General features: G+C 40.8%; 9 protein-coding genes across 10 annotated transcripts; 4 read left to right on the forward strand and 5 right to left on the reverse strand.

Moving 5' to 3' along the window:
* The first annotated feature begins 7,757 nt into the window (after nucleotides 1-7,757).
* Nucleotides 7,758-15,808, forward strand: unm_sa1261 (un-named sa1261). The gene is made up of 3 exons (XM_073494928.1): nucleotides 7,758-7,929; nucleotides 13,668-13,870; nucleotides 14,876-15,808. Exons 1-3 carry the CDS (start codon nucleotides 7,758-7,760, stop codon nucleotides 15,704-15,706), a joined length of 1,206 nt encoding a protein of 401 aa, XP_073351029.1. The 3' UTR covers nucleotides 15,707-15,808.
* A 12,497-nt stretch (nucleotides 15,809-28,305) lies between these two features.
* LOC141020200 (uncharacterized) lies at nucleotides 28,306-37,095 on the reverse strand. The gene is made up of 6 exons (XM_073495268.1): nucleotides 37,054-37,095; nucleotides 33,482-35,460; nucleotides 32,554-32,647; nucleotides 32,182-32,231; nucleotides 31,667-31,735; nucleotides 28,306-30,907 (listed from the first exon to the last, which is right to left on the reverse strand). The coding sequence occupies exons 2-5, from the start codon at nucleotides 35,456-35,458 to the stop codon at nucleotides 31,694-31,696; spliced, it is 2,163 nt and encodes a 720-aa protein (XP_073351369.1). The 5' UTR covers nucleotides 35,459-35,460; nucleotides 37,054-37,095; the 3' UTR covers nucleotides 28,306-30,907; nucleotides 31,667-31,693.
* A 1,674-nt stretch (nucleotides 37,096-38,769) lies between these two features.
* On the reverse strand, nucleotides 38,770-59,482 carry LOC141018905 (uncharacterized). Its single transcript, XM_073493653.1, has 22 exons — nucleotides 59,306-59,482; nucleotides 55,424-55,501; nucleotides 55,241-55,306; nucleotides 54,740-54,891; nucleotides 54,550-54,634; nucleotides 53,274-53,448; nucleotides 51,833-51,992; nucleotides 50,112-50,214; nucleotides 45,957-46,055; nucleotides 45,072-45,128; nucleotides 44,909-44,977; nucleotides 44,732-44,821; nucleotides 44,532-44,641; nucleotides 43,840-44,350; nucleotides 43,329-43,421; nucleotides 41,159-43,225; nucleotides 40,766-40,913; nucleotides 40,457-40,574; nucleotides 40,186-40,345; nucleotides 39,914-40,015; nucleotides 39,232-39,318; nucleotides 38,770-39,045 (listed from the first exon to the last, which is right to left on the reverse strand). The coding sequence occupies exons 1-22, from the start codon at nucleotides 59,429-59,431 to the stop codon at nucleotides 38,905-38,907; spliced, it is 4,797 nt and encodes a 1,598-aa protein (XP_073349754.1). The 5' UTR covers nucleotides 59,432-59,482; the 3' UTR covers nucleotides 38,770-38,904.
* Nucleotides 59,483-61,139: 1,657 nt separating this feature from the next.
* LOC141019546 (splicing factor U2AF 65 kDa subunit-like) lies at nucleotides 61,140-73,945 on the reverse strand. The gene is made up of 11 exons (XM_073494495.1): nucleotides 73,828-73,945; nucleotides 70,597-70,771; nucleotides 70,356-70,459; nucleotides 68,703-68,854; nucleotides 68,488-68,604; nucleotides 67,265-67,403; nucleotides 67,102-67,181; nucleotides 64,687-64,809; nucleotides 64,479-64,565; nucleotides 63,721-63,963; nucleotides 61,140-63,617 (listed from the first exon to the last, which is right to left on the reverse strand). Exons 1-11 carry the CDS (start codon nucleotides 73,874-73,876, stop codon nucleotides 63,486-63,488), a joined length of 1,401 nt encoding a protein of 466 aa, XP_073350596.1. The 5' UTR covers nucleotides 73,877-73,945; the 3' UTR covers nucleotides 61,140-63,485.
* Nucleotides 73,946-77,616: 3,671 nt separating this feature from the next.
* Nucleotides 77,617-79,436, forward strand: LOC141019909 (dehydrogenase/reductase SDR family member 7C-B-like). Of its 2 annotated transcripts, none has more exons than XM_073494935.1 (7): nucleotides 77,617-77,670; nucleotides 77,999-78,176; nucleotides 78,269-78,381; nucleotides 78,473-78,683; nucleotides 78,765-78,857; nucleotides 78,998-79,153; nucleotides 79,231-79,436. In XM_073494935.1, the coding sequence occupies exons 1-7, from the start codon at nucleotides 77,617-77,619 to the stop codon at nucleotides 79,434-79,436; spliced, it is 1,011 nt and encodes a 336-aa protein (XP_073351036.1). The 2 variants fall into 2 exon arrangements, with proteins under 2 accessions (XP_073351036.1, XP_073351037.1); XM_073494936.1 differs by having other exon boundaries at nucleotides 78,011-78,176.
* A 1,347-nt stretch (nucleotides 79,437-80,783) lies between these two features.
* LOC141019763 (protein NATD1-like) lies at nucleotides 80,784-82,665 on the forward strand. The gene is made up of 3 exons (XM_073494765.1): nucleotides 80,784-80,971; nucleotides 81,951-82,069; nucleotides 82,154-82,665. Exons 1-3 carry the CDS (start codon nucleotides 80,821-80,823, stop codon nucleotides 82,268-82,270), a joined length of 387 nt encoding a protein of 128 aa, XP_073350866.1. The 5' UTR covers nucleotides 80,784-80,820; the 3' UTR covers nucleotides 82,271-82,665.
* A 2,908-nt stretch (nucleotides 82,666-85,573) lies between these two features.
* LOC141020058 (germ cell-specific gene 1-like protein) lies at nucleotides 85,574-92,413 on the reverse strand. Its single transcript, XM_073495100.1, has 5 exons — nucleotides 92,110-92,413; nucleotides 90,400-90,447; nucleotides 89,113-89,265; nucleotides 86,389-86,500; nucleotides 85,574-85,877 (listed from the first exon to the last, which is right to left on the reverse strand). Exons 1-5 carry the CDS (start codon nucleotides 92,411-92,413, stop codon nucleotides 85,574-85,576), a joined length of 921 nt encoding a protein of 306 aa, XP_073351201.1.
* Nucleotides 92,414-97,950: 5,537 nt separating this feature from the next.
* On the forward strand, nucleotides 97,951-99,303 carry rcvrna (recoverin a). The gene is made up of 3 exons (XM_073494846.1): nucleotides 97,951-98,331; nucleotides 98,958-99,069; nucleotides 99,185-99,303. The coding sequence occupies exons 1-3, from the start codon at nucleotides 97,951-97,953 to the stop codon at nucleotides 99,301-99,303; spliced, it is 612 nt and encodes a 203-aa protein (XP_073350947.1).
* Nucleotides 99,304-104,018: 4,715 nt separating this feature from the next.
* On the reverse strand, nucleotides 104,019-122,386 carry gas7a (growth arrest-specific 7a). The gene is made up of 10 exons (XM_073494825.1): nucleotides 122,258-122,386; nucleotides 114,998-115,087; nucleotides 113,934-114,049; nucleotides 111,574-111,648; nucleotides 110,406-110,484; nucleotides 108,298-108,429; nucleotides 107,023-107,146; nucleotides 104,971-105,050; nucleotides 104,638-104,736; nucleotides 104,019-104,197 (listed from the first exon to the last, which is right to left on the reverse strand). Exons 1-10 carry the CDS (start codon nucleotides 122,384-122,386, stop codon nucleotides 104,084-104,086), a joined length of 1,038 nt encoding a protein of 345 aa, XP_073350926.1. The 3' UTR covers nucleotides 104,019-104,083.
* Nucleotides 122,387-136,128: the final 13,742 nt, after the last annotated feature.

The following is a 136,128-nucleotide window of genomic DNA, read 5'->3' on the forward strand; positions in this document are numbered from 1 at the left end:
ACGGTGATGCATGTGCAGCCGGCCGCCCAGCAGAGACATTAACAGTGCAGAGAAAGACAGAAAGTCAGAGAAGAAGAAAGAGAGGCCGAGATTAAAACAGACAAAGGAGGGTGGGGGGGTAACATTACCTACTGTAGCGTGGGGTTCACAGCAGCAGAAACGGGTTGGCATTAACGCAGAGCGCCCAGTGATGTGCCGCCGAGCGTGCAGGCACAAAGCCCCAGTGTTCGCACATGCTGGAGGCCGAGCCAGTTAAAGCCTGGCTGCTTTGATGTGCTCCACGGCTCCATGAGGGCCGAGCCCGGGCCGGAGGACCGAGCCGCGGGCCGTCCACACGGGGAGACACGTCCACACGCAACAGGGACAGCGTGAAGGCCAGAGCCGAGTCCGTGACGGTCGGCGGGACCGAGTTTTAGTTCTGAAAACATTTGTGCAGGAGAGAGCTGCTCGTGGGGCAGAAATAATCTCTGGGGTTTTTGTTTTCTCAGCAGGGCAGATTCAGACAATAACATTTTACACACATGTTAGTTCACTGGCACCGACTCACAGCAGAGGTAAGAATGACAGGATGAGACTGAAAGGCCCGAAGAGACGAGCGCAGGAGCGATGTCTGCTCACTTTGTGTCCGAAAAGTAAAAAGTGGTGTCCATCGCAACCTCCCAGAGCCCAAAGAGGTTTTGTTTTGTTCCAAATCCCAAATGTCAACCGAGCTTTCACTGAAAACACCAGATTTGTTTGGAGCGACGAGATCAAAACCTTCCTCAGTCCAAAACCCCAAAGATATTCAGCTAACGGTGAAATATGACGAAGAAAAGCAGCAAATCGTCACATTTGAGGGTCTAAAACACGACAATGTTTCTGTTTTTAATCTGTTTTTTAGCTTTAAAAGTGATGAATCAATCATCAAAATTGGACACATCACACTTCACCTTTGTTGAAACACTGAAACGTGACAGTCAGCGAGTCGCTTCTGTCGTGTTTGAGGAGGAAAAACCCCGAAAAAATGTGAGAACGAAGTGTTTTAACCCAAAATACACGACCCTGTAATCGCTGTTCCTGAACCCAAATGTCAACCAAGCGTCCAGTGAAGAGAAGAAAACATCTGATCTGTGAGGAGCGATGAGGAGAATGTCAGAAAATGGGGAAATGTCGTCCTCAAAACGTTTAGTTTCGTCCACGTCCCCAAAAATATTCAGTTTACTGTCATCGAGGAGGAAAGAAACCAAAAAATAGTCACATTTAAGAAGCTGGAATCAGATAATTTAGACTTTATTTCCTTAAAAAAATCCCTCAAACCAACTAACGATTATCAAAACAGTGATTAATTAAATACAGTGACAACTAACAGATTCGGTTTACAGCAGATTTTAGAGACTGAAACTGAAGAATATTTGGCATTTTTTAACTGGTTTTGCTTTAAAAGTGACAAACGGATCATCAGGATATTCAGCACTTATCTGTCGATCCACTAACTGATCGGTGAATTGATGGTTTCGGCTCTACAGAAGCTGTTTCTCTGTGCTGAAGCTCAGTACATCGGGCCTCCCGCCGGCCCAGCAGGTCAACAGCTCAGGTAATTAAACAACCTGCCAGACTGGCACAACTCAAACTCCACATTGTGCCGAATCACTGACCCTCGAATATTAAACTGGAGCTACAATAACTACCAAAACCGTTCATGTTCAGTGAGTTTGAAGCTGTTGTGTGGATGAAACCTGCAGGACGGTGTCGGTGGTTTCCTGTAAAGTCAGACGAGGAGCTGACGGGTCTCCACCGTCTTCATCTGTCCTCCACTTTATAACCCAGACAGAGACGAGCAGTCAGGGTTCATAAATCACAGCGCTGATTTAATTTCCTTCGTCCTGTCGTCGCTCGCTGAAACAGATAAAAGTCCGTCCTGGTTTGGTGTTTTTCAGACGGAGATGATGCAGCCAAGCGTGAAACAGTAACTGATGATTGTTGCTCGCGATTATTACATTTACTCATGTTTAATCTGGCTGAGGTTAAAGGGACAGTGTGAGTTTCAGAGACGTCTGCCTTCTCTCTGACATGATGGAAGTGGATGGCGCTCGAATCAAAGCGGCAAAAAATACGTCTTAAAAATCTTAAAAGTAAAGTTGAAGCTAAGCTAAGTAGGTTCTGTTCAGTCCTGTTGGTTTCTTAATGTTAACCGTGGGTCAAATAAATAATATATGTGGATATTTTTAAAACATTTCCCTCGTTTTCTAATAATAATAATAATAATAACAATAAATCACAACACCTTGTGAAAAACAAACAAAAACAAAGAGTCTGTAAACATGTTAGCGGCTCTGTGAGGTCGCTTTGAGCTAACATGCGAACAATAACAATGCTAACATCCTGAAGGCTAAGCACAACCATGTTAATCACCGGTTAACATGCTAATATGTGCTAATTAGCACGAAACACAAAGTGCAGCTGAGGCTAATGAGTCTGCGATTAGCTCTGCAGCTATTTAAATGCACCGTTTGTCATTTTTGCTGCTAAGTAGTGTCGGATCATGGGAAACTATCTGTGTGACTCAGACGAGAATGAATGAGACTTAAAAATCTACTTTCCTTAGAAATAGCACCTTTAAGGGAACATAAGATCCTCGGTCTGATGCACGAATTACTCCTTTAATACTCTAAAATCCAGCAGGATAAAAGTTTATAAGTTGTTTTTCTCCTCTCTCTAAAAGATTTTGTCGCCGTTAGTTTGTTTAAGTATTTTTTTGCTTGGCTGACGTATCGATTTAACTTTACAGATGATTAATTAGGTGCTTGGATTAGATTAGATGTTTTACAAGTCGATGTTGGCCTGAACACAAACGAGGTGGTGGAGGCAGTCTTTCTGCAGGTTCTTCATGTGCAGCGAAAAACAGACGATCGCTCTGCAGTTTTCTCGGGTTTGTTACGTTTACACACAGTTAATACGGGTTGTAAATGTCGAGTTTGAGTCCAGAACATGTAGCTTCTCTCTGCTGGTGTGTTCGTCTGTGGATCTGAAGGGACCACGAACACGTCTTGGCAGCGTTTCAGCGAAAAAGGCCACGAATAGATTTATAAACAAGTTGTGTGATGTTAAAAATCCATCCTGAAACTGACTGGAAGTCGGGAGCAGCGAGATCTCTCGTCTCTGTTCTGGCAGCGTCGCTCTGCTCAGAGCTCAGATTGATTTACTGACGTTTTTCGGGGGAGACCTGAGAGCTTTTTGCATCGCAGCAGTTGAAGTCTGCTTGAAATAAAAAGCTTGCACAAGCTTCTGTGTGTCGAGGGAAGAGAGAAACGTTCTGACCTTTAGCTGTGTTCATTTTCTGACGAGAAATTAGAGCAGAGTCGGTCACACATTCATCTCTCGCCCGTGGCTTCGTGTCGAAGCTGTTGTGTTTGTTTACAGACTCACAATATTTTGTTATTTTCAGAGTGTGTTGTGTTGCTCACAAATGCCGCCACTGTGGATGCTGTGCTGTGTTTTCTGTGCATGTAGCCGGACGGTTGTTACGTAAGAGTGTTTGTCCGTATGTCTGCAGATATTCAGGTAAATGTTTATAAATGAATAGTTAGCTGAGAGCGTCGGCGCTACAGGAAGATGAGAACTGTGTTGATAAAGACGGCTAAAAATAGTTTATACAATTTTTCTCTGCCTTTTGCTTTCCCATAATGCTTTGGGGACATAAACAGGAAGTATCATGTTGTAGTGAGTTATAGCGCGTTCATGTGGACTAACAAGGGGTGTCTTTTGTTTTATTGTAAGCAGATTTATGGACATTTATTCAGGCTAGATATCAGATATAAAACGATATATATCCACTATTCTCAAACTTCTCAAAATACTGCAGAATTTCAAGAAGTTTTGTCTTCCTTGTAATATTTTTGTTTCAGCCTGCTACGTAGGCACGTTCATACACGTAGCTAATCCATGAACAGCTACAACCTCAACTCAAACTCATGGCGAGTTAGTAAGTAAGTAATAACACTTCAAACGTGGCTCCAGACAGGTGATATAAGAAATGTGAAGAAGGAAGAGAACAACTCAACAGGAAGTAACCCGATCACGTAGGCCCGAAATAACATTTAACCACGTCATGATACAGAAACACGTAGAAGTAAAGGTTGTAGAGGTGAGCAACTTGACGTGATGACAGTCAGAGTTGTATTTTCGGTACAAACAGTTTGAAAAACACTGATATATGTGATATACGTCACGCTGAGGAAGACGAGTGAAAGGTCGTTGACACGGCGAGCTTGTCTCCCTGCAGCCTTCATCTCCAAACAGGTGTTTCTCACGGCGGGCGTCGTTCACCTCCTCCCTCCTGCTCGGTGCAGCAGACAGGTAACATGAGAGAGGAGGTGCAGCAGCTACGACACAATGAAGCCTGGCTGAGCTCCAGCTGTGCTCTGAGTGTCGACGAGCGTTTCAAGACAGCGAGGCGGTCTCATCCCCTCTCGCCCGGGAGGCAAACGGGGGCCCTGGCGCTCCTCGAGGCCCCTCTGGGGAGCGGCCTTGGCACGGTTACCCTGAGAAGGAGCGCCGGGGCTGCTGGGAGCTGCAGCCAACAGAAAGATGCTACTAATTAGTGCTGGTTGTGACTTTTCTTTCATCTGCGGGCCTCTTTGATACGACAGCAGCAGCAGGAGAGAAACGTACGAGTGTGTGTTTATACTCGGGAGGTTATATAGAAGGGAGCCGAGCGTGACGCTGTACATACTGCACGCATACATGTCAAGGTTTTTATGGTTTTCAGTGAAGCTCAGAGCGAAACGAGGCTGCAGTAAACACGTTGATGAGCCCAGGAGACACAAGTGGGGTCTTTGTTTCAGCTGCTACATGCTACATATGACAGATTCAGTGTTGTGACCAGCAGGTTCAGGCTTCTGTCGATTAGTTATCCGTCTTTTAAATGTCAATTATGTTTCCCGAAGCCGAAGCCGACGTCCTCGAATGTCTCGTTTTGTCCACAACTCAAAAAATATTCAGTTTCTTGTCACAGAGGAAGAAAAGAAACCAGAAAATATTCACATGTAAGAAGCTCAGAGAGTTTTAGACTTTTCTAAATACAGATGGCAGCTCTAGTTTTCAGCCAAATGTGACACAAGTTTGTGACTAAACTCCCAGAAAATTTGCAAAAAGAAAAAGCGAATGATTCCACGTTTACATGCACAATGAATATTAGCAGTTGGTCCTTCCAGAGACAGTTAGTTCGTTAGCTTCTGCTCGATAATGTATCGATAATGTATCTCTGCAGCTACAAGGTCTGTTTGAATCATCAAGGTTTCATAATAAAGGGAACACTTGAAATATTAGTTCAGATGTGTAAGTTTAAGTATTTATGTCACTGGGTCCGAGTGAATCAAGTTGGCAAACAGCATAAATGACCAAAGTATATATTTCACTTGTATGTCACCATAGGTGCTCAAAAAGTAGCCCAGTTGGGCTCCGCTCGGGCTTAACAGGTTAAAATATGAAAGATATTTTGTTTCTAGCTTGGTATCCCGAAGCCGTCTGTGGGGACATAAAATCTGCTCGTCCTCCAAATCTGTGAACGATGAGCCCGATGACGAGCGTGATGTTCGGACGGGTCGGGTCTCCTCTCAGACCTGTCGGTGTTGTTCGGTGAGACACGTCGTCCTCTGAGGCTTTTGCAGATAAACTCGTTATTTCTAAAAGAATTTTAATTAAAGCCAGAATCTGGAGCGAGGAGACTGTGAGCAGGTAGTTTGTTGTTTGTTTGCAGCTCTCTCTGCTCCTCTCTGTGTTTTATTGACCTTGTCAGAGGATGCTGAGTGGACCGGTGATGGACAGCCAGTTGGCTCCTTCGGGCTCCGGCTGACTCCTCATTTTTATCTGCTCGTCGTACTTTTAATGCTCAGCACATACTGTTTGTGTCCGGAGCTGTTTTCAACCCGCCGCTGTCGCTGCAGGACCGTCGAAGTTTCCTTTGTTTGTGTGTATTTTTCAGTTTAACGTGTTGATCTGAGAGCTTTGATTGTTTTGATGACACACGAGTGAGGTTTTAAAGATCAAATCATGTGATGTTGCGAAGAATAACAGTTGATTTAGACATGTGACATCAGCGAACTTGAAGATGAAACTTCCATTGAATTCATGGGACCTTGAAACAAAACCCCGACAGCTGTCCTCCAAATACTTTTTAAGTATTTTGAAGTTTGGCCCTCAGAGCTGGATTTAAGCATGTTTGTGATTCCTTACATGTTTATTTTAAACCTCAAGCTGTCGTTTTCTTTAGTCTGTGGCCTTTAAGGTAAACGAGGTCCCCAACCTCGACGCCGCGATCAAACGAATCCAAACAAAACAAAACATAAAAGTCGTCTTCAATCGTGACCTGAAAATGGAGACTGAGGTGGATCTACTGTTGTCTAGAGAAGCTCTTTTTTCTTCTGTGCTGCAAAATGAAGACCGATGTTGGTTTTAAATCTTCTCTCAAGCAGCACCAGAGCCGCACGATATATCGAATAAATACTAATAATAATAAAACCAAAAACTAAACAGCAGATCTCAGGACAAATGACCTTTATCCTGTTTTTGTACGTGCCTTTTCGATTAAAAGTTGTAAATATATGCAAAAACAATTGTAGCACAGAATTGACAAAACAGGCTCGGTCGTTTAGAAAATGTGAAACCGTTGCTGTTTATCGTTTTGTCTAAAGAACGGCTCGAGCGCATCGAGATGTTTGTTTGTTTATGTCGTCAGTAAAAGAACAAAACAATCGCTGTCACGTTGTTGTAGGAGAATATAAATATCATCTTCAGTCACGTCTCGAGAACGTCGTCTGATTTCTGACTTTAATGAAAAACACAGATCACAGTTGTCGTCTCGCTGCAGCTCTCTCTACACGAACATACTGTGTGTTTCTGTTTGCCGTCATTGTTTTCACGCTGCTTTACTGCAGATTTGTGTTGCACGCTTCCTCTCGACACGCAACGCTCACACTGTAGACAGGAGCCGTCTCCACAGATGGACGCAGGACGAGGCGAGCATCCTGTCTCGTTCAACACCGTCTCGTCCCCGTTAATGAGAGATGGTACATTTCTGCTGCGCCATCGGGGCTGTGAAGCCTCTCCAGTCATTCACAGATCTTGGCTGTCGGCGGGTTTGACGAGCGGCTTCTCGCGGAAAGCAGAAGGAGGAAGGTGAGACAGATCTGCTGAGGACGGGAGCCCGAGGAACACGTCGGGTCAGAATTAGACTTTCATTAACAAGGAGGATCATTAATCAGCTGCAGACGATCAGCTCGACAAATAGAAATACTGTCTCCTCTCAGGTCCAGTCTGTCTGGTTTTTGCACTGGCTCAGACTTCCCAGGGTTTTTTCCTGCATGCATCGCTTGGAAAAGGCAAGAAAACACTCTGGAGTTAAATCAAGACTTTGACGTCTTTCTTCGCGACAGTTAGAAAGATTGTTTGCTGCAGACAGGCGTTGAAAGCACTCTCCACACCTGTCTTCCTGTCTTTCATCTTTGTCTCTGTTCCCTGTGATCATTTTTTCATGAAGTCACAACACAGTCAGAAGGTTGTGTAACAGTTCGTTTGGCCTGCAGACAAAGCGTCCTGCTGCTAACAGGTCATATGTACATACAGTGCAGTCACAGTGGGAGTCTTGTGAGACTGGAGACATGGGTGGACACCGGTCACATACTGAACCTTTCTTTTCCTTCCTGCTCCTCCTTTCCACAGGAACATCCGTCTCCAGACCAGCCCTCGGCCCTCGGCTCCGGCCCCGTCCCTCCGCAACAATGAACTCCTCGCCCCACGGCTCCCGCGCCTCCATCGACATCCTGGAGGAGCTCCAGCTGATTGCCGCGCAGAACCTGGAGAAACTGGACATCAATAAATACTACGAGGTCGTCTGTGAACTGGGGAAGGGCACCTATGGGAAGGTGGACCTGGTCGTCCACAAAATCAGAGGTAACCGCTGAGTGTCTGAGCTGATTCTGATCAGTCAAGTGTTCGATTTCTCCACGATTTTTCTTTTAGAGCAGCAACAGTGACTTTATTCCCCCGAGCTCTTCACCATCACTGGCTGCTAAATCAGCGAAGATTATTAGCGAAGATGCAGCAGGAGGTTCAGAGGCATAACAGGAAATATGAACGAGTGGAAGAGTTCAAATAAATCTGCCACAAACACCAAAACTGTAAACTACTACAGATTTTTCGGGGGCCAAGTTTTTTATTATGAAATTTCTGAAAAATGTCTCCTGATATTTCTTCTTGTCGTGTGTGAAACAGAGTAAAAAAAATACATTTCTCGTAAAAAAAAGTTTTATTTTTCCATGTTTGAAACAAGTGACAATAGATTTTCAGGAGGAAAAATATTTTTTTGTGTGAAATCGAGGCAGGAGAATGTTTTGTAAGGCTCATTTTCAAAAGAAAAAAAGAAATGTGTGTTTTTTGGGGGGTTTTTTTGACAAAAATAAATAAATAAAAAAATTTAAAAAAAAAGTCCCCATGTGTAGATCGAGTGACAAAATATTTTTTCTGGACTTTTTTTTTTTTTTTTTTTTCAATTTTCAAAAAAAAAAAATCCTGCCAAAACTTTTTTATTTATTTATTTTTTTAATAAAAAATCTATAAAAATTTTTTTTTTAAAAATTAAAAAAATGCTCCTGAATTTTCATGTGTGAAACCGCGTGAGGGAAAAACAATTTTCAGGAGATTTTTTCGTTGCGTGTTAAAACAATCTTTCCACACATCTCTTACGTGTGGAAAACAATGAAATTCGTGAGCTGGTGAGGGTTCCTACTCTTCGCTCGGTTAGCTTTAGCTTTAGCCTCAGTTTGTCAGCGTGATATCGTGTCTGTAGCCATGACTCAGCAAAAAACTAATGAAGCTAATATTAGCTCAATTAGCTTAGCTAGTTACAGCTAATAAATGTGTCAGTGGCAGTTCGTACATCGTTTCATCTGGCAAACATTGACAGTTTCTGGGTCGAAGAGGCTGCTGGTGTCTGAAATCATTGTTCGAGGAACCATTAGTGGGAAATCTTCCACCCAAATCCTGACAGGTCTTAACGAAGCGTTAATTAGATGCCTGAAACATCATGTGAAATGTCAGGACAGTTAATGTTCATGTCTGATGTTTGCTGCGTTTCAAAAGGCACTCAGAATAAAAGGAAACGAAAAGATCCAACACTGATGAGTCCGTCTCTGCTCAGACGGAGCAGGAGGCAGTTTGCCTTTCAATTTTCAATCCATCACCTCTTGTGGGAGGAAAGATTTCCTTGACTCACCTCCAGAATTGTATTTGGGCCGAGCGAGCAGATCTACAGGGCAAAATGTGATGCTGCTCTCTTTTGTGGCTCTACTTTGTGATAACAAGGCCATTTTACATAATAACGCTGCAGAGTGCAGCTTTAAAATGCTTCGCTTTGGTATCGCAGCAGCGGCAGCGTACACTGAGTCAGAAATAATGCTGTTTTCACTCTCCTCCTGCTCGGGCGTGTAATCGGCGAGCAGGTAAAGCACTCTCGTTCGGCTCTGAAGTGTTTACTTTTCAAAATGAATTTTGAAAAAGCACCTCTGAGGTGATGCAGGCCACCTTTATGCAGCAATTTAGCATCGATTTGGATACAAACTGCCCGAATTCACTACTTAACTAATAGAAATCTGTTCAACCTCTTCACATTAAAAGCCCAAATGTCGACCATCTGCTGCGAGCGTCTTAATAGTCGCTTTTATGGAGCAAAAAGCTGCAGCGACAGGACCGGTTCTGAGTGGCTGCAGTCTGTCACCGAGATGAATTCTGACCTTTTTGGGCCCGTGAAGTGTGCAGCTGAAGGATGTAAGAAACAGTGTGTACCTGGGGTTTCATTACGCCGCTGCATCACGACATCGTTTCACCACCGTCGCAGAACAAACAGAGCTTTTAATCCTCCACCCTCTGGTGTCTGATGGCGCTCAGAATAAATGGCATGTTAACTGTGGAAGTAAATGGACTGAAGGTGAAGTAATTTCTGACCTTTTGAATCATAATTTTGTGCCGATGCATCACAATGAAGACGGGAAATTAAATGCAAATCAAAAGTGCTGAAGCTGTTAAGAAACGGATTAATTCATATTACAGCTGCACAGCAAACTGAGGCTGTCAGTAACATTTCATTAAAATACAGTCCTGTTAAAAAAAATCTTTTTCAAACAGCAGAACAGTTTGAATATCTCGTATTTATTAGCAGATTCTCAACAACAACCCGCTCCACAAATAATACGCCGAATATGATCCACCTGAGACAGGAAGCATGAACAATACATTCACAATACATACAATACATCAATACATTGAAGTATTCAGATTGTTTACTTGGGTAAAAATTAAAAAAAATAAAACTAAACTGTAGTTTACAGTTTACTAAACTAACTGTAAAATATTCCATCACAAGTAGAAGTCCTGCATCGAAAATATTACAGGTAAAGTATGTAAAAATGCAACGAAGAACTTTTGGCAGAAGAAAAACACAAAACCTCAATTATTATAATTGAAATAATTCAAACAAAAAAGCAAATCCTCATATTTAGCTATAAAGTGGCATCATAAAAAAATACTGAAGTACAAATCTGACGACAGAAACAGACACAAAACGACTACAAAGAGACAATAAACGACTACAAAGACACAAAATGACTACAAAGAGACACAAAATGACTACAGAGGCAAAGAGACAGAACAACTACAAAGAGACACAAAGCAATTACAGCGGCATTAAGGTAAAACCTCTACAAGAAGACACAAAATGACTAAAGGGGCACAGACACTAATCCTTGTTTTTGTCTTCTTTTCGTGGTTTTCAGATGCAAAGAGTCACAAAAAAACTATAAATACACACAAAATGATTACAGAGTCAAAGACACACAGAACAGCCTTGTTTGTTAATCCCGTTGTCTCCGGCTGATAGTAGTGACGGTGACATTGTTGGTCAGTCGGGTAGATTAACTTTTACAAATGTAGGTTATCTTTAGCTCTACCGTCTGACCCGAAACAGTCGCAGCTTTACGAGTCGGCTGAGTTCCCCTGAACAGATGGTGCTCCAGAGGCACGCAGGAGTTTTTCTTGTAATAGACGGTTTCTACACTGTGGTTTTACTACTTTCAGTCAGGTGAAAGATAAGAGTCGGTCTCAGTTGTGATTATCCAGTGAGACTTTCATTTTTCTAAGATCGGCCATTATCTTATTGTCCTATGAAAAAAGATCCCTAGGTCCGCTTGGAAATCACAGAAAAAAGGACGCCTCTTATAATTACAGAACCTGCCTAAGAAATATCACATTTTTAAGTTTTCTCTTGTATCAGAGTAATCCAGTGATGGTTGTCTGTACATCCAGAGGTTCACTGCAAACGGGAACAACCAATAATTAATTCGGCATACTTTTAATACTTTTAATAGCACAAATTTACCAAAAATTAAACAAATACAGGTTTTAAAAGATTAAAAAAACAGGCTCAAGTCACGGCCCACAGTGTGATTCAGTGCAGTATTATAACATACATCCCCCAAAGCATTATGGGAACTGAATAATGAGACGCGACAACACCACCAAGAATAAAATTAATTTATTTTCTCCCCGTCAACACGAGGTAAACCCCTCCTGTATCACAGCTCCTCTTGACCTTTTCCTAAAGTGGCTTCTCGCTGTAAAAAGCACGGCGCACTTTGCAGAGCTGATCCGGTGCTATTGGAGAAGTGTCCCCTCTCATCTTCGCTGACACAGCGACTGTTGGTGCAGGGAGAGGCAGACGTGGCAGCTCTCCAGGTTATTGTCTGGGGTATTTCAGATTAGCCCTGGTAATGTCTCTCCTGCTGGGGGGGGAGACGAGGTGAGACGGGTGAGTCGAGGCCCCGAATCGTGTCCTCGCAAACTGCCTCCACGTGTTCCCTCCAGACGACTTGATGTCTTTTTGTGTCCTTTTAAAGGATTATATCAGGTGAAATGATTCACTGCAGGCAGAACGAGACCTCAGTCCTCGTCTTTGGGTTTCTAAAGCCTTAATCCCTTCAGTCCCTTCCCCTCCATTTTGTACGTTCAGGCCTACAGGGGCTGGGTGTCCTGATTCTTGTTGGGATGAAGTGAGAGGGTGAATTATTGTGGCTACATGGCCGTTTTATAGAGGCACACTTCAATCTGAGGTTGTGTGAATGTGTTTCGCGTAACAACTGCAGAGACATTGTAAAACTAGGTTTGTCGTAACATTAACGCGAGCTAGTGTTAATTTCTTAATGCTGATTTGTGCAGAAAAAAAAAAGATTCTCCTGAAAAAAGTTTTGGGGGAAAAAGCAACTAAACTAATTCTTCTCAATGAAACGAAGTTTTTTTCCTGTAAATTATTTATTTTCACTCAGTTTCACATATGAATTTTTTCAAAAACAAATTATTCTCAAAATATTTTTGCTCAGTTTTCCTTTTGTTTTTTTGTTACATTTTCTTTATTTATTACATTTTTTTATTATATTTTTTATATATGAAAAAAAAACTTTTTTTGGAAGAAACTTTCTCCTGAAAATTATTTTTTTCAACTCAGTTTCACACACGACAAAACAGTTGAACAAAAAATGTTTTCTCTTGAAGAGTTTCTTCTGAAGGTTAAACTCAGTTTCACATGAAAAAAAAAAATTTGCAAAAAAAAAAAAAAAATCTTCTCAAAATGTGTTTTACTCTGTTTTCCATATGATTTTTTTTCTTTTACATGAGAACATTTTTTTTTGGAAGAAACATTTTCTGCTGAATTTTTTTTCCACATTAAAAAAAATTCTCCTGAAATTTTTTTTTCCCACATATGAAAAATAAATTTCCTCTTGAGAATTTTCTTCTGAATGTTAAACTCAGTTTCACATATGAAAAAAAAGTAGTAAAAAAGAAATCTTCAGTATTTCTCCTGAAAAATGTTTCAACTTTTTTTTAAACAAATTGTCCTGACAATAATTTTATTTTTTCTCGGTTTCACACATGAAAAACAAAACAAAAAAAACAAAACAAATTCTTTATTATTAAATTATTTCTTTCACATATAATTTTTTTTTTTTTTTTTTTAAAAACAATCTCCTGGATATTTTTAAACTCATTTTCATAAATGGAAATATTTTTTGAAAAACAACGAATTCTGCTGAATCTTTTTTTTTTTTTAACTGATCAGCGCAGCTGAAGACGGTCTGTGTGTTTATGTAAACGCCATCAATGACTCCTGATGATGTACGAGGGTCCTGAAGGGCTCTTCTGTTTCATTAGGAGAGATTTAAACCACCAGCCAGTGTAACTCTGTACTGAAGAGCAAAGGGACGCTTGAAAACGAGGGTTAAAAATTGGAAATAGGATTAAGCCTTTAGGTCTACGAGGACAGTTTGCAGCTATAAGTGTCCCTTTACTGCAAAATCCTCCACATGAAAGTAGATCAGCTCCATGTTGAAGCTGAGGCAACATCCTGGTCACTGTGAGGGTTTTAAATACTTACAGTATAAATCTCCTGCAGGAAAAAAACACCAGGATTTAATTCAGTGACGTTGAAGATTTTAATTATTCATCGAATCTTGAAACTATTTTAATTAAGATTCATGCACGCAATTAGGCCGCCGTGAAATAAATCCCCAAACACTTTAATGTGAGAACAAGAAGCGAGGAATGAGATTGGGGTTATGTAACGCGGCTCTGTCCTCCTTTTTCAGGCACCAAGATGGCCCTGAAGTTTCTGAGGAAGAAGACCACCAAGCTGAAGAGCTTCCTGAGAGAGTACAGCATCTCCCTCTATCTGTCGCCCTGCCCGTTCATCATCAACATGTACGGCATCGCCTTCGAAACGGACGAGTACTACATCTTCGCTCAGGAGTACGCTCTGGCTGGAGATCTGTTTGACATCATCCCTCCGCAGGTGAGATGGAGAATAAAGACCAAATTATTTCCTCTTGATCCCCCAAATACTGGAAACTATTTTTACAACGTTGTTTCCACTCAAGCCACAGATGCATCCACGCTGTGTCACCTTTGGTTCACAGATTGGATCCACCGCTGTGTTATTTGGCGCCTGACATTTAGTTGTCAGCTCTGTGGGGAGTCAAAACACAAAAATACACCAGGCTTTTGTTGTGAAGTGTTATCAAAATAAAAGCACAGAGGAGTCTCACCAGGGCTCTTTGACCTGGCAACAGTTTTTATGTCTGTTTCTGTTCAAGTACACAGGGAGTCAGATTTCTTGTATGTTTCCTCAAACTTGGCAAATTAAACTGATTCTGACTCTGTTTGCGAACACAAAGCTGCAAATCAAGTTGACTAGTGTCGACTGAGGGTTCGTCACAGTCTGGAGCACAAAATGGAAACATTTCTTCTGAAAGTTTAACTCACAGTTTCACATATGGAAAAAATATTTTTAAAAAAGAAAAATAATTTTCCTGAAAATGTTTTAACTCAGTTTCACACACACGCAAATTTAAAAATATAACAAAAAAAAAACAATTCTCCTGAAAATGTTTTTTATTTTAAAAATGTTCTTCTGAAAGTTTAACTAAGAAAAAAAATTCCCCCCAATTTTTTTTTTAAAGTTTCACCCACACACACATAAGAAGAAATTTCCGGAAATTTTCCCGAAAATTCCCGGAAATTTTCCCGGAAATTTTCCCGGAAATTTCCGGATCAGTCTCAGAGTCTCACTCCCTCTTTACACTATTTATAGAGACAACATTCCCTCGAGCTTTTTGTACTCGGTTTCACACATTTTCAGAAGAAAGTTTAACTTTCAATTATGACAAAAACATTTTTTTTTATTTCTCCTGAAATTTTTTTTAACTCATTTTACATATTAAAAAAAAAATTTTGTTTCACACATAAAAAGATTGTTGTGATGAGCGTGACCTCATTCTTCTTCTCTCTCTGCGTTCAGGTTGGACTTCCTGAGTCGGTGGCTAAACGCTGCGTCCACCAGGTGGCGATCGCCCTCGACTACCTGCACTGTAAGAAGCTGGTCCACCGAGACATCAAACCCGAGAACATCCTCATTTTTGACAAAGAGTGCCGGAAGGTCAAGCTGTCAGACTTTGGCATGACGCGGCGTGCCGGCTCTCCGGTGAAGCGTGTGAGCGGCACGATCCCCTACACGGCGCCCGAGCTGTGCGACACCTCGCGACACGAGGGCTTCTGCGTGGACTACAGCACGGACGTGTGGGCGTTTGGCGTGCTGCTCTTCTGCATGCTGACAGGAAACTTCCCCTGGGAGAAGGCCATGCCGAACGACGCCTTCTACGAAGAGTTTGTGCGCTGGCAGCGACGCCGGACGGGCACGGTGCCCTCGCAGTGGCGCCGCTTCACAGATGAAGCTCTGCGAATGTTTCGCAGGCTGCTCTCCATCGAGCAGGAGCGCCGCTGCTCCGTCAAAGAAGTCTTCAGCTACTTCAACCTGTGCTGGATGTTGGACACGGAGAACGGGAACAGCAGCAGCAGCGGCGGCGGCAGCGGGGGCGTAGCGAGCAGCGCGCCTCCTCTGGACATCAGCTCGTCCTCGTCCGAAGAGGACGTATTAGTGGACAGACTGAAGCAGCAGAGCCTGTCGCCGGCTTGTGTGGTGGCGAAGGGCAGCATCATGATGGACACCCACTACTCCTCCATGTCCACCAACAGCTCGCCGTCCTCCACCGGCAGCTACGACCGGGTCAACAGAGAAAACAACGAGCGAGGACGCATCCTGGTGGCCACGCCCATCGAGATCTGCGTGTAGAGGCGGCTGACGCTGCGCGACAGGCTGCCGGCTCACATGTGAAGGCTGCTGTGAGCCGACGAGGAAGATTCTCCGTGTGAAAGAGGAGGGAAGTGAGGAAAGTGTGACGACTGATGTTTGACGTCAGGAAAACTCTCTACAGTTTGACACACGACGTAGCTTCACTGCAGATTTACACTCATTTCTGATGAAGACGAACTCTGAGGAAATGACCAGTGAGACGATCACAAACCTCCTGAACGTGGCCGACACGAACAATGAACTCACTGGACGACCTCTAAAGAAGAAAAAAAAACACTGAAAAACATTCATAATCCTCGAGCAATATGTTCAAATGTTTGGAATAATCCAGTCACTGCAAAAAATAATCTGTGAAGAAAAAAGATGTGATCGGCTTTCAGTGAGATGATTTGTGACCGATGGTTCTGTTGTGTGTTTATGTAGTGAACCATCTTCATGTTTGGTAGATGTGAGTCTGTACAGTGTGAAGTTTTTCTTAGGTTCTTTTGTATATTTTTTAAGATTATTTATTTATGTCGGTTCAACATATTTATGATTTGTTTCATCAGAGATCTGAAGTCTGTTTTGTTTTTTCCTGAGAAATAAAATTAATAGAAATTTACAAAAACTGTAGAAGCAGGTGGTTTTGGTTCTCACAGATCTACATTTCTCTCGTCATCATGTTGTTGTAGATGTGCGTAGACTGTTTTTCTCACATTAAAATGTCCTTTTTTATGTTTGCCTGTGATGCCTCAACCCACTTGTACAGTAGCAACAAATATGAGCGGCTGAAGGCGCAGCTCAACAGAAGTGTTAATTGGGTTTCGCAATTGATAACATTTCAATAATCATCTATTCGGGAGAGAAGCACATCGAAGTATGATGAATAATCCTTATTTTCTACTTGCATGGTTAATATATTTGGACGTTTTTTCCCTCAAAAATAGGCAAGATACAGGAAATATTTGGAAAAATACCAACACCAGAAGAATAAATCCAGTATTTGTGCCCTCTCAACCTTTTATTCCAGTTTTTTTGCTGTGTAATTCATGAGAAGGTTACGCCCTGAATAATGTGAGACCGGATGGGGAGAATGTAGAAAAACAAGTCTTTGGATTAAAAAATGTTTCAGCTCTCTTTTGTGTTTTTCAGAAGTATTGCATGAAGTGATATTACTGTGGTGAACATTTGTTGAAATAAACACCCCGAGAAATAAAAGAATGATCTGTGTTTATTTTATTTTAAAGATATGATGTGTAGACAAGAAAATAAGGCCCGAACACACTGATATGGATATTTATCGGACCGTTTTTAAAAACAAATCCTGCCCACACGACCTTCGTGATACAAAATATTTTTTCCATAAACTTACATTATGAAAGAAGAATCTGCATCACAACGTCCACAAAATGACTCGTTTGACTGTCATAATTATATTTATTCAGTCTGATAACATTTGGAAAGACAGCTCAGGTTTGTTTCCAATCTTGCCCAGTGGCCACTTGGGGCACAAAAAGCATTTTCTCCTACGGATTGCTATTATAACAGAGACGTCTGTAAAACTGTTGACACGACACCAAGATTTCCAGGTTTTAATGTAACGTCTTTGTTTGGTCGTAGGGACTTGAATACATAAACATCAGTAGCTAATTTTTGATTTACTTACAGTTTTTGACACTGTAGAGAAACAGAAATGTGATTCATTTGTGTGGACGGACAATGTTCATTTTGCAAATGATCCCTATTAGTGTGGACAATGCAGAAAACTAGAAAGCACTACCTCGTCTATTAACACCACAGGAAATGACACTGTGTGAAGTTCCTCCAGCAGGACGTCGTCCATTTCAAACCCTCAGTTCACAAAAGATGAAATAAGTCAATCAGAAAAGGAGCTGGACTCTGTTCTGTGAGACTTTGAAGTTAGAAACAGCTGTGAGGTCGATGCCAGCGTCTCATTTTATTTGATCAAACTGCAGATTTAAAGTCAAGAGATCAACTTTTATCAAGATGTACGTTCCTACTGCAGCATCTCCATCCAAACACAGGATGAAACTGAGGTCATTATGCACATTAGATGAAGCTTCGCTGTATGTCGGTCACATAATTATGCCCCAATAAACTCAAAATGCCCCACGAAGCTGTAAAAACCACTGAGGCATGTTTTTGGCTCGGCTGTAATGAGCAGCGTCTGCCTGCAAAACATTGCTGGAAGCTGAATTACATAACACTCCCACCCAGGTGGGACTGACTCTGATTTAATGTTACAGTAAAAAGAAAAAACATCCATACATCAACAGCAGATCAGGCTGAAAACCCCGATTCTGCTGCAGCAGAGGAAAAATACAAACTGACTGCAGATGAAGGCTGGATTCGTCTTTAATGTCAGTCCAACAAAACAAACTCAAATCCGCCTGATGTGAAGGAAGCAAAGGGGGAAAACAGCCGAGTGCAGCTGAGCCGCAGAGGAAATCATCAAGCAGCGCTGCATGTTCAGCATAGTAATTACAGCTGAGCCGCTCTCACTGATCTCACTGTTCCTCCACCATGTTTACACATTCACCACCAGCGAGAGGCCGACGAGAGTTTAGTGTTCAGATCCACCAGAGCAGCGACGTGTGTGAGCACTTAAATAAATCAATACAAGAGGACGGGGTCGCTCCAGGTTACCTCTGTTTTCCTTCTGCTTTAACATAAATCTATGGAAGCCCTGAGGGACCATCCATCCATCTGGTGATCCATATTCTGTGTTTATGATTTGAGGGAAAAACGTTCAGCCAGCATCATGTGAAACCAACTGAAAAAATAATTCATCACTATATTATTCCCCCCCAAAATTCTGACTTTTCTCCCCAAATTCTGACTTTTTTCCCTTAACTTTTTGTCCAAATTCTGACTTTTTCCCCAAAATTCTGACTTTTTTTTTTTTTACCCAAAATTCTGATTTTCTTTCCCCTTAACTTTTCTCAAAATCCTGACTTTTCTCCCCAGAATTCTGACTTTTTTCTCAATTTTTTCTTAAAATTCTGACTTTTTGCCCTTAACTTTTTGTCCAAATTCTGACTTTTTTCCCAAAAATTCTGATCTTTTTTTCCTCGATTTTTTCTCAAAATTCTGACTTTTTTCCCCAAAATTCTGACTTTTTCCCAAAAATTCTGACTTTTTTCCCAAAAATTCTGATCTTTTTTCCTCGATTTTTTCTCAAAATTCTGACTTTTTTCCCCAAAATTCTGACTTTTTTCCCAAAAATTCTGACTTTTTTCCCAAAAATTCTGATCTTTTTTCCTCGATTTTTTCTCAAAATTCTGACTTTTTTCCCCAAAATTCTGACTTTTTTCCCAAAAATTCTGACTTTTTCCCCCAAAAAGTTCATATTTTTTTCCCTTAAATTTTCCTAAAATTCTGACTTCAGAAATTCAGAATTTTGAGATAAAATCGAGGAAAAAGAAGTCAGAATTTTGAGATAAAATCGAGGAAAAAGAAGTCAGAATTTTGGGGGAAAAAGTCAGAATTTTGAGAAGAAACTTTTGGTGGTGGGGGATTGAAAAAATTGTGGAACTTTTTTTTTTGAGAAAAGTTAAGGGGAAAACATTCAGAATTTTGGGGAGAAAAGTCAGAATTTTGAGAAAAATTTAAGGGTAAAAAGCCAGAATTCTGACTTTTTACCCTCTTAACTTCAGAATTTTGAGAAAAAGTTATGGGAAAAAAAACAGAATTTTGAGGAGAAACTTTTGGTGGTGGTGGAGGGGGGATTGAAAAAATTGAGGAAAAATTTTTTTGAGAAAAAGTTAAAGGGGGAAATAAGTCAGAATTTTAAGAAAAATTTAAGGGGAAAAAAGGTAAGAATTTTGGGGGGAAAGTCAGAATCTTGAGAAAAAAAGTCAGAATTTTGGGAAAAATTGTGGGGAAAAAAGTCAGAATTTTAGTGAAAAAGTCAGAATTTAGAGAAAAGGTTTAGGGGAAAAATCAGAATTTTGAGAAACAAATTGAGCGACAAAAAGTCAGAATTTTGGGGAAAAAGGTCAGAATGTTGAGAAAAAGTTAAGGGGAAAAAAATTCAGAATTTGGGGGGAAAAGTAAAACATTTTGAGGATAAACTTTTTTGGGGGTAGATAGAATTTTGAGAAAAAGTTATGGGAAAAAAGTCAGAATTTGGGGCAGAAAAGTCAGAATTTTGAGGATAAACTTTTGGTGGTTGTGCGTGTGTGTGTGTGTGTGGGGGGGTATTGAAAAATTTGAGGAAAATTTTTTTTTGAGAAAAAGTTAAGGAGGGAAAAAAGTCAGAATTTTAAGAAAAAATAAGGGGGAAAAAAGTAAGAATTTTGGGGGGAAAGTCAGAATCTTGAGAAAATAAGTCAGAATTTTGGGAAAAAGTTGTGGGGAAAAAAGTCAGAATTTTAGTGAAAAAGTCAGAATTTAGAGAAAAGGTTCAGGGGAAAAATCAGAATTTTGAAGAACAAATTGAGCGACAAAAAGTCAGAATTTTGGGGGAAAAGGTCAGAATGTTGAGAAAAAGTTATGGGGAAAAACAGAATTAAACTTTTGATGGTTGTGTGCGTGTGTGGGGGGGGTATTGAAAAATTTGAGGAAATTTTTTTTGAGAAAAAGTTAAGGACGGAAAAAAGTCAGAATTTTAAGAAAAAATTAAGGGGAAAAAAGTAAGAATTTTGGGGGAAAGTCAGAATCTTGAGAAAAAAGTCAGACTTTTGGGGAAAAGTTGTGGGAAAAAAGTCAGAATTTTAGTGAAAAAGTCAGAATTTAGAGAAAAGGTTCAGGGGAAAAATCAGAATTTTGAGAAACAAATTGAGCGACAAAAACTCAGAATTTTGGGGGAAAAGGTCAGAATGTTGAGAAAAAGTTAAGGGGAAAAAAGTCAGAATTTTAAGAAAAAGTTATGGGAAAAAATCAGAATTTGGAGGAGAAAAGTAAAAATTTTGAGGAGAAACTTTTTTGGGGGGGGGAGATAGAACTTTGAGAAAAAGTTATGGGAAGAAAAGTCAGAATTTTGAGGAGAAACTTTTGGTGGTTGTGGGGGGGGGGTATTGAAAAATTTGAGAAAAATTTCTTTGAGAAAAAGTTAAGGAGGGAAAAAAGTCAGAATTTTAAGAAAAAAATAAGGGGAAAAAAGTAAGAATTTTGGGGGAAAGTCAGAATCTTGAGAAAAAAGTCAGACTTTTGGGGAAAAGTTGTGGGAAAAAAGTCAGAATTTTAGTGAAAAAGTCAGAATTTAGAGAAAAGGTTCAGGGGAAAAATCAGAATTTTGAGAAACAAATTGAGCGACAACAAGTCAGAATTTTGGGGGGAAAGGTCAGAATGTTGAGAAAAAGTTAAGGGGAAAAAAGTCAGAATTTTAAGAAAAAGTTATGGGAAAAATTAGAATTTTGGGGAGAAAAGTAAAAATTTTGAGGAGAAACTTTTTTGGGGGGGGAGATAAAATTTTGAGAAAAAGTTATGTGAAAAAAGTCAGAATTTTGGGGAGAAAAGTCATAATTTTGAGGAAAAAGTTAGGGGGGGGGGGGAGCCAGAATTTTAAGAAAAAATTAAGGGGAAAAAAAGTAAGAATTTTAGTGAAAAAGTCAGAATTTAGAGAAAAGGTTCAGGGGAAAAATCAGAATTTTGAGAAACAAATTGAGCGACAAAAAGTCAGAATTTTGGGGGAAAAGGTCAGAATGTTGAGAAAAAGTTAAGGGGAAAAAAGTCAGAATTTTAAGAAAAAGTTATGGGAAAAAATCAGAATTTGGAGGATGAAAGTAAAAATTTTGAGGATAAACTTTTTTTGGGGGGGAGATAGAACTTTGAGAAAAAGTTATGTGAAAAAAGTCAGAATTTTGGGGAGAAAAGTCCGAATTTTGAGGAAAAAGTTAGGGGGGAAAAAAGGCATAATTTTGAGAAAACGTTGAGGGGGAAAATCAGAATTTTGAGAAACAAATTGAGGGACAAAAAGTCCGAATTTTGGGGAAAAAAGTCAGAATGTTGAGAAAAAGTTATGGGGAATAAGTCAGAATTTTGAGAAAAAGTTATGGGACAAAAGTCAGAATTTGGGGCAGAAAAGTCCGAATTTTGAGGAAAAATTTAAGGGGAAAAAAAGCCAGAATTTTGAGAAAACGTTAAGGGGGAAAATCAGAATTGTGAGGAGAAACTTTTTTGGGGGGAGATAGAATTTTGAGAAAAAGTTATGGGAGAAAAGTCAGAATTTTGAGGATAAACTTTTGGTGGTGGTGGAGGGGGGATTGAAAAAATTTAGGAAAACATTTTTTGAGAAAAATTTAAGGGGGGAAAAAAGTCAGAATTTTGGGGGGAAAGTCAGAATCTTGAGAAAAAATGTCAGAATTTTGGGAAAAAGCTGTGGGGAAAAAAGTCAGAATTTTAGTGAAAAAGTCAGAATTTTGAGAAACAAATTGAGGGACAAAAAGTCTGAATTTTGGAGAAAAAAGTCTGAATTTTGGGGAAAAGTTGAGGGAAAAAATCAGAATTTTGGGGAGAAACTTTTTGGGGGGAGATAGAATTTTGAGAAAAAGTTATGGGAAAAAAGTCAGAATTTGGGGGAGAAAAGTCCGAATTTTGAGGATAAACTTTTGGTGGTTGTGGGGGGGGGGGGGGGGGTATTGAAAAATTTGAGGAAAAAATTTTTTTTTGAGAAAAAGTTAAGGAGGGAAAAAAGTCAGAATTTTAAGAAAAAATGAAGGGGAAAAAAAGTAAGAATTTTGGGGGAAAGTCAGAATCTTGAGAAAAAAGTCAGAATTTTGGGGAAAAGTTGTGGGAAAAAAGTCAGAATTCTAGTGAAAAAGTCCGAATTTAGAGAAAAGGTTCAGGGGAAAAATCAGAATTTTGAGAAACAAATTGAGCGACAAAAAGTCAGAATTTTGGGGGAAAAGGTCAGAATGTTGAGAAAAAGTTAAGGGGAAAAAAGTCAGAATTTTAAGAAAAAGTTCTGGGAAAAAATCAGAATTTTGGGGAGAAAAGTAAAAATTTTGAGGAGAAACTTTTTTGGCGGGGGAGATAAAATTTTGAGAAAAAGTTATGGGAAAAAAGTCAGAATTTGGGGCAGAAAAGTCCGAATTTTGAGGAAAAAGTTAGGGGGGGAGAGGAAAGCCAGAATTTTAAGAAAAAATTAAGGGGAAAAAAAGTAAGAATTTTAGTGAAAAAGTCAGAATTTAGAGAAAAGGTTCAGGGGAAAAATCAGAATTTTGAGAAACAAATTGAGCGACAACAAGTCAGAATTTTGGGGGGAAAGGTCAGAATGTTGAGAAAAAGTTAAGGGGAAAAAAGTCAGAATTTTAAGAAAAAGTTATGGGAAAAAATCAGAATTTTGGGGAGAAAAGTAAAAATTTGGAGAAACTTTTTTGGGGGAGATAGAATTTTGAGAAAAAGTTATGGGAAGAAAAGTCAGAATTTGGGGGAGAAAAGTAAGAATTTTGAGGAGAAACTTTTGGTGGTTGTGTGTGTGGGGGGGGTATTGAAAAATTTGAGGAAATTCTTTTTTTGAGAAAAGGTTAAGGAGGGAAAAAAGTCAGAATTTTAAGAAAAAATGAAGGGGAAAAAAAGTCTGAATTTTGGGGGGAAAGTCAGAATCTTGAGAAAAAAAGTCAGAATCTTGAGAAAAAAAGTCAGAATTTTGGGAAAAAGTTGTGGGGAAAAAAGTCAGAATTTTAGTGAAAAAGTCAGAATTTAGAGAAAAGGTTCAGGGGAAAAATCAGAATTTTGAAGAACAAATTGAGCGACAAAAAGTCAGAATTTTTGGGGAAAAGGTCAGAATGTTAAGAAAAAGTTAAGGGGAAAAAAGTCAGAATGTTGAGAAAAAGTTATGGTGAAAAATCTGAATTTTGGGGAGAAAAGTAAAGATTTTGAGGAGAAACTTTTTGGGGGGGGAGATAAAATTTTGAGAAAAAGTTATGGGAAAAAAGTCAGAATTTGGGGGAGAAAAGTAAGAATTTTGAGGAGAAACTTTTGGTGGTTGTGCGTGTGTGCGGGGGGGGGGGGGGGTATTGAAAAATTTGAGGAAAATTTTTTTTTGAGAAAAGGTTAAGGAGGGAAAAAAGTCAGAATTTTAAGAAAAAATGAAGGGGAAAAAAAGTCTGAATTTTGGGGGGAAAGTCAGAATCTTGAGAAAAAAAGTCAGAATTTTAGTGAAAAAGTCAGAATTTAGAGAAAAGGTTCAGGGGAAAAAAGTCAGAATTTTGAGAAAAAGTTATGGGAAAAAAATCAGAATTTTGGGGAGAAAAGTAAGAATTTTGAGGAGAAACTTTTTTGGGGGGAGATAGAATTTTGAGAAAAAGTTATGTGAAAAAAGTCAGAATTTTGGGGAGAAAAGTCAGAATTTTGAGAAAATGTTAAGGGAAAAAAGTCATAATTTTGAGAAAACGTTAAGGGGGAAAATCAGAATTTTGAGGAGACACTTTTTTGGGGGGAGATAAAATTTTGAGAAAAAGTTATGGGAAAAAATCTGAATTTTGGGGGAGAAAAGTCAGAATTTTAAGAAAAAGTTAAGGGAAAGAAGTCAGAATTTTGAGATTTCAGATGATTTCTTTTTTGTCGTGTGAAATGGCGTAAAAAAAGAGATCCAAACACAAAGTGACTCTTTACACTGCTGATCAGTAACATGAGCTTTATAACATGGAACATTTGATCCACAGCAGTTCATTAAATGCATCGTGTCTAACTAGACATTTGATCCACATGTGCTGAACGCTCCCCAGACTCTCCTCGTTCTTCCTGTCTGTACGTTCTGCTGATGATATTTATATTAAGCAACAAAACACAGAACGGAAAAAACTGCGAGTGATTTGTATGTGTGACGCGTGTCGACCACCTGCTGAAGCAGCAGAGCTGTGCTGCAGAGATACTGAGCAGGATTGTGATCAGAAAAGAGCCGTCAGGCCTAAAAGCAGCAATAAGCCTGCAGGCTGAGCTGAGCTGAGCTGAGCGAGGGATGGCAGAGGTGAAGAGAGCGACGCTGAGGACTGAGCAGAGGGCCGATAAGGAGAAATGGTGAGAGGAGGAGAAAGGCAATAAAAGAGGAAAATAAAAACAATCTGCAGCTGCTGCAGGCGTCAACACTGTAATGAGAAGACGTTATAGACGCATGTGTCCATTTTAAACAACATAAAACACAGACAGACACACAACCAGGACAGAATGACAGCCGTGCCTATTAAATGCTATCATGCTCTCAGTTACAGTGACATCATGCTGATGCAAGCTCATCATCTTACGTTTGTTAATTAGCCATAAACACAAAGTACAGCTGAGGACGACGTGAAGATCATCAGTTCTGCAGATATTTAGACCACAGTTTTCAAACTTAAGTCAGAAAATCACCAAAGTTTTTAAAATGTATCCTGAGGGAGACACGAACGTCTGCGCCAAATCTCACATCCATCAATCAACGCAATAACTGACATTAGAAAAACATCATGGTTTGGCTTAATAAGTCGGATGAAGATGGTCCGCCATCTGCGAAAAATAGCAGGTTTCAAAAACCACATCAAATGTCTGCATGTCTCCTTTAAAAAACAACCAGCTTTGTCACCACAGAAACAGCAGGAAATGTCCAAAAGTCTCCTTAAAAACATCCACTGGTGTGACTCGGTCGTGTTGCAGCTGTAATAAAACCACAAAATGTCAAACTGATGGTGGCTTTGGAGAAAAGAAGAACGACAAGTGTTTATTTAAAATTTGATGGCAGGGAAGTTTCCGATATTCTCGAAGCATAAAAGTAGTTTGTCCAGATATTTGAACGTCACATTAAAAGCAAGATTAACATTGAACACTACGCTGAGACAGGCAACCTTGCACCGCCGTCCAAAATAGCCTCATCATTAACAAAAGTAATCATAATTAGGTTATTAATTGTGACGTGTTACCAATCAGATATTGTCGTGGACGAGACGTTGAGTGACAGGATGCTGCATCAGAAATCATATTATCGATACCCATAATCGGAAAATGTTGAATATACAGGTCTACCGCTGATCATAATCATAATAATAACTAAATTCAACAAAGTTTCAGCTTAACTCCGGGTCTGCATGTGATTTGTCCAAGTGGTGTTGCCGTACGGAAAATGTCCAAGATGGTGAACATTAACGTGCATGCTTGCGCTCAGATCGGGTGGTGACAATCCTCCTACACGCTGACGTTAGCATCAGCTGCATTTTTTTGTCCTGCAAGCAAGCAAGCAAGCTAACATGCGCAACTAAAATGGTGGACGTGGATAACATTATTCCTCCTTAACATCAGAGCTTTAGCAAACTGACGTTAGCATTTAGCTCGTACAGCCTCACAGAGCAGCTAGCGTGTTTGTGAACATGTCATGAACTCTGCCGGTGACTCAGCAGCACGTTACATGAATATTAATCGACCATCTGATCCCAGTTTTTCATCACTTTCCTCATCAGCATGATTCCCTCTGAAAATAAATGTTTGGTTTCATCATCCTCCATATTTAAAAGCTTCTCTTGATGTTTTATTCAACAATCTAACTGATGTGCAGCTGCAGAGACACAGACCAGCTGCTGCGACCTGCCCGGCTCTAACACTGCATTAAAGACATGCTGTCTGCCATGGTAACAGCAGCCATATGCTCACACGCTCTCTGGCTGACGAGCTATTTCAGCAGGTGTGAGCTGCGAATCTATTCCAGTTCAACAAAGCGGTGCAGAGAGGTGACGAACACCTTGTGCACGCTGCTGCAGGTCAACATGGCAGCCTGATAATGATGTGAAGGAGAAGATGTTTCCAGAGATAGATGATGTAAGTGTCGCTGTGACGTACGTGTCAGAACGCCTTTCTATAAAAGTGATGATGTGACTCAAAGACAGAGCTCAGTGTGAAAGTCTGTGACTGGAAATACTCAGATAGTAAGTGTGTGTTCCTGCAGCAGCACAGCAGCTCGCTGCCCACATGCTCAGCTGCTTGACTTGTAAATCACATTTCTTCTGTTCTCCCTCAAGAAACAAGAAGAAAAGAAACCAAGAGATGTTGATTTGAATTTTAGTTTCATCTGAAGCTGTTATCATATCAGATTTTTAACTACATGATGATGGTCGAGAAAATTCACATCAACATTATCGCAAAATATAGACAGAAATTAAAAAAAAATTCTATCATGTTTAACTTGGTTTTCTGCGTGTTTTGTTCATTTTTTGGCAAATAAATTACACTCAAAATATGAACATATAGCATGGAGAATACGGAGGACTGACACTGCCAAAATCAAGAAGAAATTTAAAAAAAATAAATGGCGAGATATATAATTTAATTTAGATTTTCTACAAATGTAAATCAAATCAACTCAAAAATAAATAAATAAATGGCTCAGTAAATAATAGGTCATTGAATGCACCAATAATAATAATAAAAGTAAATAAAGGCATTCATTTTTAAAATGTGGCCAAAAAAAAAAAGATTTTGCTGTTTTAATTTGCTTCTGTATTTGTTAACCATTTTATTTATTAAATTATTAACTTTTAATTTTAGTTATTTTGTATTTGTGTATTATTTTGCAGAATGCAAAGGGAAAGAATACAGAAATAAATACATTTAAAAAGAATAATAAATTATTAAAATGGAAAAATAAATGGGAAAAACTATGGGAATTAATGTGAAGGGAAATAAATACAGAAGCAAATAATAATTTTGAGCATTATTTACTTATTTATTGAACTATTTCTTTATTACTTTATCTAATTTCCCATTTTTACAACACAATTATCGTTCACAATAACATTATCATGTTTAACTTTGTTTGCTGTGTGTTTTGTCCAGTTTTTGGCAAATAAATTACACTCAAATTCTGAATGTAGGAAGGAAGGCGGAGAGTACGGAGGACTGAAACTGCCAAAATAGAAAATATAAAAAATGGTGCATAAATAAGTAAAAAAAAGTCAGTAAAATGAATTAATTAATTTGATCTATTATGTATCTATTTATTTATTATTTTGCAAAATGCAAAGGGAAAAGAATAAAGAACTGCACTGGAATTTGCACATGATATCGTGTGTTATTAACACAATATTATTATTTTATTCTTTAATATCACAGTTATTGTCAATGTCGGTATGATGAAAGTTTCTTCAGGACGGCTCATTTTTTGCATTACCTCATCAGAAAGCGTCAACACAGCCAATGAAATGGTTGAAAAAAATTGTTCGAAATCACAAAAAATATTTTTTTTTTAATGCCTTACAACATATTTGTGTTTCTAAAATGTGACATTTGTTCACAATCCTGCTCCTCCAGCAACAAAAACAACCATCATGTATCAGAAGCAACAAGAAAAATATAAAAGGTCTGAAATGTTTCTGTGAGGAAAAGTAATTCAGTTTGTGTCAAGATGACACTGAAGTAAGTTAAACTGCTCGGGAAACAAATACTGTTATCAGCCCCTTCAGGTATTTGGTGACTTGCCAACATCCAGACACACTCGGTTTCCTCGCAGCGAGAACATTTAGTTCCTGTGTAGGAGCAAAAACCATCGTGGGTCCCAATTTCTGCACAAACAACATTTATACGAGAGCTTTGCAAAAACAAACACTGAGGAAGGTTCACAGCAAAAGTCAGTTTCTCAATCAATGATTTCCAGTTCAAGAGAAAGAGATGGGTTCAGTTTTATTGACTTTTATTAAAAAACATTAATTATCTTTTTTACTTCTTAAACAATAAAAAGTGCAGGCATGAAATCCATCTCCGATATTTTACTTAAATCCTGTTTTTTTTTAAACAATTAACGCTTAAACTTCATCTGTCACATCAGCAAAGCAACAACTAGGGCTGAGCGAGTACAGAATAATATACTAATATACTTTTTCAGGGTACAATATGTCAACATCCGTACTTGTGATGAAGGAAAATCCTCAGTGGGCAGCTGACGTGATGTGTATTCAGTAGCGTCTAAAACTTGTTTTACTTTTCTGGTCAAAAATATTGAACTGAAGCTCAATTCTGAGGCTGTTTCGAATAAATAATAAATAGAGCGACTTCTGATCAACTCGTATCAATTTCAGCCTTCATTAAACAACTTCTGTTTAGCCCCACCCACTTCCAGTTTAAGCACCTCCCACTTCTGGTTCAAGCCCCGCCCATTCCAGGTCCAGGTAATTTGGTAGGTTGAACAGGTACAGATGAGGGTGTACTCGCTCATCCCTGGTAACGACTCATGAGAACTAAAATACAAGCGCTCTTACAAAGACGGATAGTTAAAGCTGCACTAGGCGACTTCAGCTCTACGTGGAGGTAAAATATTAAAGGGTCGATTCACCCAAATCACAAAAATATATCTGAGTCGACTTTAACTTTCTTGGCGGCTGGATCTGCGAGATAATGTGATCTCGAGATCCAAATAAGGGGCCAGTGCCACCTAAGACAGGAATTGGGGAAGTCTTCTCCGGGGCGAACTCAGCTATGTGAGACTACGTTTGCTGAAACACGAGAGGGCTTTTATTTTGAAACAGATACAGGAATGGTTGAGTTTGTAGTAACAGCTTAATGCAGTGACTTTAACAGGGCGAACAGGAGCGGACCAAAACTAAACTTAGCACAACAGCAGAGAGAAACAAAGAGAAGCCTGCTTCAAATAAAGGCCTGGTACCTTCTGCAGTCCAGGAAAATAAAGGCCCCCGGCCACTATTTGAGTAAATATGGAAGTTTTTTTTGGAAAACAGCAGCAAATCCTCATATTTAACAAGCTGGAATTAGTATTTTTGTGTTTGGCATTTTATAAATCATCACAGACTAGTGTTTCATCTTATCAGAGTTTGTGTGCTTTTGTTGTAGTGATGCTTTAACTAACATAATTACATTATTTAACAGATACGCCACAAAACAATAAACTGTTTGTCAGTCTTAAGTTTCCACATCCTGTGAGCAGAGAAACATCCAAACCTGACACCAGAAATAACTTGAATACGGTGAATGTGCAGTTTGTGGATTGTTCTTCTCTATCGCAGCCTTACTTTGTGATTTAGACACAAATTCAATATCGTTTTATATAAATCTTGCTTAGTGCAGCTTTATGTTAAACTTAAATACTTTTAGTGAAAAGAAGAATAAAGTCTACAAATAGAAATAAATAACAACTGATAGAATAAAATCATACTATAAAGTAGGCCTGGGCGATAAACCGAAAATTTACCGATACCGAAATTTACGACGATAACCAACGTTATTTTGCCCCTGTCGGTATATTCAGTGTCTTAAAAAAAAAAAGTCGTTTTTGTCTTGTTTGGCTGTGTGCGTAGGCTACCGGTATGTTCATGTCCCTTTAAGACGCTCGGCTGTACGACGTATACAGCGCGTGTAGTCACGTGACTCCATCCGGTCTGTTACAAGAAGGGAAAGAGACGGTGAGACGGAGAAAATGGAGCACGCCGGGTCAAAAGATGAAGCGGCTGCTGCTGCTGTCGAATCTCTTTATAAGAGACTGTATTTTTAATACTTTGTGTTTGAAGGAAATTTAAGTGAAACTTTATAATGATCAATAATAAGCTTTTGGTTAGTTTGACTGTACAAATTCTTACTTATTGTTCATTTATCGTTATCGAGGTGAGTTGCTCAATATATCGTGATATTGATTTGAGGCCATATCGCCCAGCCCTACTATAAAGTGCCTGGTAGCGAACATCAACTGTGCATGCAGCTCGACGAAAATAAATTAAGTTATGGTTGGTTATGTGATGACTGAAGCACTAACAGGAATAGAAAAGTAGTACAAAAACTGTAGAAAGAAAAGAAAGTGGCCTCATATAAAGATATTCTATACAACAGATCAATAAAGCTCATTTAAACTCTAATATAATAATAATTATGCCCAAATAATAAACTGTATATTTGTGACATGGCGGGTCCAAGTGTGGATCATGAAGACGAGGAATAAATAGTCACGCACACTTTTGTACACACACAAACACACACACACACACACACACACAACCACACACATATCTCAGAGAAACAGAACAAGACACATCTTATAAAAAATCTTGAAGTGGCCCCTGGTTGATCCGTCTGTGGTGACTCTCACCAGAAGGTTTTCCTTCTGCTCGAGCAAACACATACACACAACCACACACACACACATACACACAACCACACACACACACACACACAAACACACACACACACACACACGCCTTAATTAGTGTTATAAAACTGCAGCGGTGAAATCAGGCAGATCACGTCGCACCCTGAGGAGATCTGTGGATCACTCTGGAAAAAAAGAGACAATAAAAAGCATTAAAGATGAAAAATTGATTCTATTCTTATACATATACATTGTTCCCTCAATTAATCGTTCATTCGGTCTATAAAATGTCAGACAAAAGTGCAAATGCTCAGAGCCGTATCCTCGAGGACAAGTTGACATCTTCAAATGTCTTGTTTTGTCACGTCTAAAAATATTTTTTTTCTGTCATATAAAGCCGGGAGAGGCAACAAAATCTGGCATTTGAGAAGCTCCAACCATCAAATGTTTGTTGCTGTTCCTTGAGAAATGACTTCAAGGGTAACTTTCAGATCTTCAGGAGTTCTACTGCAAATGTGAAAAAAGTAGTATAAAGCCTTTGCCAAGTTGCATTGTGGGTAATATAGGTGCCAGGTGTTGAAAAGCAGTCCACTGGTCTGTTGTACTCCTATAACACTGCAGGGCTCATTATGGACAGTTTAAAAACAAAATGATCAAAATCGATCCGGCAGAACCAGAAATATCACCTTTTTTTTTATTACACACATTCTTCTTCCTGGCGCCTACATTACCCACAATGCACCCTGGCCACTGAGTAACATCGCTGGAGGCAGTTTATCAGATTACATGCAGCAAACGACTTTATACTACCCATTTCACACATGCAGTATTACTTCCCAAGTACCCTGTAAACACACTTTAATGTGGAAAACTGGTGGAGTGACCCTTTAAAACGATTAATCGATTATCAAACGCTTGTATAATTGCTAAATATTATTATTTACCTCCAGTTTCCCCAGATGTCTTTCAGGTCATCTCTTGTGTTGTCTGGTTACACTCGTCAACAGTTTGTTCTGTTGGACACAAGAAAAAACATCAGCTGGAAATAAAAAAAAAAAAAAAAGAAAAATTGGACAAAAATGATTTTTCTGAAGCAGAAAATGTTTTATAACGATCATCAGATAATGAAACTAAACTTGTAAAAATGTGGGTTATTTTTTTTTATTTTCTATTTTTGACCAAACATGTCGTTAATGTGTTTTTCTTAAGTAGGTCAGTGTCATGTGAGGATTTAGGGGCTTTAGCCAAGTAGTAGAGAGGGGTGTCCACATACTTTTGGTCACGTACACGCTTCCTCTTTGCTTCTAGTTATCAGGTGTTTTCAGGTTTTTGATCATGTGACTTGTATTTTTCACACACAGTACTACAGCTGCACACTACCACAGTGTGATCAGAGCCTAGAGGTTACGCTAGCGACCCCCAGAGGCCGAGCAGCTCGTCACACCTCAGCTCTGTTTACCTTGTGCTCCGGACATCTGATCGAGAAGTTTTCTTCGTTTAAGACGCAGCCTGAAAAAAAAAGCACACACACACACACACAGGCACAAAATCAGACTTTAAAATGTGTCATTTAAAAAGATTCATCACTTCATGCTGAGTGACACCGACAGACCTCCCACACACAAGATAAAAGCACAAATGAGTCAAACTGTCACCTTCGCAGATCCGTCACATCATTTTCACAGACAGCAGAGATTTTTTAGGTTACAGCACAAAAAACACGAGATAAAAATATTTACAAACGCTACAGAGAATGACAGCTCGGTCCCCCCTCGATAATAACAGGGTCGTATTCGAGCCTTTATTTCTCCTGACATGTCTGACAGCTTACCTGACTGAATGGCACATCTGTAGTGATAATTTCGGGGACAGCCCTTCTGGAAACATCCCATTATTGCACCTGTTTGTTGGCACGCTGAACACACCTGAAAACAAACGTGGCATCTATTCATCATCATCTTTTATCTCTATATGTGATGTTGAATCATGTAAAATAATAAACAAGATGATGTTCAGTTCCTCTTAATGCTCTTCCAGTACAAGAGGTTTTATTTTTTTATCCTGTACTTCAGCTTGAGGTAACAGGAGGCTTCACATGAGTCACGATCTCATAAAAGAGTCAAATCACAACGGCACCTCTCAAAGTTAAAAGTCTCTTTAGCATGAAATGTCCTCATTGTTGTGTGAGACGTGTAAAGAGCGAATTTCAAGCTAAATAACAGAGTGAGCTGATTGTTAATTTGTGGCAATTGCCAGAAAATTAGTCATCAACATTCTGATTATTAACTAATTGTCGATTTTTAAGCAAAGGTGGTGAAACAATACTTCACGTTTCCCAGTTTCGCTTGGCTTTTTTTAAACTATCTTTGCAAAGATGATTAATAAAATAATCCTTTATGAAAATAATCTCTAGCTGCAGCCAATATAGATTTGATTTGACTATTTCATACGTCTGCTGCTTCATATTATCTGCTTTTCTACACAGAAGTCTCAGATGAACTTTTTTCTCCTCCTCCCTTTCTGATTTGTTCCCTTTACTCGTGGATTATTGTTATTTTTTGTGTTGCTGTTTCCTTTAAAGCATATTTTAGTCTCTGGAAAAGCGCTTTGCAAATCTAATATATTATTATCTACTAGAAGAAGGACTGTGGCGTTGGAGAATTTTATAATCATACGTACAGTAACTTTCCCACAGAGAGTTGATCTTTCAATCCTTGTGTTGTTGTTTTAAAATAAAGACCTCGTTCTGTGTCACTCACTGTTTCTTGAGCGAGCCGGGCCGCCTCCTCCAGCCCGTACAGCTTCCCTCTGACCAGAAACACTCCGGCGGACCAGATCCCGCAGTCCTCGTGGATCCAGCACTCGTGCAGGCGAAGAGGCACCTTTGGGAGAGAGTGGTTGTCGCCCTCGAGCAAACCATTAACAGCAGAGCGGTCGTAACCGCCACAACCATCATCTGAGGAGTTCACTGAATGGCTTTTAACGAGTAAATGTTCTTCCTCGTTCTGCTCGGTCCTGCCGTTCTGCTGCTGGTTCTGACAGTCCACAGACGGGCTGCTGGTGGGATGGTACGGTCCGTGAAGGTCCCCGAGGCCCATGGCGTTCGCCGTCTGACCACACAGGCAGCACAGCAGCGTGTCCTGACATCGGTTCTCTGGGCTGAAACGACCCAGCTGGAAACAGGAAGTGTTAGGAACGAACCCCGACAGAGACCTGGAGGCCGCCCGCTGCTGTCCTCCTCTGCTGCTGCTCACTGTGGCCTCCTCCTCCTGATAGTTGACCACGGTGCACGTCCTCTTCTCCACGTGGACAAACGGGCAGAAATTGCCAGATTTTTTCTCCTTTTTCTCCTCTTTGATTTTTGCATATTTGAGCATGATTTCTGGCTCTATGGGAGGAAACTGAGCAGAAGGTCCGGCCTGCGATCGCCTTTTTTTCTTCCGTCTCACGACAGTTTTTTTGTTTGCCGACTTGTTTATCTGCTCTGGTTGAGTTCTGCTGTTCTCTTTCTGTTCAGTCCTTCTCAACTTTTTAGCTTTTTTACAAATGTTGAGCGGCTTCTTTCGTTTATGACTGATTGTTTTCGTGCGGGACACGCTGCGGCGAGGCTGCGGCTTGTGCGGCTCTCTCTGTGGCGACTTCCTGTCCGTCTGATCGTCCACGCCGGACTCCTCTGAGTGGCTGCTCGCTCTTTGTGACACATCTGGCTGCGAGACCGGCTCGTCTGCGTCTGAGCTGGATATCCTCACCGCATACTCGATCATGTCATCAGAGTCACAGCTTTCGTTGTATATTCCCACGGCGTCGTTTTTGGCTCGTCGCCTCAGACTGTGCCGGGACCCGCTGCAGGTAAGCGGCGGCGTTTCAGAGGCAGACTTCCTGATTCTGCTGCTACGTCGGACTTGTCTGCGTGGAGCTTTTTTCTCCGGACTCTGTGGAGGAGTTTCTCTCCCCAAACTCTTCTTAGAAGTAAAAGAGTTCCTTTTCTTTTTCTGGTTAGTGACTGAAACTTCAATAACGTCGCTGTCATCGCTTGAAAGGTCTACCGGGGATTCAGCGGGGTTGCCATAAACAGCACTTAGGTCTGACAGGAGGACAACAGGCCTGGTGTGATGAACAGGAATGTCCACTGAGCTGTCCGAGGACTCCTCCGAGTACGAGCTGTCGGGACTGGGCGAGCTCAGAGGCTGAGGTAGGTGATAGCAACCTCTCCCTTCATCCAGCGAGGACACCGCTGGGGACAGGGGCTCCACGATGTGCCTCACACTGTCTTGAATGAAAGGAGTGCATAAGAGCGGCTCCTTCGCCGAAGAAACCAGGAAAATAACATCCGAGCCGCTGTCGCTCTCCTCCCCGCAGCTGCTCTCGGGAACTGGACCGCTGCTCTGGTCGGGCCCGTAGAAACCAGGATGCCACAGGTTGCCGTGGACTCCGTCGCGGTACAGGTCCAGCCCAGGAGCTATTGTTGAATTCATGTAGTTACCCAACGACTCGGGGCGCTGCTCCATGTCTCTGCAGTGGACAGGAGCACCCGGCAGGGAGCTGTAGGAGGACGAGGCTCTGGTTCTGAACGGGGAGCTGAGCTCTGTGCTACAGCTCGGCGGGCGTCGGTGGTACCACTCGGGCTTCTTGGCCAGGTCCATGGCTTCAGTGTGGCTGCGGGTCAGCGGATTGACTGAGTAGCTCTTTGACAGGTCCATCGCCATGAGAGACGGATCCTGAGAGGACACTTCCATCACTGCAGAAAACACACATTAACATTACTGAGATGAGTCATCTTATACCTGTTTTTTATTTTTTTGCAGTCATCAGCGTTCAGCAGCTTCTATCCTGTTTATGTAAATGTGTTTTACATGAAAGCAAAGAGGCAGTGGAGGCTTCAAAGTTAGAGAGGGAAGCGTGTGCCCTTCTCTCATTACTCAAACCACCATCGTTATTACAAACCACCTTGAGATCCAGGACTTGGATCACTTATGCTATTTTTTCTTTTGGTCATTAGTCTCCCTCTCTCTCTTTTTTTTAAATAAAATAAAGTATTTAAATCTAAAAGTTCACTGGCAGAAATGTCTATAAAACCATTTTTAATTTAAAAGATTTCACTTGACCAGTTTAACACAGCAGAGGATGAAAACAACATACATAAAATATGATAAGAATACAGATAAGAAATATATAAACACACAAAGTGACCACCAAAAATCATGCGGGACCATTTCAGGAGAAATCCAAGTAAACTACAAACTCAGGGTCTAAAATAATAATATTTTTATTCTGTTGTTTTTTCCCCTATATTTGCTTCAGAAATTGACTATTACAGAAATAGTTAGAAAAGGTTATTTTTCAGTTTAGATAACCAGTTGGCCATTTCAGTCATTTTTCAAGTAAAAATAGTAAGACGTGCAGATCATTCTCTGGTTTCAGCTCCTTAATTGACAGAAGCTGTTCTCAGAGGAAAATAAGGTCGAACACTGTGTGAAGCTAGAAAGGTGGCAGGGTCCGCCAAATATAAACAAAGTAAAACAGTATGAAGTTGTGTTGTCCTTCAAGATCAGCTTGTTTATTCAGTTCATTCAGTCACGAAAACAAAGAGAGGTTGTTTATTTAGTTTGTTTGGGCAGAAATTAAACAGCCGGTGAAGATCTTTCTCTTCTGATTAAGATTTCGTCCCCAAAACTACGTAGAGAACATTTGAAGACGTTTCCTCTGGGAAGTTATGACGGGTGTTTTTAGACATTAAACAGACGGTATATTAGTTAATGAATCTGAAAATAGTCATAAGATCGATCGATAATGAAAATAATTGTCAGCTGGATTCCTGCCACCCAAACTTTTTAGTTGACACTGAACATTACTTAGTACGGCTGCAGCTAACAACTATATTCATTATCAATTAATCTGCTTATTATTTTCACGATCAACTGATTAATTTAGTCTAAAACATGTCAAAAAAAATGTCAAAACACTCACAGTGACGTCTTCAAAATGCTTTTTGTGTCCAACCAGCTGACACAACGAGAAAAATCAAATACACACAATAAACCTGTCAGACATTTATTTGGTATCGTGAGCTTAAGTATTTACAATAAATACTACTTTACAAAATATAAAAGGAAGGACATTTTTTATCAAATCTTAAATTAAAACTACTAATTTCACTGTATTGTGATGACTTGTCACAGCAGTGTCAGTATGATGTGCAGCTGAAACATGAAGGTAAAATGAACCTAAACAAATATTGGATTGGTTTCGATTTTCAATGTCAACATTATTCATTTATTTTTTATTATGCTGGTTAATATTCTGTCAGGAAAACAGGGACACACACACACACCTGGACATGATGCCTGAGTGAGCTGTGTGATGTGAACAGGTAGGCCCGCTCACTGATCCATCAGGAGTGATGTCAGAGGTAATGTAAGCTGCCTGTAAATAACAACATGATGTGCTGCAGCTCCAACTCACAACAAGTGTTTCGTCCGTATTTTAAAAGTTAGCGGCGCCGTGATCTTACCCCTGCGGCGGCGGTAGTCTCGGCTGGGCGACCCCGGTCCTGACCGTAAGGATGTCACTTTCCCCCTCAAACAAGTCTGGTAGCTGGGTTAGCTAACACACCTATGATCCAGGCCCATCATCAGCACTGGATGTAAACAAAAGCGGTTCATGCTAGCTGGCGAGCTAACGTTAGCCCGCTAAGCTATCTCCAGACGTAGACGACGCTCGACGCGATAACGGCGGAGAAACATTACGACTGAATTAAACTGCTGAGCAGGTAATCGCACCCCGCCTCGCTACTGTTGGTATTTTAAAGTTGTCATCATGGAGACCTTCTTCCTCCAGCGTCAAGTCGCACCGACACAACCGGGAGGACACCGGAAGAGAACGGCGTCCCTTCGAAGTAAAAGCATCGACCGTTATGCGCGGTTTTTTAAAAGATGGCGGCCTGACTAATACCGCTTTCCCACTGGTCAAAAATCTCACGTAAACACGCTAAGATCAGGCTTCTTTTTTTGGTGCATTATGAATATGAATTACATTTTTTTTAATCACCTCGGCTCGACCCGGGTGAACGCGCTTAAATTCCGCCGCGCGAAGTGATGACGCGTTCTCAACATCCGGTGGTGGCGCGTAAATAAATACGGAATTTGGGATGCGGTGTATTAAGGACGTTTTATTACTGGACACATAATAAAAAATTGACAGACATTATTTGAGGTGGAGCGCAGTTAATTCATATGAAAGCTGCTCAGCGGTGTTTTGAAGCCAAAAAAAAAAAAAAAAAAAAAAAAAAGTTTGCCCGCCCAGCGATGAAAACACCTGGATCACCGACCGAGCCGGCTAACTTCCGGGTTAGCGCCCGGCTAACTTAAAGGGGGATAAAATGGTTTAATCGTGCGAATATTTGTGGCTGCATCTTCACAACAAAGCAAAAATAACACGAGTGTAGTAGCTGTGAATTTCTATATTTCATGTTCAAACTACACCCCACATTTCAACCTGGCAAAACAAAATAACAGACAGCATTAGTTTAATCAGCCAATTTGATTTCATTAATAAAAACATTTTTATTAATACTGCAGTGTATAAATATATATTACAGTTTGTGTATGACAGAGAAATCTACCAGTTCACTGCCAGAAATGTTTATAAAACCATTTTTAATTTAAAAGATTTAATTGATAATAAAAAAAAAAACTTGACCAGTTTAACGACACGTACAGCAGAGGACGAGCGGATGAAAACAACATACATGATATATGATAAAACATAATTGCACAAGTCAGACTTAAGTTTTACAAAAACAAAATGGCTGTACAGATAAAATATATATAAAACACACAAAGTGACCACTTGTTTTTTTATGATAATATTTTGTAAATACACAAAAAACTGGCAGTTTCACAGGATCATTTCAGGAGAAATCAATGTAAATTACAAACTCAGTGTCAAAAATGTTAATAATTGGTCCAGACAGACGAAACACAACAGACAGACGACATAAAACATGTTCTTTTTCTTTTAAAAATTGAAAGCTGAAAAAAGAAGGATGGATAAGAGAGCCTGAATTTATTAAATAAGACATCAGCCCTTATGAAAGGAAAATATTTTTCATTTTAAAAACATTTCTTGTGGGTGAAACTAAACGGAGAACACTTTAAAGTTACAGTGAAAACAAATGAAATGTTCACGGCGACGTCTCGTCCAGAGCGCGATGAGCGAGCCTCAGGTTTTCTCTCAGTTCGTCCATGTCTCTCTCTGTTTTCGCCCTCACCACACTCAGCTCAGTGTACATGTCCTTGTACTTCTTAGTGGCGTTCCTCTTGTCCTGAAACGTGACGTATGGAAAACCAATCAGGTCATTATTCATGTCATTTTCCCGGCTGTTTAACGTTTTATGTCTCCTCAAGGACACACTCCTGTACAGCGACTATAACGTCAGTGTGCATCCGAGTACGCATTTTTATTTATTACGTTTATATTTAATATTCCAGCTGCTGTTTGTGAGTCTCACCTTTTGTGCCGACTGCAGTTCGTCCTTCAGAGACGTGATCTCCTGCTTCAGACACTGAACCTCAGACTCCTTCACTCGCAGGGTGATCTGAAATATAAAGATCAAATAATCAGCTCATATCTTTAGAAAAGGTTAAAGAATTAAACAATTTATTCACACTGATAAATCACATTTAAGTGCTTTAAAAGGCTTGATGGTGAACAGTATTGTGTCTTGGGTGACATCTAGTGGACAGACACACATGAAAAAATGATGCATTCATGTAAATCAACCTTGAAGCCGGTAAATGAAAGTGAAACTATAATACTATAATATAAAACTAAAATAGATCCCACCTGTTGATCCCACACAAAGTTTAAAAATTCAGATTCAGTCTGAAAGTAGCAACAGCACACTGTAAAAAAAAATGTGTCCTGCAATTAAAATGATAATTAAACCTGCAATAACTGACTTTTGTGTCCACTTGGAGGAAGCAGAAGTAACAGTTTAAAATGGCATTTAATGGACATACTCAAGTAAAGGGAATATTCTTAGTTAAATAAAGTGTGTACTGGTTTCCTTTTATAGAAAACATCACGGATGGAAGGTCCTGGATGGACAACAGTTCCCTCTCATTTTCATTTGAACTGTTTCCTTCCTGTGTTTTCACCTCTGAACAGGAGCTAATGAAGATGAGACTCACCTCCATTTCGTACACATCCATCCCCTGATTGAGCGGCAGAGCGTCCTGTTTCGCCAGAGAACAAAGTCTGGTGATCTCTGCTGCGAGGTGGCCGCTTAACTCCTGGACGAGTCAAAAACAAAACACAACAATGAGGCTTCTCACTTTATTTTATTTATTTATTTTTTTAATTATTGGGCTGAAAACAACAACAACTACCCAACTCTGTGGGTGTTACTTGTGTAGAAGAACATGTAAAAGATGTATTAAAGAGTGTGTATCGGAGCTCTCACCTGGTTTCTGGTCCTCAGGTCCTGGTTCTCCTGCTGACACTGACACAAAGCTTTCCTCTCAGCATCCAGAGCCTGAACCAGATGTCCGTTCTCCAGACACTTCAGAGAGAACTGCTGCGACAAAACCTCGAGCTCCCGCTGGTACGACGTCAGCTCCTCACTTCACAAACACACACAGACTTTTCATGAGGACATGATAGATGAAACTTCTTCTGACCAGAAAAAAACAGAACAATATGTGGACTTAAGCATTTTTTCCTGCAGGCCGTACCTGTGCTGTCTGTAAATGTCCTCCAGGTGAGTGTTCCCTGTGCTGTTCTCTGACTGACACCTCTTCTCCACCTCCCTCTCCAGCTCCAGACGGTGGGCGTTCTTGATGGCTTCGATTGCTGAGAGAAGAACGAGGTGATACAAGATTTCATGAGATTAATCGAGGATTATTGATAAATATCAGATGCAAATCCAAATATACACAAGTACAGGAATGACACAGTACGGGATCCATAACAGCCTCAAGCAATTTTTTAGATTTTCAAAATAAAACATGTTGCTAAAAGTACTGATGAGAGTCTCTCCTCACCGGTTGCCGTAGCAGCGCTCTCCTCATCCAGCAGTTGGTCTCTCTCCACCAGGAGGCGCTCTACTTCCTGTTGGTGTCGACGCTGCAGCTCCTCCACGACCTTCACGTGAGACTCCTCCATGGAGGTGAAGCCGCGCTCACACGTGACCTGGAGGAACAAGAGATGGTCACTACTCAAAATAGTACTTGAGAACAGTGTAAATTGTACATATTCCATCATCTTTTGACACAAATAAGTTTCATTTTTACTGCAAATGAATATCAGTCCCAAATAGCAATTTTCAGTCTCCTTGATTGCTAAAAATCAGTATCGACCCAGAAATAAGTCATCAGTCGAGCCCTAGTTTCAATATTGGACACCTTCAGTCTTAAACTACAAACAGCTCAACCCACCTTCAGCTTCTCCATCTCCTTCTCATGTTGCGTCTGAGCAGAACTCATTTTTCCATCAAGCTCTTCTTTCATCTCCTCCTCCATGACCGTCAGCTGCTCCTCCAGCTCCTTCACTCTTCTCCTCAACTCTAAAACTTCCTCTGTCTCAAAGCTCAGATCTGTTTCCTCGTGTGATGCGTCATTTTTCTCTGTGGTTTCATCTTCTATCTCCTGAACACCTTCAGTACCTGAAGGTTGAATTTCCATAAAGTTGAGCTCGAGGGACTCGAACATCTCTTCTTCTGGTGTTTCATCAGCTACCTGTGACATAACATCCGTGTCCTGTGGGTAAATCTCTTCTGTCTGGCAACACACATCCATCGTATTGCCTGAAGACAATGAATTTTCTTCCTCTAGGTTTGACAAGACTTCTCTTATAACCCTGTTTTCTTCCGTCAAGTTGACACAATTGCTGCAGATGAGAGAAGAAGTGAGCTGTCTCTGTTTGGTTTCCTCCAGCTGCTCTTCATATTTGATCTGAAGCCGGTTTAAACGACAGCAGTACAACGCTTCAGTTGCTGCAGAGTGCATCAAACCGGACCAGGGATGCTCCGAAAAGTAGAAATTAGAGATTCTGTCGGCCATCAGCTGGAGTTTGTCCCGTGTGGAGGTGCTGACGGAGGAGGCGAGGTGGTTCAGCAAAGACATTTTCAGCTGTGTTACTACCCTGAAGTGTTTAATCTCAAACATCCTGCTTTCATCTCCTGCAGTATTACAAATAATATCCACATCTATCAAACCTTCCCTCCCTTCGTCTGTCTCAGGAAGAAGATCATTCCCTAAAAGAAGCATCTGTTTCTCCATTATCATTCGTTCTGTCGCCTCAGTGAGAAGCACTTCTTCAGGACTCAGTTTGTTGAGCAGTGACCTCCAGAACTCCTCCTCCCACTTCAACCGATTCACCACCGTCGGCTCCATCTCTTCACTCTCCTCCTTCCTCAAACCAACATCCAACTTCTCGACCGCCTCCAGTAATTTTCCCAAAGCATTCAGCCTCATCACCACCCCCTCGATCACTTGCTGGATCCTTTCTTCACCAGAAACATGTCTGTTGCTCTCTACATCTTTCGACCTTTCCTTCTGCAACTCTTCATTCAGCCTCCTGATATCGGCCTCCGCCTCTGCAGCTGTCTGGCGGCAAAGTTTCTCAGCCTCCTTCAGCTCCTCGTTCTGTGTCTGGAGCTCCGTCAGCTGAAGCAGATATCCCTCCTCTTTTTCTGCACTTTCGTTTTTCTCCTGTCCTGTGACGTTGAGCTGCAGCAGCGCCTCCGTCTCCCTCAGATTCTCCTCCAGGGAGGCGATCAAGTTCTGGGCCTCCAGGAGCTGCTGGTTCCTCAAATTCAGCTCCCTCTCCAGATCTTCATCCCCTGTTTGTTCCAGCTGCTCCACCTCAGGGAGGTGATGTGGTTCGGTGTACCTGCTGCTGAGCTCTGCTTTCAGTCTCTCAATCTCGCGGTCTGCCTCCGTCAGCTGGTTTAGCATCTCCTGGTTGCGCTGGTTGAGAGCCTCGTTCTGGCTGGTGAGCAGCTCCACCTCCTGGGAGAGCCTCCTCACCACCACCTGGTCTGGAGGAATGTGGTTCTCCACGCAGCCGTTCAGCGAGGTGTTCTCTTCCTCTTTAGGCTTCTCCAGGATTAAAGAGCCATATTCGCTGTTATTTATTTGTGTTTCTGAGCTGACAACCTGCTGCTCTTCTCCATTCAGCTCATTCTGGTGGTTGGTTTCTCCATCGCTCTGAGAAAATACAGGTGATAATAAAGGTGAAGCTTCTGTCTCAGGAAGTAAATCCCTCAGTTCCTGGAAGTTTCCCTCTGTGTCGTGCAGCCAGATTCTGGGTGTCTGAGGTGATAATGAAGGCGGTTCGAAGCTGAGCTGCTCCTGCATGCTCTGTCTGATGATGTTCTGCTGTTGTAGGAGCTCTCTGGTTTCTTTGTACGTGTCGCTCAGGGTCTGTGTGTGGCTGTTCAATGGGTTGTCGTTTGTGTCCAATAGGCAAAAATCTGCTGCAGAACTCAGAGGAGGGTCCAGCTTTAGAAAAGACAATAGACAAGAAAGAAATAACAGAAGGATTAGCTACTGAGGCACAGAAAAATATATCAAACACTGAGAAAAGGCCCAAACTGTGTCAGACCTGCTGCTGGTAATATCCTGCTGTACTCAGCTGAGCCTCAAGCTTCAGTCGATGATGCTCCGACTCTGCCAACTGGGCCTTCAGATCCTCCACCTTCAAGAGATTAAGTCCAAAATTCAGTTGTTTTTGTCTCCAACTCATGAGAAACTTTTTTGGCAGTTAGTGACAGTTAGTGTAGGTGAAGGACTGAAGCATTACTCAGGTGGTGTGAGCTTTTTTTTTTTTTTGTTAAAAACAAAACCAAAAACTTTGTCAATAGAAATGTGGTCGATGAGAATGTTGACACTGACCCAAAGTGCCAAAAATAGCTAAAAAGCTTGTGACATTTCTCTTTAGTTTCACCACAGTAAGCATTACACAGGGTTTACTCCTTTGTCAACATAACATATTGGTTGGTTACATGGGGTTAACCCTGCTAGCTTCTTGTGTGTACAGAGTCCATTTAATATCCAATATCCATTTAAAAAATATTTATATTTGTGTGCATATGGACGAGGCTTGAAGCACTCACCCCCGTCCTGTAGCTGTCCAGCAGCTTCTCCATCTCCACTGACTCTTTCTCTTCAGTAAACATCGGGACCGTCTTCTCCAGCCTGAAAATCGTCTTCTCCACCAGCTTCCAGCACTCCTCTATGTCTTCCTCCACTTTCAGCTGTGATTTTGGGCTCAGTGCTCTGACACAGTCATCTTCTGTTTCGTCTCCGATCACCTCCCAGCCCAGAGAGATGCCCAGCATGCTCTCATACCTCCTCCTCCTCTCCTCCCTCCTCTTCCTCCTCTCCAGGTCGGCCAGCTCCAGCGAGCACAGAACTTTGGTCTTCTGAAGATCTGCGTCCAGAGTCGGCTTCTTCTTCTGAGGCCTGAACTCGGCCCAGTCGAAGGTTTTGTAGCGTCCTTCACGCCGTCGCTCCATCACAGTCCTGTGTTTGGGGTCTCTGTCTGTGGAGACGTCAGCAGAGGGAGAGTCCTGAGTCACGTCTGGTTTGGGGAGAGCTTCAGGTGGGCCGAGGTGACCAGGTAAACTGTGGACAACATGAAGGTGTGTTTAGAGAGAGGACAGGAAATTACCAACATGTAGAGGACTGTGCAGCCTTTCTTATTCTACTGTTTAATTTGTCTTATTTTATTTTAGCTTCATTTAATCTTATATGAAATATATAACAACAAAATCAAATGTAGATTCACTTAAATTTACATGACTACCTGGCGACATCAGGGGCGTTAGCTGGATGTACGTTTTTCATCAGAGCCTGGATCCAGTTCTTACGAATCCCTGAAGTCATGGCTGACAGTGTGTACACACCTTTAGGGGTCTAAGATATAAAAAAGAACAATTAACTGATTGTCTTCACCATGTAGAAGTCAGATGTTTTGTCTGTTTATTTTAGAAACGGTTTTCTTACGTGGATCTGGAAGCCGTAGTTTCTTTGCACCTGGTACTCAGACACATTAAAACACTTTGTCAGGTCGATTTCTCCCTCGAGATCTGAAGCCTGAAGAGAGAAAACAAAAGACATTTCAACGTCTTCTTGAAGGAAACAATTCTTACTTGTGGTCGATTAAATTCAATATCAAAATACCTCCTCAGCTATTGAGTCCTTGTAGAACCTCAGACTGTCAGTCGACAGCACAAACCAGAATTTCTTCCACTAGAGGGCGGCAGACGACAAATAAAGGTTAATGTGGACGAGAGGAAGTTAACAAATCCAATGTGAAGAAATTATTTAAATCAAAATAGTTTACCTGGTCGTTTTCATTCAACTTCACCATCCAGCCTTTCTTAAAGTTTAATAAATCAGGCTGTAAAGAAAACACAATGTAAACATGAACATAAACAAATAGTAACAATCTTCAGACTAAATGTAAAAACTGTGAATGAAGGGTTGTGTTTATTTGTGTCACTTTGTATTTAAGTGGATCTAGTTTGTTATGAGTTATTTATATATAATTCATCTAACTGTAGTTAATATATGTGAGACTTTTCCCGTTTAACATTTCTGTAAGCTGTGGAGAAAAATAACAGAGTCCATTTCCTTATGTTAATGTGATTTTGCCACATTTCAGCAGCTACAGTCAAGATTTTGGCTTCAAAGGGGTGTAAATAATGTCTTTTCAACCCCATTTGGGATCTCAGGGCTTCTCAGGATTACACCAGACGAGCTGTATGGAGCCATTTTATGTTTTTCATGTTGTGTCTCCAGCTACTTCAGTTGTTTAGAGAATGCTACAACGCTGTTTTGCTGTGAAGCTCTATTTGTGTAGATGTTTTACTACCTACTGGATATATGATAAATAATGAATCAGTTTTCCAACTGATCTCTCAGCCCACATACTGGTAATCTTCTATCATTTCAGCAGAATAGACAAGTCACTTGTTTCTAGACACTGTTTCACCACCCATGACAACATTTTTCCTGCACGTCTGTCAGAAATGTTTGGTGGACTCCGAAACTTCATCTGACTTTCCATCAGCACATTCTTGGGTGAACTGTTCCTTTAAGGGTTACCGTTCACCACCATTTGTAGCAGCAGTGTGTGATGCTGCCTTTAATTTACAGACAGAAATTATTTGTATTTAGTTTTTTATTTGTTGAAAACTAAAGCGTAGATCGTGTTTTTGTGACTGACCGTCATGACGGTGTCTGATGTCCTGCGGTCCAGAGAGCGGGCTCGTCTCTGAGGTGGGGGTGCTGTGAGCTGGACTATGTCTCCACATGACTGCAGCTTCTGTGAAGAAATCAAACAACTCTTTTCATCACCAGAATATGTTTTCAGGTTCGCGCTGATGTGAAGACGTGACGTGTTTTCTCAATCAGGACGGTGGCAGTTTGTCAGCGCCGCCTGCATTCCATCAACCAGAGTAACCGATAGTCTGGATCCTTGGCAGAGCTGTCAGCTGTAAGGATTAGGCCTGCTGCAGAGCACCGCGGGGAGCCTTTTCTACACTGCCTGTTAAACTCTTACCACTGAACTGCACATGGATGACTGCATTTTGGCTGTGGAATGCATGAAGAGGTTTTAGAGGCTACATAATCCCTGGTACTCTGCAGCTTTTTGTCTTACATTTCAGAATGATGCTACGAGTCCGTGACTCGTGCTTCTTACGGTCATGTTTCATGCTGCTTCGACGGCACGTATCAGAGTCTCTTTCAAGTCTGGATTACACAGCATTTAATGAAACAAGGGTACGTTTTTTGTTTACTTGAGCCTCTGCTATTCAAAAGATTCATTCTTCCCTCTTATATAACCACTTTAACAGGGAAAAAAATGACCACTTTAATCGTTACAGAACATTCTTTGTGTTTTTTTTTCTTCTTCTGGCATTTACGTTGAAAACTATCCAAGGACACAACACACGGAGGAACACAGTGATCCGACTGCTGTGTGAACTCTTTTTTTCCTTCCAAACAATCGCTGACCGCTGCAGACAGAGCCTGTCCTCTGTCTTGTGAAGAAGCCTCCCGAAGCTGTAGGGGGGGAGAGCCAGGGGGAGGAAGAGGAGGCTGTCTTGGGAATCTCAGCTCAGAGGCCTGAATGAACTCCGGACAGGCTCTTTTGACCTTCTCCTGGCTACCAAAACAAACGCACCCAAAGACACATAAATCATCACGTGGGATAAAATGTCCTGCTGGTGCATTTAAAAGATAAATCCTCTGGAATGAGCCAGTCTGTTTAATCAAAGATTAACAGCTGCCACAGTGATGACCATCTGTGTTGCACTGTCAAGATGATTGTACTGTGACGGACTGTTTCTGCATCAGCTTCAGCCACTAAGAGGCGTTTTTAATGAAGGCGACTCATTCAGTATTGTCTTGAATGAACCAAACTAACTCAACCAGGATTAAACTGTTTTATAACTCAGAGCTGATGTGAGCAGACCTGAAACATCGAACACTGATTACACCAAGTGAAGCATTTCTCCTCTTTCTTTGCCAACAAAAATAAAAGAAAGATTTTGGTCAAGTTTTTATCTTTTAAACTACATTTCAGGCTTGTTACCAATATACACCTCACACCCACCACTTAGTCCTACCCCTCAGTTTTGCGTGTTCACATCTAGGTGTTGGTGTCCTGATTGTTTTTGATTGTTACAATTCAAACTGAGGGTTGTGAGAAATCTGCCGTTTCAATGTATTATGGTCCTTTTCTTTATAACAAGCATAAAACAATCTACTAGTTTGATAGCCTATAAAGCACCGCTAGTGGCCATTGTAACATGTAACATTACATACTTATGGATTGATCAGATCAAATAAGTTGGTCCTATTTTTTATTTAATCAACTTTCTCTCATGATTATAATTTATGGTGCTATAATGCAGGGGTGTGCCTGTCTTGTGTGCAGCGAGCCGGATAAAAACATGTTGTGAACTCTGGAAATGATTACATGTAACTTTTTTCAATACATTTTGACTTTTCAATGGCCCGGGCAACACGTCGCTGCTCGCTAGGCTAATACGTGAAGTTTCCATACGCAGTAGCTCAAGTTGCCTCGCTGACTCAACTATGACTAGTAATCGTCTCTAGGTCGTTACTAGGGGACGGTCATTACATTCAGGAGTCTGCTGACGTGACTGATTGTTTTCCAGTAATTAGTCAGACCCCATGTATTTCCATCAAAGCACGCACTTAGTATTACACAGTATTTTGAGAGCTAATTGCCCTATAACATTCTGTACATTTTGATTATATCTTTTGTTTTGCTGGTAATAGTTATATAACCGCAATATTACAGGAGAGGTTGAGCTTTCAGGTCGGTCTGTAAACGTCATCAATGACTGCTGATGATGTCTGAGGGTCTTGAAGAGTTGTCTCATTTCATAGGATTCAGATTTCAACCACTACCCCTCGTAACTCTGTTCAGAGTGGTTAGGAAGCGCTCCAGAAAGAGGGGTAGGGGTAAAAATTCTAGTTAACAGCTTTGTATACTGATATCGTCACAGTAATGTATTAAAGATGTCCGTGCTGTCTCGCCATTGCGTCATCTAAAAAGGTTGCTGACCAGCAGATTAAGTCATGGTTTTCGTGTTGTTTTCATGTCTGTGTTCGTCACTAGTAATTGATTTAATCACTCCCTGATGTCTTACTGAAGTAAACCTGGATTAACTGGTCATCTCTCTTTATGTAACACCCTGTGGACTGTTTACGCCTCATGTTTGTGTTTTGTTGATACTGTCACACACAGACAGAAACTTGTTAAGGTCTACTCACCTCTTTAATCACTACAGTCTCGCCTGACAACACAGTGACTATCATCCACAAACAGATGTGCACTTGGGAAGGAGCTGCAGATGGAGGCACGACTATTTGAGCCTTTATCAGGGTCATTAAACACCATCACCGTCACGTGACTCTGCAGTTTCTCGGCAGAGTTTTGAGATTCTCGTAAAGAGTCCTTGAGAGTCACAGCTCCCGACCCTGTATCTTGTTTCAGGTCTGAGGAATCCCTGGAAAAATTCTGTAGGAGGAATGTCGTCTCCCAGATTACAACACACAACAGGAGGCGGCCTGAACGCCTTCAGGGCATCAAAACCAGTTCTGTTCACAAACAAAATGCAGCTCCGAGTGAATCACCGCCTCTCTCCCACCTGCTGACACATGCACCCACACACACGGGAAACACATGCCTTGACACGGCGGGATCGACTCGTCCACGCGTTTCATGCCAAACTCTCATCACCTTCTGTTTTGTGAGCCACTGAAACACTTGAATGAATCCGGTCTCATGTTTACACTCACTGGCTGACTGATGCAAACAGTCCCAGTGAGGAATTTAAGATATTTACTTGTCCAGCCGTTCACAGTGTTTGATCAGGTCAGAGCCGTGTCGTTAAAGTGACGTCTTTCCCTGTAAAACACCTGGCTGTGTGAGTCATGTTCAAGTCCAGTCCAGCCCACAGCTCAGCCCAGTACAGACTGGATACAGCTGGATACAGTCACTGGTCTGAATCATGACCAACCCACGCTAAGATTAATCAGCTTTAACTATTTTTGTATTTGTTCAATCATGTGACAATCACATGACAGCAAACAACCACAGCCAGGGGATGGGTTTTTAATTGTTGACACTGATGTTAAACCCATTTTCTTATTTCAACGACTAGAGACTGATCGATTGGAAAAAATCTGTTTCACGATTATAATCCATTAAATTAGTAACAAACAAAAAGTGCAGTTTTAGTAAAAATGTAAGAAATGAACTGATAACATCTCTTAAGCAGGTGATATGCCCTTGACATACATCATGTTTTGGTATGTGTTTACTCACAAGTTACACAAGTTTACTCAATGCACTTCTTTTTCAACTCGAGCTAAGTTTCCTTTGGCAGTCGGCGCTACTGCCGGGATAGCGAAGTCAGCAAACGAGGCTTAATTTAGGGTGGATAAAACTTTTAAATATTACCTCATCTGTTAACATGTGTACCTGAGTCACATCGGATGGATTATCATCTGGGATGGTGGTTATTTAATGGTGCATTAATCACTAGCTAAACAAGTTTGACCGCAGGATCATTTGTGTTTATTCGCCTTACTCATGCAGTGTTTATCTGCCGCAAACAGCCGGATTACTTTACTACATTAGTCGTGAGCTGACATTTGACAGCACACATGGAGGGTGTGTCTGTATTTGAATTCAGTTGGGTCTCTGACTCAACTCAGCACTCAGCAGAGACTCTGCTCCTCTCTCTTTCTTTTCCCCTCTCCTCTCTGTATGGATGGATGGCTCAACCTATGTAGAGTGAAACGTAAACTGTGATATTAAACGTGCACTTTGTGTTGTTACCTCTCTTTGTTTGTTGGTGCGAGCTTCACTCCTGCCCTTCCTGGAAACAGCTGTCCCATCCTCCTTCTCTTTCTCCTCCAATCCCAGCAGCCTCTGTGTTGGGCTGAAGAAAACATGAACAGCTAATGAGAGAAAAACTTCACCTGGGACAAACACATTGTGTTTACAGTGCGAGTGACCCCGCTAACACTCAGGTGGTTCTGACATCATTTCCAGCAGCGTAACACTGAAGATGACAGCTTGATAATAGACTCCAAACAGCACCTGAGCAGCAGAAAAGAGCCCAGAGGACACTCAGGACGGATCTTTCTCAAGAGTGTCACCACAGCTGTTGTTGCTGCTGTGAGACTGAATGGGAGCCGACGTCTTCACACTGGTGTCAGAAGTGTTTAGTGCAGGAAATACACAGGTCCAAAACCCCAAAGTAATCTGATATAATGTAAACACAACTAAGAGACGATGAAAAACAACGCTGTCAGGTAAAAGTTAGGTTCAGGATCTATTTCTTGATAATATCGTTATTTTGAATTCTTTAAGCTTTAATAATCATGTAGTGAAAATAATATCACGACAGCACTAATATAAACCAAACTTCATAGCAATCCATCCAACAGTTGTTGAGATATTTCACTTAAAAACCACAAATGTGAACCTAGAGATAAAGACAATGGCTGATTAAATTCATTAGAATTTATCCTCTGGGGACCACGAATGTCTGAACAATCCAGCCAGTAGTTCAGATGTTCCACTCTGGAGGTGTTGGATCCAGAGCCAAGTCAACAGCATGGCTAACAATTATAATTTGACATAAAAATATTAAATGCATCATCTTCTCATACACTAATTGTACCATCTAGTGAGAGTTATTAACTCAGTTAAGTTAGAGAAATTTCATCAGAGTAATTCTTTATTTAGGAACCTTCTTTGTTAGCTTGCTGAGTTAAACTTGTTCTTAAATTTAAATTTGGATAATGATGGGAGATTTTTCTGTTTTCAGAATATTTGACAGGGTATGTTAAAACATCTGAACTGATGTTGAACTCTGTCTTCATGTTTGGACCTCAGCCAGCTAGGTTTCTTTTTCCCGTTCAGTACGTCATAAATACAGTAACGTCGTGATGTTTTATTGTCGCTCTGCCTCTGGAGGCTGCCGACAGCTCCGTGCCCTCAAACTGAGCTTTCAGCTGAAGTCTCGTTCCTCTGACAGGCAGGCAGGCAGACAGACAGCGTTAAGGTCCTGAGAAACAATGCAGCAGATATCTAATTACACCAGCGTTTTGGAATTTCTGGCCTTATTTGGGGGGCAAAAGTATTTTCTGTTTTTTGTTTCCCAAAAAGGCAATGAGTGAAGAAATGATGTATTCTGCTCACGTGACCCCGTTTACATGCTGCTGGGGCACAAACTGGGAGGGTTTCTGTAAGCTAAATTTAAAAATGCGGCAGTCAGATCTCTAATGGAGGGGTAGAGCGTGAGCCTTTGATCTGGTGTTTAGCGGTGTGTGATGGCTGTTCGGCTTTATACTGGGGGGGAAGCAGAGAGGCAGTGGATGTCCTTTGTGCTAATTGCTTGCACATTTACCCCTTTTCCTCTGCCAAGGCCCTTTAAACTGCTGTTACCAGGAGAATACAGCAAACACATGATTATAAACACCAGACTGCTGCCAAACACAACATATAGAAGACTTATTTACACATTCCTTTAATCAATATTCATCTCCAACCTTTTGTCCCGGCTCTGGTTCTTGTTGTTTGTTGATGTTTGGTTGTTGTTTGACTCAGTCAGCGGGTTGTTACTGTTTCCACTGGACACCAAGTCCAAGGAGCCAAGTGGACAAATGAGTGAGTCCCTGGACACCGGGCTCAGGAAGGTGGATGTGTCGCCTGGATAAAGAAAGAACCAAAAAGAAGGTTTCTGTTAGATATACTGAGGGCAGGAGCTGTTTTTGGAGTCCATTTCAGATCCAATGTCTCTTTAACACATAACCCCGACTCTCTTTAAACAGCCAGCAGCCAACAAGCTGGATGAAATCATTCTTTTTTAATCACTGTCAGGGTTCAGTCTGCAGCCAGTGGGACAAAACCTCCATTGTTTTCCCTCTTTAACAGTTTACTTAATGATTTCTCAGGAAATTACCTTTAAGTTAAGAAAGTAGCTCAATCAGTTTTTCTAGATAAAAAGATAAAATACAAAGAAGTTTGAAGGGATTCATTGGTGGTTGATTTGTTTTGGTAATGACGATAGAACTGCAAACCATCTTCCATTTAATGTGACAGATAACTAATCATTTTGTTTGAGCTTCATTAACACAATCACAATAAGAGAACTAACTACAAAGACAAAAAACATTAACAACAATCAACAAGGTAAACTGAAGAGGACAAATACAGGAGGAAACACACATCTAATCTAAACATGACTTCAACTTGATGATTAGTGTTTTCTTTGATGCTTAACTCATTTTAAGACATAGTTTGAGATAAAAGAAGAACCTTAAGTCATAAATTAATGTATTTAAGAGTGCTCCTTTCACACTGTCAGTTTACAAACCTGTCTGGAAAAGTCCTTAAACAATCTAATGATTGTTGCTGGAATTCAATGACAGAGCATCATTCATTCGTCCTTGTTTGTCTCTCAGAGGATCCCTTGTGTCTCTAATGAAGCAGCCTATAGGCAGTCAGCAGGAGTTAATCCTGCTCTTTATTACTGGACCTTTCAGACCCTGCAGTAAGTCTGACGCCAGATGGGAGCTGCTGTCCACTTTGTCGCAGCACAAAGCTCCAATGAGGACGAGTACCTGTCCTGTGCTCACCGTCAAGCCTATTAGGACCCGTTTAAGAGCTCTTTTATGGATCATGTTTGACTTTTATGATGCCTGAAGGTTAAAGACGTTTCCTCCAGTCTCACAGTGTGTTTCTGTCTGTGTTTATGTAACTCTGCTTCCTGTTAAAAACTCCTCCAGCTCCGTTCCCAGGATGACCCATCAGCTCTCAGTCAACTGGTTCAACAAGGGTTAAATGAAATGTATAAGAAGCTGTAAGTGTGTGAACATCTGCAGGATGTTAGGACAGTGAGGGAGGACAGGAAGTGGCTGTGATTGGCTGACGGACATGAAAGCTTCAGTATGTGTGTATGTGTGTGTGTGTGTGTTGCTTCTGCAGCACCTGCAGGGGTCTGTTTCGAGCCCGGGGGATCTGTGTCTGTGACGGTCCACATGGGGGTCTCACCCGGTCCTCTACCCTGCCGGTCTTCCTGCCACCGACTGCAGCTGGACTCTGCAGAGTTCTCCAAGGAGGGAAAACTGGGATCAGTTGCGGCCACCTTTGCTGGACTGGGTTCCTAAAGTTTTGATAGAAAAACAAAAAGATAATTAATTTCAATTTATTTATTTTTTCTTTCATCCTTTCAGATACATTTGCTCTGTATAGTTTGATATTTCTAGCAGCACATCTGTCAGCTGTTTGGTCGAAAACTTTGGTCCGGACTGAAATATTTCAACAACTACAAGATGGATTCAAATTCAGTTTTGTTCAGACACTCATGGCGCCCAGAGGATGAATCTGAGTAGCTTTGATGATTCTGTGATTTTCCTTGTAGTGACACCAGAGGGTTGGGGATTTCTGTGAAATGCCTTGACAACAATTGGATGGATTGTCATGAAATTTGATGCAAACATTCATGTTCCAAATGTTAAAACTTGGGTGATTCCCTACCACTCATCTGGCAGCACCAGCAAGAAAAAAATTAAAAACCAGAAAAACTATTGACATTCCCATCAGCCTCAGTTGTAACTTATATTTAGTGCTGCTTTAGCACACTTCCAAAAGGTACATACTGGTACTGCAACACATCAGGACGAATGTTTAGACAAAAAAAGGAATAACTTAATGTTTTACATTTGCCGAATTTACAAGAGCAGACAAATAATTAAAAGGTATGTCATAGACAACATTTCACAAAGTTTGTGAAGTTTCCCTCTTCTTAAAGAAATCAATAAAGGATCTCTGAAATATCTCTGACGCTGTCTGAGTAACCTTTAAACCGGTCAGCTGTTTGTCTTCTCACAGGCAGGATTAATGTTGGGAAGTGCAGCTGCTGGTTAGCGGTAAGCTAACTGTGTCGTCTCTGAAGTGTTTCTCTAAGCCCTTCGGACACGAGCAATGTGGGTATCTCAGATACTGCGTCTAAATTTAATGACCAAAATTGAAAGTCTATTTCAATCTAGAATTAAAATCCTGACACCCCGAGATACAAATGCAGATCCCATTTTGATACGAGATGTAAATGGGGTGTTAGTCTTTTACTGATCGAAGAGGAAAGGTCAGGGCGATTACATAAACTTCAGGATTCATCCTCTGACAACCATGATTGGTAATCAGACCAGAACTTGAGTAATGTGTGTTTAAACATGTACTGAACCATTGGATGGAAAGTTGCTACCTGGGTGGCAACAGGCTCCACTTTACGTTTTTTCTTCTGATTCTGCTTGTTAGTCCGCAGATACACAGAAAGCTGCTCACTCCACCTGGTTAACAAAGACAGAAACAGCAGTAACACAAGATTAGTGAGGTCGGACACAGGAAGCCTCATTACTTCCTGCTCCTGTGATTTTCTCCAGTTTTATACCGACCCGTTAATGATCTCTTTATTGTCTCCACGGATGAATATTTCCTGCTCCGGCGTGTTGATGCAGAGAGCGTTTCTCTGTCCCGTCCTGGGCTCTGCATCAGTGATGTCTGTGCACAGATTCATGTTCACCGTCCCCTGCGGTAACGTGCTCGGCTGGAGGAGAATCAGAGCATCTGAATTATTCTGGTGACCAAATTATTGAATCTGTGTTGCATCAGAATGGAAATGAATGACAGTTGAACAGAAAGTAGTTTGTGGTGTTAAGTATGCACTGAGAGAGATGAGGGTAGAGATTTGAGGGGATCACAGAGAGAGGGGGATGTGTGCATTAGAGGCTAAGCCCAAATCATCTGCTGTGGTTCTGCACACGACATCTGGCCTAAAGATGCCGGCTGATCCCAACAAACTGTAAATGCAGATGCACGTACAGAGCAGGATTTACTGTACACACTGTATATTTCTGTTAGAAGTCATTATTTGTTTTTCTGTCACAGTTTCTTACCAGTTCATCGAGCGCGAACCTCAGGCTGCCGTCTTCATACAGGATGAAGAAGCGTCGCTGCCATTTCTGACATTCAGAGACACAAAAAACTAAATCACCACAGCACCATTTTACTTCAGGGAAACAAGTCACATAAAGAGCTGATGAATGTGTGAATTTCTGCTCAGTTTCATCATGTCTTACCCTGGACCTCTGCATCGGGTTGTCAAAATCTGTCCCCTCAGGAGCCAAACACAGCCAGCCTCCATAGATGGGTTTAGCCTGTAATTCAGGGAGGTAAAAGAAAAACTGAATAGTGCTCATTCAGCCTTGTTTTGAAGCTCGGGATGCAAAGATATGTCAGCTGATTGGCCCTTGTTGACAGCTCGTAAGGCTGGACAATACTTATCATTGAGTGTGTAGCTGTATGGTGGAGTAAAAAGGCTTTTGAAGCAAAAGGGGAAACAACAAATACAAAATGAACAATGAAAAAAACATCGGAATCAGCATCGGCTATCGCCCAAATTGTGTTTTTAACCATCTTTCTTTTCAACCAGACTTTGACATTCAGTGCGTCGCCAGCTGAGGCACAGACTGTGATCACCCAAGTGAAACAATGAGTCAGCTCTAGTAACTGTTTATACAACCAATTCATTGTTTAAGTATTTTTTTCTGCCAATAATGCCAAACATTCCCAAGTTCCTGCTTCTCAAATGTGATGATTTCATATTTTCTCATCGACTTATTTGATAATAAATTAAATAACTTTGGGTTTTAAGCTACTTCTGGTGGTCGACTTCCACCATCTTCTGTCAAAACTTTTCTAATTTATGAGACTGCACTTGAAAGCTGCATTGTGACAAAGCTTTCAATCAATCCACACTTTTAACTCCAGACTGCTACATCCGAAAGGAAAATAAAGCATTTACACACTCAAAACAACAAAACAAATGCTGCACACAGGCAAAGCAAACTCTCATTATCAGTTCATCTGATGATTATTTGGGTTTGGTCCGTTAAATGTCATAAACTTTTTCAACAATTTCTTCAAGCCCAAGGTGATGTTTTTAAACGCTTGATTTGCCCAGAAGGAAAACATATTAGTTTTACTATTACACAAGATAAAGAAATCAGCAAACGTGCACATTTGAGATGTTGGAAAGTGAATGTGTTGGCTTCAAAAATGGCTTTTCACTTTCTCTTGCAGTTGACTCATCGATTAATCAACAAATCATTTCATTTTCATTTCTACCTGAAACCTTTATCTTTTGGAAGCTTTCTCTGTAATGTCCACAAATGGACCAAGATGTTTTGCCACTGAAGACAAAGAGCAGGAGATTCGCTTTGAATCACTTATAAAACCAGGTGGAATTGAGAAATGTCAAGTCAAGTCAAGACAATGTTATTTGTACAGCGCCAAATCACAACAGAAGTTATCTCCTGACACTTTTAATATAGAGCAGGTCAAGACCTGCACAGAACTTTGCTGACTATGAAAGCAATAAGCGCACAGTAGTGAAGTATTTCACAACATGTTAAAACAGAATAAAGATGCTCCACATTAATAGAAAAGAACAGCCTTTTCTCTGAGCTCAGATGACAGTCACAGTAATGTATAGTGTATGCCGGACATGTGTTGTGTTTGCAGGTTGGCCAACAGCGCTGAAATTACAGGGCTCAGAGAAACCAGGCAGGGGGACGGAGAGTAATAACATATCTCAACAATTTGAGGCATGTAGGATCCGTCATGATGCTTACATCACCTCCACATGACAGACGTGCAGGAACAATGTTTTCAGATGTGGTGAAACAGAGTGTATAGAAACAAGAGAAGGACTTTTCTATTCTGCTGAAATGAGAGAAGATTAACTCTATGTGCTGAAAGATCATTTGGATAACTGATTAACTTATTTTTCATATATCCAGTAGGGCTCTAGGAGATTGTGGTGGAAATATAAAAAAACACCTACACAAATACTTAAAGGAACATTTCTGGAGCTTCACAGTAAAACAGCGTTGCGGCATTCTCCTAAACAACCGAAGTAGCTGGGGACTAAAACGTAAAAAGCAACCAGAAAAAACATAAAATGGCTCCAAACAGCTCGTCCAGTGTAATCCATGTCTCAAGATCCCAAATTGATTTAAAAAGACATTATTTACACGCTGAAATCGTCACTGTAGCTGTTAAGCTAGCAGCGTTAGCGCTCACCCCGTCTGAAGTGAGTGCAGCAGCTCGACCGTGTGTTGATTGAGTAAACTAATGTTTTAAATCAGTTTGGGAGGCTTCCAGAGACTTGGGTTATGAAGGACGAGCTGTATGGAGCCATTTTGTTTTAAAACAAGTCTCCAGATACTTCAGCTGTTTAGGAGAATGCTGTGAAGCTCCAGAAATGTTTTGTGGACTATGAAACTAGAGCCTGACAGATATATATATTGGTTTATCACAGATATATCGGTATTGGCGTATATGTTGTCCAATATGTGCTGTTATATAAACTTTAGTTTTGATCATTATAATGCAGAAAAGATGCCTGGGGTCATTTCCAATGATCACAATCCAAGTGAAGTTTACGGTTTCATTGCACTGATGTCATTTTAGATGGAAAAGTTTATTGTTAAACTGTAAAATAACCGGCCTCTGTTACATATCTTCATCACCAGTGTTTGATAACCACATTTGAGGGATCATTACAAAAATATGTGTGTTTATCGGCCGATATACGAATGTCGTAATCTCCTTCTAATAACAGTATCGGCATCAGCCCCAATTTTATGCTACTTTACAATTTAGAGAAATTGTTACTCCACTCTTTCATCATATTTTCCCTATTTCCACTATATTTACAAAACAGTGGTATTAGGTTGGTACGACTCTTTCCACCATTAACAACTGAAAATAGGGAACAACATACATAACTTAAGATGGTGTCATCGAATTCGAAACTATTAGACGGCATAATCATTTTCACAGTAACCTTCAATGTCAAAACTAGAGGAGGAATTACTAATTTAATTTAAAAGGCTGAACATTTATGAAACATACCGTTATAAGGGGGAAAAAGATTCTGGTATGGATATATCGGCCGATTATAAACACATTTCTTTGCAATGATCCCTCAAATGTGGTTATCAAACACTTGACAAAGATATGTAATAGAGACAGGAAATTTTACAGTTTAACAATAAAATTCATAGTCTAAAATGACATCAGTGCAATGAAACAGTAAACTTAACTTAATATTAAAGCACCCCAAGCATCTTTTTCTACTCCACAAAAAAAGGTTTCCATATCTACGTTTATAGGGCAACAAATACAACACTGCTGATAGATCTGCTCTATTTTCCACCATTAATAACCGAACAAAGGTGACAGCATCCGCAACTTGAGACAGCGTTTATCTAATCTGTCTATCTAAACTTTAATTTATTTATGGAAAAGTATTTTCAGAATAGCCTCAATGTCAAAATTAGAAGAGGAATCACCAGCTGTCACACTAAAAAGCTGAATTTATCTTTTTTCCACGATGCCTCAGAAACCACTTTTGACAGATATCACATTAATGATTGGAAAAACACATCCCAGGAACAGACATTTGGCAAAACATCTTTTCATGACCCATTTTCCACAATAACACTCATCATTTTCAATTGCTCTAATCCTTTTATAAAAAAAATCTAATTTACATTTCAGGGTTTAAAAAGTAAAAAACACATTCCTGTGCTCTTCTGCACTTTATCTGACCTCCTCTGTCCTGACAGTAACTTGTGTTCAGTCACTAAATTTAACAAAATTGTTGATTATCACGCAGCTGCGATTAATGGATCAGATAATAATTAAAGTACAGCTCGAATTACACCTTAAATTCAACATTTTTCACGTTTAATGCGAGAAAAGGGTCAATTAATTAACCGTTAAACGTCAATATAAGAAAGCTAGCCAAATAATATCAAATAAGAGGAGACAACTGAGCTAGTTACGTCGAATGAATTACAAAAAGTTGTGATAAAATGTGTAAAAACTTAATTTTAAAGACGTGATTTTTAAAATTAATCGACCAACTGTCACATAGTTCAACGGTAACTGACCTGCTCCATGTCGCGGTCGTTCAGCAGATGAAGCTCGCGGGACTTGAAGCAGTTCTGACATTTACTTTTATTAAAAATGTTCGCTTGAAATTTGTTACACGGACTCGTCGCCTTCTCCCCCGACATGTTTCAGCCCGCGTCGCTTCTCCTCCGCCGGTCAATTATAGTCCGAACACGGTCCGCTCCGCCGCTCCGGTCCCTCCGGCATTGAATGAAGAAGAAGAAGAAGAAGAAGAAGCAGAAGAAGAAGAAGAAGAAGAAGTAGAAGGAGTAGAAGAAGAAGAGGAGGAGGAGGAGGGGGAGGGGGGGAGGCGGTTTACCCTCCACATCTGTCAAACACAGCGCGAGCTCTCTGTTGACTGCTGTCGTCATGGAGGCGTCATCTGACGTGACAACATCCGGTCACAGCCTACAAAATAAAACTATCAACTGGTCTTTTAAAACTCATGAATAAATATAAATAAAACATGTGAGAGAGATATCACACAAAGTAATATCTCATTTATATATAAGCATTAAGTTATATAATTATTTATTCACTCAATCATTTAAGCATTAGGTATTTAATTATACAATTATTTATGTTTTTGATTTTGTCCCTTAAAACCCTCCATACAGTGGGATAAAAGAATATATGTTACATTTATCAAAATAATTATAAGTATGTAAAATGAAACAAATAAGTATGAGTAATTAAATTCAGTATACATACAGTAGTCTACTCATGAGCAGCAGTACTTACTTACTTTTTCTTTATTTTTCTTTCTTTCTTATCTGTTCACACTCTTTTAATATGTTTTATGTATCTGACTTTATGACTGAGTGGTTCTCTTGTCTGTGTTTGGGTGAGCATGCCGAGATAAATTACCATTCAATTACGTTGATATGGCAATAAAGTATTGAATCTTGAATCTAAGAGTACAGTAGCCAACTGTGTCAAGCAAAGCGACATTATAGTATGATTAGTTGCTGCGAAGTAAAAAAAAAAAAATATTAAGTTAAGTGTTTAAATGCAAAACTGTGCAATTACTAACAATAATTGTAGACATACACTTTATTCAAGGGTGAATAAGGCATAACAGAAGAAAAAGAAATACCATTTAATATTATAAATATATAAATATACAGTATATTGATCCAAAATAAAAAATTATGTCGTTAAATTTAGTATTGTGCATGTGAAATTCTGGAAAGACAATGAAAAGATATATAAAAAAATATTGTTTCATTTCTGTACAGCAGACGCTATAAAACATTTTTATTTATATGCAATGGAAAACTTACAGAAATGCTTCATTTAAAATATCTTGTTTCAGCATAAAGTCCAAAGAAAGAGCATTTAACATCAATGTCATTTCTTAGTTGAAGCGATAAGGTTTTGTTTGCATCTTTCAAGAAAGTGAAATCTCTAATTGGTTGTATTATTTATTTTGAAAATACTAACAGGAAGTGAGATGTCAGTATTGTCTAGTTTGACACTTGTGATGTTTCACAGCTTGATCTTCACAGCAGAGAACTGTTACTGAAACAGCTTTGTAGTTTGACCAGTGCAAGATATCACTGTTCTCATCACATTATTTATGACACTAATCATTAAATGTTGATATTAATAATTATCATGATAATTACAGTGTTAGTGTAGTGCTGCAGTGTCTTACTGTGACCACCGGAAGGCAGTGAATAGTCATGTTACAGTCAGCTACACCTGTGTGAAGATAAAACAGCACAAAACTGGTAACACGTCCTGTGAAAACCTTTTATAAAATCATTATCAAATGTTGATCCAATGTCTTTATGTCACAGATCATAAAAAGAATACAACACAGACAGACACTTAATGGATGCAAGCATTTATTCAAGGCGATGGCAGTGGCAGGGATTATACAAACTAAAAACATTTTAAAATTTCCGGCCATCCAAAACGTATAAAATACCGTGTCTGTTATTATAATTTGATATGTTCCACTTATCACACCTAAACATGAGTTTGTTTACACTGAAACAGAACAGATTGTTGGCTGCATGGACAAACCAGGTGACGTCCAAATGGACTCAACGGTGGACAAATCTGTATATAATAATTATAATTTCATTATAAATAATGTTTTTACTTTGATACATTTTCTTCAACAGATTCAAAACATGACACAAAGAATAAAGCGTTAAAAAAATCATTCAGTAGCTTTGCTATCTACAAAACTTAAAGGTGCATTTCATGTGCATATCTGCTTTATTTTTTAAACGAGACCATGAAGACGTTTTGATTTTGTTGTTCTGATTTTGACAATAAATTGAACTGTATTGCTGGTGACGTTCATTAAACCCCGCCCCCTTAGTTACTGTTGCTATGTCGGTTTAACCTTCCCTTCTCACGCAGGACGCACACGGTTCACAGTGACGATGTCAGCAGATTAATGATCAAAATTCAAAGTAACTCTTTAAACAATGGGTCCTTAATCTAAAGTCAAGTGGAAGACAAGAGCCGAATCTCATTTCTGTGTCCAGCTCACTTTTTTATAAATGTTCCAGCTCCTTCTGAAATGGGAATCTTGTAAACAGGGTCTTTAATAAGCTCAAAATGGTTATATTGTGTTAAAAGACTCAAAACTCAGCACCACAAAACGGGTAACAAGAGTGTTCAAAGCACCATTGTTCCGTTTAAACGTCCTGCTATGTTTGTCGGGGTTGAACATGCCCACAGACAAAGCTGCTAAAGTTAGCCTGATAGCATCCAGGACCTGCTTCCACATGGCAGAAAAACAGCAAGCTAACATAGCATCAAATGAAGAAAAACAGCGTTGATGTTGTATTGCAGTGTTGAGCTAGCCTAGTCAGAATTACAAGTATGATGAGAAAAAATTTTAAATCACGTGACGTTGGCTGCGGTTGCTTCAGTGTAAACATCCATTCATCAAATAACAAGCATTGAATTAAGAAACAGCATTGCTGCTTAGCTTCAATGCTTATTAAGTTTTCAGTTTAGGATGAGGACTAACCAACGTTTTTGGCATATGAAAAGTTATCTCCCTAACCCTTATCCCCAATTCTGAAAAAGAGCAGGATGGAGCTGCTAACGTTAGCCTGACAGAATCCAGGACTAGCTTCCACAGAGCAAAGACATACTAGCTAGCTAATTTAGTTAACCTGTAATCCCACAATCGAACTAGATTTACTGATCCGCATTACCAGCAAAGCTCAATCACTAAGCTAGTTAGCCACACATGCTAACATCTGAAGCTGAACACAGTATTATCTGCTCTCTACACTTCTGCTCCTTCTTTGCTTTTGTGAATGATATAAAAAGACACAAACTCCAAATCAAACTCTATGAGTGAGTACTGGTCCTACCACAGCCCTAGGTACGGTTGCTAAGCTACGATTGCTCAATCGCTGTTCAGGGGGCGGGGTTTAAAAAACGGTCCAAAAATATTAAAACCAAGAAAATCACTTTTTTATTCATATAACGTTCTGATTCAACTAATTTCCAGTGTGCATGTCCAATTTAATATATTTCTCCTCTTTAGAAACAATAAATTCATATTTACAAAATGACCTCTGAGGCCGACAAAATGTTTATTTTCACTCTCGACCAAAAAAAGTCAACATTTGGTCTTTTTAAGCAGCACAGGTAATAGCATCGTATATGTTTTAAGGAATATTAATATGTGACGTATCGAGGAAAATATTACTTTTGAAAAATAAATAAATAAATAAAAACTTTTTTTTTGTCTCTGGCAGCCACACAACAAACATCATGATGGCTTCTCAAATCTAGATCTTGTGCTCAGGAGGGAAATCTAAACATTTGACTGTTGTTTTTTTCTCATGTAGTGCATATTGATAGACAGCTACACTGGCGTTGTCAGGCAGTATTAGTTTAGGGTTTAAGTAAGATACATGTCACATTCATTCTACTACAAATGTAATGAATACTACAGTATTTCTTTTAAATTCAGAGTAAGTTCACTGTGTGAGTATTAGGCTTAAGCTGGGAGTTAGATATTCAGTACTGAAGAGACACACACTGCAGTCCAGTTTGTTAAGTAGAAGATGTAGTAAAAGTCTTTTCCAGGTCTAGTCTCTAAGGACACGTTCACAACATTCAGAGGAGTAAAAAGAAAACTGACTGAACCCAAGCTGACGAACAGAAAGGAGGAAGGAGATGCTGACGTCTGTGCTTTCAAAACTCGTGTCTGTGATACATGTCTGGGTCGTAGTATTTGGTGACCACCACTCTGTTGGCAAACTTGCGTCCGGTGAGAGCTTGCATGGCTTTCTGACAGTCCGCAGCAGAAACGTACTCCACAAAGATCTGCAATGAGAAACAAGTGACAGGACCTCAGCTTCCTTACATGTGTTTAAAGTTAATGAAACGTTGTTGTTGATGTTGTCCGCTGCAGCTGCACTAGCCTCACCTTTCCACAGCCGGGGACTTCCACGCCGTCGACCGGTCGGGGGATCTCGATGGAGCGGACGCTGCCGTACTTGCAGCACTCCTCGCGGATGTCCTCCAGGATCTCCTCGTAGTCCTCGTCGTCCACCAGCTCCTCGGGCATCACCATGTTGAGAAGGCACAGCACCTCTGTGGGCATGCCGGAGTTCTGCAGCCTCTGAAGTCCAGGGACCTGCAGCGTCACCGGGGTCTCTATGATGGAGGTCTACAGGTGGAGGAAGAGTCGTATACATGAGGTTAGACTCTCATAAAGCTGCTGCCGCCTGCCTCCCTCCCTCCCTCTGCCTGTTTCTGTATCTTTGGCATTCCTGCAGTGGATAAACATGTTGGAAGTAATCTTTCCGGTGACCTTTCACTCCCTCCATCTGCCATTGTTGAGAATGGAGCTCAACAGTCTTTACATTGTAGCACACAGCGGATAACAATGTGTGGCTTCTGTACTGAAAGGCCTTTTAACAGCATTTTGGCAGGTTACAGTGGAGGTAAAGGTACAAATACTAAAATTAATGTTGGCTTTCATGGTCCAGACTTTGAGCGTTAAGGTTGAATATTTTTATTTCAAACATTTTGCTTAAAGTCCCGGTGTGGCTGCATTTTATAAAGAATGATTTTGTGAAGGAATCACAGAAAACTTGAATACAAGGGAGCCATTGTTAATGTGATTAGTGACAACGACTGTGATCTTTAAGAAAGGGAAAGGGTGAAAGGAGTCCTACTCACAGGATTGGCATTTTTAGCTCCCACACTCGCCCTTTGGACTATCAGCTTTTTGTCGCCTAGTTGCATCCCATTAAGGCCAGCAACTGCCTGACGAAGAACACACAGACCTCAAAGTAACACAGCAAGGCAATCTAACGTTTCATACACTGAGGTAGATTCAAGGAGCTTCATAGAGAAGTCAAAACAACACAATACACGTAATCATTACCTGATCAGTGGCGCTGATGTCGACGTATTCACAAAAGGCGTAACCTTTAGACAGTGACGTGGCACTGTCCTTCACTAGATTGAACGCTTTGAGAGGCCCGAATGATGTCAAGAGCTCCTTTACCTGCAAAAATAAGGTCAGACAACAAGAAATGAGATCGATAACTGATAGTGAACATACAGAAACCTACAGAGTGAATTCTACATGTCTTTATGAAACCTTAAATCCATCACATCACAGTCTATTCATATGATTACTGGGAGAAAAAAAAATGTGTGCAGTCATTTCTACATTTTACAGATTTTGCTACACTTGTTCCAAAAACAAAGAAAGAAAGAAAGAAAGAAGAGACAGAAGTGCATAAAATGTTCCTGTCTTTGGAGGATTAAGGGGAGACGTGACAAGTAAATGACGTGGATCTGTGCTACATGTGGGAAACAGCAGAATAACTCTCAGTATAAGTATTATCGGGACGTTATCAAGTGAAAAATCTATTAAAAAATCTACAATAACCTCAAATATAAAGTTGAAAGTACTTTATTGACAAACTGAGCAGTAAATGGTACAAAGATAACTTTAAAAAAGATTGGCTTTTATTGTATTTTGCCAGTAATAGTTGGATATAATGTTCTTACCGTTACATTAAACCTGAATAAATCCCCGCAAAAAAACCCACCACCATTAACATCCCCATGTCTTACTGTCCTTTACCCAAAATCCCCGGGTCCTAAGCGCGCTCCAAAAGCATGATGGGAGAAAGAAAGCAGCCAGTAAGGGAGCCTGCTGGCTAGGAGTGTATCCGTGTGAGGACCAGAATGTCTTACTTGCCTTGTGTTACATGTTGGCATGGCAGCAGTAGATGAGTACTACTGAACAAATTATGAGCGCAGACTTAACGATCTTACAGGCCCCTAGCTGGGGACAAAGTGGGGGAACAAAAATGAAAGAGCTGTGAGTATCAACGCAGTGGAAGTGACTGCAAGTATTAATAAAAAAAATAAATAAGTCAGTGAATAAAAGACATCAGGCTACATGTGCTCTGTAAGCCAGTTAAAATGAGACAGAACGGACAGTTAGGATTAAATTCACCGTGAAACAGAACATTTTTCATCATCTGCTCACCTGAGAGCAAACATGGAGCTCTACTGTGAAGCTGTTTAGTCCTTCAGAGTGTTAAACTCAGTCGTGACGGCGTATTTATCAGCAAATACTGACTCTGACTTTTGATAACCTCAAAGAAAAAGTCCACTTGTACTTTTAGTTAAGATTCACTTACAATGTGCAACATATTCCTGGATTTTTTAGTGACTTTTAAGTCAAATACTGCTAAAATACATAAAATAAATACGTAGGCAAGAGGCTGGTAGATGTGCTTCACTCACCAGCCAAAAAAAGGTCATGTATTGAGTGGCTGGTATAATTTTAACATTTACTCGCTATTTGGCCAGTGGACAAAAAAGTTAATTTTGCACCCTGCCTCAATTGCCTTTACCCACAATGCCTTTCTACAACCACCAGAAAACAGGCCTAAAGTTATTGGACTCAGTAGATGCAAAGTAGTTAAATATAAACAACAATCTTGATACAGATACATACAAATTACCGCTTCAACTGCTACATATACAATAAATCAATCAGGGCTTAAGTTAACAATTACTTTCATCGGTAAATAGCCAAAATGTCTATTTGTCAATCGATTGACTAATTGTTAGTGTCCCTAAAATGTAAGAATAACAGAATCAGCTTGTTTATTAACACGTGAGAAATTCAACACAGTTCATGGCTAACAACATTTTTAAAAAGTCCAGAAATACATCACCACTCTTACTTTTAAGGTGGACTTTTTCTTCGACATTATTCCAAATACATACGTACGTATACGTAACATTCAGGCCAAAATAGGACAAAGAAATAAATACAGTTTATCAGCCTGTTGTGTGAACATACTGGACTTTGCTTACCTTTCTTTAATCAGTACGCTTTACATGAGAAAGGCAGTTTACTTCAATAGCCAAGTCACAGAAAGCCTTCTTTTAATATTCATGTATGATTAATGACATGATCTCATTACTTTTAGTGTAGTTATGGCAAAACAGAGTAAGTTGTCCATTGCGAATACTTGAAAATATGAGATACATAAATACAAGTCCTAGTTATGTTTTCCCTACATAGTGTTATTGTTAACTTATCCTCGATACCGCGGGGTCACGTCCTGCTTCTGGCTGTGATTCGACTTCTCCACAAAGACTTTTTATTCTATTTTCTCTCTACCACAACACAGTTTTTGATTTTTCATGTCATAAAGAAATGTAAAACATATTTTGTGCATGTTTAAAGTGCGACAAAAACCTCAGAAAGTGAGAGAAAAATGAGGAAACATGAGTGCTCCTGTTGAGTCTGTGTTCAGTTTAATACCTGGTCGTCGTTAAGGTAGTTCGGAAGGCCTCCGATAAACAGTTTGTGGGGGGAATCAGGAACGACTGTGGAGACGACACCTAAACAAAACGACAAGCGAACAAAACATTTTCTGAATCGTGTATTAAAACGTGTCATTACTCAGTATGAGTCAGTAACAAACCTGGGACGTGGAACGCAGGCTGCTCTGAGATTCCAGGTAAAGGCCGATAGTCATGAGGTCTTCTAATCTTCAGCGACTGACCCTGGAAAATGATCCCATCGAAGGCCATGGCCTGCGTCGTCTCATCGACAGACCGGAACTAGAAAAAAGCAAAAGTCACAGTGACACAATGTAAACTTATAATAATGTGTGTATGCAGGTTGGCTTATGTACACCTGCTGATTTAAAAAAAGTTGGTAGCATCGCATTTCTAGCTTCTCCCCAGGTGTTTAGTGGCGGTGCTAACATGGGGGATTGTGACCTGTAGTTTCCCCAGTAAACACACTGCCCTCTTCGGCTGTTGCAGTCCCTCCTGACAGGCCAGCGGTTGCTTCTACATGGGTTATATATCTGCCCCTCCTCGAGCCACCACACAGCAGCAGAAGCAGCACACTCCTGTAGTGGCTAGTGTTAGCACAAAGCACACAGCTGAAGCAGTAAGGAGTAACTGTTGTGCTGGGTAGCCTTTTCAGACTGAGGTATGTTTGTGACAGCTATTTTGCCTGTGTCGTGGCATTTAATAGAGTTGTTTTTTATGTATTTATTACAGTAGCTAAGATAAATATATGAACTCAGCAGAGTAGCAGTTAACACATATACACCATAAGATTTACATACTTAAGTTTAGCTCGCTCTTGCTGGTTTCTACAATCTTAAATGTTTAACCTTAACAAATAGAAACAACAAACCGACTGGGAAAGTTGTGAAAAGCTCAAGGCTGAGGCTGATTAGGTAAAACTTTAACTATATTGTCTTCCGGCTGTTCTCAATTGAGAATATGTTAAAATAAAAAAGGATTAGCAAATTATCACATTCTCTTTTATGTTTCACACAGCGTCCCAACTTTTTTGGAATCGGGGTTGTATCTGACAGTCAGACATGAAAGTGATATCAATCCTCTGATCTCCCTCTCTTCAAAAGGAGAACGAGCTTTTATCCCACCATGTCTAACTTCCCCTTTAACGCAACTTTATGTAAATTTTTAACTTAAAATAACGAAGTTATGTTAATGATACAGTTTCTTTTAATAGGGTGAATGGTGTCTTTGTCTCAGCCAGTCCGCCCCCCTATCACTTGTTTCTGCACTATGTAGCTTCAGCGAGAGGGGAGTTGTGTTGTTGCTTTAAATAAAGACGTTGTGGGGGAAGCTGCAGGAATATATCAAATTACATCACAGCACAAACCTCTAGGAAAGCAAAGTTTTTATCCTGATTAATCTGCACAGCGAGTACAGGGTTGCTTGGGGCTTGTGAAAGTCCTGCAAGTCTCATCTGAGCGTTGAAAAACTCTGCCATGGATTCCTGTATAGAAATAAAAGAAACAGCATGGTGGGAGACATGCAGCACGAACACATCAGAGTAAACAGGAAGTCAAAGAAGAGAGTAAATACAGACGTTACCTCAGTCACTCCAAAGGGAATATTTCCAACATAGAGGCGTCTGGCTTGTCTTGTCATCTGACTGCCAACTATGGGCACTTGTGTTGGTGCTGCAGCCACTCCAGTCGTGGTGGACGTCGCCAGCAGAGCTATTGTTGGTATCTGCCCGGCCGCTGAGGGAGAAAGTCACAGAAGAGACAAAACTGTCACCTTCTGCAGCCTCCGCTCTATTATTTTATCAGGGAAAACTGCAGTGACTCATCTCTAGATGATTCATCTGATGTGAGAACTAATGTGAGTCCTGAAAGTAAATTAATATTGAGAGAGCTTCTTAGGCTGTGTGAGTGAAATCTGATGGAAATTTCTGGTGAGCTAACTTTTTTCATGTCCGGGTAGAGCAGGAGTCTTAAACTCAAATTATCTTGTGCCCACTGCTGCTGTTTTGTCATCTTGTAGGAGGGCCACATCAGCGTTTAAGTACTACAAGAAAGCGCACTATTGTATACATACACACACCGATCAGCCACAACATTAAAACCACTGACAGATGACGTGAATAACATTGATCATCTCATCACAATGTGATGATCTGCTGGGAAACCTTGGGTGCCGGCATTCATGTGAATGCCACTTGACACGCACCACCCATCCAAACACTGTTGTGGACCAAATACACCCCCTCATCACAACAACACAACCCGATGGCAGCGGCCCCCCAGCAGGACAATGTGCCCTGACACACCGCAAACACTGCTCAGGAACAGCTCGAGGAACACAATCAAGGGCCCAAGGTGTTGACCGGGCCTCCAAATTCCCCAGATCCCAATCTGATCAAGCATCTCTAAGACGTGCTGGAGCAGGTCTGATCCATGGAGGCCCCACCCCCCAATATACAGGACCCAGAGGATCCACTATAAAACGCCCAGGTGCCAGACACCGCAGGACACCCTCAGAGGTCTTGACAGGTCAGAGCTGTTTTGGCTGCACAAGGGGAAACTTCACAATATTAGGCAGGTGGTCATAATGTTATGCCTGATCATTGTATAGTGCAGCAGCAGGGCCAGCGGCAGAGTCGCAGCACAGAGTAACAGGAGTCACATTTAACTGACAAGACGATGGCGGAGGATTTGCCGGAGATGGTATTTTGAGACCGCTGGGGTAGAGGGTCTAGCTCTCACAGCTGATTTTACCCGGCAGTAGTCGCCAGCACTGTGGCAGTAGCTAGCTAGTTTTGCACCATTAAAAGTTTGCTACATTGGCTAATAGCAGTTCTTGTTTGCAGTGAACTCACAAATGACCTGACAAATATCAACGGATTATTGTGATACTGAAGAAAACCTAAAAACAGGATGATTCTCAGGCAAGTTCTGCAGTTATACGGAACGTCTTTTTCAATGATTTATAAACAGATTTTTTGGCATTTTTATATGTGATGAACATGAGAATTATCATATCCTCAAAAAGGGTGAGTCACACTGAATCTAAATATATGTGTGTCATGTCTGCGTGTGCTGATTCAGTCAGACTCGTTGAAAGAATGTGAATTTTGACCTGTTTTGTGTGCAGAGCGACAGCTTTGTTCAGGTCTGGATACAAGTTATAAAACATGAATGAATGCAAACTCTTGTACCTGCAGTTTTAAAGAGGTCATGAAGCCAGAACATGATGAAATACCTTGCATAGCTTTATATTGCATTGGTGTGATGTGTTCGAAGCCCGGAGGAGGCACATCCCAATATCTGCAGGTCCTTTTCTTCCTCGTTCTCCTCGGAGAGTGGCTAAAACCAGAAGATGACAAAATAAAAGCTCACAGAAGGAGAGACAAAACTTCTCTTTCAGGCAGTATTTTCACAATAAAAGCCTGCTGGTGTTGGTCTGTCCCTGTGTGCTGGCTCTGCAGCTGTACCCCACTGACCTGTGCTTCTTGTGGTCCCTGGAGGAGCTCCGGCGGTCCCGGCTCTTCCGGTCTCGGCTGCGGCTTCTCTTCTCTCGGCTGCGGCTCCCTCGATCTTTGCTCCAGCTGCGATGTTTGTCGCCTCGGGCCGGAGATCCACTGCGACTCCTCTTTTTGTGTCTTTCTCTTTCTCTCTCTGTGAAACAAGCAACAACTGCTATATTTCTACCAATACATACATTTCATTTATTATGAATAACTACAAATAATGCTGTATGTAGAAGAGCAGCAACGATAAGCTGATTAATCGAACAACAGAGACATAATCCTCAACTATTTTAATTGTTTAATTTTTTTAGTTATTCTTTAAGCAATAATAAGAAGAAAGAACTTTTTTAATCCCTCGTTCGGGTAACTCAGTTTGCCAATAATGCCAAACACGCACTGATTCCTGTTTCTCACTTGTGCAGTGGTTTAAAGTAACTAAGTAAATGTACTCAACTACTGCACACAAATAAGATTCTGAGTATTGAATGCATTAATTTCTGCTCCAACTACTTTTTTACATTTAGAGCTGCAACGATTAATCGATTAGTTATCAACTGTTAAATTCATCGCCAAACTATTTTCATATTTGATCAATCGAGTCCAAATCCTCTGATTCCAGCTCCTTAGATGTTCATACTCTCTAGTTTCTTTCCTCATCTGTGACAGTAAACTGAATATCTTTGGGATGTGGACAAAACATTTGAGGACGTCATCTTTGGGAGGAGGAAGGAAAGCAGAAAATATTCACATTTATGAAACTGGAATCAGAGAATTTTGACTTTTTTCTTGAAAAAAAAACACGAACAAATTATCAAAATATTTGGCAATTAATTGATTAAACATTGCAGCTCTGCTTCTTTTTAACAACTCCTGATATTATACCTGTTATAATAATTACTGTATCTAGATTGACAATATTTCACGGCACTAACTGCAGGTGGTTACATTTTTCTTACAACGATAATGGCCCTGAAGTGTCACCTCAGTGTGTACAGCAGCCTCCTTTTTATATTAATTACATGCTCTGATACCCTCCAGTCCACTCTGCTGTGCATGATATTTCTTCTTCATGGTACAAATCTGACAGTTTAATGTGGCCTTTCTCCTCAGGCAGAACATGACAGAGGACCTTTTAACAAATCGATGGGAGGTTCTGTGCAGATCTGATCCACCTGGTAGCTCTACGTTGATTAAATGTCAAGTTTTAGGTCTTCTTTTTTTCTTTTAATACCTCTGTTTTCTTACTTTCTTCCAGTTTTGTGTCTGGTATCTAGAGCTGGTCAGGCAAGAAGTCAAACATTTGTTGGTAACAGCTTATTAAATGTGAGCATTCGCCTCGTTTCTTGAGTCTTTCGGGTTTTGGAGCGTTAACAGGACAAAAGAAGAAATCTAATCGTCACTTTGGATTCTGTGAAAAGCATTTTCACAGTTTTTTTTCTACATTTTATAGACTGAAGATCAACCAATTCAAATCAAGAAAGAAATGTTTACGAATGAGGTAATGTTTTATTCACATTATGTTTAGTCATGTTCACTGACTTCCTTCCTCTGACTCTCTCCTGGACGTTATAGAGACACGTGACCAAACAAAACGCACCGTTCTCTTGAACAAAAGTATCGTTGTATCGGTTTAAACATTGTTGGAAACATTCGGGATAATGTAAGTACACAACTCAACAAAACATATAACAACAGTCTAGTTTATAGACATTTTAATGCAAAAATGTTATATATCACATCTTTAATCATGAACAATAAAAACAATGAGTTGCAGTTTTATATTTGTTGTTTATTGCTCATGATTTCTCAGATTTTATTGCATTTTATTTTGTTTTATTTCTTAAAGATTCGCTCGATGTTCACTTATATTATTTTGTACTATATTTTGTGAAGCACCTTGTAACTCTGGTTTTGAAAGGCACAACAGACATAAAGTTTATAATATTTATTATTATTATTATAACAAGAATGTTAATTATTTTCTTATAACTGTTACAAACACATTTATTGAGTTGAGTTTAACTAATTTACCTCAGATTTCATTGTTAAACCTTTACTAGGCTTTTTTTGTTGCTTTATTCTGATTAATACATCTCTTATTATGCATTTATTGTATTTATAACAGTTAACTATGCTGTAAGCAGCTGTTGGAACAATATCTTAACAAGGTTAATAAATGCTTTATTATGCAACGACACAATAGGTGAGTTAGTTCAACTCAATAGATGTGTCTGTAACGCTGTTATAAACAGTTATAAGAAACTTTATATTCATAAACAGTCTGTAAAGTGACTGTCTTATAATCTAATAATAATCATGTTTATAATGCTTTATAAAAACCTTGTGTTATTAATGTTAATAAGCATTTTACAAAGACTTATAAGGGCCTTATTACCTATTAATTAACACTTACTAAAGGGACCTTCTGTGATTATTTTGATAGATACTGTTTGGTTGCAATATGAGCCACAATTGTAAGTAGGAATGGTCATTTTTGCATTTTATCTTCTATATATACACACATTTAAATAAATTATGATGTGTTTTTTGTTTGGGTCTGTATCAAACAAGCATGTTCCATTATAAATGCTTTATTTATAATGATATGTCACTTTAATTAACAAATTGTAGCACCTGCTGTGTGTTTATTGCAGTCGGCCATATTGCATTTTCGATGTTTCGATTAATTGTTCAGCTCTAATGATATTTTGCAATATTATGGAGCAGTTATTAATGTTTTGTTGAAACATTTTGTATGAATTTCATCAATAGCGTGTTGCAATAACTCATAATGGATGCCGATTTGAAAAGTACATCCACACGAGTCAGAAAACGTCACATCGAGTCATTCCCACCTGCGCGTGTCATCACAGGTGAGCACAACATTATAAAAAGGTGTAAGATGTAAATGTAGTTTCGGATCTCGCCGTGTCGCGCAGGTAAGTTCACCGTCCCCAGCCCGTGCGTGAGGGCTGAGCAGCGGCTGTACGGCGCCTGTAGGATGAGGACGAGCTAACCGGGGCATCCCGACGCTAAATACTAATTAAGCTAACGTGAAACGAGCTGAGTCACACTGTGGAAAAGTACTCGTTAAAGTTGTTGTCAGTGTCCATTCATAAAATAACGCAGGCGCTAACGTTATGTCGGCGGCGCGCTGCTAGCTTGAACACCAGAACCGGGGCACGGACGGACGTTGACGCTCACCTTGTCGATTCTCGCTCAGCTGCTTCTCGAATTCCTCGAAATCCGACATATTTCTCGGTCGTCTCGCTGTCCGGAGGATGAAGCAGGTGTGCGTGTTGTGTCTGACGGGGGACGATGAGGCGAGCAGCCCGCTGACACGGTGCAGCAAAACCCACTGAGCGCTGCCCGCCGTCCGCACGCGCTTATATAGACGCGGCTTCCGGTTGCAAGCCTTCAAAATAAAACAGGCCAACTGTGGCAGGTTTTCATTATTATTATTATTTTTTAATATTTATATATCACCCGCACAGGTGACACAAAATCGCACAAAAACGCAATGAACACACATTAAAGAATATAAGGTAAGAGCCTGATTGTGATCATACAAATATGAGCCTTCGGTAAATGCTAATTTACGTAAATGCAGCTGGAAATAACAATTGTTTTCATTGTCAATAAATCTGTCAAATATTTTCTGGAAGAATCGTTAAATCATTTGGCTATTTAAATAAAAAAATATATTTTCAATTTCAACTAACACAGATTAATTATCTGTTGATTCACTGATCTATTATTTAACTGATCGATGCACCTCTCATTAAAAAACCCATCCCAAATGAAATAAGAATGAAATAAAATTACTTAAAATTAGTTAGGGATATTGTGATATTTTAGTGATTCACTTGATTGTTTATTCTGTGACATATCTGAATTTTTTTATTTTGTGTTTGAGAATTGTTTTGGTCCCCCCCCAAAAATGTAATTTGACTTTTATTGCATATCCATGTACACGCATATATGCACCCACATCACAATATCCCTAACTAACTTTGAGTAGTGTGTGACTTCAACTAACTCTTGTTTTAATTGTCAATAAATCGGCCAAATATTTTCTGGATTAATCGCTAAATCATTTTGTATATTTAAATAAAAAATAATGCAAATAAAATTGACATTTATTATTTCAATGAATCAATTATCAAAATAATTGCAGAATAATTATCTGTTGATTCACTAATCTATTATATAACTGATCGATGCATCTCTCATATATATATATATAGTACAATTTAATATAATATGTTTATGGAAAATAAACAAATATCAGTGAAAATTAAGGTTGACCATTTAGATTGTATGCTTTTATTATGGTAGGGTCGACTTCCGGTGACACTGTCTACTTGATTGACAGAATTTTCGAGCTTTAATTTCTTCACACACACACACACACACACACACACACACACACATTTTACTATCAGCAGGATTTGGTTGCAGCTATTATAAATGAATTAGGCTCTGAGGTTTGAGGTTTTGAACGCAGCCTCAGTTCTTACAAAGTTAGTTTCAAACTAGTGTTTTAATTAATCAGGTTAAAGCAATTAAACCAAAAAAGTGTCCTTCTCTTGTGAAGAGCCATAGTTGCAGTTATTTTCCCCTCTTTGTGGTTGTTTTGCCGACGTATGTGATCGTTTTCTGTGCTTTTTATGGTCATTGTGCGTCTCTGTGTCCTTAATTTGTGACTCTTTGCCGCCATTTTGTGTTTTACTTTGGTTTCCAACATATTGCTCTTTAAGTAAAATAATTATTGTCTCTGCAAGCTGATTAAGTAAGATACTCTGTGACTCAAACACTGTAAATTCATTCACTCCTTTAGACAACAATATGAACAAAATGTAAAATACTGAAAAATTGGTTCAATTGTGTGACTCTGTAGTCGTTTTCCCATTTTTGTGGTTGTTTTATGTCTCTCTGTAGTCATTTTGCCGACGTATGTGATCGTTTTTTGTGCTTTTTATGGTAATTTTGTGTCTCCTTGTCCTTAATTTGTGTCTCTTTGTCGCCATTTTGTGTTTTACTTTGGTTTCCAACATATTACTCTTTAAGTAAAGAAATTATTGTCTCTGCAAGCGCATTAAGAAAGATACAATGTGAACAAAATGTAAAATACTACTATATACTATACTATAATAAAATGAATTAAATTATGTATAAATGCCTGCACGATTCACAGGTCGTGACTCAAGATAAAACTGATATAACGACTCTTTATGATGTGAAGTACATCAGAAATGTCGCCTCCGGGCAGCCAACAGGAACCCGCGTCCCTCCTCGTCACCCTCCTCCCGTCATTCTAAACATAACATGTCGACAACATACGTGGAAAATAACCGACTCAGCTGTGCTGCTATTAAAAGAGCACAAATCCCTGAGTATTGCCGCGGCGGGGCGGCCGGCTGTCTTGTCGGAGGAGCTCTGTGAACGAGCTGCTGAGGCGTGCAGCTCCGGCTCCTCAGGAGGGGAATAAATCCAGAGTCCAGAACACCTGCAGAGGCCCGAGAAGCAGTAAGTGCCGGCTGAGAATTCATTTCCTGTAACATCGAGGTCAGCTGGAAAGCGAGCAGCTCTCTTTAATCTGTCAGTTCCTTCTGCAAAGTGCCGAGACACTTTAACAGCCGACTGTACACTTTGTCTTTAATTTGACCCCAGACGGCTGCTGCAGGATAAAAAATGTTCTGTTTCTCTTCCTGCTCAGTTCTGATTGTGTTTCTGTGTCTCTGTGGACTTTGTTGTGGAGTAAACTGGGGAGTACTCTGTCACTCTGAGTCTCTGTGAGAGATACAGTATCTATTTCTAGGGCAGTTTATATTTAGAAGACCCTTCCTACAAACAGCCGGGGCTGGCACCGTAAACCTGAACCTAAAGGTTATCTTCAGACTCCCAGCTGGACTCAACTACAACATGAGAGAGCCGGTCGTCTTAATACGGTGACAGAAAAGTGGTTTCTAACAGAGTCTTTGCTCTTCACGTGAAGGAAAACACACCCTGTAACTCAAACACTGTGGAGACAGGCACAGATTAGGAAACAACAGGTTCCTGGGCACAGACAAGAGGCCCCCGGCTCCTCCAACACGGCCCTGATCCTGTGGTCGCTTTGTGTCTGTATGTAGGCGCTTTGCATTTCATTGTAGGCATTTTGTGTCTCTGTGATTTTTTTGTGTGTCTTTGTGATCATTTTGTGTCTCTTGCAGTTTAATTGAGTGTCCCTTAAAGTGGTGGTTTTGCATCTATTTGTCATTATTTTGGTGTCTCTCTGTGGTCGTTTTGTGTCTCTTTGTTGTCAAATTGTATCTCTCAGTTGTCTTATTGTGTCTCTTTGTGGTCATATTGCATCTGTTGTGTCTCTTTGTGGTTGTATTGTATCTCTTTGTTGTCGTATTGTGTCTCTTTGTGGTCAAATTGTGTCTCTTTGTAGTCGTCTTGTGTCTCTTTGTGGTCGTATTGTGTCTCTTTGTGGTTGCACTGTGTCTCTTTGTGGTCGTTTGTGTCTCTTTGTGGTTGCACTGTGTCTCTTTGTGGTTGCACTGTGTCTCTTTGTGGTCGTTTGTGTCTCTTTGCGGTCGTCTTGTGTCTCTTTGTGGTCGTGTTGTGTGTCTTTGTGGTTTTTGCATCCCTGCGACCGTTTCTTTGGTCTTTTTGTATCTCTGTGGTTGTTGTTTTGCTTTTCTTTGTGGTCCTTTTGTGTCTCTTTGTGGTTATTTTTCTGTTCTTTGTGGTGTTTATGTCTCTGTTGTTGTGTCTGTAAAATGCCTTCGCTACATGCTTGTTATGATTTTAGTTTGGGAATAAACTTTACCTCCTGTACACTGACGGTCTGTATACTGTATACGAGTATAGAAAAAGTATATGTGTACATCAATGATGTGTTATTTACATGAACATGTAGTTTTTTATAACTAATATAAAACTGGGTTACAACATGTCTCCTCTGTTTTTATTTCAGAGCTGTCAGAATAGTTAGATTTTAAAATGGTTGTTAAAGGTGAGATGGAGTCCAATGTTACGCAGCCGGAGAGCTTCTGGGTATGAAACGCTCCTTTATTTATGTAAATCATGTTCACTAGATGGTAAATGACATCACATCTCATCTCATCTACGTCATCAGATCCAAATAATTCTCCATCTTTAAAGCATGTTTCAGTCTTTGAACATACTTTGACACCAACAACGTGTTCGTTAACCGTGACCTCCTTCATGACACTGGTTGGTTTGTTGCTCCTTTTTTAAAGGAATTGTTTTATATTTTGGGAACTTCCCCAGAATATGAAACTGTATCATGATATTTTGTGCGAGCAATCACAAAAAGAAATATTTTCCTGCGTATTTAATATTAAAATAAATTATTTTCCAGGACATCCTGCAGGAGATGGATCCAGCGTGGGTCACCACCGTCCTCCTGGTGCCGTGTGTCATCGTGCTGACAGCTGGATTCTTCTACCTGTACGGCGCCGTTATCGGCCTGTTGTCCAAAACATCGGTACGCAACAAGGTGGTGGTTATAACGGACGCTTTATCAGGGCTGGGAAGAGGTAACAAACCGACGCTTTGATGCTCAACATTCACGATGCTACAGTTGTTTCTACGTCTTGTGTTCAAACTTCTTTTTAATCGATGGATGCAGAATGTGCAGGTGTGTTTCACAAAGGAGGAGCGAGGCTGATCCTCTGCGGGAAGAGTTGGGAGAAGCTTGAAGAGTTTGCTGATGACTTGGCGAACGCCTCTGACCCGACTGTAGTGAGTATATACCAGCACTGAAACCAGAACAGACAGTGGAGACAGTGCAGACCTCCTCATCCCTGTTCCTCCTCCTCCTCCTCCTCCTCAGACATTCCCTCCTAAACTGGTGCTGGTGGATTTCGGAGACATGGACAGCATGCCGGAGGTGATCACGGAGATCCTGGAGTGTTACGGCTGCCTGGACGTCCTCATCCTCAACAGCAGCATGAAGGTCAAAGCTCCCGCTCAGAGCGTCTCTCTGGAGATGGACAAGCTGCTGATGGACAACAACTACTTTGGACCGGCCACGCTGGCCAAAGGTGGACGATGGAAACGTACAGAGTTAGAGTTCAGTCTGTGAAAGTGTGATCGTGTCTCATTTGTTCTTGGTTCTGCTTCAGGTGTGCTGCCCTCCATGATCTCCAGGAGAACCGGTCACCTGCTGCTCATCAACAGCATCCAGGGGAAACTAGCTGTGCCTTTTCGTACCACATGTGAGTTTATGAAGCGAAATACACAGGACATTTTTTAAGTCTTCCTCTCGATGGTCATGTGAGTCAGTCGTTAAACAACTTAGGTCCTTCACTGGTCATTCGTGGACTTTGGTGATCCTGTGTTTTTACTTTTACTCCAGATGCAGCCTCTAAACACGCCGTCCAGGCCTTCTTCGACTGCCTGAGAGCTGAGGTGGAGGAGTACGGCATCTCCGTCAGCACCATCAACCACACCTTCATCAGCCCCTCGTCATCTGAGAACACAGAGGCAGCCTCCTCCAAATCCATCTGGTCCTGTGAGTAAACAGAAGAAACTGTTTTGTATTTTCATGCCTCCAGAGCAACATGTGGACTGTATATTTGCTCTTTGCAGTGTTTTACACCAAGAAACCGCTCGGCGTTTCTCCGGACGAGGCAGCGACCGAGATCGTGAAGACTCTCCACAACAAGAAGAAGGAGGTGGTCATCGCTCCCTCGCTCCCCAAGGTGGCGATCTACGCCCGGTCCTTCTTCCCCAACGTCTTCTTCGCTGTGATGGCTGCAGGAGTGAACAACGCCGCCGCCTTTGAGAAGATGTAGAGCTGCTGACACACGTCGTGCAGACATTGATTTCCCACAGTTTATTAGAAAAAAAAAAGTTTTTCTGTACATTTTACAGGTAAACATACGAAAAATGATCATCAGTGTGCAGAAGTTACATAAAAATGGTCAGTTATGGAGAAAGTGTTGCATCTGTTCTTGTGTTTGTCGACTTGATAATATTCAAAATACAAATAAAAGTATTTATGTGTAATTTTCATGTGTGCTAGTTCCTATTTTTAATATTATAATCTATTATTTATGATCTTTTTTCAGTTAAAATAACATTATTATCACTCAGCAGTTTATCACTGGACCATACATACAGAGAGAAAACACCTTTACAGGTTTATTTGACATTTCTTTTACCTGCTATAACATCGACATTTTCTGGAATTAGCTACGTAATTTACACAAAAGTGAGTGTAGAATTTTCCTAAAACAAAATCTCGATTATCTCAATTATCTGTTCTTGTATTTGTGGAATTGATACGTTTAGAATAAAAAAATGTTATTTATTTTCAGATAAATTAACATTTTCACAGCAGTTTATTATTATTAGTCAGCAGCTTATCGCTGGTACCACACATGCTGAAAGAAAGCAAAGAAAACACTTTATCTTACATAATAAGAAAAGCTCAATTTAAAGCCAGATAATTACTATTTTATTTATTTATGTTTTCATTTCCAGGAAGAATCTGAAATAATTGTTTTTCTCTATATTTTACAGGTGAACAAGCACAAAAAAATGATCATCAGACAGCAGAATTTACATGAAAAAATTCTATTTATTTATTTTCAGATAAAAAAACATTTTCACGGCAGTTTATTAGTATTAGTCAACAGTTTATTGCTGGTACCGGGACCACACATGCTGAAAGACAGGGCTCCAGACTAACTTTTAACACAGGCTTTTTCATTTAGGTGCACCCCATAACACATTTTAGCACATTATGTAATTGTAAACACAAAAAAAGGTGGAAATACATGTTTTTCTTCATTTTAATCATAGGCAACAAGAAATCATGATAATAACTGTTTAAAAACTATCACTTTTTGGGGGCACGAGTGACCACAATAGTCGCACCTTGGAGCGAATTGTCAATTATAGAGAAAGTGTTGCATCTGTTGTTGTATTTGTGGATTTGATCACATTTAAAAATACAAATAAAATGTATTATGTTAAGTGTGTATCACTGTGTGCACCTAAATGTTAAAATGACTCAATGAGATGATGTCAGCCTGTGTGTTTTGTGCAGTAGAGGTCAAAGAAAGGTTATTAGAAAGTTAATTATTATCCTCTGTGCATGTGGCGCCCCCTGGTGGACTCACTTTACAACCACCACTACATGCTGCTTAGACTTACGTGTCTTTTCGTCTTTAAATGGCCTTTAAACTCTTCTCCAGCCTCGGTGGGTTTTCTCTCAGACTGAACTCTCCCGTCGCCTTCAGGTCTTTGAGCTCCAGCTGCGGTTTGACTGTGAAACACGACCGACAGAACCTCCGCTTCACCGTCGCTCCGGACAGCGGGGCCGGTAAGCGCACACAGCCGGGGGGTGACGCTCCCAGGCCGGGGAGATCCTGTAAGGGAGCCCGGCGTCCATTCGCGGCCTGCTGAAATGTTGACATCCGTGCGATTGATTGATTTACCGTTAGACTGTGCAGCTGTTTCATTGATCTCCTCGAATACCCTATTGACAGTGCAGTTCTCTTTCGTAAGGAAAGAACGCTGAGCGAAACTCCATTAAAAAATCTGTTCATTTAAAGTGCCTTCCCCACACAGTTAATTTTTCAAATGCAGTATGAAAGACTTGTACCTCAAACGATTTGTTTCTAGTAACGTAACAGTTCGGTATACATATTATGATCAAAAGAAACATATTTGTAACTTTTTAGAACATTTTTGGCTAGTTGGCCATACTAGTACTGTTGTAGCAGGCGACTGGCGTTCACTTAAATGTATCAATCTCTGGAGGGAGTTTGGCATTGGTTCATAATATCTATCTAATGGTTAATCTAAGGCCAGGAAAATGTTTTTTGTTGCCTCGCAGAATTTAATTTCCACCCAATGTCTCTAATTAAGTTTAACAAAAGAGGCGTTTCTCTTTCGGGAGGAGAGAACGCTTAACGACACTCCTTAAAGAAATCTGAGGATTATATCTTCTTATGCTCAAGGTTAAACAATGCAAACATAATATGAATCACTTGCACTTAAAATTATTTGTTTCTAGTCGCCAAAGAGTTCGGCACAAATATTATCAGCAAAAGTTACACATAATAGGACATTTTTGGCTAGATAGCCACAGTAGCACAATTATAGCAGGCGAGTGGCTCTCACTTAAATGAAGGAATTTCTGGAGGGAGTTTGGTACTTGTTCATTATCTGTCAAATGGTTATTCTGAGGCCAGAAAATGGATTTTTCGGTGTCTTACCAACACAGTGTCATTCTCTTCTTCGGGATCCTGGTCATGTTAAATTTGGTGTAACGTCCTCCATGTCTGCTCTGTCCACAGGGTCCCAGGACTGTGCGGTGCTTCAGTACAAGTTCACCGGTGAGAAGGAGGTGGATCTAATGTCCACCTATGTGCCAGAGACATTTAGGGGCCAAGGTGTCGCTGCAGTGCTGTCACAGGTAAGAGTTAAACTTTTCAGGTATTTTAGACATTGCACACACTATATATTACATGGTTTCATATATTTAATTTTCCTTTTCTAGGCTGCGATGGACTTTCTGGTTGAAGAAAACCTCAAGGCTCATATCTCCTGTTGGTATATAAAGAAATACATTGACGAGCACCCACTACAGCATTATAAAGAACTTGTCATCACTTGACTGCAGCCTGTTTGTCCAGTTAAAACCTGGGATATTACCTCAAATCAACTACAACCTCATGTACCTTAATGCACAAGACTACAGAGGCCAAATGGAGGATGTGAAGCTACTTGACCTGCACAATCTGCAGCAATACGGTCATGAATACTCATTAATTTACTCTGGATTTGTCAGAAATTTCATATTGTTTTTAAATGTACAGTAATTTAAAGCCAGGTAACGACTTTGTTCTTTGGTAAATCAGAAAATTGTAAATTGATTTTATTTTTTTAAATATCAGATCGCACTTTTAATGTTGTGTATTTAATCATTGTCCTATATTTCCTCACAAAGTGGAAATATGTATTAATTATTCAGTGTTGGGAAGTGTTATTAAAATATTTCTCAAGGTTTAACATCTGGATATTTATTCATACAATAAAATGTAGTGATTGCAGTTTTGTAAAAAATACCCAAGTAAAGATACTGTGTTAAACATATCCAAACACAAGCTAATGCTAATGGGAATGTCTTTACTTTTGCAGATATTTTCATTCCCCAATTTATTTAAGAATTGTATTATGTTGATGATGCCCAGAAGTGAAATATGTGGATGAAAGCGACGATCCTGATTGACCGTCACCACAGTAGCAACATGTCAATTACAAGGTGGGCGCCCCTTGTGGTAGGAAGGTGCCCATGAGACCCTAATTGTCTGAATAAACATCATGCTGTGTAGAAGAAGACTTGGAACTAGTGACTGAGACCATAAACTCATTAGGAAACTTTGCTATGGTCATAAATCAACTGAGAAGTAGGGTATTTTTTTCATAAGCTTACATACAATCTGACTTCTATTAGAAACCAGCTAGGTTGCCCCCTGCTGGCCAGTAGGAAGAATGCAGGTGGCACATATGGGCGGGGCTTCTGGGTCACTTTCTAGACCCAGAAGCCCCGCCCATATTTGGTTTGTACCAAATTTCATGGCCATCCATCCAATAGTTTTTGAGACTTTTCACTCAAAACTATATTTCACAATAATCCAAACAACAGTTGTTGTTGAACAAGATCTAATGGATATCCTGCACAGACAGTGTGGCTGATAAATTAAATATTTACTTATACTACTACCTATTGATAGAAATAAAATATCAAAGGACAAAAAGCTACAAAAATAAAACATGTTTCATAATGAAACTTTTCCTTTAGTCGTAACCTCACCGTGAGCTGACAGCTGACTTGGGCGAGCACTGTATATCTTGGATTGTCGCCACGTAACGAGATTATTTTTCTGTCACCACAGCAGCAGAAATAACTCCATGTTCTCCCAGCGTCAGGTCGTCTGCAGAGTCCAGAGGAAGAACACGATGAGAGATCAGCAGCTACGAGAGAAGACGTGACTGTGTTGAGCTGAACAATCATCAGAGCTGTTTTCCTTGAGAACTATATTTTAATGAGCATTCATATATTTCATTTCTCATCTTCAATGACAGGTCTGTGATCACATGATACAGAAATTCATCTCTCATGTTGTGCTGGAAATACAAAGACATCCTCGGTGTATCATGTACAGTGAGTCCACTAGGTGTCAGTCCCGCTCCATTCTGGACATTTTCCCTTCACTCCTATTTTGATCCAGTCAGTGTTTGATTTATATCTCAAATTAGAAAATGTTCAGCCTCCACTGCACCAATAAGAACCCAACAAACGTCCCACATAACTCAAAGATAGCAGCTGTTTCAACTAAAAACCAAATTTCCAAATCAGTGACAAAATTAAAACAAGGAGAAAGACGACAGTGCAGCTAAGATCCGACATGTGAGCATTTTCACTTTTGTATCATCAAAAGTGTGAGAAAAAAAGCTTTTAACACCATTTCTCAGGCATATTTGCAGACGCCTTTGCATATGTAAACACTAAATTTGCCCGCCAAGTGCTGCTCATCGATACAGCAACAAGAGCTGGCTGATGTACGATGAACTGGGCACAGACACAGTTTGGAGAAATCAGCTCATCCCATCTGTTCCTGAATAACGGTCATGATTTTAGCACTCTCAGCGCTGGCTCACATATAAGAAGTACTTTCTGTTGGCGGGAATAATCTCTCCTCAGATGTGTTAATGTACACGTGGACTTTATAGGCAAGTATGTGAACAACAACGTTACCGATGCAACCGGTCATACACGAACGAGTTGTTAAATAAACAGATAAACAGCGTATCTCCGGCCTGAAAGGCCTCAGACAGACCTCTCGCACATACAGGAGCTACAGCTGGACTGAAAGAGGCACAAAACAGCTGCAGCCGTGTTGTTGGACGTTTAGTTTGTGTCTTTGTGGTTGTTTTGTGTGTCTTTGAAATAATTTGTATGTCAATGTGTTGGTTTTGTGTATCTTTGTGGTCGTCTTGTGTATCTTTTTTGTGATTTTATGTGTCTTTGTGGTAATTTTGCTTGTCACTGTGATCCAGTCGTGTCTCTTTGTAGTAGTTTTGTGTGTCTTTGGGTTGTTATTATGTCTTTGTGGCCATTTTGTATCTTTGTAATGATTTTGTGTCTCTTTGTGGTCATTTTACATCTCTTTGTGGTCATATTGTGTGTCTTTGTGGCCATTCTGTGTGTCTTTTTCATGATTTTGTGTTTCCATCTAGTTGTTTTAAGTCTCTTTGGGGTTGTATTGCATCTCTTTGCAGCCATTGTGTGTCTCTTTGCTGTCATATTGTGCCTTGTTTGTGATTTTGTGTCCCTTCAGGATCATATTGGGTCATTTTTGTGATTTTATGTCTTTGTGGTAACTGTTTGTCTCTCTCTGTTTGTCTTTTTGGTTGTTTTCCATCTCTTTGTGGTCATTCTGTCTTTTCGTAATCATTTTCCCAGTAACTGAGTAGGTGACCATGCCTCGTCCCAGAGAGTACAAAATTAGTAAAATCTTGATGTAACTTGAGTAAAGATTCGGCCAAAGATCTCCTTCGTTGAAACAGACACAGCAGATCTGTACTGCAGCAGTAGCCTGCTTATCCTGCAGCTTGCCTCAGATTAGTGTGAAGACGTTGAAATTGCTGCGCTCTACCCTTCCTCCCACAAATAATATCGCATGGAAAGATTTAATGACATGCATGTTGTGTCAAAGCCGACCATGTCACATTATTTCCAAAAAAAGAATCTGGGATTCCCAGACACACACGTGATGTGCGGCAGGGAACAAAACAAACAAATGTTCTCCTGTATTAGAAATTTAAATCCAAGAACAAGAGTCAATCAGGCCCGGGGAATCTGCCCCGAGAACTGTTCCAGTGGGGCATGGGGGCAGGGAGAGCGACTCCATTTTCAGCAGTATGCCTCTCCTTGTGGTTCCGGTCCATTGTCCATTTCCACCACATACGTTGTCCCTGTGGATGGCTTGTGGCCGTTGACCGGCAGTTCCAGCTGTGCCTCGGCATCAGCAGGCACAGCAGTCAGGTACATGTCCCACATCTGCTCCGGGAGGTCCAGCTCCATCATCTTCTGCTTGATCATCAGGCTCTTCTCGATGTTCCGCCGCTTGTATTTGAACTCTATGATGGTCTTTGTGTACCTGTTGAGCGCCGTCACCGCGGAGCCCATGCAGGTGCCGAAAGAGCCCCACGCTAATCTGAGGGGAGGTTTGAAAACAGTGTGAGACTGAAGCCACACATATATTTAAGAACTCTACAGCTGAATTAATGGTCGAAATGTAATTTGACTTCCACAAATTATTATAATAATTTCAATAATTAAAAAAAATATTTATTATAAAGAGAATAACAGTTTTTAATACTTATTAGTGGAAACAGGCAGGCCACTGTGTCCGAAAATCACTCCCTATTTACTAGTGCATTACATCAACTGTCCGTTATGGATGTAAATAGAAACTGTTATAACGTTAGCGTTATAAGTGTTTAAGAGCCTGTTTGTAATTGAAGCAATACTATAAATTACTTGTAGCACCAGGCTGCACATATATTGGACTGAACAAGTTACAGTATGATATTGTCAGTTGGGGCTAATGACATTTTTAGTTTAGTAAAAACAAACAATGATATAAAAGGTACTTATGCTGAAGAAGAACGTTTGACAGTAAACTAACCAGCTTAGGTGATACAATTTTTCGAGTAGATGCTTACACATAAGACCAGCTGTAGTCCCAGGTCTTTGGCCTCCAGTCTTCTGGCCCCATAGCGACCGCCAGCTGGAATATGGTGGTAAACATCATGTGGGCCACCATCCCACAAAGGCCTGAGAACAAGAGCACATCAGTTTGGTACCGTGGAGTAATATGGAAACAGGGTTTATAACAGGGTTTATAATTGTAGTGAGATCGAACCAAAACTGTAACGTTGCCACAAAACCAAAACAATGAGCTGAAAGGCGCTATAACACTCTACAAAGATCATCTAGGTGATAGTTAACATTACACACACTTGTTTCATTATATGTTGATCAGACATTAGATGGTTATCTGCACTGTGTTAAAAAAGAAAAGTTAAATTTAAACTGGATTCAGATAGAGTGAATATCCTCTCCTGCTTGGTGAGGTAAACTGGCCTCTCTGTTATCTCCCTGCCGGATCCTGGCCCTGTCTCATCCAGCAGTCTGCCTCTCCACAGCTGCTTTTCTTGGGATTAACTCATAACAACAGGGGGGGATGGGAGTCAGGGGGCGGGAGGGAGCTCCTCTGGGCAGGTCTTGGCACAGCCCAAAACCGCTGCCCCGGGTCCAATCCGATTAGTCCACAAACCAGTAAATCCTCCGAGGTAGTGAGTGGACGCAGTGCAGTTAGCTGCTCCGAATGCTCGCTGCTGCTGACTGTCAACCTCGCCCCCTGCAGCCCGCCTGACCCGCTGCCATGCTGCTTTTTCGTGTTTACAGCAAAGTTATCATCAGTTAAAATACATCTACATGCTACATTATAAATAACAAACTAAAATGTAGCAGATATTAGTGTTTATCAACTATAAATCCTAAGTATGGTAAAACACAGTTGTAATAATATTTTTCTAATCTATGGTATGTTTTCTCCATTTACTCACACTAACTAACTAACATACTGTAATATCATAAAATGAACAAACACTCCAGCAGTAATGGAGAAAGAGGGAGTTTTCTCAACTTTTTGGAATATAGACATTATTCCAAAAAACAGAAAACCAGTGACTTAATCCAGATTTATGGCAGAAATCACTTCAAACTGACATATTCTGACAGAATATCCCGCTGTGGTTTTACCTCTTTGATTGGTCCAGCCCAGCTGGATTTAGTTGAGTGATCCCAGTTATCATCTTCAGTGTAAAACTCTTTTCAGAGGCAGAACTGCAAAAACAATTTCAGTGACTGAGCTGATCCTCAGTGGGAGAGGCTGAAGAATATCAGTTTGTGTGAATTAGATAATTAGCAAACCATGGATAGTGATGTTTAATGGACGAGTGATGAATGGAGGCTTGAGTGTGCACCAGAATAATTCGATTTTTTTCTATAAATAATGATTATATTGATGCTTTAAAAATACATTTTAAGTTTCTAGTGTTAATTCATCCACCTGCAGCAAAACCAAAAGTTGTAGCTAAAAACTTGACAGGACAAAGGAAACCATTCGGAGGAAACAGAAATAAACATTTTACTTATTTATTTTAAATGTTTTATTGAGCTCTGATGAAGCTCAGGATTTATTAGGAGAACAGCTGCTTTACTCCAAATATTTTCTTCTGTATGAATCTGAACTGTGTGTGGCCTGTTTTGCTGTGTGGAAGAACAAAACACATTAATTAACATTAAATCCTCACTGATCCTTTTGCTGTGTCCATAGATTTAAATAAGTAATGAAGTTAAACTCTCACCAAAGATTGAACAGAGGCGAGATGTTTCACTCTGTAGCTAAAACGGAGCGTTCAAGACACAGTGTGTAAAGGGGTGCTGCAGCAATATAATAAGAATATATATAAGAACAAAGAGTGTGTTTTTTGAAAATTAAAGTATGTAAACCTCTTCTACTAGGACCCTCAAATGAAAGTATCAACCTGAAAATTAGCCTAATATGACCTCTTTAAAGGGCAGGTTCACAATGCATCTGCACTCTTATTTTATGATTAAAGAGGATGCTTTCAGTCATTTTGAATGTTTGTAATGTCGTCGATACAAACACAAATAAGCAGCAAAAGTAAAAGCTGTAGTTCTGAATTTGACAGGATAGAGGAAACTCTCTGAAACTCAGGATTTATCAGGACAGCTGCTTTACTCAGAACAATCTAACTGTACGAATCTGAACTGTGTGTGTGGCCGTTTGGACGTGTGGAAGAACACACAACAATAATTAACATTAACATTAGATCATGACTGATTCTGTGTCCAGGGATTTACACCTGGCTTTGCACCTGACTTTTTAAGGGAAAGTGAGATGAACCTCTGATTGGTGTTATTCATATTAAGCCAACCCCTTTGTGCTCAGATCTTTATTTATCACTAAATAGGAGCCCAAAAGTGTTTTATCTGAAATGAACTGTTTTTTCAGTTTGACAAGAGAAAAGACTTTAGGTAAAGACGAACTGGTTGCTCTGATAAATACGTCTGATTAACTGAAGCACCGACATTACCTGAGCTTCTCTGTGTGACCTTACGAGACCCAAACAGGGCTATTAGATACATTCGGACATTAAGTCGGTGAATAGGCTAACCAGAGAACTTGAGGTCAGCATCAGCCAGTGAGATTATATCTGCCTCCAGAGGAGCATGGCCTCTAAACAATGTTTTTATAACTGTACTGGGATTTCTCCGTGCAGAAGCTTTATTACGGCTGGAGGAGGGCAGCATCAGCTACTGTCATTCAAAACAAGAGGAAAAGCAGTGCTTGTTACCTGACAGGGCAGTGCACATGGCAGCGAAGGCACTGAGCTTCAGTTTGTTCATGATACTGAAGCAGGGACACAGCTCCAGAGTCATCAGAGCCCCGCCGGTGAAGAGCAGGGTGAGGTACAGACTCTCCGCCACTATACACAACCACAGGACCCCTAGAAAACAAGATGGAGGGAGGGGGAGGGAGACAGAATTGAGCTGTGTTCTCCCCATAATACCCTGTCTGTGATGAATAATCCCATTTTGTCTGAAGGCAGACAGACATGTAGGTACAACAGGTCTGCTCCTTTTAGTCCTGTCGACCTGAGTCTCATCGTCTGGACAGATTTATTAATCAGGGCAGCAGCTGCTCGGCTGATGCTACTGATGTTAGGTGTTCATAACATGCACAGCTTACACAGGTGAGATATCGTGGGACAAGTAGTGGTTCGATCCTGCAGGTTTATGTTTTGACTAAAATTTTAATTTACTCAAAGGTCCAGTGTGAAGGTTTTAGTGGCATCTATTGGTGAGGTTACATTATGCAACCAACTGACCACCCCTCATTTCATGAGTCACATCTTTGTTTCTTATTAGGTGGCGACCTCTAGTGGCTGCAGTCATCTTAACGGCAGCAGAGGAGGAAGTTAGGCGATGTAGTATAAAGAGTGACAAAGTCCGCCAAAGGAGGATGGTTGGGTTAATCAAGCCGTGTGAAATCAAAAGTCAATGGTGAGTTATTTTAACTAACGTAGTTTAGATATGTCATGTACATAATGTAACTTAATGTTTTTCTAAACCTAACAAAGTAGTTTTGTTGCTTAAACCTAACTAAACTGTCCAACACAGGTCTGGTTTGTCTGTTGATGGTACTGTATGCTGCAACGTTCATGTTGTTTTTTGGCAGTCAACCTATTCAGTTATTTAGTTTTTCAACAACGAAGCTACTAAGCTTCAAGTGTTTCCAGCTCCAGATTTATCTAGATCTTTAGTTTCTGTTTGCTGTTAGAGCTGCAGGTAAATTTAATGCTCAGTGATTGGATGTTTCCTGCTGAAACACACCATGGGTGTGACAACAGTTGTAGAAATCAACAGTGGAAGTTTAATGCTGAGCTGTGAAAGTGCTACAACCGTGACATGTTTCCTTAACTACAGAGTGAGTCAAGATGAATGTTGAACTTTAAGTAGCCATGTTAGAGCTGTAACACGTCCTTCTAAGTAACGTTATCCATGTTCAGGAATCCATCAAACAATTTCTCAACAACAATCGCACATATTTCAAAATGTCAAACTTCCATCATTTCACAAACCTCTTTCATGTTCTGGTGCGATCTCTGAGAAGTCTCGACAGTCGAACCCTGTGAACAGAAGAAAGGAAAATATGGAGAAACACCTTTACTTACACTTTTAAGGGTCTAATGGTCTTCCCTTGAAGAAACTTTATAATTTAGTACTAATTATAGAGAAAAATAAAAACATTTGTCCTCTGATGGAAAGCTGTTGTTGCATCTTGGAGTCCTTATGTGACTGCTGGAAGGTCCAATTACCTAAATACTGTAATGAAGAGCAATTTGAAGGTACTTTTACTTGAATATTTTCATTTGATGCCACTTCTTTTTGCTTTACTCTAAATTTCTGAGGTAAATGTTAGAACTTACTAGAGCTACTTTGCTGATTGCAAATAAAACAAATCAGTAATGATGTTTTATTATAGAATAAGCTGCCGAGCTGTTGAATCAAAGTGATGAACACATTAATGCATCAATAATTAGAATCCAATAATAGAAAAATCTGATTCTGCAGAATGAGGTCTGTTACTTTTAATACTTCAGTATATTTTGATGCTAATACTTTTGTACTTTTAGTATGTAATTTCTGCCATGAGGGGTCTCTTTACCACAATAAAACAAAAGATCTGTGTAGCGTTGCATCATGGGAGTTGTTGTCTTCATAATCTTACAAATCTATCTGACATGACTCAGGCAAAAATATTCACGGACGAGGTGATGTATTGTAGTTTTATTCATGTTAGTGTGGTCATGTTCACCGACGTTAGTACACAACACAACAAATATGGGTCCAGACATTTTAAGGCAGAAATGTTACATATTATATCTTTAAGTAAAACAACAGGACTTTTACTAGTAACAGAGTATTTATACACTGTAGTACTGCCACTTTTACTCATGGAAAAAGACTGAGTATGTCTTCCACCACTGCCTAAAGGTCCAAACTTGAGATAGACTTGTTCGAGTGGAGATCGTCCTCACCTGCTGACGTGATTATCATGTTACTTTTAAAGGAGAAAATAGAAATTTGTAAGTAGGTTTTATATCCTTGACATTAATTCTGATTAAACCTAATGCCTGTCACTATAAGACTACAGGCTGTGATGCAACCTGTAGGACATTTTCATGGTCCAGGCTGAGTTTAGTTCATGTTTTGGGGATTGTGCATGCATTCATTGTTGTCTTTGTTTAGCATGTTTTACCCCATTCTTACCCCAAATGCATGGTAGCCTTTGTAAGCACAATTTAGTGAATTTAACAAAGTTTAAAGCTGCCAAAAACCCAAAATACATGAAGATGACACAGCTGTCTAAAGGAAGGTGCAAATCTTTAGTTACAGGCACATACGTTATTTCATTTATTTATTTATTTATACACACAAATACAAAAGAAAAAATATTTAAAAAACAACTATAATACAGTCTATTTACATGTCGATATATTTTATTCCTTCTTATTTTGGCGCCCTTTTCATAGAAGTCTATTTCTGTCTTTAAATCACAGAAAAAATTATTCTGAATTTACGTTTATAAAATTTTCTGCGTGAAGGCCTCACATCAGCACTCTCAGTTGGTTTTCTCACCTCGTCTCTAGGTGATGTACAAATTAAGTTATCTTGCAGTAAATAAAACACAGAGCAGGTGTCTGATTTCTGCCTCCTCCATCTTCACTTCCTGTTTTTTGAACACCTTGCTGTGAAGCTGAAGGTGAAGCTCTTGTTGTCAGGCTTACCGTTCATGTCGGCGGCCTGCTCGCAGGAGTAAAATATTCCTGTGTGGAACTTCCTCATCAGGAACTTCTCCTCCCCGGTCTCGAAGATGTACTGAACCAGCCGGCTGTCGTTGATGTTGGTGCTGTTGAAGCGGATGCAGAACCACTGCTTCGCCTTCATCGGCGGACCTGTGCAGAAGGGTTTGGGCACCTTCCTGGTCCCCTCGCACCAGTAGCTGGTGGTCACCGCTGATAAGGCAAAGGCAAACGCCACAAAGTTGAGGGTGATCGCCAGAGAAGCCCGCCACCCGCGCTCTAGCCTCATGGTCGAGGCCAGGCCTGAGGAGATGAAATGAAAAGGCAACTAATCCTGGCTTTTGATATGTAGCCACCGTGTTTCGCCTCCCAGCAGATATATCAAATCTTCATAATCTTGTTGCGTTTGAGGCTCCTTGGGTGAGAATTTTGTACATCCCCCCGCCGGCTCTAATGATGCGCTTCCACCTCGATTAAAGGATTCATTCTCTCCACTTCCGCAGGAACAATCGAGACCCATGGCAGTCCAGTGACTCTTTGCTTTCCTCTGCTGCTTCATCTGAACTCTTTCACTCTTCACTCTCTGCTGCTCGTCCATCCCCGTCGCTCCTCCCCTTCTACAAATCTTTGCCTGCAAATATTATCCATTACAAAATGGCAAATTATATTCCAGACTTCCTTTGAGCGTATTAATGAGAAAAAAAGATTACTATGATCTTACATTATAATCCAGGACAAGACACGTCATGTGTACGTTTCCCCTGTTTTTTTCTGCATTTCATGTCAAAGCGTCCCTCAGAGTAATTGCAGCTGCAAACATAAGATCAACTGCCTGTTTTACAGTCGCTGAGCCGTGACAGAGTGTGTACAGTCTCATGAAAATCCATAATGTGTGCATGCAGGGCAAATCTCCTCATGTCTAATAGCCTGTTGATGTGGGATGCACCACACAAAGACAAATTACTGAAGGAGATGACAGATGTTAGGAGAAAACATCTGCTGCATTTACTCTCAGACATTTGTCTTGTCATGATATCTGTGTCACCTTTTGCAAACTGTTTTCATTTTTAAGGCCAAAATGCAAAGATGAGATACATAATTTTTGTCTCATGTCTCACCAACATCAGGTGTGCCATCTAATATTTAAAACGGGTCAGCAAATAAATGATCTGATGATACTTGAGCATGAAGACAGTGGTTCCCAAGCTCATTATCAGGATCTCTTGAGCGAGTTCGGAGGATAAATCCAGCCCTTTCTCACTCGAAAACGGCTGTATAGGTTGACAAATTGCAAATTACAACCCATATTTCCGTATTTTATTTAGGGAGCAACCTCTAGTGGCCGTAGTTAATATGACGGGAGCAAAGGAGGAAGTCAGGTCACCCACAACGCTGCTGTTTGTCTCTTGTGTCAAACTAAAAGTCAACATTTACTTATTTTAACTCGCGTACAGCACATGACGTAACTTAAAGGTAGGGAATGGGATTCTGGAGAAGGATGGTCCATTGTTGAGTCTCATTCCCAGGTTGTCGAATAAGCGTCGGTATTTGAAGACCTGGGAATGACGCTCAACCATAAACCATCGTTCTCCAGAACTGCCTTCCCTACCTTTAAGTTACGTAGTATGTAACTGAAGTTGTTTAACTAATGGACCTATGTTAACCCAAACAATGTTGTTCTAAGTCGTTTTGATGCAGTACGACGACGTTCCGGTACACCTGTCGCTGGTACTATCCAACAGTTGTTTTGGTAATGATTTTGTTCATACAGATATATCATTATGGGAGTAGTCGGGCGGTGCAACAATCCAAAGACATTCAGAAAGTTAGTTTAAAAGATTACTCTACATTGTCCGTAGGTGTGAATGTGAGCGTGAATGGTTGTTTGTCTATATATAGCTATAGGTCAGCCCTGTGATGAACTGGTGACTTATCCAGGGTTTGTCAGCTGGAATCGGCTCCAGCGCCTCCCATGACCCCAAAAATGATAAGTTGTTTTAAAGACAATGGATGGATGGAAGGGCGTCATTGGCAATTGATCAATTCAGTTATTTAGGTATGACGAAGTTGAGGGATCACCAAAGTTTTTCCAATTCATTCCTGGAACATGAATGTCCAAATTTCATGGCGACCCACTGAATAGTTGTTGAGACAAACCACAAATGTGCGGACCTCCTGTTGTCACTCTGACCATATTAGCATACTGACGTTAGCATTTAGCTCAGAGCGCCACTGTACCTCCGCAGCTTCACGGAGATGATGTCATGGCTGTAGACTCTTACCTCACAACCTGTACTTCACAACCTGGAACTAAAACGTGAATATTCTCCCAATCATAGGAACCTTGTCATGTTTTCTGAGCCAAATCCAAAAAACACTGAATAAAAAAGGTTAGAGGAGTCGAGCAGGCTGAAACATCAAGGCTTAAAGAGATACAGAACTCCAGGATTATTCTGATTACGTCCACGCAACGTGTTCCCTGACCATGTTTGACTCCAGTAGGTCCAATTTCTCTTAAGAATGACTTCCCTAACCACTGGTCCACTGTGTTTTAGGGACCATGCTTATTGATTTCCCATCAAGAGCACAAAAACCTTTAAAGGCAACAAGTTTTCAACTAAATACACGTATATAGAACATTTGAGTCCGTTCACGTCGTCGTAAATGTTCCAACAAAACTTCCATATTTGCAGCAATTCAGAAATGTGCGTGAAAATACAGCAAAGCCTTCAGTCTTCACTTTCTTTCCATACATGTTGAGTCATCGTCTACATTCATTTTTTGACCTGACATTACTGCGAGTGGTCGCCAGCATCTCACTCAGTAATTCCCCCCCTGAAAACAAAGAGATTATTAACGTTACACTTGATGAAGTTGTAAGCCTGTTGTACAGTACATATTTCCAAGACTCATCCCTTTTTTTACATCATAAATACCTGCCAGGCGGGGAAACTCATTTTACGCATGACCGACAGATGTGAGATTTTGATTTCTGCCTTTTTCCCCCTCGAGACAAAGATGCTCGACATTCTGTGCATTTTTATGACAAAACCTAAATGTTCAGGATGATTATGTAAAAGTACATGATGGTATTTGAAAGTGTCCTAATCTGACGTATCAAAGGTAGATATGCAGTTTCAGATGGACGCTCCCAGATTATGTTCAGTGGCTTTAGAGGAAAATAAAGTATTTATTTATTGTTTTTCCAGTTTTAACGTGAGACGAAATGACAAAAAAATCTAGATAATATTCTATTAACTGTCATTTGAAGTCATCTCATTGTGTTGGTATTACACTCCACTCTGCTCACCGTCCTGTCAGATTTAATCGTGGCCTCTTGGTCCCTGAAGCATGAGAGGAACTGACAGATTACTGCAGATTAATGTTGATGCCAGTCACAATATCAGTCTCACATTACATCTTTTACATTTTTTTTAAATTAAACATCTACAGAGCAGAATAAAAGTGTCTCTTTTCCTTAAAAACATTATTATGATTGTGAATGAATAATTTTATGAATTTTTTCGGTTCCAAAATTATTGTTTTGCTTCGAACAAGGTTTGTCAGGCAATAGTATGACGCCGCTGGTATCACGTATCAGCGGTGGTATGGTATCTGTGTTTCGTCAGTATCAACAGTCTTGGTTAGTTGCCAGTTTGTGGGGAAAAAACATAAAAGAAAATGTCTGAGCTCTACAGTATGCACCCAGCATACTGCCCTAACATTCGCTAGCAACGTCAACATAAGCTAATGTACAAAATGGCACCCACTTAAGGGGGCAGATGATTCAAACAACAGCGGTGTTGTGGTGTGAATGCAATGGAAGGATGGAGATGTAACGCCACATTTAGTTAGAAGAAGTACTCAAGGCTTTTACTTATATAAGAGTAGGAACAGTGTAGAAATACTAAAACTAAGTATTAGCATTTAAATATATTTCAAGTAAAAGTAAAAGGGAAAAGCACTCACTATCCAGAACAAACTAGTATTGACTGTAATTACTAATGCATTTATCCCTGCCCGCTCTCCTTTGCCCTGAATAAATCACAAGTTGAGTTATTACTGAGTGGTTTTAACGAGGACGTACTTATAGGACAATTAGCAGCAGGTTGTCCAGCTGATTAGTTTTTATGTGAATGCCATTTATTATATAAATCCTGGTAGCAGCAGCTTGACCAGCACAGAGACACTCAGACTCTCAAGTACACTGAAAATACTGTTATTCTCTCACCTTTATCCTGAATACTTCATTTAACCTCAATACAATGTTCATTAATCAGACTTACAGTGCATCATAAAACATCCACAGTGGAGGGTTTTAGGATTTTTAGAGTGGTACCTTTAATTGCCTTCACTTGCTGTGGTTTGGGCACAACTGCAGCAGATGGTCTTGTAATCTGGCCTGAGACACTGGAGACAAAGATAATCTCATCCAGTTGTAGAGGAGCAGCCCACCATGTACAGTACAGGGCTTCACAACGACCCCCAGCGTTCGTTCAGCCTCGTCTGGATCCCTCGCTGCTCTGTTAGTGCTGCTAATGACCAATGTTCAACAGAGCCTCACTCTCAGCCTGCTGGATCTATATAAAGTGTAGTTTTTTTTTGTTTTTTTTTAATAAAACATTGAGAAACAGGCTCTCATCATTACCAGTGTGATACAATATCATGTATTTATTCTGTAAACAATAGAGAACCCAGACTAGATCCCTGGGGAACTCCTTTGGACACAGGAAAATCTTACAGATCCTTTTAATTTAATTGAAACTTATGATGTGGATTCAATATACCCTCATGCTGCGTTCAGACCAAACGTGACGCAAATTATTTGAAATTATTTTACAGTGTTGATGAGTTATGAATCAGTGGCACAGACAATAACAGATCACCTGCTAATTGATTACATTTACATGTTCAAATGTCATTTTTCATCTTTTCTTTTTTTTTCCTACATTATTTCTAAGTTTTTCTACTTTCATTTAGCTATAGTCAGATATGATTGCATTTACATGTTGAATCTTAGATTTTTTCCAATATTTTCCTTCATTATTTTCTACATAATACAATGGTAAGATATTGTCTGAACACTAGGGAAATTATCGCATTTACATGTTGAATTTCAGATTTAACAAAAATATTTTGTACGTTTTGTTTTTACATTTCCTTTATTACTTCTATTTTTCTACCTTATTCTAACTTTAATGGTACAGTAAGCACATAAAAGTATGTTAGAAGTATTTTATCAGAAAGAAAAATAAATGCTATGGACCACAGATGACTGTAAAGATCACATAAATATTCTATATATCAACACAAGGTAATTAAAACAATAAACTACAGCTGAACAAATAAACAAAACAAGATAAAATATGTACAATTAAAAGAAGTAAACTTGATAACATGCTTCTTTTATTTCCCATCATGTATTATTAGTGTAGTCTGATGTAACTTTACATCACAGTGAGTTATTAATCTCAGGCAGGGATGGAGATGGGATTGCAGTTTAAGCAATAAAGCTGCAAAAGGCATTAAAGGTCCTCCAGATGTTGACCTTTACAGTGTTAGACCACCTGTTGTGTTTAATCCCCCGCTTATACCTCCACTATTTAACTGTGGCTTCAAAAAGGTGTCATAGTGGAGTGACGTGGTTATCCCCTTAATCTTCAAGACAGCTGTCTGGATTTAGGTAGCGATGACCATAATCCCGTTTGGTACCTTGAGGGGCCGCCGGGGTGAACACAAGGCAGAGTGACTGGCAGACAGACAGGAAGAGAAGAAGAAGAAGAAGAAGAAGGAGAAGTTTTACCTTTATGAGAGTGAGTTTGAAGGATGGGGAATACAAAGAGCGGCTCTTTGTCAAAGGAGCTCCTGGAAGATCTCAAGTCCAACACCAAGTACACCGAGGCCGAGCTGTGCACCTGGTACCAGTCGTTCCTGAAGGAGTGCCCCACTGGGAAGATCACCAAGGCGCAGTTTGAGGGCATCTACGCCAGCTTCTTCCCGAACGCAGACCCCACAGAGTACGCCCGGCACGTATTCAGGAGTTTTGACACCAATTCAGACGGCACGTTGGACTTTAAGGAATACATCGTCGCTCTTCACCTCACGTCCGGAGGAAAGACTCTGCAGAAGCTGGAGTGGGCCTTCGGCCTGTACGACGTGGACGGCAACGGAACCATCAGCAATAATGAAATCCTAGAGATTGTTAGGGTACTTAAAGCTTCTTCTTTCATCCTGATGGTGCAGAAACCTGAAAATATTTGTTTCTCACAACTCAGTATTTGATTGATTATATATTTGACAGAAGTTAACTTCATCCCTGCAGTAATTCATAACGTTTGACTCTTTCTAAAAGTCTTTCACAACTGAATAAATGTTGAAAACAAGATGGTATTGCTCCAAAATTGGGTATAATTAATAAATTTGCTGCTTGGCAGGTAATGTATCACCGTTACTCCCTCAAAATTTTGTGCAATGGAAACAAAAGAAAGGGTGAATGGGGTTGTAAGCGAGTAATTAATGCGTCCATAATATTGTAGACTTGGTAACATGGTTTTAAATCCTTGTGGGCAAAATAGTATCCCTGTTTTTAATTGTTTAATTGCTCGTTTAGTCAGACAAACTGGCCCAAAAAACAAAATATTTAATTTACAGTGTTAGAAAGCGTTGAAAAACTGCAAGTCATTGAGTTTGTTGTTTGAGAAATGTTGAATATTTTGATTGTTTCGGCAGTAATGGAGGTTAGAGTACATGGATCCTTTATATTCTTTAGGATAATATCATATACTGTTAAGGCACTGTAAAAACATGTTTAAAATAAAGTTTTTCTCACGCAGTCGATATTCAACATGATCCCCATTGACGACCAGAAGAATCTCCCTGATGACGAAAACACGCCGGAGAAGCGGGCCGCGAAAATCTGGGAATTCTTCGGGAAGAAGGACGACGGTAACTCACGACTCATCGACTCCTTCTGCTTTAAACCTTTTCTTTACCTTCACAAGCACCAACATGTGTTGACGCTTCTCTTCTTGTGCTGTTTTTCATCTTTTTTTCCCCACAGATAAAATCTCTGAAGGAGAATTCATTCAGGGCGTGATGGACAACAAGGAGATCCTGCGGTTGATACAATACGATGAGCCTCAGAAAATTAAAGACAAGCTCAAAGAGAAGAAGCAATAATCTGGTTTAAATGTGTTTTTAAGACTGTTTTTATTTCTCTGTTTACATTCTGACATGATGTGTTAACATGACTGCTTGTTTCTGCTTGACCCATATTTCTCTCTCTCTCTCTCTCTTTTTTTTTTTTTAAGAAGTCATTAATTTATGGATGTTTTGCATTTTTTGTACCCAGAAAGCAATTAATTAATCACATTTAACACTGTAAAGCAAAAGGCAAAGGAACTCTTGAAATGGTAATGAAACTTGAAAAATGAAGCATTTTCACTGTGGATCTGTATTAAACGTCATTATAGCACCATAAAAGTACCAATTATACACCAGTGAATGTGTGTTTTTTGGGGCAGCAACTGCACTCCGGCTAGTTAAGACCAGCTAACGTTGCGTTTTGGTGTAAGGTCTGCGAAAACGCTTATTAATCAGCATTAAAAGTAAATGAATTAAATTCAGGTTCGCTTTTAATTTATATATCTAATACACAGATTGTCTAACAGTCTTTAAAGTTCAAACCCTGTCGTCTTTTTTTACTTCAAACTAGGTTTTCATCCAAATTTAGCAAAAATTGCAATGTGAATATTAGTAGTTGGTTCATCTAGACTAACAGCTGATGGTGTTTATTATATCCAAACGTCAAATGATGATGAGTTATCTAGTTTTTGTCAGGTATTAATGTGAGGAAGGTGACGGTCTCCTCATCACTCCACACAGATCTGATGTTTTTGTCTCTTCATTCGCAGCTTCAGGGACATTTAAGTCACATGCTGCATGAGTTTCATGTTTGCAAAATCTTTTCCTTTGTACTTTGTCACATTCAGCTTTAATCAATAAGATTTTCCATTTGCTGCTCTCTGGCTCTGCAGGGCTGTACGACACCCCCCTCCCCCCATGTGTTTGCATACCAGCCTTTTTTCCAGACAGCTACTTTACTCCCTCATGGCCGGCGGCGTACCGGCGTGTTTGTCCACACTTGGATTCATTCATTAGGTTGATGGTCGAGAAAGTCGGGACGAGAGCTCCTTATGAAAGGAATTAGGCTCATGTTAACAATCCACCTGCATCAGCCAATCCTATTAAGAGCTGAAGGTCAATTGAGACGAACAACCTCCTGACTCAAGTGTGTCTAGTTAATATGAACGCGGAACAACATTGTTAATACATACGTACGTCAGCTTTTTTTGCTGGTATCACGTATACGGTAGATAAAAATGTCCGTTAGAAATATGCCAAATGAATTAATTCATCAACAGCATATTAAATAACCTACTGTGTGACCTATAAAGTGTTTAAAGGTTTGGCTTTGCCTCTGTTGTGATTTACCAAGTGTTCAGTTATGAGCAGCTTTTTTTTTCTATACCAGCAAGCTGCCAGAAATCTCTGCTAGAAAAAATATATATGTGGATACGAGCCCGAAGCGAGGCACAAATTCTTTAGCGAGTCAGATTCTCATGCCGTGCCGTGCTGTGGCTTGACAGCGGTTTATACTGTCGGCAGTTTTGAAGGCGAAGCACACATCCCTGGGCCAGTTTAATAAAAAATGAAAAAAAAAACCAAACACACACAAGAAGCAAGATATGGTGCAGCAAGTACGTGCAGCCGAGGCGAGCAAGAGCAAAGAAAAGCATCAATCTCAAGTGGATGAAAAAGTACCGACGTAGAGTGCAGAGTTGACCCCAGAAGCAAAAAGGACGTGCAGACTGTAAAGTGGATGTATGTCACTACATTGTGCAACTGCAGATACGACAACAGCCAAAAAATAAATGAAGACGTTTCAAACTGTAGTAGGAGAACTTAACTAAGTAGTTTTCTGAAAACCAAACTGCAACCGCCTGGTACGCCTATAGCTGCAATCGTCAAGTTGCTTGACAGTGTTATATGTAGTTATAAGAGTCACTGGCCATCGACATATTAAGTTGTTTGGGTATGAGGTTGTATCTGACAGAGCCAGGAGAGCTGTTTCCCCGTTTTCAGCAAGACCCCAGGAAGAGCGCCAGGGTTTGAAGCCAACTTTTGTGGTGTTATTACATCTTCACGTGATGCACTGTGTTCCTCATAAGCTTACATTGTCAAAGAAGCGGCTGTGAAACAGTGGATCCACTTTCTTTGAGCGTCACAACCCCCATCAAATAACTTCATAATTTGAGTCGTTTGGTCCAATAACATTTGGAAAGTGTAGAAGAGCCGCAAGATTGAATTATTTTAACTCTATTCAAGTTAGCCGGGCGCTGGTCTCTGTGTGCTATGGAAGATCCGGATCATTTCATACCCGGGAAGTCTGAGCAGCTGTGTCCAGATTTTAATATATCGTCCTTTGTTTCCAGACTTTGTGCTAAGCTAAGCTAAGCAGCTGCTGGCTGTTGCAGACAGACATTAGAGGGGGATCACCGGTTTTTACTTCATTCTTAAGACTGAAAATGAATCAGCTTATTTCCCAGAAATGAACATCACATCAGTTGCTGCAGATTACTGAACAAATCTTATCTGTTTTGTATTTGATATGAAATTATGCAATATATTTAATACTCCTGTATAGAATCAGAGTCCGTACAGTAAAGCTTCTTCATCAGAAACGTGGGGGTTAGCTTGGTATCGTTGTCCTAAAGCCTGTTTTCTGCATCAGCGTTCATCCAACTGCTTTACTTTCCCTCTCAATCTGTGCTGGACTGAATCCAGTGGAGTCTGATGAGCCTGTAAACTGACCGCAAAAGGTCCTAACCTTCCCCGTGCAGTTACATAATAAGACACCGTGATATTTAATTTTCAAAGAGGAGATTTATTTTGGACACGGCATTCCACAGTACACCGTCCGGACAGAGGTCACCTATGATCAAACATTCTCAAAAAAACATCGGGAACATCGGATTTAATGCACGTTATGAAAAATGTTAATCACAGAAGGGCAGTAAACTCAACCGTTACGTCATCATGAACATTTAGCTGGAACGTAATAATTCTTTACATTTAGTGCACAACATTGACACACACTGATAAAACCTCTACAACAGATATGCTATTCAAACCTGCGCATGAAGCCGTTTTGGGTTTTAAAGCAAAAGTCTGAATGTGCTGAATCCATTCATCGTTTAAATAAACTTTTCTTTAATTAACCCAAAAAATAACGCAATGCGCTGTATCAGTGTGGCGATAAGGCAGGTAAGCTTTTATATAATTTTTTTCATAGCATTTCTTTTTTTTTGTGCCCGGCAGCTGGATTAGGATTACAACATGACTCTGTGTTCTCTGATTGGCTTCGTGCTCTTGAGAAATTAAAAAACAACAAAAAAAAAAACAGCCACAGAAAGTTAATAACCCAAACAAATCCAGAACAGACTGACCACAACAAAATGTAAAGACAAAGACAGACACACACATGTGAACACAGACACACACTGTACATGCAGTCTCTGATAAGATGTGTTTGCATTTGTGCAACTGGATCGATCGATAACATCCAGTCCAGATCAACCCTGATCAATCCTCATCGATCCCTTATCTTCTGTTTTTCTCTTTTCGTAATAATTTGTCAAATTTCACCTTCTGCTGCATGTTTTCTGTTTTACTGAAGAGGATGAGGGCCGCTGGAAAAACAAAAGAAATTGAGTTTTGACCTTTTCTTTTTTCACAATTCTGATTTTTTTCTTGACTTAAACCTGGAACCCATTTTTATTTCCCAGTTGCCCTCATCCTCTTCTGTGCCATCTTTTTACCGTCCACCATCGTAAAGATATTCTCTGTACATTTACCAAAAATAAAACGAACAACATCGTACCGTACAAACACCTCATCGGCCCAAACATCTGGGACCTGTTAAACATTTGACAGCAAAATACATCTAGCCTGTATGTACAAATGTACACTGATGCAGAGTAGAAGATGTCAAGGACATTCCAGGTATATAACCGTGAGGCACTAAAGGGTGTTTCAGTGTAACTTGGACCACCTTTTTCCTCCGGACTGATCCAAAATAGACCCTGGCCTAAATCTGATCGACCACGTGTTGGGACGTGTGGCGAACAAATCCACATTCCTAAACACTGTATGTGTGTGTGTGTTTGTTTTTTTAAACAGTTGAGGTTACTGGATATTAACGCTGAACACAACTTCTCTTTTTGTGTTTGTGAGAAAAAGCTCCTAAATTGATTCTGTCACTTGTACAAGATGCAGAGTGCCTCGCGTGATTTCACCAGAAACAACCATCATGGTTCTGCAAGTTGTGCAGCTCTCCATATGCAGTAAAAGCAAGATATTCAAAACATGCATTTCCACCAAAATGGACCAGCAAAATATGAAAATATATCATATTCATTCTAAGATCTCAATATGCTTCAATATCGTATCTAAAATAAAGGTTAATATCAATAATCAGAGTTTTTTTCTTTTGGTTTACTCAAAATGGAAAAATGTCGATTGAAGCTAAACTAAACGATTCAAAATACATAGAGTTGTTTTTTTTTTTTAATAGTGTCAACTTTACAACAGGTAAACAGCAGAATATGTTAAATGGCATTCAATAAGCTAATGTTGATTATGATAGGGTTAAAATTTCGGAGGAACATGCTGGTACTGTGATCCGTTACTGTTTCCTGCACTCAGACTGCGTTAAGTATGAACCTTTTCCTCCTGATGCTCCAGTCAGAGAGAGGATGAGCAGAACCTCAGTGGTCTGAACATGCACTGTCCCTGGATCAGTGTTACTAGAAGTTACTAGAAGTAGTGTTCTGGGACTCAGTGGATCTGTGTGTTGTAATACTGAAGACAGGATGGCTGATCCCGGGTCAGGAACGGTCTAAATGTCCATATCCACAGGTCGAACCTCGCTGGTTTTGTTCTCCTTCACCCACAGCTCTCTGTCTTTGGATGGATCCACGGTCTGCAGCAGCTGGTCGACCGGCTCCACCATCTACAGGTAAACAGTAACATGAACCCAGAAAACATCAGCATTACATTGGGGTTAAAATCTGGTGTGTTCAGGCTAATAAGCACCATCAAAAGTTTGCCGAATTAGCTATTAGCAGTTGTTGTTTGCAGTCTACACATGGATATACAGACATCTATCACTGGATGACTTTGAGACGGAAGACAACTTAAAAACATGATGATTTCAAGGCAAGTTCTGAATGTAAACAGATCTTTCTTCAAATTCTAGGCAGATTTGTGGATGTTGTTGTCGTCTTCTTACACGCTAAAGTAATTTTATCTCTTTCCTCTTCCTGTATAATACTTATTTTTCATTCCAGCCATCTCCTCCTCCTCCTCCAGTAGTCCAGCAGCACAGGTGAGGTACCTGCCATGCTCAATTTTGAGCGTTTCGATCACATTTCAAGGTAAAAAGGAACTCACACTCTGATTGAACATGTCCGTTTCATGCCGCAGAGTCGTGTACTGGCGTAGATGCTGCTGAATCCACTCGATCCGTTCAACCTCCAGTTTCTCCAGCTCCTGGAAATAGAAAGATGAGATGAGTTCAGAGTCAGTAACGAAGACAAACTTTTAATTCTGGTGTTGTTGACACTGGTTTTACTTCCTGGTTGTTTGGTGTCACTCAGACTCCCCTGCAGTAAGTGTACAATAATAATAATAATGATAATTTTAGCAAAATCTACCAATATTTATCAGTCTTTAAATATTCTTTCTAGTTAAAAGTAAAAGGCTCTTTTTAAGAGACGGTGTTACCATGCTGGTGGTGACCATTTCTTCGAACCACTTGCACTGAGTCTGGTTGTACAGATCCACACAGCGCATCAGGTCGTCTCCTGCAGAATGAAAACAAGAACATGAAGGAGAGGTCGGAGGTCAGATCCACGAGGAAGCAGCACTGTGTGTCTGTTATCTAGTAGTTGTATAATCTGTGATACACATGGAGCAGAAACCCTTCAGGACCAGCAGAGGGCGCTCACACATCACTCCTAAATGATTGACACTACACATCAGAGGCAAATGTTGCACTTTTTACTTCACTACGTTTGTCTGACAGCTTTAGTTACAAGTTATTTTTCAGATTACGGTTTTTCATTCCCTTCCTGTCCTGTTCAAAACCATGTTTCTCAAAATTTGCTGACTTCAGGCTTGATTAACTGAAGATGAACTGAAGGATGAAGTGTTGAGAAAAATCTTAACCCAACAAAACCTCTTAGATTTCATCACAGACCATTTTTCTGCATAATGAGCATTTTTGATACTGCGGCTGTCGATACTTCTTTCACAGTGTGGTATTAGAAGTGCTCTTTCCTAAAATCTTGGGCTTATTTATTTATTCTTTTACAACAAAAGGTGCCAAACAGCTTTATAAAATAAATAAAAACAAATCTTCAACAATAGTTTTTGACGTCGACTCGCTGTCTTTGTCCACATGTGCCGAACATTTCTGGGACAAACATGAATCAGATCTCAGATTTTGGTTTGAAAGCTGCTATTTTTAAATCAGCGCTCAAAAAACTTGAACTTCTCACGTTCGCTTTGACTTTAAAACTTGAATCATCGTTTAATGTGAACATTTGGACCGAGTTCTGTGACAACCTGTCTGTGAAACACCTTTGTCACATTTATTCCCACTTTTCAGTTTCAGAAAAGTAATTATGATCGATCACACTGATTTGGCTGCTGGTGTCGCTGATCCCAAACTCTTCCTTCACGTGACAAATAAGACCATGTTTAGATTTAAATTAGAAAGATGAAATACGGAGATTGATCAACTTTTCCTGGGAGATTTCCTGCCCGGTGGATCCATTACAGTGAGCACGTTCACATGACCACAATAATCCGCTAACTGGGAATAATCAAGGTTATGATAATAATCTGATGTGACGTGTTTATGTGCACTTTAGTAATGAGATAATGGAAAAAATGGGTTCATGTTATTCAGTCAATTAGTTGGATTTCTTTCCAAGTATGTGACGTAAAACATGCAAAGTGATGCCCTCATTCTTGTGCAGAAAACAAATCCGCTTTACAACATCCGGTTTCTTTTAAGTTCTTACACATGCACGGATGTAAAAGAACGAAATAAACCAGATTAAAACAGAAATATTGGGCAAAAAACTAGCTGTGTTTATCAGATTTTTCGTAATCTGATAATGGCTTTTATCCAATAAAGCATATCGCATTACGCTGCGTACATGACCGCTTAAATAAACTCCATAAATCAGATAATGATCGGTTTATTAGTGCGCATGTACACGTGCTCAATGTGTGATCTATATTTACTTCGTAATGATGCATTTAAGCAACGAGAAGTACAGGAAAAGTAAAGAAGTGAAGAAGAAGACGAGGTCGTGCTGTAATACAGTTCAGCTCTGCAGAGCCTCAGTAGAGAGACAGCGCTGCAGGAACGTATCTGGTTCTGTCTCCACCAGTAGATTAGTCACAGTCCACAGCTCTGATCAATAGCGCTCATATGGCACATTTAAATGATGTCGGTGAGCAACTCGAGGGTCGGGGCCAAATGTCCTCCCGGCTCACTGCACTCGCTGTCGAAGACGGGGATGTGTTTTTCACCTTCGCTGGATGAATTTTTAAAGAGCTGCAGTGATGTTTCTGTTTCACTGTCGGACATTTTAGGATCAGGAGAGCTGAAGCGTTCTGTTCAGACTACTGTACTCTCTTAACACAACCTTCCAGTTCTTCCATGTGGCCCTGTACACCTACTTGGTGACATCTAAACAACTGCACTTCCCAACACAAGCCGTGTCTATCTCTTATTTAAGCTCCGACTCTGCGACCTCTGACCTGCTTGTGTGGATTTCCGCCGGGCCTTCTTTATGTCCTCCTCCGTCTTGTTGCTCAGTTTGATCTCCAGCTGCTGGGTCTTCACCTCCAGATCCTTCTGTCTGTCTGCCAGGGCTTTACGGGCCTGTGTGTGATGTGTGAACGCAGAAACAATGAGTCATTCAGCGTAATCCTTTAGATTTACCGTCCTTACATCTATTACGAGGGTCATTACAGCCTTTTCATGTTGGCTACCGTCATCTGCGCTCTGATCCCGGTCTCCACATTTAATCTTTTCTTAATCCATATTATTGAGTCTTTCCTCTTATTCTGTCCAAGGTCATGGTGTGATAGTGTTTGAAAGGTAAACACAAGTAACACTGACGCACAAGCCAAGAAAATCTGTTTTCAAGAGACATCAGCAAAAAGAAAACATGTGGGATGGAGTCATATGAACCCACTGATGAGGTCGTTTTAGAGCCAAGATGGAGCCAAAGTTTGTTTTGAGCTGAGACAACTTCAGTAACAGACAGTAAACAGTGAATGAAAACTCACCATGCAACACAACTGACTGTTAGCTAAACCTAGCTAACCTAGCTTCAAGAATTTCAAGGATGTCTTTTTTTTTAGCCTTTTCAAAACATTAAAGTGTAAGACACACAAAAACAAAAGTTTAAGAAATGTATTAAACAATGTGTTTGTTTGCTTTATTGTTAGCTGTAATCATTATTATTAGCATACAGCTAACTGACTCTGTCTACAGCCACAATTAAAGCATTATTTCCAAGGCCATGAGTAAGAGTTAGCTAGTTAGCTGGAAATGATTTTCAAATGTTGAACATGTGCATGAAACAACCTAAGTAGAATTATTAAACATTTGTTAAAATGCCAAAAAAACAAACATATTTTTAGTGTTGGCTGAGGTGGACGTGTTGAATGAAATGCAGAACAATATTCCTGCCTCCGCTTTGCCTTCTTGTCTTATTTCTGGTAGTGCAGACAGATCGCCCACATAATGCTGCTGCCCACTGTGATATACCTTTGTTACACCACAAGATGCCCCAAAAACCAAATATAAACAAAACATTGTGTGTGTTTATTGAGGAATTACATTCGTTCATGTAACGCTTTTAGCAGGTGGGAAGCAGAAACAGATATTCAAAGTGTATGAGTCACTGAAGCTGTTTTTATTCTACTTCATCATTTACTTTTGCAGTATATGGAGGTAAAAAATGGCCAGTCAGGAGTGTCGGGAAACAGATATCGGTGTACCTACAGGTATGTCAGACTCAGTACCTTCTCCACACCTGCGTAGCGACTCGCCAGCTGCTTCCTGAGGTCGGCAATGTGATGGTCGTACTTTTTCAGGTCCTTCTTGAAGTTGTCACCCCTGAATGTCAGCAAGGGTTTTTCCACCTCGGTGTGGAGCTGTGAAAACAAGTCAGTCAGCTGTTAATGGTAATTAAAACAATTCTCGTTGTGTCATGTGTTTTCGAGCACTACATAATCACACTCCTGCCGCAGAGGTGATTAATTTACACTCCGCTGCTCTCCCTCCTACTGTATGCACTGTAGTGGTTGTATATATTTATTCTTTATTTATGATATCCAACATTATGTAGGCCATGTTCACCAAATGGAAAATACATCTATGAAAAGGGAAGGAAAAAAATCTGTGAGTACAATTTCTATATGGGTTGTTCAGCTCTGGTAGAAAGCCTCCACACCTCTGACTACATTACACCATCGTAATATTTGAGGTATATCCGTTGACAACACGATAAGAAGCTTACCTATGTGACGTTAACCACATTATATTGTGAAACACTAGCGTTTTGTTTAGTTTTTGGGAAGAAACAACTTTGGTTAGGATTACGTACGTGACATTAAATATATAATGTAGTTAACGTTGTGAAAGTTTTGAAGTTCAGGCACCTAAACATCTTGGTTAAGTTAAGGGAAAGATCTTGGTTTTGGTTAAAGCAAGTACATTAATTACCTTCACCAAGGACCCGTGTCCCTTTGTTTGCTTGTCAGCAGGATTACACAAAAACTACAAAACGAATTTCCACGAAACTTGGATGAAGGATGGATCTTGGCCCAGAATGGACCCCGTTCACTGTTGGTGCAGGTCTGTAAACCAGGAATCGTTTCTTATCATCATTTTTCAGGGAATAATCCCTGGATTCCCCGGATTACGTTAGCCCACATTAGCTACTGTTGCTCTCCGTTAGCATAAAGTCACATCCTCTGGACCATCGGCATCAAACAACTTCAACAAGTCGTCCACAGGCTTGCATCGGCAACCGAGAGAGACGGGGAAGGTCTAATTCTTCGCGCCACGTTCACGTTACAGTCCGCTCACGTACGGCCAATAAAAAAGTGATTAATAGATGGTTATTGCTACAGATCGTTACAGCCCCTTTAATAAAGCCTGTTCCCCGTCCTCTGAAGCCACATTCATCACCATAAAGGAAGACAATTACATTTTTTTAGTCTCTGTTTTTATTCCTCCCACCAACACTTGTCCAATAATGTGAAAAAGATTGTTTTTTATGACACTTCAATAAACTACAAAGTGCTTGTCAGCAGTGTGGGCGCTCTGTACAGAATCCTAATTGAGTGCGAAATGCCAGAGCGAGGAGATACAGATGAAATGCAGCTTATTAGAAAAAACAGAAAGAGCCAGAGCTTCTGCAGCCTTGATAAGACGTCTCATTCCCAGCATGACCACAGGTTACCTTCTCCTCACCCGCCTCACAGCGAAGCGTGGAGGGTCGTACGCTGGTGCAGCAGGGAGGGCCCGCGTGGCCGTCGGGTCGGGGGCTCGTCAGAAAACGCAACTAATTAATCAGACAACGGAGGGGCTACGAAAAGCTCCCAGGCAGCTACCGCGTTATTTTAAGGCTTCCGACCGAGGCCAGTGTGCCGTTTCTGCATGGCTGGTAATCGATTCGCGTGCAGGTCATTTTCTTCTGACAAGGTCAAGGTAAACAAGCCACGTCACCTCAGGATGTGTTCAGATCGGGTATCCATTACTTCAGGTGATTGAAAACGTAAAAACACTTAACCCGAGGGGGCAGAAAACTGCAAACAAAAGGCATCCGCAGAGGCGAGGGAAGTAGACTTTGTGATGTTTGGGATTTAGAGGAAGATAAAAATGTTAACGTCAGTGATTACTTATTTTTTTTACACCTATAATCCTTCAAATTGATCTTTTTGTCGATAAAATGACAGAAAATAGTGGAAAAAAGACAAAACACAAAGATTTTCAGTTTCCAATCATACGCTTAAATCAGAGAGTTGAAAAATGACCTGAACAACAAATTGGTCATCAAAATAGTTGTGGGTTAATATCTGGGTCATTTAACTAACTCATAATTAAGTCAACGAGCAGATTTTACCTTGTTGGAGAACTTGAGGTGAACTTCGGCCTCATCGTGAAGACTCTTCTTCAGCTGAGTCCAGGCTTCTCCGAGAGTCCTGAGGGAAAGAAATCAATTCAAATTTCACCTTAGAAAGCAAACATACTTAACTATTCTCCGGCAATATTACACCAAAACATATAGTTGCTATCATTTAAATTTTACTACACACATTTTCTGTAAGCTGATCAATGTACAAGTGGTAAAGTTAGAGTCAGAATAGTTTGTAGCTAAAGTGGGCCTGTGAAGACGGACTAGTGAGCAGATGAGTCTCCGTGTTCGCTGTGATGACGTTTAATGTCCCCGACAACCTCTGTAGCCTCATTTAGAAACTTAAGAGCTTTATAACTTAATTGTGGGACATTTAATTAAGTATTTTATGTCATAGAACAAAACGAATATCTCCAGCCTTTTGACAAAAGCGGTGCGACACCAGCGCCTGCTGTCGTAAAGATCTTTGCTAGCACGTTTGTTTTGGAAGCGATGACAGAGAGACTGCAGGACGGATCGCGATGAGGTAATGTATTTATATCTGATTGCATATGTGATAAATGTGATATATGTGATCGGACTCGAGCACAGGGGTTAACAACAACTATATAAAAATAGCGGTCTTTTCGCTGATGGTCTCGTTTGCTGGTACAGGTCATTTATAATCATCAGACTGTTTCATAAACAATTTAAAAAGCTCACAGACTTTGAGACGAGGGAACTGGATTCTGGGTTTTAGGACTACAGACTGCACCACTCCATACCGGATAAAAATAACCCAGTATTGTGTCGTCGCTCTGTTAAACACACACATCCTCAACCCTGCACACTTGACATCTGGACTGTTTGTGTCTCCATTAGATTTTATTTTTTATGGCTCAAACAAAAAAATGTTATCGTGGAATTTCCAAAAGCTGGACAGCGACCAACCTCAACCGTTTGTCGAGCCAAGCTTTATCTCTCCTGTCTGCAAAGATTATCTCGCTGACAGACTAACAATAGAAAACACTCTTTGAAACAGCCTTTTGATAGGTGCATCAAACACGGAGAGTAGTGTGGGAATAAATCTATTTTTAAAACACTCCCGTCTCTGGACTTTTAATTACTCGACGTGGAGCTCTGGATGCTGCAAACACATCGTGTTTACTGCACTCACCCTTCCTCCTGTAGTGCCAGAGGGCTCAGAGACAGCTTGGAGAGGTTCTTGGCATATTCTTCTTCAATCTTTATCCTGAAACACAAAGAACCCGAGATGTGAAAAACCCTGAGATCGCTGCCTGGCTCAAGGGAGGAAAAGAAAATGCTTCAGAGCTGATTATTTCAGGGGCGGCGCTGCAGCGGGACGACAGAAACTTCCACTGCGATTCGACTGCAAAGTGTGAAACCCACATGGCCCCCGACTCCCGTGCATCAATAATCCCATTGTACTCCAGCAGTTGCACATTTTCACAGCGGCTGTTCTCATTTCCATGATGGAAATGAGATGCGCTCATATTTTCCCCCCCTAAGGGGCCGTTCAACCAAGGAATCCATGTTTGTGCCCTTTGTGACATTCACTTCCTCCACCGGTTGCACATTTACCATCCACACCTGAGTAAATCTGTCACCCTAAAGAAGGTCACAAGGCCCATTCTTTGACTTAATGTTCAGATACTCCCAGAGAAACAACGCAGAAAGGTCAGCAGTGAAAAGAAAATCCTACTTGAAGGATTCGAGAGAAGAAGAATCCTCATTAACTTCCCACGACTGGCGACGAGGACGTGAATGGAGCTTTTGTTTGAATTAGGTGGAGCTAATTATATAGAGAGGCGTGAGATCGGATGTAAAAGTTTTAAGCTGAACTAATTATTCATGTTGTTTTTTTTTGACATCTTGTTTCAGATTCAGCAGGAGACATCGATGCATTTCCTGTATCCTCAGTTGCTTCTTTGAGATTAAAAAAAGGCCTCAATTACTGAGCGCAAGTATAAATTAAAATCCTCAGCGTGAAGGCAAAAGCTTTGAACCCTTCACCCTACAGATCCTCTTAGAAATTAAGCTTTCTCTGGAGACATCACAAGGATTTTCGTGCGCGTCATAAACACAATTTTAGGACGTCTTAATGAACAGGGGTCTGTTCTTTGTGCGTAGATAACAAGACGAGTGGCTTCAATCTGCGTACAAACAACACAGCTTTAGATTTTAAAATTGGGTGCAATGGAAAACGACTTTGTCCAGATACCACGTGGTAAAACGTAGAATAAAGAGTGAGAAAAGTCCAAGTGGATGGAGATAAAAGCAGGACTTTCACCCAGGATGCTCGGGTCCGTGCTCCACAAAAATCAATGTTGATTTGTTCGTAAGTTAACAGACGTATTACACGTAGTCACATATGTCACGTAATCGCTTTCTAACCCAAACAAAACGTTACAATGATGGTGAAGGTCACCTGATCTGCTCTTCAGTAATAGTTAACAGGAAGGATTGGTGTATCACGTGCACGCTGTTTAAAAGTGTAAAGTTGTGTTATTTGTGTGCGGATTGCGCCGTATAAATGTTTTATATTTTTACATTTGACATTTTCAGAGGAGAACATGCTCAGCTAAATCTGTTGGTGTAATTATCTTAATCACATTTGCTCAATAAAGAGTTAAACATGATAAAACAAATGAAAATAAAAAATACACAGCTTATCTACTTTATGTTTATGCAAGATACTTTTAGCAAACATAAGTTAACTCAGTGAAACGATTTAGATTGAAACGAACTTTCATTCTTTCATTTTTAAAAAAAATGGTTGAAAAAAGTCTTAATAATTCCCAGAAGCAGCTGCTCGCTGTAGTTTTAAACAAACGTTGGTCAAACAGGAGGACATGGTGCATTAGGTGTTGAATCTATGTATTGAGCTCCATTGTTGTTACATTAAGATCAATAATCTGTTTGATTTTGGTCTCTTTAATGGGATTTTCCTAACAATGAGAGGAATGTCGAATAACACCAGCTTTAACCTTTACGAGAGGAGGTCACTGACATAATAATAATAATAATAAGCTGACTGCCAAGCCAGGCACCACCGTTCAAGACCACGTTTCAACATTTGTAAGCAGGAAACCACCAGATATCTTGACTTGTTGCAGCAGTGTTTGTGTAAAAATAACCAGATATTTTAAGCCAAAACGTGATCTTTTTTTGCAGACCAGAAGCACAGCGTTGTCTAAACATAAAAATAGAAAAATGAACCTAAAGAAATGTAAAGTTGCAACGTATCTGAGGTTCACAGAAGCCTACAGTGCCAGATTTATCCCAGTTATTCGTATGCTTGCTGACTTTCCAAGCTTAAACATCTATATTTTACCTGAGCCAATTATAAATAATAATAATAAAATCTTCTCCGGCTCCTCCAGCAGGAATTATTCTGCCTCCAGAGCAACTCAACGTCTGACACTCGTGTTAATTAATTCATTAAAACTGTTGTCAGCAAACTGCAGCCTCTGTTTGTTGTTGTTGTCACAGTCTTATCTGAAACAAAGCTGTTACCTCTCATGGATAAACTCGGCCATCTCCTTCTGCATCTGTTTGCCCTTCAGCTGCTTCTGCAGAAGAACCTCGAAACCCGCCACCGAGGTCGTCCCCTGGGGGTCCTTCTTGTCGGCCTGAGGAGGAAGAAGGAAGACGAGGAGGAGGAGGGCATTATTAAAAAACAGCGGTGGACTGATAAACAACTACAGCCATGAGTTCATGGACAGAGCGTCCACCAACACCTCCCTGTTGTTTAGGTTTGAGAGTGTGTAGGGGTTTTGTGAGAATGAGCTCTGAATGCGTGACTCACACTCGCATGTCAAGCAGGACATGCGTTGGTGTGTGTGTGTGCGTCAATCACTGGCTGTGTGGATGCGAGGCAGCACTTTGTCTTGTTTGTGACGGGGCTGATGTGCGTCTCCAGAGGTGTCAGCTCTTATTTCGCACGGCGGCTCTGAGCAGCAGGTCAGCGGCCGACGCACCGAACATCAAGAGCAGGTCGACGCGACAGGCTGCGAACAAGGAGCCAAACAAGCGACGCACGGGGAGGAAACAGGCGTCGGGTTTCAGTCCATTATGCAGGCTGAAGGGTTTTTCAATACTCATCTAATTTAGGATGGAAATGTATGGAAACTGAAAGTTACAGCAGCCGACGGGGAGACATTTAAACCAGGAGGATCGGTGTGTTCGCTAGAGGAGCCGGTCGATCAGCCGTCCACCTGTGATCCACCCACGCACACATGAAAGACGATTGTGTCTTTTGTTAAACGACAAGGAGAGCGGATCCATTTGTGAGCAGCAAAAAGCATATTGACTGCCTTCTGTTAGTCACGTCATTCAGTGTTTAGCTTTTAGCTGCACATTTACCAGCAAAGGTCTGTTTCTAAAGGTCAATGACGTGTTGACAGGAACCTTTAGGTGCTTCTCTTGGAGGAGACCTTTACAACTGCTTCATAAATGGTTTATAAAGTATTTCATAGTGAAATAAGTATTAACTAAAGTTTAATTAGTCGGCAATCACCAGCAGAATATCACAAAGAATCGTTAGACTGTAGTTTCTTGTGTGTTTCAGCAGAACTCACCCAGAAATAATCGCAGTAGCTCCATTCGTTGGGCTTCAGGAGCTGCTGCTCCGGACCTTCACCAGGCAGAGGGAAAGTCACACAGTTGATCTGAAGCAAAAACAGAGGAAATTCACAGATTAGAGGCAGTGAGGTAATAGAGAAATGAAAAAACAGATCTGTGAGCCAAACGTGACATGAGGCAGCCCAGTCGCCAGGATAAAATGCAACGCCACGTCAACATTTGTAAGCGTGACACCACCAGATATTTTTGACACCGGGACGATTTCAAGCCGTGTGTGAGGCAACAAATCTGGATATATTTGATGAGGCATCTGAATAATTTGCAGCCAAAACCTGCGTATTTGTGGTGAGACGCCGGGAATATTTGCAAACGAAACCGGATATATTTAGTGAGTCGTCGGGAGAATTTCCAGCTGTGTCAGTGGAAATGAATCCCAATATTTTTGATGAGACATCGGAACAGTTTGCTGCCAAAAACTGGGTATATTTTGTGAGATGTCAGAATAATTTCCAGCCATGTTAGTGGCAACGAATCTGGGTATTTTTAGTGACATGCCTGGGCAATTTCTAGTTGTGTTAGTGGCAATATTTTTAACAAGATGCCAAGACCATTTGCAGTCAAAAAGTGTATTTTTAGTGGGACGCCGGGACTATTTGCAGCTGAAAACTGGTTATATATTTAGTGAGTTGTCGGGAGACTTTCCAGCTGTGTTAGTAGCAACAAAACTGGATTTTTAGCCGTGAAGCAGGTACTTTTGGCAGGATGTCAGGACAATTTCCAGCCTTGTCAGCGGCACCAAAACCGGATATTTTTGACAAGAAGACGAGGCAGTCTGCAGCCAGAACCCAGGTACCCAAGCTGTCTGGACAATTTCCCAGTCGTGTATGTGGCAACAAAACTGGATATTTTTGAAGAGACGGGACAATTTTTAGCCTTTAATCTGGTTTTTTTTTGCAAGATGCCAATTTCTAATTTCTTAGTGGCAGCAAAACAGGATATTTTTGACAAGTAGACGGGGCAACCTGCAGCTGAAAACCAGGTATATGTAGTGGGATGTCAATTTCCAATGGATAATCTGGTGGTTTTTAGTGAGACATAAGGACAATTTTTAAGCCATGTTAGTGGCAACAAAACCAGATATTTTGACAAGATTTTTGGGATGTTTTGCAGCCAAAAATCTGGTTATTTTTGCAAACTGTCAGGACAACTTGTAGCTGTAAACCAGGTATTGTAAGCCAGATCATAATCTTTTCCTGACCTTAACCAAGTGATTTTTGTGCCTAAACCTAACCGGGGCATAAACACAACATAAACATTTTAAATTGAACATAAAGAAACGTTAATTACCAACATTTATTCTGGCGGTCGGGCTGCATTAAGAGTTAAAATGATGTCTGTGAGAGAGTGAGGTCACAGGCCTGGGTTTTAATTTCATGCAGATGAGAGGAGAAAGGTCAGGCATGAGTAAACATACAAATGTGGTGATGTTGACCACTCAGAAGGTGACCGACCCGACGGGCCTTCAGGCAGAGAGAGAGAGAGAGAGAGACAACCATGTCCACTCAGAAACACAGAGAAACCTTTTTGTACCTCGGTGTCTCTCTGAAACTGAACAAACGAACTTTAACCACTGGAGAATATGTAGTGTTGCAGATAAACACCCAGCACTCAGCCTGAATACAGACTCCATGGTCCACAGCGTCCTCAATTACTCTCAGGGGCTGCAATTATGTAATGTTCACCATCTGCGAGCCCTCCCTCCTGGCACGGCGAGATACCCTCTGTGCCATGTCAACCGCTGCTACAAACTACATGGACATCCAGACAGGACGCTTCATCCACAAACACACGAAAACACACTGAGTCACAGTGTGTGTGCTGCATGAGCTCACCGCCCAACTGCTGTCACACACACACACTGAAGAAAAACACGGAGCGTTTATCAGCTGGCTCCCACGAACTGCTTCGTTCTGTTACCGGAGAAATTTCAAGTAAAGGTGTGACACTGTTTGAACAACACGATGTCGGTGAGGTTCATGTTCATCAGCTCGGGCGGTGATGCTGAAGGAAGAGGCTCAGGAGGAGAGAGGCAGGATGTGTGGGCAGTTTGCTGCAGTGGTCACGGTCTAAATTACAGGTCACGTGACAAAAGCTTTGGCCCAGGAGGAGTTTTTACACATTCATTACAAAAGAAACACTTCAAACATGATTATTATTATCTTCAGTCTTACCCAGAGAAGTCTGTACTGGCTCTATGGGTCCTGAAACCTGGAGGACTTGTTTTGCACCTGAGCCAGGTGATTAAACTTTAACTGGAACGAATGAGGGCCCATTTAGGACCATGTTGTTCTGCTAATACGACTTTCACCCTGAAATGGCTGCCGAACCAACGCTCAAGACGGAAGTTTCACTGGATAAGTTTCACATTTACAATCATGTCAGTGACAACGACACCGGATATTTTAAACAAGACGTTTTGACAATTTCCAGTCACATTGGTGGCAAAAAATGAATATTTTTGATGAAGTGTTGGGAGAACTTGCAGCTGAAAACTGGATATTTTAAACGAAGACGTCAGAACAATTTCCAGCTGAAACCACTGAATATTTTTAACGAGATTTCGAGAATATTTGCAGCTGAAAACCGGATATTTTTAGCAAGACGCAGGGACAATTTGCAGCCATGTTAGTGGAACCAAACCCAATGGTTTGGCTGGGCAATTTTCAGCCAAACCAGAGATCACTGCTTGAGCTGGAGATCCAACGTTTGTTAGCGTGAAACCACTGGATATCATGTAAATCATGTTTTTGTGGTGACCAAAACCAGCTTTTTTAAGCCAAACCTTGTTTCTTCCTGAACCCTAACGAACCCTTTTCTGTGCCTAAACCTAACCAGACGTAAGCACAACCTTGTGAGAGGAAAATTTTACTTAAACACACATTAAAATCCAACAAGAAGGAAACATATCTGAGAGAAACTTAATTACAACATTTATTCTGGTGATTGGGTTGAGTTTTCTTTCCTAAACCGTAAACTAAACTGTGATCGACAACAACAACAGAGGTCTGGTACGCTGCTACAGTCATGTGGTTTTGAAAGTCACTGGCAATCGACCTATTCGGTCATTCTGGTATGAGGATGTGTTGGCAATAACATGATGGGGCTAAAGAAAGCGGTGAAACCTGGAGGCAGAAACCCTCTGCAGAGCTGCAGAGTTGTAGATAATTGTGCTCTACAGTACACTTCACACACACATCTGATTTATTTTTTAAAACATAAAATATCTCTGCTGCAGGTGTGCGCTCTTTGCATAAAACTCTCGGCCTCGCGCAGCTTCAAACAAACGCTGAGCATGAAAACACGTCCAGCGAACCCTCCACATCGACCTCTTCATTCTCTGCACTGCCGCCGCAGCTCTCCATCTGAAAGGTTTCCAATAAACAACTTCAAAAAAAACAGATGAGTAATACTCCTTCTCTCTTATATAATCACTGAAATCCAGAGGAGACACTAATATGGCTACTTGCCAAAGGGGCATACCGATATACAACAACAACACTGTGAATAAAAATGAGACACATTAAGTCGCAGTAACAGTTTGTAGTCGTAAGAACGGCGCTGTGATTTACTCGACCGGTCACTTTGTTCATTTTCTGCCTCAGAGATCATACTGATTGTCATGGGCACCAGATTTTCCATTACACCGGCTCCACATCTATCATGCCTGTTGTTTATCTGCCTCTCACATCCAAGCGCAAAATGAGACCATTTATCTACAGGAAGGCTGTCTGGCCAACTTACTTCTCCTTTATGGCTGCTTAGTGAGCTGCTCCAGGGTCGGGAATTAAATATTAATACAGATTACCTTTGTGACACAGTGTGTAATAAATCCTTGTGAGGGATCTCGAGTCCAGTTGTTTGGACTCGAGGCTGCGCTGCTTCAAAATGTTTCAGTTCAGCACAAAACAAAGCTGCAGGAAAAAAAAAAAAAAAGACAACGGCAACGATTTGTCGAGCGAATTGGGACATTTTGTCCTCACTCAGCATTGGTAAACGCTCACTCTCAGGAGAGTTTTGTATCCAGGCTGCAGGCAGCGGTTGTTTCATTACACATTTTAATGTTTTTATTTATTTATTTCGCTCTTGCTGAACGCAGGAAAATAAAAAATCATGACACAGTCAGCGAAGAAAAGGCCCGAGAGAGACGCACACACAAAATATAACAGCCACTTCCTCCCTCCTCACATCCATTTCTGAGCAAAACATTTCAGCGAATGAGACTGTAGGATGCTCTGCTGCTGTTGCTAAGCGACAAATTACTTTTGCTGTAAAAGACCCCCCCTCCCCTCCAACCACACACACACACACACACACACACACACACACACACACACACACACACACACACACACACACACCTTCCCATAACAAAACAATCTCAGACTTCCTCTCTATTCCCACTGTTGCCTTTTTCTTCCCCTCCATTTCTTTCTTCCCCTCCTCAATAACCAATCAAATCACCCCATTAGACTCCCGCCAACGAAGCCTTAACGAGCCGCCGAGCAACAAGTCAAACCTCACGCGCATGAATATTTAATATTCTGACAAACACGCAGGACTGGAACGAATGCATTTGGTCACACCCGGAGCTGAAGGTGAAAACAAGGTTACACAGCAGCTCCTTCTTCTTCTTCTTCTTCTTCTCTTATCTGATGCGTGAAGCGTCCTCGGCGCCCTGCGAGGGTCCATTTTGCCAACAGTCATGCATGTGTGTGCGTCTCCATGACAACTGTGGAGGGTTGTGTAACGTGAGGCGAACAAAAAGACACCTTTGTGGACTGACGTCATGCAGCTACAGCTCCATTATACACCTGTGGTTTTCTTCTTCATCAACTGCAGCAGAAATATTTCACATTCACGCCTCAGGGTCGTTTACTCAGCTGCTCTGCGCACAGATTATTTTATTTTATTTATGGGCTGGGTTTTCTAAATTTAACTCTCCTCTATTATCCTGTTTATGAGGAGATAATTAAGATATTTGGGGATGTGAGTGAGTTTGGAGAGGAGCTCACCTCGATGAAAGCACAGGTGGAAAGGAAGAAGCTGATTAATCAAATTAGCAACATGTTGACATGACGGTCGTCTGACCCTGAACAAGACTGTCATCGAGTGTGCGACATATAACTAATTAACATATACAATTGTGTTAAAATACTCAACTTTATCTGCATGAAGTGCTTTTCATTGTCTGAAGGTCCACCAGAGCCTCCACTGGTACTGATGCTTATTGTGAAGTTTCTTTAAATGCTTCACATCTGTGTCTGTTCTACATAAACTAAACTGTTATGTAAGTCCATAAACAATAATAATTCATAAAGGTGTTTAAATTGTGTCATAAATAATCAATTCAGACACTATCATCAAATTTTACTAAATACACACAGAAACATCGACCCAAACTATTGACTATGTACCATGTTTATTTATTTTTTTCTTCCGTTTTTGGAGAATGTACATTTTCTCAGTTTTTTGGAGTTTGCAATTTTTTTGTTTGTTTTTGGACTTTGTACATTTTTATGTTTTTTTCTGACTGTACATTTTTATGAGTTTTTTTTTACTATGTACATTACTGCGTTTTATTTGGACTGTACACATTTTTTTGGACTGTGTGCATTTTAGGTTTTTTTTGGACTATGCTCATTTTGTTGTTGTTGTTTGGAGTAGGACAGTGATGTAATTTCCTTGCTATCTTAAAATGATTTATATTCCAAAAAAATCTGTACAATCTAATGTAAAAGGCTGTGAAATTCAAAACACAATAACATCAGAAAATGACTGAAGCTGCGTCACAAAAATCGACCTGCTGCTCTTCTCCTCGTCACCATGTTTTACATGTAACGTCACGTAACGAGCGTACAATGTGATGACGACATACAGACGACAGAAGTCATAGCTTTCTGCTGCAAAACAATGAACGCTCGAGCTGTTATGGTTTTTACTTTAGATCGATTAAAGCAGGGTTATACAAACAACTATCTCCCGCACACAGACAACAAAAGAATAAACAAATAAAAACAATCAATAAAATAAAGAAATGTTAAAAGGTAGTGAATAAAAATCAATAAAATAACACAAAGACCAATGATTAAAATTTAAAAATGAAGACTGTAGCATTACTCAAAAATCAAAATTAAACAGGAGAAAGCTTGTGAAATCGCTCATGAAGCCGACCACAACAACACAAAACCTTTGAGAAGATTTTGCATTGAGAGAAGAACAAAAATCATTTTTTCAAACAGTATGTCTTCGCTGAATATCTGAATGGCTTCCCTCCTCCTCCTCCTCTTCCTCCTCCTCCTCCTCCTCTGCCAGTGTTTTCCATTTCAACACCCATTAATCAGTGCTATTGCTTTTGTCACCATGGAAACTGGACTTGCTGCTGCATCCCTCGCAGGTCTGCTGTGTTTTTTTTTTCTTCTTTTCTTTTTCACAATACTGACGACTCCCGTGGCTGCAGCAGGTCAGCGAGCCCACCGAGCGCAAAATCAGCCTGAGAGACACAAAAACCACTTGTCTGTCTGTCCGTCTGTCTGTCTGTCCGTCTGTCTGTCTGTCTCCTCACCATCACCACCACACGTTCGCCTCACCCCTCCTCCTCCCACACTCATCATTATATGAGATTATATAACGCAGCCACAGTCTGAACATCTTTAAAAGATACTTCACACAATATATTGGTGTTTAATTCCTCGTCACAGACTGATGGAGCTCAAATAATTAAAAAGGGGGAGTTCCTCGTTATCTGGTGCACAAAGTGTTCACTTTGACCCGCACTGCCCTGCAGATGAGCTGTTACGGGCGACGCGCCGAGCAACAACTCGTTGCACAAACGCTCAGAGATCGAGACGTTTATCTGACAGACTGAGTCTAAAAAAATACCAGCTGGCTTCTCGACTTTATCACTCACTTCACTAACATTTCAATAAAATTGCATTGACAGGCGTCTAATCGATATTTATGGATCGAGGACAGTCAGGACTCAAGACTCCTGGACGGCTTCTTCATTCAGACTAATGTGGTTTCCAATATGCAGGGAAGGGGAAGCCCCCATGTTACTCCAGCATGAACCCACAATGCATCGTGATCTGAGCTTGCAGTCAACAGATGATACAAAGAGAAGAGATGAACTTAAGAGATAGAAGAAGAAGAAGAAGGAGAAGAAGAAGAAGAAGAGGATGAAGTTCTGGTGTACTCACCGTGATCTTGGTCTCCTTGACCTCCCTGATCTGCCTCTTGGCGGGCGAAACCGAGCCGGGGGGCTGCGGGGCGAGACAGGAGGGATCGTCAAAACTCTCCTCAGTGTCGAAGCTGGCTTCCATCATCATCTCCCTCTCACCTATTCTGGGAAAGCCTCACACTCTCCTCTCACTCTCTCCTCTCTCTCGCTGTCTTTCCCTCCACGCACCGAGGCTGCCTTCAGTCTCACAAGCTACAACCGAGTGGAGTGGAGCTGCGCTGCATGTGTGGGGGGGGGAGGAGGAAGGGGGAGGTGAGGCGAGAGGAGTGGGGTTGGAGGGGGAGTCGGTGGGAGCGTGACGAAGTCTAGCCTCCGGTTAAGCTGCTGTCACACGAGTTTTAAGGTTTGAACGCTGCGAGGAGATGGATGCTGCCTGAGAGGGGGTCTGCATAACCCTCCTCACCCCTCACACCTCCTCACCCATGCAGAGAGAGAGAGAGAGGGGGGAGAAAGACCAATGAAGGGAAATAAAGAGAGTAAGAAGAGGAGGTGGAGGAGGGGGATTTATTTACATGATCTCCGCCACACCTCCCTCCCCAGAGAGGCTGGTAGTGAGGGAGGAGGGAGCAGCAGCAGCAGCAGCAGCGGTGGAGCTGGAGGTGGCGGTGCTGGAGGGGGGGTTGGTTTGATGGAAATGGTTCAATGATGATCTTTAAAGACTAATTACGAGTGGGAGGGAAACCAGAGGAGGAGGGGAGGAGAGAGCGAGCAGGAGGGGAAAACAGGCAGCCAATCAGACGCAGCCGCTCTGATTGTGTGGAGGAGATTTAGCGTCATCGACGGGGTTAAAAAGGTGTGTCAACAAACTGCGCTCAAGTGTTTCTGTATGAATGTGACGCTCGTGTTTACAGTAAGCGTGTGCGGGCGAGGCGGCGGCGGCAGCTACATCACCGTCATCCTCCTCCTGTGCTTCGCCATCAAACACAAGCTCACAACATCCACCTGGGTCCAACAACACCATCACAGCCAGAGCAAAAACAACCACGTTCTCACCTTCGCAGCACAGAACATGGCGGCCGATCGCCACAGTCCCCGGTCCAGGTTTTGGAGATCCGTGCGCCCCCAGCGCTCCCAACACTCCCACCGTGAGCTTTCGCTGTCTTGGCTGGCCTCCTTTTCCGAAAGCTGACAAACTCTGTGACAAGTGGAGTCCAAATCTCAGCCGCCCATATGGCCCGGCTGTCTGTCCATCTACAGTCTCCTGTGTGATCCTGACACGGTATGCCCTCATCTGACTCGTAATTAGTCACGTGGGTTGGCATGTAATCGGAGTTGGCCCGCGTTCATCAGAGCGGCGGGAGCGGGCCCTGCCTTCACCGGGCGGAGCGCTGCAGCTCAGTATCATAGAGATACTGAGACCATATTGTGGACTGACGAGGAGAAAAGATCGAGGGAGGCTCTGATGGTTTTTGCACTGAGGTCATCCAGAGATTGTCACAGTAGAGAGCGAGCTACTTGAGCGAGGACAGAAACTAAAATTTAATGGTGAACCACGAGCCGATTTATTAAATTATTGCTTCAGTGCTACATGAAACTGTTACAGGAAACAGCTTCATTAATAGTTGAGGCTCCATACGTACACAAATGTCAGATAACAAGAGCGACAAACAACTACAGACAATATACAGCATGCTTACATTCACACTGCCCTCTAGTGGCTGTGGTGATTATGACGGGAGGAAAGGAGGAAGTCTTGTGACAATAAAGTACCACAATCTTTCCCTTTTCCTGCCTAAACCTGAACAAACCTCAACCAAGATAGTCACATCATCAAAACAGATGTTTTGTCAATGATTTTGGGAGGCACATACGTCTTGTTTTAGGGGGGACAAACAAACAACAGATTTTGCCTTTTGATTTGGACGACGGGTTGGTCGATATCCATACGAGGAAACAGCCTCTTCACACCTCACACACACACAGTCCGAACCTCTTGTTAAACAGCCTCTTCTTGTCTGCAGACTTGCCTGTTTGTTCGTGGTGGGTTTCCTCAGAGCGACATCAGCGATCTCTGCGGGCTGACCAGTCTTTGTGCTGCTGTGGCGTCCGTTAACTGAAGACAAACAGATTATAAACCTCACGTTATTGAAGACAGAAACATCTGGAGTCGTACTTACAGACGGACACTGACGAGGTCTCCTTCACACCAAAACAATGACGAATAACAGCAAAATTTACAGGAAATCTGAGGTCAAGATGTGTGTTTGTTGGCTCGTCTTGTCACCGAGTTATTTTCAGATTCATACAGTCGTCTCCTCAAAACTATATATAAACACATATTGTAGGGAGTCATTAATGAGCCGGCCTCTGGGCTTTACAGCTCCAAAGTAACGTCCCTGCTTTTTCTTCCTATCAGCCTTCAATGGTTCTTCATCGGCCGTGATTCATGAGCTGTCCGCTCGTTGCATATCACAGCGACTCATCTCCAGCTGAAGGTAAACACGTGACACGTGAGTTCGACCCCTGAGGTCGCAGCCGTGGATGCTGCTCGGACCAGGACGCCTCCAGAAAAAAAGACGAGGCCAAAAATAGCAGCGACGCTCACGAGAGGCATTAAAGAAATCTTCTGCCTCTGTTGACCTCCGTTAGAGACCAGTGAACTCATCGTCAGGTCCCTGACACATCAGCTGTGAGTGACATGAGTTATAGTCGTATTTAAAGAGAGCAGCGATCCATCAGGAACAGATGTTGTACTTCAACTATGAGGGCTTTTTAATATGCTGACAGCCTTCACAGAAATATGTCACAGTTTGACCTCTTGTGGCAGAATTAAAGAAATACTTCATACTTTTCTTCCGGGAGTTACAAGAGGAAGACTGAAACCAGGTCAGGTCAGCAAAATAAAATGCTTTCAAGCCAAGTGACCAGTGTATCACCATCTTTAAGTGAGAAACCTCGGGATATGTTTGACGAGGGACCACAGCATTTTAACATTTGTACGCCTGATGCCATGTGATATTTTTAAGGAGACTTCGGGATAATTTCCACTCGTGTTCATGGCAAAAAAACCTGATATTTTCTTCTATCTCCTGCTGTGTTTATGCCGACAAAGCCAGATATTTTCAGCCAAAACATGATCTTTTTCTCAGCTAATCCAAGAGGGTTTTTAAAGCAGCTACAAGGAAGCAAATCTTTCTGTTGATATCAGGCGACCCACGCTGAGGACGTCAAAGAAAGTTTGTTTTGATGCCGTCCCAGCAGACTACCGAGCAGCTTCACTCCTCAGGCTGCGAGACTCCTGAACTCATCCTCGACACAGTAATACCTTTTATGACTTATCCAACCGGGACGAGTCAGAATCTGACCCGGTGACAGGCGTTTAATGTGTAATTTTGTTTTCGATGGTGGCTCCAAAAACTACAGCGGGCAGCAAAACAATTAAGCTCATCGAGAAACTTGAATTTAGACGTTGTACTGTTGTATTTTTCTGTTTAGTAAGAAATAAAGGTGTGAAATATTTCCTTTCTTGACATTTTGAGTTTCTCTTGTTGACTTAAAAGACTAATAAGCAAGCTTGCATCTCTCAGCTGAAACTACGGAGCTACTCAAGTACAAATACCTCAGATTTCCAGTTAACCACAGCACTCGAGTAAAGGGGCTGCTCAGATGTAAACCTGGCCTGCGTTAAACTCACTCCTCTCTAAGGAGGATCACACTTAGTCTGGTTGAACGCTGACTGCCTCCCCTGCAGCCGACAGCCTTCCCCGCTCGTTTTCTCCCTGTAAGTGTGTTTAGGCCTCACGCCAGCAGAAAGAAGAAAACCATCTGCTATCTGCTCAGATGTCGTTAGCGAAGATGCTGCCAGCGAGGAAACATAATAAGCCAGTCATTAAGAAAATGTAGGATTTCCTTCCACGGCAGCTGAGCGAGGTTCATGACGATGTGGGACACGAGCATTACACGGGATTTGTCAAGAAACCTTTTGGGAGAATGTGACTAAGACTGTTTGAAATATAGTGTGATGAGTTGTTGTGTCAGTTAAAGTCCTCAGCTGACGGATAATAAGAAGATTACGACTGCTGATGACTGATCGCCATGAAGCTTAATCTGTCTGAGAGGAAAGTGTTGAGAAATTAAATCATGACCTGCGGCTCCAGATGAAACAATCTTCACAGAAAGAGCAAATTTACCCGCTGAATATAGATACTAACAGCTCGGTTTCTCTTTCTGTGTTCAGTGTTGTTTTTCTTGTTTCCTCCATATTTATAAATGGATGGCTGAGAACATAAAGGGCCCAGTTTACCATATGGTGAAGACTGGTGTCGTGCCAGCAGTCTCTGTGGGGCCTCAGCTGACAAGGAGGGACGCCGCCATGTTGTTTCTGGAAAGGACACAAACAACAGGAAGGAAGAAGGGTGAGAAAGAAAACAGCGTCCAATTTCACAGAATGTCAACTCCCTCACAGAAAAAACCTGCGTAAATCTCCATTATTGATAAGTAATGTACTAAATAAAACCCCTCTTGTACAGTCGGCAGATCGGATTGTAAACAGCAAATAAATCCAGTATCTTTTGCCTCAAATAACTCCGCAACCCCCGGATTTATTGCTAAAGCTATTAGCGAGCTAGTCGCACATGAATGGAAATGAAAGTGCAGACAAAATGTCCCAATGCTAACATGCTAGCTTGCCAGTGGTGAGTACTGACAATAACCATGTTTACGTTCATCATGATGATGTTAGATGTTTGTTTTCATGTGAGTGAGACACGAGATAATGCTAGATGGATACAGTTAGTGAGCATCATTCAGCAGCTAACGTAACGTTAGCACGAAGCACACAGCAGTATAGAGTAACTGTTGCGCCGGGTAAGAGTTTGCTTGTGTTTATATGATTGTGGTGAGTTTTTTTTATGTATTTATTAAACCAAAGGAGCCAAGAGAGCTTGTTGAACATAGCGAACTGGCTGCTAACTAATCTCCCAGCTGGCTAGCAAGCGCTTTGGGACGGCTGGTGTTGGTGCAGTCATTCAGTAAGCGCTCATATGTTTTGAGGAATGTCTCTGGAGGAAGACGGTGGGATTTTTGGGGTCGGATACTTTAGTTTATTACATTTTTCATGGGTCTTGTCCAACACCGCTCACTACTAACGCCACAATATCCTCTTCCTTCTCCATTCTTCTCAGTGTGGACTGATATAACTGGTCCGATAAGTCGTTGTTGACGTCTCAGCGGCAGTGAGACCTACAGGCAGCCGGTCTGAAGTTCTGTTTGTCCAACTGTTAACAGCTCAGAAAAACCAAAGTCTCAAAGCTCAAATCACAGACAGGACAGATGGGTTAAAAGAGTGTACAGCCAAACAAACACTGTCAGGCTGGTGATGCCTGCTGAACAACCCCGAGTCCAAAAAACATTGGGATTAAACAGAATGTGATAATCCTTAAACTGCAAATAGTACAAAATCAATAGATTTAATGTTTTTACTTGATTTTTTATAAATATATTTTAAAATATATTTCTTATTTATGTTTTTTTTAACAGCGTCCCGACATTTTCTGAATCTGGTTGTTGCAGATTTTCATCTTTTATTGTGATATTGCAGTTTAAATACAGTCAATCCAAAAACTTTCTTCAAACGCTATTAAATATCTTTCAGTAAATAATATCAAAAACTATTCAACCTTGTTTTGCTTCATGTAAAGAGCGAGATATACTTTATTTTTCAGTCAAATTAAACTTGAACTCTTTGTGTAACCCCTCCTGGACGATTTCCATCCCTCCTCCTGTATTTTAGCCGTCCATCACCAGTAATCACAAATCATTCCACTTAGCAGAGCAGGAAGTCCTTTACGCCGTCACAGCTGTGGGTGAATCGGTTTCGCTCTGACTGACGAGCTGCTTTCTACCAACGCTTGAGTGTTTATCGGCACAAACGTTTTGGCAGCGCTGCGTCGATGATGGCAAGAAATCAAAGCACGACTGTCAAAATGTGTTTGGATGGAAACATGAAAGTCAAGAATCATGAAGACTTGTTACTATAATGTGCACGTTTTAATTTACAAGCACTGTCACTAAATATAACTGCGATGTGCATGATTGTGTGTATGACAGACAGACAGATAAATCATTACAGTGGTGGAGCTCAATAAAGGTAAATGCATGCATACGTTTCTTTAAATCCTGCAGTTTAAGTCCATGACTGCACCATTTCTGGCCTGGTTTGTGGATTAATGTTAACAACAACAACCATTTCTGTTTTATTGATGTCTAAACTTGCATAATTTCCAAGTTTAGGGCTTTAAAAACTGAAATAAAATATCTGAAATCACGCTGGTTACGATGCATTTCCCATCACATTAGTGATGACGAACAGGACACAAATCAAACTCGTCTTCTGACAGCGTGAAAGGAGTCAATCGCCTTATTTTAGTGGGTTTACCTGCGTTTAAACGTATAAAACACAAATTCTGGTGTGAAAGTGGTAAAAGAGGCGACATGATCTGAACCAACCTTCCCACACTCTTTAAAATCACGGTTGAAAAATCAGTTTCATGATCTGACAGTGCTCAGTTTAAGGCAACAAAAACAAGTTGGCTGAGTTTGGGGAATGATCTAAAATGACCACTACGTTGACTTTTTGTTGCATTTTTAAAGCCTCACTTCCTCCTCGTAAATCTTTTCTCATCGTTCCAAATCTTACTGTCATCTTTACAACTCCTGAGTGGAAGGATTTCAACTGATCGTCGTTTCGTGCTGCGAAAACAACAAAGCAGCTTTCTAATAAACACTGTAACACATGCTGGCGTCTCTGACACACACACGCAGCCTCGGTGGCGGCTTTTTTTGACGCTCAAACAAGAAAAACTGTAACAGAATAAAAAGTGACGGCTGCACCATATGTCTGCTGGATGTAAAAATAGCTGTTGGGTGCTTTATTTTTTATATTCTGCTCTCTCGCTCGCTCTGTGTGCTGCCAGAGAGAAATCACTGCCAGAGTTGTTGTTGATGCAGCCTCCGTCTGTCCCGTTGGGAGCCGGTCCGATCCCTCTGGATTTGTTCCCAAACGAGGTGTAAAACACACACACAGAAGCAGATGTCTGTGAAAGGTCACCTGCCTCCCAGCCTCTGTACTAACACACCTCATCATCAGTGTCTTGTTAGGCAGCAGACAAACATCCCTCCACCTCCTGCATCCACACACACCTCACACAGGGCTGAGATACTCTGAGTCCCTGCAGGAGCCACACGTTTCTAAGATAATCAGATTAAAGTGGATCGAATCTGCAGGCCTGTGTTCACATGAATGGACCTCTGGGACCCGACGATGGCGAGGAATAATAATGAGTCCTCATAGTTCACAGTGTTACGGCACTGAGAGCTGAATGCCACGATAAGCAAACTGAAACACAAGAGGAGGTGATGCTCAGTTCATGGCAGCAGCAGCGAGGAGTTTTCAGCCCACGGACGTGTCTCAAAGGCTCAGCGAGCAGAAGTAATCTGATTGGTTGATTGAACAAAGGTTTGGCTTTGTGTCATAACTCTCGAGGGAGAGGAGCTTCAGTTCATTTCACACTGTGCCGTTTTGCAGAAACAACACACTGTCCACGCAATATCGAACACTTATTTAATGTTTCTTTGTATGTAGAATAAACTGATGCCAGCAGACGTGTCAAAAGTCCACATATTCTTTCTTCAAGTACCGATTCAACTTCTTTACTCAGGTAAAAGTAATAGAGTACAGTACTCTGAAATGTACTCAGAGTATCAGAGTAAAAAGTCTCCCTCTGAAGGACATTTGTGGTCAAAGCTAACTGAAGCTCACGTCATATTAATATAATTCAAAGACTATTAAAGTTAAAGGTAGAATCAGTAGGATTATGACCCAGCTGTTCCTGAACGCACCACAAAGATAGCTGATTGTTGAGTCTCATTCCCAGGACGTCAAACAGCCACATTTTGGGTTGGTAAAGCGTCCCGAGCAGCAACAAAGTGAGAAAATAAGAAAATCTCTGCAGATACGAGACACTAACACGCCTTTTCTCCCCATTCCAGCCTCCCTCTGTCTGTTTACGTCTTCTTACGTCTTTGTTTCGTCTCGCTGCGTCTGCCGTGCCGACGCCAAATAAAAATAATCCATAACTCCCCTCAAATGAATTCAAACTAAAGTAACAAGACTGTTTTGAAAATGTGAGGAGGAGGAAGTTCAGATATTTGTGTCCAAAAGTAAAAAATTAAACTCAAGTAAAGTACAGATACCTGAAACATCTACTGAAGTACAGTAACAAAGTATTTGTACTTCGTAACATAGAGAAGAATACTTGACAACATGGTCTCTTAACCATCGTTTCACCATCGTCTCCATTCTCTGAAACAAAACCATCCTATTTGTTTGATATTTGTTTTGAGTCCCTCCTGAGGTTGCATCATGTTCTCAGGTGTGTCTCTCACCTTTACTGCAGCTGTTGACGTAGTACCTCTGTCCCTCAGGTGAGGTGTAGCTCCTCCATCCTGGGGGAAGAGGTCGGCCGTCAGTCTCCTCCTCTGGTGCAGCGGAGCTCACGGCCGCCGACATCTGTAAGAAACAAACGCTTGTTTTACTGCATTGAGTATTTTTACTTTGAGTACATTTTAGTGATGATGCTCACACTTTTACTTGTAACAGGGTATTTTTACAGCATGGTATTAGTACTGTACTGAATACTCAGTATGCAGCTGTTACCATAAATGATGGAAGGTCAGCTAAAGTTTCAAAGTCCACAAAACATTTCTGGAGCCTCACAGGAAAACAGCGTCGCAGCATTCTGCTAAACAACAACAAAACATGAAATGGCTCCAAACAGCTTGTATGAGATCACAAAATGATTTGAAAAAGCCAAAATCTTCACTGTAGCTGCTAAGCTAAAAGCACAAAACATTTGAAGCGGGTGCACGAGCTCGACCGCTTGTCGAGGGTGTAAATAAAGTCTTTTCAAATCAGTTTGGGATCTCGGGGCTTCCAGACACTTTTCTTTGGTTGTTGTAAGTCACCATCTACTCCGGTTGTTCAGGAGGAGAACGCTGTGATGCCATTTTGCTCCAGAAATGTTTTGTTGTGTCATATTTGGACTATTTCTGTGTTTTTTGGGTGGGTTTTGAGTTGCTGGACATGGCCTTCTGGTGGCCTAAGCTAAGGCTGATCACACACACCTGCAGCGAATTGAGGCAATCAGCGCCAGGTTAAATGCCCTGGCCTCCTCCACTCACGATGCCAGATTATTTAGCCAACCAGATGTGTGATCACGCTCCACCTGGATACTCTCTGGCCTCACCACGACCCAGCCTCCTGCAGCTCTGCCACTAGCTTACATCACCTGGATCTTCTGCCATGTGCTGCCATGAGTCCCTCATCTCCCTGGCGTCACCTCCTCAGCCCTCCTCAACTGCCAGCTTATCACCGTGTTCAATAAATATCTTCTAACCCAAACTCCTGTTTCTGGTGTCGGCTGTTGGGTCCTATAACCTCCATCCACTGTGAGTAACATGTTGACTACGAAACTTCACTTGACTTTCCATCAGCATGAAGAGATGATTTTTGGGTGAACTCTCCCTTTAAGTCTGCAGCTGTATCTATAAATGAAGTGTCCCTGTGCTCTGGTTATAATGTGGACATTATCGAGGATCCTGAGGCTGTGAAAATGGAGACTTTAATTCATCCTGACGAAGGAACGTCGACTAAAAAAAAACAACTCTATAATGTGATGCTGCTGCTTCATTAAAGTTTATGAGGAATAACAACATTTCCACAAGCTTGCATATACAGTGAATGTAAATGTCGCAGCCGTGACAGCGTCTGCTGTAAGTGATGTTATTATCATCAAATTCCCATTTTCCTTTTCAGCAGCTCTCAGCGGCTAAATAATGGTGTTTTTCATATGGTGAAATATGATCCACTGAATGGATAAATAATGATAAATGCTCGCTGCAGCTTATCAGCCGTTCCCAGGAGCCTCCACCACCACAGACCATTATGTTTATACAGCCTGGCCCAGAAATTACTGCAGTGTGCTTTACAAGAGAAAAGGCAGTTTTTTTAAATCTGCAGGGATCGCTCTCTGGCTGGCTGTTCATTTCCAGACGCAGCGGTGCATGGCCCGGCTCAGATCTGTCTGCTGAAGGCCGGGCCGGCTGAACTTCAGGACAGCGGCGTCCAATCAGACATCTGAGGGGGGGTGTGCGGAGGGGGTGGGGGCGAGCAGATCGGACAGATATATAAATGGGCAGATTATTAGCGGTGTGATAAAAGAGTCATATCGTGTTCTTTTCGCTCGCATGGGCAGCGGGGCAGAGTGGGCGGATGAGGCCGATTGATGTGTTACATTAAAGGACTCGTTGGATCTTTTTCTATCTCTGCGGCTGATTTAAGTTTTCAGTGAGAGCAGCAGAAAAGCTTCCTCTCTGTTCTGCTGCAGTATTTTTTAGCTGCTGAGGTGACGTCTGCTGCACAGAGAAAAGATAACTGACAGCCTCTCCTGACGGTTCACAGTGACCCAGAGGACTGTGAGGTCATCGCGTCTTATTTTTAGACTCCTGGGTAACAAATATGCAACCTGTAAGAAAACACCTTCATCCATCACCGCTGGCAGGAGGATCTTTTGTTTCTTATCTGACAGAACATCATATTGACAGTTGACACGTCGTCATAACTAATTGATGAAATGGTCATTTGTCATTCTCTTTCAAAACCTCGAACACGGTCATGCTAGCAGCTCTGTGAGGCGAGTCGCAGAGGTGCTTTGAGTTAAATGCTAATGTGAGCATGCTAATATGCTCTCAATGACCCTGCTAACACATACATGTCTAGAAGATATAATGATATAACTCTATGAGAAAATAAAGCTGGGGCTGATGGGAGTGTGATGGACGTATTTGGTTAAAAAAAACAACAAAAGTTGGTCACTATCCAGTGTTGACAGTGCAGCTGAAGAAACAGATATTTCCCTCAGAATTTGGTGGTGGAGACCAAAAAACTAGCAAAAAAAGAGAGAATTTTGGACTCACGTTTATCTGGTGACACAACCTAGGGAGCATTTTTCAGTTGGAGAGATGTTTAAAAAGGGGAACGTATATTTACAGACTATTTGAGTCCTCCATGTTAACTTTACATCTGTTGTTAGATTGATTAATCAGTTATCTATCAGTCATGCTGCTTTAACACTACTGTACATTGAATATATCAGTGATATTTCTCTGTGAAAACAAAGAAAATGAGAAAAGTCACCTTACTCGAGGAAATTATTCGCAGTCTCACCCACGATTGTGTTACCTGGCAAAAATGTTCCCTAAAACACAGGAAGCAACCAAAGATTGGAGCCATCCTGCAACAAACTGTCTTTCGGTTAAGTTACAGACGCTGCTCTCTTTAGAAAAACTATTTCGTTATCAAATCAGTGATCAAAGTCCCTGCTGTTAACAGCTGTATTTATTTATAGTTACATTCAGCCAACTAAAACAACTTGGACAATGTCAGGGAAAAATTGCAGTCAAGGTGTCAGTGTAAACGACAAGGCTCTCAAAGTTATTCCTATATCAGTAGATAACTTTCATTTTAATGTCATTTGTTGCAGAGATGGTTCATATTTGAAGGCACTAAAAAGCTCCCATACAAAGACAAATCAAAGCCTTCCTCCTGCTGTTACTGAACGATCCACAGGTTTAAGATCATCATCTCTAATGTCCTCAGCCTTCGTCTATCTGAGCTTTTATGGAAACTCTTTAAAAAAACCCACAGCGATCTGTAAGATATCCTGTCAAATCCAACAATCCTCTGGGGCGCTGCTCTCAGAGTAACCCTGAAAACCAGGATGTGCACTCCAGTCGTGTTAGCTCAGTTCTCTCTGAACGAGAGGAAACTAACAAGACAGGCTGTGTCAAGACTCCCGCAGAAAGGGAGGATGCCTCTCGCTGCTTTACTCAGCTTCTTCATGAGGCCTGACAGGGGAAGAAAGAAGGCGTCCAGATCGTTTCCTACCTAGAAAATGAGATTAATGAACCTCGACCCTGCAGGAGGAGAGCTGATGTTTACATTTTTGTGCTTTTGTCCACCTTTTCTGCACATTATTCACAGGGTTTTATCATCTTCAACAGTTCACTCGGGGTCTTTTCTATACAAGAAGATGGAAAAAAGGTTGTTTTTGCACTGACGTGGGAAACTTTGGTTAAAAAAAAAAAAAAAATAGGGCATCTCATCGCAGCTTTTTCCCATTATCATAAATCTATTTTTGAATCTGAACACACTGTACGAACAATCATGAATTATCAAAAAGGGAAAAGCGCCTGTGTGTTATTTTGGACGGCTGTAACAAAAAGCTTAAAATCTTTTTTCTTCTTTGTGTCTCAGGCAGCTGCTGAGAGTTTCAAACAACAGCAATTATAAAGAAACAAAAGGAAGCCTTATAGAGGGAATGTACAGCCACACAGGAAGCTGATAAAAATAATAAAGTCGAGGCAGTGGAACAAGAAACGAGGCCTTTATTGTCTCGGAGGCTAAATAAGCATATAGCGGCACATTTCTCAGCATCCTGCAGGTTTGTGTTTGCTCCTCTGAGGGAGGCGGAGGATGTTAATGAGCAGTGATTGTACTGTGTCAACACAGAGGAAGCATCTTAAAACTACATGTTTGAAAAATACTCTGACAGTCGACAGAAGATGCAACATTTTAGGGAAAATGAAGGAAACAATCCCATCGAAATGTAACTTCAGTCTACAGCCATGCTAGCAGCTCTTTTAGGGCTACACTGAGGCTAACGTTGCTAAGCTAACATGCCAACAATATCAATGCAAACATGCTGATTTTGTATAATGTTTATCCTGTTCAGCGTGTTAGCATTTAAACATTCAGAGCGCCTGTTCCTTCTTCCAACGTGTCGAATACAGAAGCCTAGTTAGTGGCCTACGACGCTGTAGTTTCCCCTCTAAGGTCATTTCTGGAGGCACACCTCTGGTGTAGTCGCATAAAAAACAGGGAAAGTTTACATCTGGAGGTAGGTTGTGTAGATAGGGAGGGGTTGACCCAAAAGAGAGGTGGGTTAGGGTTAGTTTGTAGTCCTAAAACCTGGAAAGCAGTCTGTACACATCCTGTCTAACCAGAACGTAGTTAGCATAGTTGCTAACTTGACTGTGGAGCCCTTTGCATGCAAAACTGACACTAGAGGGGAGCCGGAGCGTCATGGTTTGAATCGTAACGCCACTGCTGTATTTGACTTAACACAAAGTAAAGCTGAGGCTGACGGAAATGTCATTAGTGTCATAAATCAAATGAACTTTTGACCATGATGGCGACAAGGAACACTAAAGGATAACCAAAGTAAGTGCAGTTCAACCTCAGGGGAACAAAACCTGAATCAAGTTTCAGGACAATCCATCCAAACTCTGAGACATTTAACTTGAAATATAACAAATATTAACCTCACATACAGTCACCATCCATAGAGTCATGTTTCTAGTTTTAAAAGACAGCTTTAGCTTTTTTTAGCTTTAGTTTTTGTGTTAGCCTATGACTTAAAGCAGAAAACAGTTTAAAAAGAGGATATTTCTGAATGTTTACTTTGGTAAAAAGATGCAAAATAACAACCACATACAAAACCTCACACCAGCCTGTTGGAGCGTAAAGCTGTAATCTACTTGATATAGATACAATCTGCTTATTCTTTATTTAACACATAAGGCAATTAAAATAAGTTCCTACCATGCTGCTCCTCTGTCGAGCTGCAGAACCGAATCAGTCAACCAGCCGCTGGAAATATGAAAGAAGAGACAGACGGGATTATTAGATCTCATTACTGTCCAAAATGATCCAGAGCCTGCAGTGTCACAGCTCAGGACGCAGAGGAAATGGAGACACACTGAATATCATTC

This window comes from Pagrus major, chromosome 23 (assembly GCF_040436345.1).
Source record: "Pagrus major chromosome 23, Pma_NU_1.0".
Classification (NCBI taxonomy): Eukaryota; Metazoa; Chordata; class Actinopteri; order Spariformes; family Sparidae; genus Pagrus; species Pagrus major.

What these genes read in the sequence shown, in the direction of transcription:
- LOC141019909 (XM_073494935.1), top strand. Translation starts at nt 77,617, where the DNA reads ATGGTTGTTAAAGGTGAGATGGAGTCCAATGTTACGCAGCCGGAGAGC. An exon ending in ACCGGCCACGCTGGCCAAAG is followed by an intron (nt 78,684 to 78,764) that starts GTGGACGATGGA and finishes GTTCTGCTTCAG; the next exon opens with GTGTGCTGCCCTCCATGATC. An exon ending in TGTGCCTTTTCGTACCACAT is followed by an intron (nt 78,858 to 78,997) that starts GTGAGTTTATGA and finishes CTTTTACTCCAG; the next exon opens with ATGCAGCCTCTAAACACGCC.
- LOC141019763 (XM_073494765.1), top strand. Translation starts at nt 80,821, where the DNA reads ATGGCCTTTAAACTCTTCTCCAGCCTCGGTGGGTTTTCTCTCAGACTG. An exon ending in CGCTCCGGACAGCGGGGCCG is followed by an intron (nt 80,972 to 81,950) that starts GTAAGCGCACAC and finishes CTCTGTCCACAG; the next exon opens with GGTCCCAGGACTGTGCGGTG. An exon ending in TCGCTGCAGTGCTGTCACAG is followed by an intron (nt 82,070 to 82,153) that starts GTAAGAGTTAAA and finishes TTCCTTTTCTAG; the next exon opens with GCTGCGATGGACTTTCTGGT.
- LOC141020058 (XM_073495100.1), bottom strand. Translation starts at nt 92,413, where the DNA reads ATGAGGCTAGAGCGCGGGTGGCGGGCTTCTCTGGCGATCACCCTCAAC. An exon ending in GCAGGCCGCCGACATGAACG is followed by an intron (nt 90,448 to 92,109) that starts GTAAGCCTGACA and finishes TTCTGTTCACAG; the next exon opens with GGTTCGACTGTCGAGACTTC. An exon ending in GACTACAGCTGGTCTTATGT is followed by an intron (nt 85,878 to 86,388) that starts GTAAGCATCTAC and finishes ACCTCCCCTCAG; the next exon opens with ATTAGCGTGGGGCTCTTTCG.
- LOC141020200 (XM_073495268.1), bottom strand. Translation starts at nt 35,458, where the DNA reads ATGGAAGTGTCCTCTCAGGATCCGTCTCTCATGGCGATGGACCTGTCA. An exon ending in CCCGGCTCGCTCAAGAAACA is followed by an intron (nt 32,648 to 33,481) that starts GTGAGTGACACA and finishes GTTTGTTTTCAG; the next exon opens with GTGTGTTCAGCGTGCCAACA. An exon ending in TCAGATGTCCGGAGCACAAG is followed by an intron (nt 31,736 to 32,181) that starts GTAAACAGAGCT and finishes TGTGTCCAACAG; the next exon opens with AACAAACTGTTGACGAGTGT.
- LOC141019546 (XM_073494495.1), bottom strand. Translation starts at nt 73,876, where the DNA reads ATGTCGGATTTCGAGGAATTCGAGAAGCAGCTGAGCGAGAATCGACAA. An exon ending in GCCTGCGTTCCACGTCCCAG is followed by an intron (nt 67,182 to 67,264) that starts GTTTGTTACTGA and finishes CGTTTTGTTTAG; the next exon opens with GTGTCGTCTCCACAGTCGTT. An exon ending in ACTACCTTAACGACGACCAG is followed by an intron (nt 64,810 to 67,101) that starts GTATTAAACTGA and finishes TTATTTTTGCAG; the next exon opens with GTAAAGGAGCTCTTGACATC.
- gas7a (XM_073494825.1), bottom strand. Translation starts at nt 122,386, where the DNA reads ATGATGATGGAAGCCAGCTTCGACACTGAGGAGAGTTTTGACGATCCC. An exon ending in AAATGGTCACCACCAGCATG is followed by an intron (nt 104,737 to 104,970) that starts GTAACACCGTCT and finishes TTCTATTTCCAG; the next exon opens with GAGCTGGAGAAACTGGAGGT. An exon ending in CGGACATGTTCAATCAGAGT is followed by an intron (nt 104,198 to 104,637) that starts GTGAGTTCCTTT and finishes GTTTACCTGTAG; the next exon opens with ATGGTGGAGCCGGTCGACCA.
- unm_sa1261 (XM_073494928.1), top strand. Translation starts at nt 7,758, where the DNA reads ATGAACTCCTCGCCCCACGGCTCCCGCGCCTCCATCGACATCCTGGAG. An exon ending in GGTCGTCCACAAAATCAGAG is followed by an intron (nt 7,930 to 13,667) that starts GTAACCGCTGAG and finishes CTCCTTTTTCAG; the next exon opens with GCACCAAGATGGCCCTGAAG. An exon ending in TTGACATCATCCCTCCGCAG is followed by an intron (nt 13,871 to 14,875) that starts GTGAGATGGAGA and finishes CTCTGCGTTCAG; the next exon opens with GTTGGACTTCCTGAGTCGGT.
- rcvrna (XM_073494846.1), top strand. Translation starts at nt 97,951, where the DNA reads ATGGGGAATACAAAGAGCGGCTCTTTGTCAAAGGAGCTCCTGGAAGAT. An exon ending in AAATCCTAGAGATTGTTAGG is followed by an intron (nt 98,332 to 98,957) that starts GTACTTAAAGCT and finishes TTTCTCACGCAG; the next exon opens with TCGATATTCAACATGATCCC. An exon ending in CTTCGGGAAGAAGGACGACG is followed by an intron (nt 99,070 to 99,184) that starts GTAACTCACGAC and finishes TTTTCCCCACAG; the next exon opens with ATAAAATCTCTGAAGGAGAA.
- LOC141018905 (XM_073493653.1), bottom strand. Translation starts at nt 59,431, where the DNA reads ATGTCGGGGGAGAAGGCGACGAGTCCGTGTAACAAATTTCAAGCGAAC. An exon ending in AACGCCCCTGATGTCGCCAG is followed by an intron (nt 44,351 to 44,531) that starts GTAGTCATGTAA and finishes TGTTGTCCACAG; the next exon opens with TTTACCTGGTCACCTCGGCC. An exon ending in TGGATGTGTACGAAATGGAG is followed by an intron (nt 39,319 to 39,913) that starts GTGAGTCTCATC and finishes TTTATATTTCAG; the next exon opens with ATCACCCTGCGAGTGAAGGA.